Raw genomic sequence first — 144,179 nt, forward strand, 5'->3', positions numbered from 1 at the left:
AAGGTACTGAGGCAAAGTAGAGAAATGTGATTCAGCCAAAGAGCTCAATTAAGAGGTCTCAGCAGAGGTGCCTGGCAAGGGTCTCAACCAAGCTGCCCATTAAAGAGGTCTTGACTGGAGATGCCTGGGCTAGGAATGCAGAAATGCATATGAGCATGGCTAACCAATGGGGGCCTTGACAGCAACTCCCTCAAGAAAACTAGAGTGCACTGGCTGTGTGCCAGCTGCTGTGGGGACACCAATTTCCTCCCTATGTTGGCTGCCAGTCACACGCAACCCTGTAATTGTCTATGGTTGGGCCTAAAAGACCACACATAGGATCTTTTCTCCTGGAGTCTGACCCATCAGAACAGACGAGACAGTCTTTTAGATGTAGGGACAGGCAAAGGTTTCTCAGATGACACCAAGAGCATAATCCACAAAAGGGAAAAAAAATGATAAACTAGGTGTCATCAAAATTAAAATTTTTGTTTTGCAAAAGACTGTAATGAAAATTAAAAATCAAATAATAGATCGGGAGAACATATTTGTGAATCACATACCTGACAAAAAACTTACATCTGGAATATGCAAATAACTCTCAAACTCAACAGTAAGAAAAAAAAATCAATAAAGAATGGGCAAAAGACTTCAATAGACACTGCACAAATGTAGGTATGCAAATGGTAAATAAGCACTTGGAAAGATTTTCAATATCGTTAGCTATGAAGGAAACTCAAATTAAAACCACAGTGTGATATCACTACTCATCTGTCAGAGTGGCTGATAAATAAAGAGTAATGACAGTACCAGATGCAGGCAAGCAGTTGGTGGCTCTTGTATATATTGCTGGTGGGGTGGGAATGTAAAATGGTATTGCTATTCTAGAAAACAGTTTGGCAGTTTCTTATAAAACTAAACATGCAATTACCATTTTTCACAGCAACTTCACTCATGAGTATTTATCTCGGAGAAATGAAAACACTTTCTAATAGAATTATTTAAATGACAAAATTTTTGAAATGGAGAACACGAGTGGTAAAGATAATGATGGTAGGAAGAGATGGGTATGGTTATAAAGAGTCAACATGAAGGTTTCTTGTGACATTGGAACTTAGTACTCTGACTATGGTGGAGAATACCTGAACCGATGCATTTGATAAAACTGTAGAGAACTAAATACACGTTTAAAAATATGAGTACAAGTGAAACTGGAAAATCTTAAATAAATAAGTGGATTGCATTATCTTCAGAATCCTAGCTGTGATAGCATACTATAGTTTTGCAAAATGTTACTCCTAGGGGAAACTGGATGAAGTATACACAGATCTCTTTGTATTATCTCTTATCCTTACATTTGAATCTACAATTATCTCAATACAATTTTTCCCAAAATATTATCCATCTTTGCTGCAAAGCACATATTTGTTCTCAAAGCAAATGTGTGTCATAACCACTCTCAATGCACTTTAGAAACATAGGCTCCTAGGAATTAAAGGACCTTTACAGATTACCTATAGATTACATTCAGTTTTACCAATATCTAATTTCCCTTCCTTGAAGTAAGACTTGGCCTTAAGACCAGTTTTGATCAATACAATATGAAAGAGAGTGAAATGTGTCATTTTGGGGCAAAGCCTTTAAGAGCCGACCCATGCTTCACCATCTTCTCTTTTTCCACTGCCATGGCCACACCAATGTTTCAGGTGGTGGCTGCTCTATCAGCCTGAGAATGACGATAACTTGGAAACAGAGATCCAATTGATTCATGATGCTTATCAATCGTAGAAGCAAGAGATAAATTCTGATTGTTTCAAGCCTTGTGATATGAGTGTTCTTTACTACTATAGCATAACTTAGCCTATCCTGACTATAGGATAGTCCAACACTTCTCATATCACAGGTACAAAAACCAAGACCCAAACTTAGAGCCCAGCCTGCCTAGGAAATCAGTGATAGAGATAATACTATGACCAACATAGCCAGAGTCACTGAATGGTGCCATTTCCAACACATATTTCATCAATGTGCTTCAGGTTATTTGTTCATAAGAATAAAATTAAAACACAAATAAAAGTTCTGTAACAAACTGAATATTCAAAGTAGTTTGCAATGATGCCAAAAAATGAAAGAACAGCTTTTTAAAAAGTAGACAATAAAATATTGGCAATTCTAATTTTATCATATAGTTCTGAATCAGCAGCTCATCATTCAGAGAGGAAAGAAAACAATTGATTCAAATGAGTCACACTGGAGAAATCCTTGATACTTTGAAATTTCAAATGTCAACAAGCCACATAATACAAGAAACAGGAGGCACTGCCTCCATCCACCCTTTAGAATATTTCTACAAAATAAATCAAAATCAAATATCAACCCTAGAGTTTTATTAACCTACAAAATGATGGTTGGGAACTCTGTAAAGAGATGCTTCAGTGGTGGTCATGAATATTTGTGGAGTTTAAAAGGGAATCTATATGAGTAGGAATCATGTTTTCTTCTAAGGAAGAGACTGTTTTACTCAGGATGATTTTTTGTGAACATTCTAAGGATCTGAAAGATTTCTCATGGTATATGTGAAAAACTCAAAATTTGATTAAAAAAAAAAATTAAGAGCCAAACCTATTCCAGAATCATTTAAGAAATTAGCCATCCATCTTCATTTGCACATGTCACACTGGAAGAAAGTGCACACTCTCTGACTGCACGACAGAACCTTTTAAAAACTGCCAGTTACCCAGTCAGTCAGGCATTAAGGCTCTACTGCAAATATTCTACTATGAAACACTGCGCAGTTCACAAAGAGAAAAAGATGTAGCTGATATTTACTTCAGGAAAAAAACTTCACCTTGTCCTTGATTAACTATTCTATTATTTTTTACTTCTTAAAACCATGAGTTTCTTCCCTTTTAATTTTAACTCTAATGATAAATAATATGGTCAGTGTAGAAAAATTAGACACTTTAGGCAAGAACATATCAATAAATGCAAAAACTGTTTTCCTACAATCCCACTCCCCAAGCAAATAATAGCATTGTTGTTGTTCAGTCGCTCAGTCATGTCCGACTCTTTCTGACCCCATGGACTGCAGCACGCCAGGTCTCCCTGACCATTGCCAACTCCTGAAGCTTGCTCAAACACATGTCTTTTGAGTCAGTGATGCCATCCAACCATCTCATCCTCTGCCATCCCCTTCTACTCCCGCCTTCAATCTTTCCCAGCATCAGGGTCTTTTCAAATGAGTCAGCTCTTCACATCAGGTAGCCAAAGTATTGGAGCTTCAGCTTCAGTCCTCACAATGAATATTCAGGACTGATTTCCTTTAGGATTGACTGGTTTGATTTCCTTGCAGTCCATGGGACTCTCAAGAGTCTTCTCCAATACCACAGTTCGAAGGCATCAATTCTGTGCTCAGCTTTCTTTTTGGTCCAACTCTCACATCCATACATGACTACTGGAAAAACTATAGCTTTGACTAGATAGACCTTTGTTGGCAAAGTAATGTCTCTGCTTTTTAATACACTGTCTAGATTTGTCATAGTTTTTCTTCCAAGGAGCAAGTATCTTTTAATTTCGTGGCTGTAGTCACCATCTGCAGTGATTTTGGAGCCTAAGAAAATAAAGTCTGTCACCATTTCCGTTGTTTCTCCATCTATTTGCCATGAAGTGGCAAATAATTTTGGCAAATTTTCTTTGTCCTTTGCATGTATCAAATACAGTTGAGTTGATAGTTTATTGATACTTCTGAATCCTTATGTTCCAGTTATCACTATGTCGATAATTTCTTATATTATTAAAAACTCATTATTAAGCTCATTTTAATAGATGCACAAAATCCTATTGTAATGTGTACCATTGCTAATTTAATTAGTCCCCCAAGATAGGATATCCTGGTTATTTCCTCTCTTTCATCATCATAAGGTATCTGAGTTAATTCAACTTTATTCCATAGTCTTTTTTCATTATTATTTTGATCTACCTTGAGCTTTAAAAGATTATTTAAAATGGCCTTTTAATTTCCAGGTTGCCCTGCTTCTCCATTTAGCTGCTTCTTCTCTAGATTGTCCTAAGAACCTTGAACAAGCTTCTCTCCACAGACACACTTCAATTTTGCATTCCAGTAAATGCCTTCTGATTCTCTTACTGATCTCTCTCCCAACAGGTTGGTAGGTAGGTAGGTAGGTAGAGAGATAGACAGACAGATAGATAGAAAGAAACATCCATAGACAGGGAATATCTCACATTCAGAAAATAAATAAATGCATAAATAACTGACTAAATTTTAAAAATCCCTCTTTGTTTTTGAGCATTTTTACAGTGGCACTAGTGGTAAAGAACACATCTGCCAATGCAGGGGACATAAGAGCCTCTGGGGAGCTCCCAACACAAACTTGTTCCGTCTGCTCACAATCAAGAGTTGAGTCTCAAGAGTTCACTCTGAAGCTGTTAAGTATCTTAGGAACCTCACGTAACCTCCCACGGACCAGCTCAGTCCACAGGACTAAAGGACACAAGCTTGCCTGAAAGCAGCTGGGCCCTATATCGGCCTACTTATCTGCCCTCAACTGCCCCTGGAGCTTCTCCTCCTCCACCTCAGACTCGCACTGAACCATGTAGTGAGCTGGACTCTGGGAAATATATTCATGGCTTTGACAGTCTCTCAACTTCATCTTTAAAATATCTCTTAAACATATAGTTTAGTCTCCCTGGTGGCTCAGACGGTAAAGCGTCTGTCTACAATGTGGGAGACCTGGGTTCAATCCCTGGGTTGGGCAGATCTCCTGGAGAAGGAAATGGCAACCCACTCCAGTATTCTTGCCTGGAAAATCCCATGGACGGAGGAATCTGGCAGGCTATAGTTCATGGGATCGCAGAGTCGGACACAACTGAGCAACTTCACTTCACTTCATAGTCATGGTACTAGGCTTGGTACTACGAAAGGTACCAAAAAACATAACAGGAATAACCACTGCCCTCAGAGTGGTTAAAGCCAATTCAGAAGAGAAGATACCTCTAGAAACCATAATTGGATGGATATTGAGCTACACATTCAAGGTGTAGGGGGCCCACATTTCTTTTAGTGCTATACAAAACCCATGCTTTTAAGATACTAAAAGTTACTTACAGAAAAAGGAGTAACAGGAGAATATCAGGATAAACCCCCAGCACTTCCCTGCTGTAGGTCTCCCCTGCACAAAGAAAGCTCAAAGTAAAATAGCATGTGGAATCCCCCCCATAGGGAGCCCATGAGACCTATACAATGGGACTCTTCAAGTTGGGCCTTGGATGCCTGGTGCTTTGGAGACTAGCGCTTCTTTGTAATTCAAGTTTATTGTCCTTGCAACATTCTGAATAATGTAAAGGACATGAGATTTTGTCCCAAATCACCTTTTATGATTCATTTCTCAATAACCTAAAAAACAGTACTTTGGATGCTCAGCAGATGCATAGCAGGGCGCCGTGGACAAGCAGGACACTGTGCATTATGGCTGCCCCATTTTGCATTTCCACAGCAATGCATGAGTGTTATAGTTGCTCCTCATCCTCGCCAATGCTTGTTACTTTAGACATTTTTAATTTTAGTCATTCCTCTAGGTGGGCAGTGGCATCTCACTGTATTCCCCTGATGATTAATGATCTTGAGCCTCTTTTCACATGATTTTTGCCATTTGTACACATTTTTGATGAAACATCTATTAATATCTTATTCCATTTTTTAAAAAAAACCTGAGTTATCTTATTATTGGGTTGTGAAAAGTTTTCTCTTTATTCTGGATACAATTTATCAGCTATCCATTTTAAACGTATTTTCTCTCAGCCTATGGATTTCTTTTTCCTTTACTCGACAGTGTCTTTTCAAAATAAGTTTTGGAGACATCAAGAGAGTGCTATCAATTAATTCTGATTCCTGTTCCTCTCGCAAGAACTAGCAATTATCTGTAGACAAAACACCATTGTGAAACCCCAGAGACCAGAGGTGAGCCTGAAGCACCTGCCTGGACCAGACAAGAAGGACAGCATTACAAGGGTGAGAAGAGAGGCTGCACTCTGACCACATCACCGCTCCCCCAGGCTGACACAGTGCTGATCTGAGAGGGCCCCCGTGGGCTTACTGTTTCTGCAGGGGAAAATGAGAGACCAAGGTGGACCCCCTCAGACCCTGCAGCACTGCAGGGGAGTTCCCAGGAGGGGCACTCAGGTCTCACCTCTCAGGAACTACTGGGGGGATCTGCAGGGCTCAGCTTCGGGGATCTGATAAAGATGGGGGAGAAGGGCGGGACTTACATCCATCAGACCTTGGTGGACCACACTCCTGCTTGAAGTGGCATCAGAGCAGAAATCTTAGCCAGTGGCTCTGCCCATCTGCAAAGTCAAGCTGGTGGCCCCGTCTGGTCAGCAAGCTAATCCGTCATGCAAAGGGACTTCAATCTAAAATGGAACCAGAGATAAGAAAGGGAGAATCTCAAGCATGCATCCACGAGAAAACGAAACTTAACCGAAACAATGCTTTCCCCCAAATATCTGACTTACAGAAACCTGTAACTTATCTCCCAACCAATGAGCATCCACAAGAATCTCACCCTGCACTCAAGCCAATGAATTTGATGCTTGAACCCTAACTATACTCCCCCCCCCCCGACTCTTTGCATGCCTTCCTCATTAACACAGCCCACCCCAAACTTTCAACAGACTCACCTGTAGCTTGCTACAGTTTGTTTCCCAAATTGCAATTCCTCTGCTGTTCTGTGCTAGGTCGTTTCAGTCACGTCCAACACTTTGCAACTCTATGCACTGTAGCCTGCCAGGCTCCTCTGTCCATGGGATTCTCCAGGCAAGAATACTGCAGTGGGTGGCCTTACCCTCCCCCAGGGGATCTTTCCCAACCCAGGGATCGAGGTCTCCTGTAATGGCAGGCAGGTTCTTTACCACTAGTGTCACCTGGAAAGAAGTCCTCTGCTGTTCCCTACAATTTCTGGTCATTTGAGTTTACCTCAGCTTACCTCTCTTTTAGGTTAATGGGCAGTTCTGCCGGATTTGGGTGTCCAGATAGCAGCCCCATTCAAGGAGTACAGACCATTCTACCACCCGGCAAGGGCTGGGAGAAGGCGATGGCACCCCACTCCAGTACTCTTGCCTGGAAAATCCCATGGACAGAGGATCCTGGTGGGCGGCAGTCCATGGGGTCTCGAAGAGTCGGACACGACTGAGCAACTTCACTTTCACTTTTCACTTTCATGCACTGGAGAAGGAAATGGCAACCCACTCCAGTGTTCTTGCCTGGAGAATCCCAGGGACGGCAGAGCCTGATGGACTGAAGTCATGGAGTCGCACAGAGTTGGTCGCACAGAGCTGAAGCGACTTAGCAGCAGCAAGGGCTGGGAAGCACATTTGCACACCCGCCCAGTTGTTGAGCATAACCTCCAGTCCATCTATCCAGAAGGCATGGCCAAGAAACAGAGCCCATCCTATAGCCCTGCTCCAGCAAAGAGCTAAGCCAGCAGCCCTGCCCAACTGTGAAGTAAAGCTTCTGGCCCTGCTTAACAGGGAGACTGAACAGTACCCTGGGCAGCCTTGGAACCCAGCCTACAGCCCTGCCTGATCACACACACTACCCAGCAATATGCTTAAATGCACAGGCTAGTCAGTAGGCCCAACTGACTATACAACCCTGAGTACTTGCATCTGAGCTCTCAACTGTACAATTTAAGCAGCAGCAGCAAATGAAAGTATTGAAAAAATAAAAATGACCCCTGCTTCCTTTCCATTCCGCAATAGCAGTTCTGTTTAAAGTAAGAGAGGTCACAGTTTCAAGGATTAATTTGGTAATCAAAAGAAGTATAATTTCCTTTTCTTTTAAGGGCTTTCAAAGACATATGCATAGTTACCAATCAGGCTCTCTTGACTTACTCTTTTTAAGGTTTCTTACTTGTCTGACATAGCAGCAGGAGAAAGACACTAATTTTGGAATTTGGCAGACTGAAGTCAAATTCTGAGTTTCTCCCTACCTGATAACCTTTAAAAGTCAGGTAAATCTCTTCCTTGCCAATTTCATCTGTCAACTAGGGTTGAAAAACAAATATTTACTGGTTGCCACCATATGTCAAGAAATCATCTAAGTAAAGAAAACAAATTCCCAGTCTGCGTGCGTTTACATTGCTGCTGTTGCTTAGTTGCTAAATCGTGTACGACTCTGCAACACCATGGACCACAGCTGGCCAGGCTCCTTCGTCCTTGAGATTTCCCGGGCGAGAATATTGGAATGGGTTGCCATTTTCTCCTCCAGGGGATCTTCCCAACCCAAGGATTGAACCCGTGTCTCCTGTGTCTCTTGCATTGGTAGGCAGGATCCTTACCACTGAGCCACCTGGGAGACCTAGCAGTTTACATAGTAGTAGCTAAATAATTTACCTAGTCATATACTTACTAGTTGACTTAACCACAATTCAAAGACGGTAGTCTCTGAAAAGTATAAACTCCAAACCACTAAGTTATATCACCATTTTATTGTGAGATTAAATGACATAGCTTGTAACTAGACGAAAACTCAATCATAGCAACTGAAATTACTCATTTTGTTTTTTTTAATCACTTTTACTGAGATATAATTTACATACAATAAAATGCATTCACTTACTAATTTTTATGGCCTCAGAGTTGTCCATAATATTACCTAATTATTCCTTAAATATTTAGAGTATCTGGTAATTGGCAATTTGTGTCCTCAATTTCCTGATCAGTCTAGGTAGATATCTATCACTTTTGCTATTTTTTTAAACTAGCTTTTGATTTTTTTCTATTGTTTTCCCATCTAATATTTTATTGTTTTCTATATTTTATTGTTTCCATACCTCTACTTACTGGATTTAACTTTTTTTTTCTAACTTCTCAAATTGAAAGCCTAGATCATTGATTAAACCTTGTTTCTTTTCAAATAAACACATGTAAAGCTAAAAATTTCCCTCTAAACACTACTGTAGCTCCATTTCACAAATTTCAATGTTATGTTCTCATTTTCATTCCATTTATGTTATTTTCTCATTTTCCTTGTAATTTATTTTCTGAGGGTTTTTCTCTTTATCTTTTCCATCATTCTTCTAGATTTACTGAGTATATTTTAGTTTACCATTTAATTTCCACGATTGGATTGTTTGCTATACATTTTTTTTGATGAATAGTTTGTTTGGGTATAGTACTTAAGTTGGAGTTTTTCTTTCAGTACTTTAGAGAAATCATTCCACATCCATTACATTGCATGTGTGTGTGTGTCTGTGTAAAAAATCTCAATTTTTCTTAATTTTGTTCCCCTGTACAGAACATATCTCCTTATACACACCCCAACTGCTCCTAAGAAATTTTTTTTAATCATTTAATTTTAGCTATTTGATTATGATGGGCTTCCCAGGTGGCTCACTGGGAGAGATTCTGCCTGCCAATGCAGGAGACACAGGAGGCATGAGTTCAATCCCTGGGTTCGGTAGATCCCCTGGAGAAGGAAATGGCAACCCACTCCAGTATTCTTGCCTGGAGAATTCCACGAACAGAGGAGCCTGGCGGGCTACAGTGCACGGGGTCGCAGAGAGTCAGACACCACTGAGCACAAACGCAACAGAGACAAAATGCCTGTGTGCTTTTCCTTGTGTCTAACTTTCCTGGGGTTCTTGACCTCCTTGGGACTGTTCAAACATGAACATTTTTCAGCCACTATTTCTTCAAGTATTTTCTTGCCCTCTGTTCCCTTTTCTAGGGCTCCAAATGAATGAATATTTTCCACAGGTTACTGGGGCTCTGTGGATTTTTTTTTTCAGACTTTTTTCTCTCAGAGTTTCACTTTGTACAGACTTATTCATATATCTTAAAGTTCACTATTTTTTTTTATTTTGCAGTATCAAATGTGCTATTAATCTCATCCAAAAAACATACTAAATATCGTATTATTCTTCTCCAAGAGCTACATTTGGTTCTTTTTCATAGTTGAATCATTATTGTCATGGTTTCCATTACATCTTTAAGCAAATTCATAATAGCTGTTTTAAGGTTCTTTACTGATTTAGTATCTTTTATTGGACACTGGCCATTGTTAGTTTTACATTCTTGAATGCTAGATTTTGTTTCAGCTTTTAAATTGTGTTGGACATTTTTCTGCCAGATAATAAATCTGCTTGCCTATAAGGTTGATCTTTTCAAAACTTCTTTTTCAAAAAAAAAAAAAACTTTTCAGCTTTGTTATGAAAAATCTAGAGCAGCCTTTACATTATGGCTAGTTTTGTAATACTTCTAAAGTATGACCTTTCTGGAATCACAACAGAAATGTCATAGGTGCTAAATGAGCACTCTGCATTCTAGTAGTTAGAATATTAACATCTCCCAGCCCTGACTGAGCTATGGGAGTTTTCAGCTAATAACTTTCCAATTATCTTTCCCCAGACTTATTGGTTTCTACCTTATAAATCTCTGGATTTGTATCCAGCATCACACCCAAGGGACTCATAAGCAGACTTCTGGAGCTTTTTTTCTGCACAGCTCTCTCCTCTCCTGTACTCTGTCCTGCAAACTCCAGCTACCTCATCTCCACACCATGATCTCTGTCTCCTGAAATCAGCAGAATCATTTTGTTCATCCTGGGATCTCCATTTCTGTTTATCTGGCAGAAAATCAAAATGATTTTAGGATTCACCATATTTGTTTCCCTTCTCAGGGATGAGAGTTTGGGAATGCCTATTATCCACTGTTTAAAAAATAAATGTTGCTCCATAAATTTTGTCCAGTTTTCTAGATGCTTAAAGTTGGAGAGCTAGGCTAGTTCTAATTACTCCATCAAATCTAGAAGTCAGAATTCATCTTATTTTCTTTTTACAAATATTACAAATATTTCTTTTTACAAATACTACAAAACACATCATTTCCAGCCATCAACAACCTCAAAAAAATCTTCTAAGTACAGGTACATAAGAAATGTATCTCTGGGGACTTCCCTGGTGGCCCAGTAGTTGAGACTCCACACTTCTACTGCAGGGCACGTGGATTTGATCCCTGACCAGGGAAAGAAGTCAAAAAAAAAAAATTGTATCTCTGGCACATGAATTTCAGGAACTAATCCTACAGAATCATGAGGCAATCTTTTAGAGAAAGTTCAGAAGAAGAACAGCTATTTTGGAGTTCTTTGCTACTACCAGGGATTCATAAACAATTGCTTTTTGGTTTGGGGTTTTGTTTGTTTTTTTTTTTTTTAGCCTGTAACTATTTTTGGCTTAGATCACTGAATCCAGGCCTTTTTTTGTCAGTATTTTTTCTTCAGTTAGTAGAGCAAGTATATTCCACAGTTTGGCAGTTGGGATAAGCTTCTGACAAGCACTGTCATTTGGTTTGCAACTTTGGTGATGGCACAGGGAAAAATCCTTCATCTAGGGTAAGCAGATGGGATACTCAGAGACAGAGAAACAGAGAAGACATAATGAACTGAAGATGAATTTATTCCCTCATTGTTTTGGTCTTATTGAAGAAATGCCATGGGAGGTGTTGGCAGAAGTCTGACAAGGAAGAGCTGAGGATAATCATTTCCCTTCTCTTGGCATAGGGTAAAGAATTTGGCTGCTCTTGGAAAAGGGAGTAAAGTTTCAGGGAAAAGCAACAAAAATAATTAGGCAATGGGGGAAAAAAAAAAAGATCTGTAGGGAAAAGGGCTTAAAACTGACATTGTGTATACTGTGAAGAACACTAAGTTGTCTTCACATATAGATGCATTTCCATTTATGAAGCACATTAAAACTCTTTCATAAAACTCTGCCAGATTATCTGATTTCATCTTCATAATAACCTGTGAGCATAAGGTATTATTTATATTTTATAAGACATAGACTAAGAAGCAGAGTTTAAGGGATGACTTAAATCACAAAGCCAGTTGATGACAGAGATCAAACCAAAAAAAACAAAATTGTTCCAATACAATCAACAAGGGTATTTTGGCGTAATATTTGCTCTCCATAATAGATGCCACCAAGGAAACTGCTTTAATAAGTAAAATCAAAAGCATAGCAACATCACAGAAGTCTCCAGAAAGCATTTCCTGGCATTTTCTGGACTTCTGGATAAAGACAGAAAACTGAATACACATATTTACTTTCAGATCAGATCAGATCAGTCGCTCAGTCATGTCTGACTCTTTGCGACCCCATGAATCGCAGCACGCCAGGCCTCCCTGTCCATCACCAACTCCCGGAGTTCACTCAGACTCACATCCATCGAGTCAGTGATGCCAACCAGCCATCTCATCCTCTGTTGTCCTCTTCTCCTCCTGCCCCCAATCCCTCCCAGCATCAGAGTCTTTTCCAATGAGTCAACTCTTTGCATGAGGTGGCCAAAGTACTGGAGTTTCAGCTTTAGCATCATCACTTCCAAAGAAATCCCAGGGCTGATTTCCTTCAGAATGGACTGGTTGGATCTCCTTGCAGTCCAAGGGACTCTCAAGAGTCTTCTCCAACACCACAGTTCAAAAGCATCAATTCTTCGGGACTCAGCTTTCTTCACAGCCCAACTCTCACATCCATACATGACTACTGGAAAAACCATAGCCTTGACCAGATGGACCTTTGTTGGCAAAGTAATGTCTGCTTTTCGATATGCTATCTAGGTTGGTCATACCTTTCCTTCCAAGGAGTAAGCGTCTTTTAATTTCATGGCTGCAGTCACCATCTGCAGTGATTTTGGAGCCCAGAAAAATAAAGTCTGACACTGTTTCCATTGTTTCCCCATCTATTTCCCATGAAGTGGTGGGACTGGATGCCATGATCTTCATTTTCTGAATGTTGAGCTTTAAGCCAACTTTTTCACTCTCCACTTTCACTTTCATCAAGAGGCTTTTGAGTTCCTCTTCACTTTTTGCCATAAGGGTGGTGTCATCTGCATATCTGAGGTTACTGATATTTCTCCCGGCAATCTTGATTCCAGCTTGTGTTTCTTCCAGTCCAGCGTTTCTCATGATGTACTCTGCATAGAAGTTAAACAAACAGGCTGACAATATACAGCCTTGACGCACTCCTTTTCCTATTTGGAACCAGTCTGTTGTTCCATGTCCAGTTCTAACTGTTGCTTCCTGACCTGCATACAGATTTCCCAAGAGGCAGGTCAGGTGGTCTGGTATTCCCATCTCTTTCAGAATTTTCCACAGTTTATTGTGATCCACACAGTCAAAGGCTTTGGCATAGTCAATAAAGTAGAAATAGATGTTTTTCTGGAACTCTCTTGCTTTCTCTATGCTCCAGCGGATGTTGGCAATTTGATCTCTGGTTCCTCTGCCTTTTCTAAAACCAGCTTGAACATCTGGAAGTTCACGGTTCACATATTGCTGAAGCCTTGCTTGGAGAATTTTGAGCACTACTTTACTAGCATGTGAGATGAGTGCAATTGTGCGGTAGTTTGAGCATTCTTTGGCATTGCCTTTCTTTGGGATTGGAATGAAAATTGACCTTTTCCAGTCCTGTGGCCACTGCTGAGTTTTCCAAATTTGCTGGCATATTGAGTGCAGCACTTTCACAGCATCATCTTTCAGGATTTGGAATAGCTCAACTGGAATTCCATCACCTCCACTAGCTTTGTTCGTAGTGATGCTTTCTAAGGCCCACTTGACTTCACATTCCAGGATGTCTGGCTCTAGGTCAGTGATCACACCATTATGATTATCTGGGTCGTGAAGATCTTTTTTGTACAGTCCTCTGTGTATTCTTGCCATCTCTTCTTAATATCTTCTGCTTCCGTTAGGTCCATACCATTTCTGTCCTTTATTGAGTTCATCTTTGCATGAAATGTTCCTTTGGTATCTCTGATTTTCTTGAAGAGATCCCTAGTCTTTCCCATTCTGTTGTTTTCCTCTATTTCTTTGCACTGATTGCTGAAGAAGGCTTTCTTATCTCTCCTTGCTATTCTTTGGAACTCTGCATTCAGATGTTTATATCTTTCCTTTTCTCCTTTGCTTTTCACTTCTCTTCTTTTCATAGCTATTTGTAAGGCCTCCCCAGACAGCCATTTTGCTTTTTGCATTTCTTTTCTATGGGAATGGTCTTGATCCCTGTCTCCTGTACAATGTCACAGACTTCATTCCATAGTTCATCAGGCACTCTATCTATCAGATCTAGGCCCTTAAATCTATTTCTCACTTCCACTGTATAATCATAAGGGATTTGATTTAGGTCATACCTGAATGGTCTGGTGGTTTTCCCTACTTTCTTCAATTTCAGTCTGAATTTGGCAATAAGGAGTTCATGGTCTGAGCCACAGTCAGCTCCTGGTCTTGTTTTTGCTGACTGTATAGAGCTTCTCCATCTTTGGCTGCAAAGAATATAATCAATTTACTTTAGCACCTATCAAAAATCCATTAAAATAGTAAAGGATTTTTTTTAAAGGCACAAACCCACAAAAACATGGAGAACAGGAAATGAAACAAAAACAAATTCTAAGAGAATATAAAACTGAAGGAAAAGAAATTATGACTTAGCAGAGATAAGAAAACTGAATCTTAGCTGGCAGCAATAAACCCTGGAAATTTTGGGCAGGAGGAGAAAGGGGAGACAGAAGATGAGATGGTTGGACAGCATTACCACCTCAGTGTACATGAGTTTGAGCAAACTCCAGGAGACAGTGAAGGACAGGGAAGCCTGACATGCTGCAGTCCATGGGGTCACAAAGAGTCTGACACAACTGAGCAACTAAACAACAACAGGTATCTTTGGGAATGTGGGTAAAGAGAGGACTTTTAAAAAGAAAATTATTTGAAAGTCTAATTGGGCATCTGAAAGTCTCAGAATGCAGTAGCAAAAGATTGGAGGTCTTTTCCTTAAGAAATGTAACATAGAGGTACCTCTCTTCTGGACTGATATCACTGAAAATAGCTCAAGGGTCAGCTACTAAAAATAGCTTACTAAAAATAGAGGAAATTGCTATCCCACTGGGCTTACAGAATGCTGTCAGCCAGCCATCACCCTCCAGGAAGGAGACTGAAGATTCTCCTCTGCAGAATCTCATCAGCCCCGGAGGACACAAACATCAGAGTTCCCGCACTCCAAATGTCTAGTTGGAGCAACCTGCAAGGGAGTTGACAGTCTGCACTTGTATTTTCACATTTTCAATTGGCTTTTTAATTCCCTTTGAAAACTGAGAAGAAAGCTACCTATCAGCACACATTTAAGGAAAACTTCTCCTATAATGTGTTTTTTCCAGCACCACAGAGCAATTGTCCAACTCTCAGTGGACCCTGACGGGGTGTCCTACAATTTATTCTAGCCCCGCCTACCTGAAAAGCATGGGATCCTCCACCTTAAGGACTCAACCCCTTCCTTTCAGATTCCAGTCATCCTGGTTGTCACCTGTGCTTCTGACCAAATGACTACAGATCAGAGGTTCCCACAACCCACTCCTTGGTTTCATTTAGATTGCTAAAGGCATCCACAGAACTCAGAGGAACATTTGCTTAATTTACCTGCTTATTATAAAGGGCACTGAGAGTGAGGAGGCTCAGCCACTGGACCACCAGGGAAGTTCCAGAAATATGATTTTAAGAATAATGAATATATTAAACCAAAATTAGATCATCACTGTATTGGAAGTATACGAGATAAAGTTGCATGTGTATGGTGAGGCAGAGAGAGAAAAGAATTATATCCTTAACTTTCATAGACAGATATCAATAGCTTGGATAAATGAGAATATATCAATGAAATCATATGAGTTAGAGACACTCACAGATACTGAAGTAAATGTGAAACCAAGTAAGTTGTGTATCTCCAGCTTTGCTGGAAAATATGGAGCCTACCCACTCCATACGATGTCAAAAAGGCAACACAGCACAGTTGTTGAAAGCATTTGAGAGGTGAATAAGCCTGGATTCTAGTCTTGGCTCCACCATCTATACAGTTCAGTTCAGTCGCTCAGTCGTGTCTGACTCTTTGCGACCCCACGGACTGCAGCACGCCAGGCCTCCCTGTCCATCACCAACTCCTGGAGTTCACTCAGACTCTGTGATACAATGGGCAAGTTCCTTAACCACCTAAAAGTGCAGTTCACTCATTTACAGCATGGACATAATGATAATGATAATATTTAATACATTATTAGATACACAGTTGGTACTATGTATTTGTAGAATGAATATTAATAAAGAGACAGCATGTGTAATATTTTAGCCTGATATATAATAAATGCTCAATAAAAATTAGTTTTGTGTTTAGAGCTAGTCTGAGTATAAGCATTTTATAAATCTAAGCCCTCTCCCTTCTCATCAAGTTAATGGGAAAGAACTGGTTATTACACTGACTTTATTCTTAGAAACTCTGGAGGCATGTTTAACTCCTCTCTTTCTCAGCCAGTCTCTCAGAACAATCACTATATTCTATTAATTCTACTTTTATACCATCCCCCACAAGATCTCCTTCCTCTTCTGACTCCCCTTATTTACTCTTGCTTATCTTCAGCAAGTTTCCTAAATGGTTCCACTGCCTCAAATCTCCTACTCTTCAACTATATCTTCTACCTTGCTGCTAGAGTTACCTTTCTAAAAACACAAATCCAATCATATCACTTCCACGCTCAGACTTCCTAGAGCTCCTCATCACTTGGAGCAGATAGCCAAGCTCCTCAGAGCACCCCTACTAAGCCACTAAACTGTTAAGTCACTTCAGTCGTGTCCGACTCTGTGTGACGCCATAGACGGCAGCCCACCAGGCTCCCCCATCCCTGGGATTCTCCAGGCAAGAACACAGGAGTGGGTTGCCATTTCCTTCTCCAATGCATGAAAGTGAAAAGTGAAAGTGAAGTCGCTCAGTCGTGTCCAACTCTTAGTGACCCCATGGACTGCTGCCTACCAGGCTCCTCCGCCCATGGGATTTTCCAGGCAAGAGTACTGGAGTGGGGTGCCATTGCCTTCTCCCAAGCCACTAAACAATCTTATCCAAACGCACCTTAGTCTTATCTCCTGATAGAATCTAACCCTCCTCTGCCCAGCCATCTTTCCTCCCCTGTATAGCCCAGGCACATGCTGTTCCACAGTCCCTACATATGCTACGCTCTTTCTCCAATCTGAGGCTTTGCACACACTCTTCTACCTGGAAATCTTTCCCTCCTTCCCCTTTTCACTTGGCAAACAAGCTGTAAATTAATAGCTTGTTCGTCACCCCAACTACAGTTCAGTTCATTTCAGTCACTCAGTCGTGTCTGACCTTATGGACTGCAGCACGCCAGGCTTCCCTGTCCATCACCAACTCCCAGAGCTTGCTCAAACTCATGCCCATCGAGTTGGTGATGCCATCCAACCATCCCTTCCTCTGTCGTCCCCTTCTCCTCCTGCCTTCAATCTTTCCCAGCACTGGGGTCTTTTCCAATGAGTCAGTTCTTTGCATCAGGTGGCCAAAGCACTGGAACTTCAGCTTCAGCATCAGTCCTTCCAATGAATATTCAGGACTGATTTCCTTTAGAATTGACTGATTTGATCTCCTTGCTGTCCAAGGGATGCTCAAGAGTCTTCTCCAACACCACAGTTCAAAAGCATCAATTCTCCAGCGCTCAGCTTTCTTTATAGTCCAACTCTCACATCCATATGTGACTACTGGAAAAACCATAGATCTGACTATATGGACCTTTCTCAGCAAAGTGATGTCTCTGCCTTTTAATATGCTGTCTAGGTTGGTCATAGGTTTTCTTCCAAGGAGCAAGTATCTTCTAATTTCATGGCTGCAGTCACCATCTGCAGTGATTCTGGAGCCCAAGAAAATTATTTTGGAGCCCCAACTATAGTATAGGTTCATTAAAGTTTGCAGTCTGTAAACTTGTAGCCTGCCCAACACCTCCCATAGAGCCTGGCCCATGAAAGTGAAGTTGCTCAGTCATGTCCGACTCTTTGCAACCCCATACACTACCAGGTTCCACCATCCATGGGATTTTCCAGGCAAGAATACTGGAGTGGGTTGCCATTTCCTTCTCCAGGAGATCTTCCCTACCCAGGGATTGAACCCGGGTCTCCTGCATTGTAGGCAGATGCTTTACCATCTGAGCCACCAGGGAAGTCCATGGTAGGTGCTAAATAATTCTTATTGACTAAAGGAAAGAGACAGCCCTATATGAATAGTCACTCTCATTTTGGGGTTTTGGCTTACCAATAATTAATAGGAGTTGATTATTTCATGTTATTAAAATCATACTCCTTTTCCAAACAAAAGAATCAGATTTCCAGTTTCCCTTATTTACTGTCCAATACTAAAGGTATTAAGTATGGAGAAATCTAATTTACTCACCATTCAATAAATGAAGAAGACCTTCCACTGTACCTGAATTCTGTCTCCTCTAAAGACAGTCAATTGGTACAAACATGCCCATTTTAATAAGCAAAGAATTTGCATTTTAGGGGAGTATTTACTATCTTTTAATTTGTTTATTGATTCTATTCCCACCCAATCTCACTGCCAGGGAAACCTAGATTTAACAACTAGTGTGTTTGCACCTTTACATATTTCTACATGTCAAAATGGGCTTCCCTGGTGGCTCAGATGGTAAAGAATTTGCCCGCAATTCAGGAGACCTGGGTTCTATCCCTGGCTTGAGAAGATCCCCTGGAGGAGGACATGGCAACCCACTCCAGTATTCTTGCCTGGAGAACCCCCATGTACAGAGGAGCCTGGAATGCTACAGTCCATGGAGTTGCAAAGAGTCGGACATGACTGAACGACTAAGCACAGCACAGCACATGTCAAAATATTTAGACATGTAGGTATATACACATATGACACACCTGTATGCACATGCAATAACCCTCTTTACATGCTTTTCCACATATTACTTTTCTCACTCAGTGGAATCTATGAAGGGTCCTCTAAGTATTATATTAATTCATGTTGTATTTATTGGCTACATTATTATCCATTGTCAACTCAGACTTTTATGAAAGTTTTACCACCCTCTCATTTAAGTTATCTTCTTGGCCTGGTCAGTCCAGGCTATAATAACAGAACACCATAGACTGGGTGGCCTATAAACAACAGGAATTTATTTCTTAGGTTCTAGAGGCTAACAAGTCTAAGATCAAGGTGCCAGAAGATTTGGAGTCTAGAGAGCCTGCTTCCTATTTCACAGACAACAGTCTTTTGGTTGTGTCCTCACATGCTAAAGGGGCGTCCCTGGTGCCTCAGATGGTAAAGAATCTGCCTGCAATGCAGGAAACCATGGCTCAATCCTTGGGTCGAGAAGATCCCTTGGAGAAGGAAAAGACAACCCTCTCCAGTACTGCCTGGAAAATTCCATGGACAGACGAGTCTGGTAGACTACAGTCCATGGGGTGGCAAAGAGTCAGATACAATTGGGCATGCTTGCCTGCATCACATGGTGGAAGGAGGTGGAGGAAGGAGCTCTCTGGGGTCTCTTTTAATATAAGGGTACTAATCCATTCATGAGGGCTTTGCTCTCTTGACCTAATCACCCCCAAATGTCTCATTTCCAAACACCATCACATTGGGGATTAGGTTTCAACTTGTGAATTGGGGAGGGCATAGGGGTGGCACATTCAGTCTATAGCATGGCCAGTGAGAAGGGAGCATGAAGAAACTTCCTCACCAACCAAATGAAAGGAAATCTGTAATTCAAAATGATTGGCAATTTCAAATTTCTGCCAGGATTGAGCAGATGTAAACAAAAAAAAACCTAAGCTGAATGTAATCAACAATGAAATTGAGGTCAATGATTTAAATACATATGTTGCTAGACAAACTGTCTTAGGAATTTGTATTTGATTCATTTATATTCAGTACAACAAAAACACTACTGCAATTTATAAGGTACCTCCGGGCATTTCATTTGTTAGACTAGTTTACAGTAAATTGGATTATTCCAACATAATAAAGAATAGTCTTTGCTACATGCCACTAAAATAAATTAATCAAGCAATGTAAAATTGAGTTTTCACACCACAATCCTGTTTTGTTTTCCCTCATACCTAAAGTAATAGCATCTATCATCATTTAAAACCAATAATATGATTTGTGCTATGCAGAAACTAACAAATTAAAAACCAAACCTTTGCATTAGGAGCAACAGAAACTGCCAACAGTGTTTGAGAAATGAGTATGATTTTTCCTTCACTATTACTATAGCACATGAAATCTGGGAGCAAATGGGGCTTCATACTATCTTGTGATTCATTTAAAGGCTGTAACACTTCAGGACAATGCAAATGGCTTCTTACATTAAAAAGACATTAAATAGCTCAACAATTTAGCAGAAAAGGCACACAACTGCTCTCGAATGTTAAAATACATTTCTGTGAAAAATGATCCTGGGGTGGCAGGAGACCCTGAGGCTACTGTAATGTATCTCTTCATGTGTGCTGTAAGTGATGAGAGTGTTCCCCAAGCTCTCCAGGGTTGAGAAAGGCAGAAGTCTTATTGTTCAAAGTATTTAAAATGAGTGATGAATCACAAGCTGTGTCATAGGCATAGGAAGCAATGAAGATGGAAAACCTGAAAAAAACAAATGGCTTTGTGGAGGAGGTGTAACCATCCCTAGATTAATTCTGCTAATGGAAAAGAGTGTTGTGGATAACACAAACATAATTAAATGCCAAAGGAAAACCAGCCTGACTTTGTCCCAAAAATATAAACTGAAATTTCAAGATATGAAACACATTTTCCTCCCATGCAACTGTTATCCATGGGGATGGGTCGATAATTTAACCAAATACTATCTTTAAAATAATAAAGCTTTACAGTGTTATAGAAGTTAGAGTAATAACATTTGACAAAGGGAAATACAGTCTAGATACATTCTTTCTAGAATAAGCACAGCTTTCTCTGTATTGCCCTCGAACCCCTACACCTATCCCCTAGCCTTTAACATAAAGAGGTGAAAATTTAATTATTGGAAATTTTAAAAAATCTACTAAGGTTTCCCATAGTCACTGAGACACTCTGATAAAACAGAATATAATAATCCAGGTTTACCGAAGCTTTTATAGGGATACAAACTGGTCTGTTCCATAAACACACTCACCAAGACAGGGACAATATGAATGTTCATTCAAGCTTTCTACCAAATAATATTCAGTGGGGATTATGGCCCAAGCAGCACACTAGATACTGAGGATGAACTGGTGAATAGAACCAACATGGTCACTGCCCTCATGGAATAAAGCACCCCCAACTCTTAACACACAGTAAGTGTGCAATAAATATAATTTATATTTTTCCTCTCTCTCAGCTTTTTTTAGCTTGTTTACACTTCTGTTAAATGAGAATACTAATATATACCAGAACATTACTAAGATTAAGAGTTTTAATAAGAATTCCAAAATATACTCATTGATTTTGAAATCTCTCCAGCTGCTCAGCCCAGCTGATAAAATATCAACTTACATTAAAAGGTGGGGGTGGGTGGGGGTGGGGTTGCGTAGACCATAAGTATTTAGGGAAACACGCTAGCTGTTACTTCCTCTATAATGGGAAGTGCAAATAAAAGAAATCAAATCTAGTGGAAAATCCATGGGGGAAGAGATTTTTAGGAGTTTAACTGATGGTTGTCAATATTTAAGAACTTTTAAAGAGTGAATGGAAAGGGCATCAGATTCCCAAAGAGATTTGTTCTAAGTTTAGTGCCAACACAGTAGAAGATTTTAAAAAAAGGTTGAGAAAATGTCAAATAAAAAACATACAAAATTAAAAATGATACTTGCTTATACCAAGTATACTTTGGGAGTTGGGGAAGAAGGCAGGAAAATATCTAGTCAATAAATTAGAATTATTCTTAAATATTTTTACTGGATCCCTTATTTTTCCCACTTAGTGGTTGACTTTGTCACTGTAAAAACAAGAATCACATGATTTTGACGACTTACACAGGAGCATCCATGCCTCTAGAATTCCATCTAAAGAATTTTGCTTTCCCTGTTTAGGGCTACAAGTATTAGAATCAATTTTCCCCAACTTCTACCATCTATCATTCTGAGCATTGCAGAGATTTCTTTAGACTCCTCTCTATACAGATTAAAGCTTTACAAAGACTGAGTTTTAAAGTTCAACTGTAGAAAAAGAACATATACCAAAAGCCAGGAATATTCTGAAAAAGAAAATGAGAAGGACAAGCTCACCCTGATAATTAAACATGGTGAGAAGTTACAGTTTGTGACTGAAGAAGCAGCATATGGGTCAATGGAATAAAGAGAGAATTCAAAAATTGACGTAAACTCCATTTGCTAAGTGAGTATTTCAAATAAATGGTCAAAAAGAATAGATTATTCAATAAATGATTTGAGACAACTAGATGATCCATTTAAAAAAAATTAAGTCAGATCTCTATTTGATATGCAGCAATTAAATAATTTCCAGAAATATCTAAGATTTAAACACTTTAAAAATGAAACCATGAGTGTTCTAAAAGAATCAATGAATGCATTCAAAATCTCAGAATGGCAAAGGCCTTTCTAAGCAAGATACAATTCAGAAATCATGTGACTGCTGCTAAATCGCTTTAGTCATGTCCAACTCTGTGCGACCCCATATGACTACATTTTAAAAAATTAGTCATTAAAAATTATATTCAAGACTGGGGAGGATATTTGTAATACATACATGAAAGGAATAATTTCTTTAACATATAGGAAAGTTTTATGAATCAAGATTAAGACAATCTAATAAAATTAAGCAAAATATGTGAAAAAATAGTTTAAAGAAAAACAAATGACCAGTATGCATGGAAAAATTCATAATTCATAATTAAAGAAATGCAAACCAAAACAAGACATTCAGTTCAGTTCAATTGCTCAGTCATGTCGGACTCTTTGCAACCCCATGAATCGCAGCACGCCAGGCCTCCCTGTCTATCACCAACTCCCGGAGTTCACTCAGACTCATATCCAACAAGTCAGTGATGCCATCCAGCCATGTCATCCTCTGTCGTCCCCTTCTCCTCCTGCCCCCAATCCCTCCCAACATCAGAGTCTTTTCCAGTGAGTCAACTCTTCGCATCAGGTGGTCAAAGTACTGGAGTTTCAGCTTTAGCATCATTCCCTCCAAAGAAATCCCAGGGCTGATCTCCTTCAGAATGGACTGGTTGGATCTCCTTGCAGTCCAAGGGACTCTCAAGAGTCTTCTCCAACACCACGGTTCAAAAGCATCAATTCTTCGACGCTCAGCCTTCTTCACAGTCCAACTCTCACATCCATACATGACCACAGGAAAAATCATAGCCTTGACTAGACGGACCCTTGTTGGCAAAGTAATGTATCTGTTTTTCAATATGCTATCTAGGTTGGTCATAGCTCAAAAAATTGGTCATAATTTTTAAAATGTAACAATTGGACCAAGACTGACACTGTTGGTAGCAGTGTAGATTTATACAACATTTTGAAGACAATTAACCACTATCTTCCAAAATCTGAGGAATTTGATTCATTTGATCCAGCAATTCATTGCAAGGAATTTATCTACAGCCACACTTGCAAGATACGATATAGGGTGCTTACTGTAGCCAAAAATGGAAGCAACAAATCCTTTTAATATTACAGTTCTTATTAAACAAAATATGACATCTATACTATGGAATATCATACAGCCCATGATATAAGAGGGGCAACTTACATTAGCTGATAATGGAAAGATGGCCAAGCCATATTACTGAGTTACAAAAGCAAGTGTAGAATAAAGTGTAAAGTATGATCCTTTTCTGTGAATAAAAACCAGAAATATTTCTAGATGCTAGTGTAGGCATAATTTCTTTTCTGGAAAGAAGCACAAAAAACTATTTATAGTTAGTACTTTTGGATGAGAGACTGGGAATCATTTAGAAGCCTTCTGTACTGTTTGAACTAGGTTTACTATGAGTAGATCTTTATTTTTTTATGTCATAGACATTATGGGCGATTTCCTAAAATACATTTCACCTATCTTTAAAAATAAATAATATTATTTAACATTTAAAAAATTTTAAGTCAGTTATTTGGAACTCAGGATAGATCATCCACTTAGCAAGATGAGGCTAAGAAACTTCCATCTGGTCACACATGATCACATGTTCTAGTTCCTATTTTCAGCTGACCATTGAAGGAAAAAGGGACATAGATAGGATTTCTGTTAATAAGGAAAATAGTTCTCTCTTTGTGTTAATTAAGATATCTAAAAACACAAGCATACACCTATGAGTTTACCCGTAGAATTTCCTAAATTAAGAAATCCTTGGAGAACTAAGCGAGGCCCAACTCTAGCATGCAAAAAGGCCTCTGCACAAAGCAAGTGAGTGAGCTGTGATCAGGTTAAAAGACTGCCCCAGGCAACAGCAAGAGTCAACAACATATATCTGACGTTTAAGTGAGGAAAGTGCAGTTATTTATATTCCAGGCATTTGTTCAACAACAAACATTGACTGAGAATCTACCACATACAGACAGGTCAAAAGCATTTAGTAAAACAAAGTATAACATGGATCTTATATTCTAACCAGAAGAGACAGATAAAGACTGAATAAAGACAAAGACTAAATAAATGTGTAACTAATAAAATGTCAAGCAAGAGCCCAAGAAAAAAACAAAGTAGGATAAAGAGATTGAGAGTAAAAGAGTGGTTATTAGGGAAAGACTTCCTGATAATTAATGTTTGGGTAGATTCTTAAACTCATTAGGAATAAGCCAAGATAAACTGAAGAAGAGAATTCTAGGCTGAGGGAATGGCATGTTTTAAAACGCTGACATGGACGTTAGGTTTGTGTGTTCAAGAGACAGCAAGGAAGACAGCCTGACACGGGGACACCACAGAGAGCAGTCAGTGAGACACAAGGTGGCGTAAGGAACAAGGCAGGCCAGCTCATACAGGGCCTTAAGGAAGCACCTTAGAAGTTTACTCCAAGCATGAGGGGAAACCGCTGGAGTATTTTGAGCAGGAAAGTGATGTGATCACATTTATTTTCTTAAAGGATTCCTCTGGCTGCTTTGAGAGGATAGACTTATGGAATGTACCAGTCAGGGTTCTCTAGAGAAACAGAACCAATAAAACATTAGATAGACAGATAGATAGGAGAGAGATTAATTTATTATAAGGAATTTACAAGATTACAGAGGCTGAGAAGTCTCAAGATGTGCAGTCAGCAGGCGGAATGGAGACCCAGCAGAGCAGGTAGTATAGTTCCAGTTTAAGTCTGAAGGCTAGGAAAACCAGAAGAGCTGATGGTGTAAAATCTAGTCTAAAAGCTGGCAGGCTCAAGACTCAAGAAGAGATGATTTGTCAGTTCAAACCTGAAAGCAGGAAAAAAGCAGATGTCCCAGCTCAAGACATTCAGCGGGATTTCCCAGTTACTCACAGGAGGGTCTACTTTTTATTCTAATCAGGCCTGTAACTAACTGGATAAGGATCACCAACATTATGCAGAGCAATCTGCTGTACTCAATCTACCAATTCAAATGTTAGTCTCATCCAAAACACCCTCACAGATACACCCATAATAATGTTTGACTAAATATCTGGGCACTCATGGCCCAATTACGGTAACACATAAAGTTAATCAACACACAGATAAGAAGAGAGGAGGCAGAAGGACCATGAGAAGGTTCTTGTCATTTACCAGACAAGAGATGAGGATGTCTTGGACTTGGGTTGCAGCCGCTGAAGTGATGGAAAGAGGCGGGATTTGGGTACTTTACTTGAAAGTAAAGCCAAAGGAAATTGCTGCTCAATTTCATACAGGATATGAGAAGGAATAACCAAGGATGACTCCAAAGTATTTGGCCTGAGCAACCAGCTAAACTCATAACCCTACTGCACTAATCGCAGCTTTTCTTATTTACTTTCCTTTTTGGTGGGAGGAGGTGAGAATAAAGTAGAAATCAAGAATTTGGTTTAAGACATCTTAAGAGTTAAGAAGTTTATTAGATACCAAGTGGCGATGTCATCAGTTTTCATATAAAAGCCTAGAGTTCAGAAAAGAGATCAGAATTGGAAATGTGAATTTGAAATTTATATAGGTGGTATTTAAAGTTAAGGGACTGAATTAAGTCACTAAGGGAATGAGTACAGAAAGAATAGAAGAGGTATGAGAACTGAACGTGAGGAACCCCAACATTTAGAGGTCAGGAATGATGGATGAGCCCATAAAACCAAATGAAAGCCAAAAGTATTCCAAGTAGAGGAAACATCTTGAGAACAAAGTACCCTGGAAGCCACATAAAGTCTTTCAAGAAAGAGATCACATTTGTGGGAAGACACTTAAGAGGTAGGAGGACTGACCACTGTATCTTGCAACCATGAGTTCTTGGCTGATCTTCCAAAGAAAGTTTCACTAAATTTTATTACAATTTGTATTTCTTGTTTATACACATCCTGTAAGCAGGAAGATATATACATTTTTGTTTGTTTCATTTTTATTTTTAGATATCAAGGAGAGGAACTGGCTAGCCACTGATGAAGTTCACATTATTATATGTTGGTGAATGGAATAAGGTCTTCAGTTTTGATGGCCTCTATTTTATCAGTTCACACAGAAATGTTTAAGTTCCAGAGAACCAACTCACCCTAAAAGTTACAAATTTACTGATAAAATCTGATTTGTTAATCAAAAGCCAGTTTACCCATTTTTATTAGGAAATATACTATTCTAACACCAATGGAAAAGAGTTAATAGTAAAATGAGCCTTCTCAGGGTGGTATTACTTTGAAGAAGTTACCATAGTCCAGAATCTAGTCCTTATTCTGCCTGGTATTAAACTCTGTGAGCAGATTTGACTTGAGAAATTTGGCTTTTCACTAATCACATTCAAAAAGACTCCTGAATGAACTCCAATGAAGTTTGTTTGAGCTTGAAGATCTATTATTCTTTGACTTGCTTCACTATCAAAGACTGAACACTTACTGGCCATATTTCAAACTTCTCAGGACACCTTGCTGTAGCTCTTTATGTCCTATATTCATGTAAATAGATATCTGAATAAGCTTAATAAGTTATATTTTATAGATAAATGCAAACCTAAACATGGAACTGCACATTCTGTCTATAATGTATCAGGAATGTGACTAGTACCTCCCACTTTAACTGCTACTGCATGAGCTCACAGTACTGTCCACATTGACTCACTGCATCGGCCTCCTCCCAAGTCATTGTGCTCCCACACTTGCTCACAGTGTATTCCCAAGAACTGACTAATCCAACAGCCAGAATGATTCTCATAAATGCAAGACAACTTTCAAAACTCTCTAATATCTCTCTATTTAACTCAGAGAAATACCCAGAGTCCTGACAGTGTCCTAGGGCATACCACCTGAGCTATATCCCCATCACTTACCTTTGACTTGTTCCTACTACTCTTGGACTAACTCACCCTATTCCAGGTGTACTGACATCCCTGATGTTCCTCACTCATCCCGGACATGCCTCCACCTCAGGTATTTGTACTGATTGTTCCCTCTGCCTGGAGAGCTTTTCACCAGATAGTCACACTGCTGACTCCCTCACCTCCTTCAAGTCTTTGTTCAAGTCATATCTTCTCAATGAAAATTCCTCTAGATAAATGGTTAACAACACCCTTTCTACAAAATTGCCCTTGGGTTAACATTTTAGCACTGTTTCCCTGAAAAGTTAATAAAGGTAAAAGAGCAGTTGTGCCATTAAGCAACAGCACTTATGGTAAAAACAACTCTGGATTCATAAGTAGCATCTGGATCAAAAGTTATGTATGTGAACCATAGATTCTTGGTTGGAATCTATAGCTTTGGAAGTGATAATTCTCGTAACTAAACATGCCCCTTGCAGGAACATGTTCCCATGCCTGAGATCGTAATGTGAGACACTAGGTTATACTTAAGGAACAGGGTTTCTAAGCCAGGGTGCATGTTGTACTTCCCCAAATGGACCATCTACTTTCACACTAAAACTCTGGTGGGGCTGCAAAAAAGTCTGGCTCCTGGATGGCTGTAGGGATTGCTGCAAAGACTGCTCACACTAAAGAGAAACACATCCCTGAGCTACTGGCATGCTGCTTTTCCTGACCTATATCCTTTTTTTTTTTGGTAATCAATGTTTATTGGAGTATAGCTGATTTACTGTGTTAGTTTCTGCTGTACAACAAAGTGTATCAGTTACATATATACATATACCCACCATTTTAGATTCTATTCCGATATATATATATTATATAAATAATATATGTATATATATATATTTTTAAATAATATACATTATATAAATAATATATATGCGTGTGTATGTATATTTATTTACTTATTTATTTATATCCTGGAGAAGGAAATGGCAACCCACTCCAGTATTCTTGCCTGGAGAATCCCATGAACGGAGAAGCCTGGTGGGGTCCATGGGGTCACAGAGAGTCCAATACAACTGAAGAGACATAGTTCACACACTATGTAAGTCATTACCAAGTATTGAGCAGGGTTCCCTGTGCTAGGTCCTTATTAGTTATCTATTTTACTGACCTATATCCTTCTAAGTAAAGCTTAGTGCAAGTATGGCCTATGGTAATTTAACTGAACCAGAGAATACTTCCCAGGTGGTGATCACACAAGGAGTTCAAGAGAAAATGAGCTGGAAATCAGCCATGAAGCAGACCAGCAGGAGTGTGGAAGAACTAGGAAAGCTCTGAATGAGGAATCTGGGCATGTGGACAGTGCAAGAATGCAAGACTAGAGGTCAGAGCTGAAGTCTGCAGGCACTAAAAGAGGCATCTGTAGGTTCATCAGCACAACTACTCTCCCATTAACTACCCACATCTAGGATGCCTGCACCTGGCTTCCTAGCCTTTGGATGGATCCTGGGGAGCAAACTCAAACACCCCACCACTGCTTCTGCACCTGTCGACGGAACTGACAACTATCTGCACCTGACTGGAGTGGGCGCCACAGTCAACTGGCAGCAATTCCTGGGAAGCCCACAAAGCACAGTGGGTGAGTCAAAGCCTTAAAGCAGCCAAAGCACTGCTGTGCCAAGGCAACTCTGGCAGCTTAGTGGGAGCATGTGAGAAACTGTGTCTCTAGGCCCAGGATGTTGGGTCCAGGGACTCAAGGAATGTTTTGGAGGAACTGATTTCCTATGTACCATGTCAACAGAGGAACATCCCACTTCCATGGGCCCTTCATGGAACAGCTCCCATTGGTCTCTAGCTCCATCAAGTCCATATCCTTCCTTCCCTGCCTGCCCTCAACATGCTGTGCTTCTCACCACTGCTTCAACACAGAGGACTTTTCACACCCCTGTATCTTGCCAAATATTATTCCCTCTGCCTGGCATGGACTTTTCCAACTCACTTTCTCTATCTGATCCAGAAAAGGTTGCTTCAGGCTAACTGAATCCCTTGACCTAAAGTCACCTTTCTTTAGGTGTCCTTTTCTCCAGATACTGCTTCTTCCTCCTTTCTGTGCCATATCTCCATTAAGTTCTCCTCACATTATTCAATTTTTGTGTGTTCCAGCTCTTTCCAACTGAGACTCTGACTGGCAACATTTATAGAAATGTACTGAATATTTTTACTTATCAGTTTCTTCACTAAGAGTATACCTTCCTCAAAAGTGCAAACAATTATTTTATCTATTTGTTCAGTAGTTTAACAAGTATTTGCAAGTTTTTCCACTGTCAGGGATCCAGAGAAAAAATGGCAAGCAAGAAAGACCATCCCTCATGGAAGGACTATTAAAATGCTTTCCTAGGATTTCTTGATTTTAGAGACCACACATCATTTCAAGCATTTTTACATATTTTTTTTTAAATATGTTTGTTTATTTATCTGGCTGCATTGGGTCTTGGATCCTCGATCTTTATTGCATCATGCAGGATCTTTTAGTTGCAGCATACAAACACTTAGTTGTGGCATGTGGGATCTAGTCCCTGGACTAGGGATCAAACCCAGGCCCCCTGCACGGGGAGTGCAGAGCCTTAGCCACTGTACTACCAGGGAAGTTCCTCAAGCATTTTTAAATGTACCAGTAAAAGTCATGAAAGAGTCTTACAATTTATTGTGTGACTCATTAGATACAAATAGCACATATAATTCATGAATTATGATTTTGTATGCAAGGAGATCCAACCAGTGCATTATGAAGGAGATCAGCCCTGGGATTTCTTTGGAAGGAATGATACTAAAGCTGAAACTCCAGTACTTTGGCCACCTCATGCAAAGAGTTGATTCATTGGAAAAGACCCTGATGCTGGGAGGGATTGGGGGCAGGAGGAGAAGGGGACGACAGAGGATGAGATAGCTGGATGGCATCACTGACTCGATGGACGTGAGTCTGAGTAAACTCCGGGAGTTGGTGACGGACAGGGAGGCCTGGCGTGCTGCGATTCATGGGGTCGCAAAGAGTCGGACATGACTGAGTGACTGATCTGATCTGATTTGATCTGATCAGATCTGATCAGTTGTATCTATTGAGGACTTTGAAATTAAGAAATAAACTTTTCAAAATCACTGAAGTATTTATGAATACTCAACAATGAAGTCAACATTTAATTTATTAATGTGGATTTTCTTCATTTTTAAACTTTGGATTTTTTTATTAATTTAAATTTATGAATTCAGATTTTCAGTTTTATTTTCACATTTTGGAACTTTTAGAGACATGATCTAATACCAATATCTAGCCTTCCTTGCCTCCAGGCAAATAGAAAGCTGTATTTCTTAATGGCTATAATTGTGCAAAGCCATGTGATTAGACCTGCCCAATGAAAGGAGAACGATGGACAAAGAAGAGCCTCAGTTCTTTAGACTCACCTTTTCTCTACCTTGGCAATCCGGAAGCCTGGGTTTTCTAGGTAGTGCAACTAAGGGACTGTGGAGGTTGTATCAGTATGGGTTCTTGAGTGACTTTGTAGAGCCCAGCATGCCCGTTCCCTTACCATTAACCTGTAATGAACATGTAACATAAGCTAGAAATAAAGCTTTTGTATTAAGCTGCTAAAGACCTGGGAAATATCAGTTGTTGCAGTATAGCCTAACCAATGCTGACTAATACAAAGCCCCATTTTTATTTTTTTGGTATTTTTTTTCCAGGTCTCTTACATTTTCAGAGACCCTGCCTAGAGGCCTAAGACACCATGCAAGCTGCTGCTGCTGCTGCTGCTGCTGCTGCTGCTGCTAAGTCGCTTCAGTCATGTCCGACTCTGTGCGACCCCAGAGACGGCAGCCCACCAGGCTCCCCAGTCCCTGGGATTCTCCAGGCAAGAACAATGGAGTGGGTTGCCATTTCCTTCTCCAATGCATGAAAGTGAAAAGTGAAAGTGAAGTCGCTCAGTCGTGTCCGACTCTAGCAACCCCATGGACTGCAGCCCACCAGGCTCCTCCGTCCACGGGATTTTCCAGGCAAAAGTACTGGAGTGGGGTGCCATCGCCTTCTCCGACCATGCCAACACTACCTAGTAAATAACACAGTCTTAAGTCTACTAGGGGAAACAGATGATCAAATGAGAAGTTAAAGTTTAATCAATGCAATTCACTCAACAGAGATTTACTGAGCTCATGCTACATGGAAAGAGGATAAGATCAACTTCCCCTGAGTCACATGGCTGCAGGAAGAGTGTGGTGGATACTGGAACAGATTCAGAGTTCTAAGCAGGAGAAAGAGAGATGAATGCTCTGTAGACAACTATTAGTATCTGCCACTGGGCAACAATTCCAAAATTATAATGGCTTCTCTCACCAATGGCCCCAAATGAAATAACAATAAGATACTCTGGTACTAAAGAAAAGATGATTTCTATGAGAGATAAACAGAGACACTGTTCTGTGTTGTTTTAGTCTACAGGCTATTAAGGGAGGCTAAGGAGGATGGACTCTTATAAGGAAAAAGAGGCCATTCCATTAAACAGAGTGAAAAGCACTTTCTCTTCAAGTGGGGTATGATAGAGAAAGAACCTGGATACCTGAGAAATGGCAGTGGCCAGGAAAATATAAGGGAAAGAACACAAGAAAAAAAATCTGTCAAGAATTCTGACCTAAGAAGATTCTCTATTTTTGGCTGTCAGTAATACTATAGTTAAAATATTATCTTGTACAATGCTCCCCGTAAGGTTGAGAGACTGGGGTTCAGACTTCTTTTTCTGTTGATATTGTACTTTTTAAAATATAGCTTTCTGTATATCACAACAAAATCAACCAATAATCATTCTTAAATTGATTTTATAGAGGCTAATTTAACTACAGTAAAATTCACTAATTTTAGGTTTACAGTTTGATGAGTTTTAAGCTATGTAATAAGCATTACTACCAAAATATAAAACATTTAATTTGTCCAAAAAAGTTCTCTCTTATTCCTTTGATATATATCCTCATTTTGAAATGCGTCCTTAAGAAAGTTTGCCAACCTCACTTCCATGAATGGACTCTCATTCAGTTCAGTCACTCAGTCGTGTCTGACTCTTTGTGACCCCATGGACTGCAGCACACCAGGCTTCCCTGTCCCTCACAACTCCTGAAGCTTGCTCAAACACATGTCTTTTGAGTCAGTGATGCCATCCAACCATCTCATCCTCTGCCATCCCCTTCTACTCCTGCCTTCAATCTTTCCCTGCATCAGGGTCTTTTCCAATGAGTCAGTTCTTCATATCAGGTGGCCAAAGTACTGGAACTTCAGTTTCAGCATCAGTCCTTCCAATGAATATTCAGGACTGATTTCCTCTACGATGGACTGGTTTGAACTCCTTGCAGTCCAAGGGACTCCCAAGAGTCTTCTCCAACACCACAGTTCAAAAGCATCGATTCTTCAGTGTTCAGCTTTCTTTATGGTCCAGTTGTCACATCCATACAAGACCACTGGAAAAACCATAGCTTTGACCCTACAGACCTTTGTTGGCAAAGTAATATCTCTGCTTTTTAATATGCTGTCTAGGTTTGTCATAGTTTTTCTTCAAAGGAGCAAGCATCTTTCAGTAGATTCTCAATAGATTGCATCAAAGATGATAATCATAGAACTTCTCTGGTGGCCCAGTGGTTAAGAAATCTACCTGCCCATGCAGGGTATACGAGTTTGATCCCTGGTCCAGGAAGATACCACACGGCCATGGAGCAACTAATCCTGTGTGCCACAACCACTAAGCCTGAGCTTGAGAGCCTGCACTCCACAACAAGAGAAGCCACTTCAATGAGAAGCCCATGCACTGTAACTAGAGAGTAGCCCCTGCTCAGTGTGACTCGAGAAAGCCCACACACTACAGGGAAGACCCAGCACAGCCAAAAATAAAAATAAACAATAAAATTGGTTTTAAAAAGATGATAACCACAAACCCTTGGCTAGTAATTGTTTCAGGAATGAATGCATGCATGCTAAGTTGCTTCAGTGGTGTCCGACTCTTCGCGACCCCACGGACTACAGCCCACCAGGCACCTCTGTCCATGGGATCCTCCAGGCAAGAATACTGGAGCCATTTCCTCCTCCAGGGGATCTTCCCATCCCAGGGATTGAACCTGAGTATGAAAATCTAATCCTGGGCTAGGACTGGATTGCTATAAACTTCCGGGAAAGCATGGTTATCTTCTGCTAACTGATGCTAGACATTTTCGCCATAAACAGAAAACTGGACCAACTTTGTGAAAGAACTGTGTTCAGACGTTATACAACAGGTAGTGAAGGATTCTGACCCCCTTATGCTTACTCCCAATTTCTGCCCAAAAGAAGTGTCCAGCCTGCAAAGAAGGAAGGTATAAGTAGGGCAGAAAAAGGCTCATTTACAAAGCCAGGGAGACAGAGATCAGAATTTAGGAGGCTGAGCAGCAGAAATTTCTATAGCAGAACACCAGAGAGAAGGGAACTAAGCAGAGAAAGAATGCCAGAAAGCTGCATCAGGGTCACAAGTACTCACTAAATTCTAAGATGCCACGCAGTTGGTCAAAGAGCAAATATAATGAAAAAGAATAGCAAGTGGTAAAAGCTGAGTATCTTAGAACTTCTCTCATTAGTCATGCCATCCTACTCCCTTTATTCATAATCCCGCAGCACAGGGTCCTCTGTCTCCTCTATGTCATCACTGTCTACTCTCATCTCTGATGCACAGAGGACCTATTCCATAAAAATGCAGTTATGTAAGTGCTCTAAGATTGACTTGTGATTCTAAAGAAGAACTTGCTTGCCTTATGGGTGATCCTTTTAGGAAAATAAGGGTCCACCACTTCCATCCAGAGATAGAGCCTAAGGTTTTCCGGAGCAGCAAAATTTATCAGAACCCAGCAGGGAGTTGGGGAAAGGGAGGAAACCAAGGCAGTACAAGGACAGAGGGCAACAGACTGAAAAACAGGGTACTTATCGGTACCCATTGGATGATTACTCTGTTTGTTCAGCCATAGCACGTGGTTTGTGGGATCTTAGTTTCCTAACTAGGGGTTGAACTTGAACCCTTGGCAGTAGGGTAAACTGGAAACAGTGACAGACTTTATTTTCTTGGGCTCCAAAATCCCTGCAGATAGTGACTGCAATCATGAAATTAAAAGACACTTGCTCCTTGGAAGAAAAGCTATGACAAACCTAGACAGCATATTAAAAAGCAGAGACATCCCATTGCTGACAAAGATCTGGACTGTCAAAGCTATGGTTTTTCCAGTAGCGATGTATGGATGTGAGAATTGTACCATAAAGAAGGCTGAGCACTGAAGAACTGATGCTTTTAAACTGTGATGCTGGAGAAGACTCTTGTGAGTACCTTGGAGCAAGGAGATCCAACCAGTCCATCCTAAAGGAAATCAGTCCTGAATATTCATTGAAAGGACTGATGCTGAAACTGAAGCTCCAATACTTTGGCCATCTGATGTGAAGAACCAATTCATTGGCAAAGACCCTGATGCTAGGAAAGATTGAGGGCAGGAGGAAAAGAGATGACAGAGGATAAGATGGTTGGATGGCATCATTGACTCAAAGGAGATGAGTTAGAGCAAATTCCTGGAGATAGTGAGGGACAGGGAAGCCTGGCATCCTGCAGTCCATGGAGTCACAGACAGGACTTAGCAATCAAACAACAACAACAACCTTGGTAGTAAAAACACAGAGCCCGAACCACTGGGCTGCTAGGGAATTCCCTGATTACTCTGTTTGGCCCAAAAGGTAATTCAACAGCAATAGGAAAACATGTTAGGTCATTCTCTAAACTATGAACGTGTTTGAAATAAGCCATTCATAAGGTCAGTTTCTTTCTTGTAATACCTGGACTCGCCCGTTTCCAAATGTTTTTAGACAGAGTCTCTCAGTCGTGTCAGATTCTTTGTGACCCCGTAGACTGTAGCCCACCAGGCTTCTCCATCCATGGGATTCTCCAGGCAAGAATACTGGAGTGGGTTGCCATTTCCTTCTCCAGAGGATCTTCCCAACCCAGGGATCAAACCCAGGTCTCCTGCATTGCAGGAAGACGCTTTAACCTCTGAGCCACCAGGGAAGCCCACATAGACTAAAACAAACACTCTGGTTCTCAATGACAAAGAATGGCCTCTCAACTATCATTTTGGTAACATGGGAAACTTAGAAGCTACAGAGTATCCACAACCAGGATTTAATTTCCAACATTTTATTTCAGATTAAACATCACAAAGAACGGGATTACCTTGCAGAACACTGAAGAAGTAGGCTGGGAAGTAAGAATCAAACAATGGGAAATTTGAATCTGCTGATAAGCAAGGAAGTGGGAAGAAAAGTTTTCAGGTCACATCTGCTTCTCAAGGGTTGGGGTCATGGAAATTTCTTCCAAGTCAGTAGGTAAAACAAAAGTATTAAGTAACACTAAAAAGAACAAGGATTAAAAAAAAAAAAAATCTCTATTTGAAAGCACTAAGAGCTGCTGAGGCAACCAGGACTGAAAGGGCCAAGATCCTAAAGAAAAGTGAAGACAGAAAGGTAAGCCAGTAAATTTCCCCTTGGGGAATTACTTTCCTAATTCTTGAAAGTGAAAGTCACTCAGTCATGTCAGACTCTGTGACCCCATGGAGTGTGGTATTCTCCAGGTCAGAATACTGGAGTGGGTAGCCTTTCCCTTCTCCAGGGGATCCTCCCAACCCAGGGATTGAACCCAGGTCTCCCACATTGCAGGTGGATTCTTTACCAGCTGAGCCACCAGGGAAGCCCAAGAATGCTGGAGTAGGTAGCCTGTCCCCTCTCCAGTGGATCTTCCCAACCCAGGAATCAAACAGGGGTCTCCTGCATTGCAGGTGGGTTCTTTATCAACTACACTGCTAGGGAAGCCTTAATAAAAGGCTAAAAGGCTAATTTGTGTTAGTCACTCAGTCGAGTCGGACTCTGCGACCCCATGGACTGTAGCCCACCAGGCTCCTCTGTCCATGGGATTCTCCAGGCAAGAATACTGAAGTGGGTTGCCATTTCCTTCTCCAAAAGCCTAATTTAGCCGGCTAAAAGGCTAATTTGGGTGAAGTGTAGTTCCTAACGGGCTTCCCAGGTAGCGCTAGTGGTAAAGAACTCACCAGCCAATGCAGGAGACCCAAGAGAAAGAGACGTGGGTTCCACCCGGGTGGGGAAGATCTCCTGAAGGAGGGCATGGCAACCCAGTCCAGTATTCATGCCTGGAGAATCCCATGGACATAGGAACCTGGCTAGCTACAGTTCAGAGGGTCTCAGAGAGTCAGACACACCTGAAGTGACTTAGCATGCATGCAGGCAGGTAGTTCCTAATAGGCAAAGCAGCAGGAGTTTCTGGTAATCATACAGGACTGTGCTGTCTCTAAGTTGTGTCCAATTCTTTTGCAACCCTATGGACTGTAGCCCGCCAGGCTCCTCTGTCCAGGGGATTCTTCAGGCAAGAATACTGGAGTGGGTTGCCATTTCCTTCTCCAGGGGATCTTCCTGACCCAGGGATCAAACCCACATATCTTAAGTCTCCTGCATTGGCAGGTGGGTTCTTTACCACTAGCGCCAGGACAGAAAAGACCAAAGTGGATTCCAGAATCACAAAGACAGAAAGGATGGGAAGAGACAAGCCTGACACACAGTTGACTTTTTAAGGTATACAAAGCAAGAGGGTAAGAATCTAAGGAAAATGCCAATGAAAGCACCAGAGTTTACAATGGTCTGACAGTGCCAAGGAAATAACAATATATGACCCAGCAAAAAGAAGAGGCCCTTATAAACACCCACAGCCTCTCAGTTAAGACCTCTGGATGGATATGTCCACAAGATGGGGCAAAGAGTTGTATATTTGTCTTAGTAAAAATTGAAACACAGATGATTCACAACTCAGTTGTTGATCAAAGTAAAATGATCTGACTCCCACCCTAGCATTGTGACAGAGAACAAGGTGTATCCTTTCTGAGGGAAGATAAAAGCATGTGGAACCAAGGCAGTTTTTCCATATACAATATCCATTGTTTAATGAAAGGTGACAAGGTCTACCAAGAAATAAGAAAAAGAGAAAATTTAGATGATATACACAGACCTTCAGATTGTCTGGATCACCACTGTCCAAGAGAAGTTTCTGCAATGATGGAAATGCTTCGTGTGTGCCATCCAATGCAGTAGTGACTGCACACACGTGGCTACTGAGTACTGATGGGAAGAACTGAATTTATTTTATTTTAAATAATTTACATTCCTGTTTGAATTTAAAGAGCCACATGGACCTGACAACACTTGCATAATTTTCATGCTGATAAAGGGAAATATAATTTAAAAAATTTTTGATTAATCGAACAAAGAAGGGAAGAAGGAACATGAAACAAATGAGACAAAAAGAAAAGAGATAGTATAACGGTCAATATACATCCAATTATGTTAGTAAATGTGTCAAATACAGAAAGGATATATGCTGCAGTAGAAAGACAAAGACTGTCAGGTTACAAAAAGACACGCTGCTTACAACTGTCACACACTCAATTATGGAAATTTCTTTATATACTGCCTCTCCTTTCCTCTCTTCTCCTCTAGAACTCTCATCATATTAGACATACGGTCACCAGATGGTCCTCTATGTCTTGCCCTTTTTTCCTATTTTTCATTTCTTTACTTATCTTTGTAGCATTTTGGTTAATTTTCTCAACTCTTCTTTCCACTTCAGGAATTCTCATTTTCCCTGTGACCTCTCCTCCCTTCTATTGAGTTCTTTTATTTCAATGATTTTATTTTTGATAGTTCTTTTCAACTATTTTTTGAATTAATGTATCCTATTCTAATATTATAATATCTTACTCTTTCCTTTTGGGTTTTACTCCTTTTATCACTTTAATAATATTAAGCACAGTTACTCTATCATATCTATCAGATTGTTGTACTTTTCCAAGTTCTTAAAGTTCTAATATTCCTCTTCATCATGTCTAATTATTCTCTCTCCTGAATTATTTTCTTCTATGATTCATACATTTTAATCACTAACTCTTCATGGATACTTTTTATTGCCCTGGACTCCTAGAAGTGCTGCTACAAAGAGTTCTGCTTTGGCTAGACACCCAGAGATCCCACTGGTGTGAGATTAATGTTCATATTAAAATCCTAGGAAGATTGTCAAATGAGACTTTACATTTGCATATGGCAAAAACTTAGAGTGTTTATTTCTCAGAAGAATTTTATTTAATTTTTGGTTTTAACATTTAGCTTTTCTAATTACCCTTTTATTGAAAGGCAGCAATCTGAAGGTCCTACTTTTATTCAGGGACCTGAGTTAAAACTTTCTGCCTGCCTCACACAAGTCAAAGCCAGTCTTTTGTACCCAGGAGAGCTTTGAAACTACAGCTGCCAGCTTCTAGGGGCTATAAGCAGTCAACAGAGCATCTCTGATTCATTTGTACAACTATCCTTCATGTACATCTGATCCAGTGAAAACCAACCTTTGGATTAATGTGATGGTTTTGAGTTCACTGCTCAGTCAACTAGAAAGCTGAAAACTAAGAAGAACATCTCAAAATCATACTAATTGTTAACCTTATCAAATTTAATGTCTCACCTTGGCTGTACCCTCATTCAGAGTTTCAAGGTGATCTTTGATCAGTTTGCTCTCCCAAACCACATGATGACAATCTTATAGTAGGGCCTCCGTATCTGAGGGTTCCATATCCTCACTTGGCTGAATCTGAGGATGTGAAACCCGCAGTAGGAAGGGCTGACTGAACTACACCATTTTATAGAAGGGACTTGTGCATCTGCAGATTTTAGTATCTGTGAAGGTCTTGGGACCAATCTCCCAGATACTGAGGAAGTACTGGTGTCCTGTTACTTCGAGTCAGACCCATCACCAGGATGTCTCTCAGCATTCTGCTTCCATGCAGACATTCACATATGGCTCCACCTACTTTCCTTTAGCTCAGAAGTTTGGTGTCCCAACTGCAAATCAAGGTGCAGTCCTCCACTCCAAGCTTCATCTCATATCCTCTCTCCTCTGTGAGGCCTTCTCTCCAATATCTTTTCTCAACCAGCTTCTTTCTCACACCTGATAAACATACTCAATTGCCTCTCCCTTTCTAAAAGGCTAAAATTAAAATATATAAAAATAGTGTCTTTTCTCCCAGACTCCTTATTTAACTAATGTTTTGCCTCTTTCTTCTTCTCATTGAAAACACTTGAAAGATTATTTATTCTTCTTGGCTCTACTTTCCAATCATTTTTCTACCACGAGTAGTCTGGCTTCCGTCCAACTACTTTATTGATATTGTCCTTACTTAGGTTGTCAATAAACTTCTGGTTGACAAACCTAATGAACAGTTTTCAATATATGTCCACTGATAAGTCCTCTCCACTGCATATAGCACCATGGATCATTCCCTCCTCCCTATTTCTTCCTTCCCAAATTCTCTATTTCCTTTGCTCCCATGGCACTGTATTCTCTGTCAATTACTTCTGTAATACATAATATTTCCTGAGGCGTTCTCTTTACACAACATACTTTCCTCACGTAATATCTTAATTTTATTGACAACTTAATAGTGGTGACTCAGACAGTAAAGTATCTGCAATGCAGGAGACCTGGGTTCGATCCCTGGGTTGGAAAGATCCCCTGAAGGAGGGCATGGCAACCCATTCCAGTATTCTTGCCTGGAGAATCCCCATGGACAGAGGAGCCTGGTGGGCTACAGTCCATGTGGTCACAAAGAGTGTGACACGACAGAGTGACTAAGCACAACAACCAATGAATCCAATTCTCTAGCAAAGGTGTTTTCAAGCCCATAAATATTAACTTGTATACATTGTCTTATGGTCATCCCACAGGCCTTATCCTCTATATTTGCAGTCCTGAACCTTTTTGGAACCAGAAACTGGTTTCATAGAAGACAATTTTTCCACAAACTGGGGTGGGGGAGATGGTTTCAGCATGATTCAAGTGCCTTACACTTATTGTGCACTTTATTTATATTATTCTCATATCAGCTGTACCTCAGATCATCAGGTATTAGATCCCAGAGGTTGGGGACCCTGCTGTACATGTCCCAAATCGAATTCATCATCTCCATTGGTGGAACATCTCCTGTGTTCTCTTCTTTGGTTGGAGACACCATCATTTACCTATGATAGAAAGCTGAGAGTCATTCTTGACTTCCCCTTTTCCTTACTCTTCACATCTCTTTGCAGTAGTATAGTATGGTGACCCAGAGATTAGCACTGGACAGGCCCCTGCTCCAGATTTATTAACTATAGTTGGATGTTATTAGATGGAATTTCATAAATTCAACCTAGTACTCAGTCTCTTTCAGCTTATTCTTCTCCCACTTGAAAAGCTGGAAAAGGTATGCTACACATCATACAGAAGATTGTTGGGAAGATAAAAGGAGTTAATGTGTACAAAATACTCAGTCTCCTGCTTCATACATAACAAATCCTCGTCAAACTCATCAAGCCTTGACTGCCAACTTCCAAAATATATCTTGGTGTTATCTCCTCTACCTCATCAGTATTTATTTACCCACTCACTAGCAAATTTTTATTGAATAGTCACATGTTCCAGATACTAAGCTGGGCCTTGGGAATTCATAATAAACAAAGTAAACATTGCCCCTGCTCTAGTGGTACTTTCAGAATGGATGGAAGAACAAACTGTTAAATAACTATTACATGAAGTCATAAAAAGTCATGACCCTAGGGTTTGCTCTGGTTAGTGAGAGTATATTTGCTGGGTCTCATCCCCACCCACTAGGGTCCTGGGTGAGGAAACAGGCAACAGGAGAGAACTGTTGAAGAAACTCCTGCCAGAGTGACCTGTTGTTTAGTCCCTAAGTCATGTCCAACTCTTTGTGATCCTATGGTCTGTAGCCCTCCAGGTTCCTCTGTCCATGGGATTTCCCAAGCAAAGAATGTGGTGGGGGCGGGGTGCCATTTCTTTCTCGAAAGGGTCTTCCTGACCCAGGGATTGAACCCATGTTTCCTGCATTGGCAGGTGGATTCTTTACTGCTGAGCCACTAGAGAAGCTGAAGTGATCTGCCTAGACCACAAATCTGACTACGTCACCCATTGTGTAAATCATGCTATGGTTTTTTACTGCCTTCAGAGTAAAATTAGACCCCATAAAATGACAGATAACCCACTTTATCTCTTAAAATGAGAGACAAAGTGCCAAGCTATGTTTCACTAATACTGAACTATTTCTATTTCTGTATACATGCCATTCTTTTTTATGTTTTTATACCTTTATTCCCAAAGCCCCTGAACCATCCTTCACCATCTCTCTGCACTGGTAACTCTTTATACAAGCTGGGATTCTTATGGCTGCAAAGGAAAGTAAACCAACTCAAACTAGCTTGAGAAAAAAGAGAACTGTATCATAAGGAGACTGGGATGTCTCATGAAACAGAAGGACAGGGAAGTGACGACATAGCTACTGTAAGTAACAACAGAACCAGAGGATGAATGCTGAGAACATGCATTCTCTTCACAGCTTCTTCTGCGTCTCCCTGTGCATTGTCAGCATTTTAACTCAGATTGTCATTGTTTTTCCTCCACCAAAAGGCAGAAAACAGAGCAGCTGACAGTTCTCAAGCTTCACTCAGACCTATGTTGAAAACTCCTAGGGAGGGACACTGATTAGCCCAGCACATTTCAACTGTGGCCTCATGGACAAAAACTTGTGGCCTTGGGACACAGCGTAACAGTGAGTTGAGAGGCTGTTCTTGCCATAAGCACGTGGATGTGGGAGGAAAGCACCTAGAAAAACAGGAAAAAGAACAGGGCAGACTAAGGAATACATTGAATAAAGTACATTCCTACTCATCCATTTTGACAGCTTAGGTGGTCCTCCTCCAGGAAGCACTCCAGATCCCCCTTATCGGGTTGAATGTCTGTATTCTATGCACCCTTACTGCCCTACATATACATTAGACATATGTCTAATTGTCTAATATTGCCATTTCAATGATCTATTTCTGTGTCAGTCTCTCATGAACTCCTTAAAGACAAGTGTGTTTCATATTCAGTTTGATTCCTCAAACTCTGAGGATACCAAAAAAAAGCAATAATGAATGTGTAAATTTATGAAATGTTTCTGGAAAAATGAGTAGTTGATTACTTGAACTGACATATGAATTCTATTTCTAAAACTCTAGCAACAAAAAGTCATAATTTCAAACTTTCTTTGAAATCAGTACACATGTATCCTCTGTATAGCAAACTCCAGTGACATAATTCCAAACCTTATTAATTGTTATTTTTCTGAAGTAATTATTAGAAGTCAGAGAATCTATATAATTCATTTGGTTATATACATTTAAAGTCACTTAATTAACCCACTATTCTGAAGGAAAGCCGACACATACACCAAAAAAATATCCTCTCGATATGCTTAAGAACTTTCCAAACCCAGCTCACATGATAGCCAATAAATTAAATAAAAACTCCAGTTTGCTAACAAAGGCATTCTCTGCTCTTCCTAAAAGTACAGGGAAGAGTAGTATTTTGCTCACCACTGTGAAGGAATTTATCAAATATGTGCAAAAAAGAACAAAAGGTAAAACAGTGAGAAGAAACTTGATGAAAATGTCAAAACAATGTTCTGCTCTCCCTCTGCTGGCTCCCAGGTAGTACTGCCCTTCAAAGATCTGCCCAAAAGCCCGAAGGAGGGCTCTCTCATGGAATCCACAAAACATTCAGAATTGTTCCTATTGTTCATCTAAATAAGCCCCTCTCAAGCCAAAGCATCCCCCCCATGCCATCAGTATCTTCTCTCCCTATCATTAATAATGGCTAATTATCTGAAAAAGAATAGATATGTATCTGTATATAACTGAATTACTTTGCTGTACACCTGAAACTAACATTGTAAATCAACTGCACTTCAATGAAAAATTAAATTTAAAACAAAAATAATGCTAATATAGAAGAGAGATGCTAATGGCTTGACTCCTAATTTTTCAAGAGAGTACTTCAAAAGAAGAGAGGTATATGTAATATTTTATTTTCTGGTTTTCTTAGAATATGATCCTCACTAATAGATCAAGACGCAACCTGACAGAATGGGGAGAACACTGCATTTGGAGTTATAAGACCTAAGTATGCTTCTTGGCTTTCCCTATTTCTGCTGGCTGTGTAACCTTAACTAATTGTCACTTTTACATTGGTTTTTTAACATCACCATTTCTGGAACTCAGTTTCATCAACTTCTAAATGAAGAAGCTGTGCTACAGAACGGTTGGATCTTTGTTTGTTCTGAGTTCTGTTGGATTTTTCTTGTTCTAATATCTTATGATTTTAAGTGCTGTTGAATTACAAAATTTTAATGATTTCTGCTTTTTCTTTACACCATTTGAGTCATTCTCAGACATAAGCAAAATGGTTGAAACCTTTCCTGTCACCATCAGCTTCTTTTCTTGATGTAGTGCCAAACACACTGTGGATATCCAAATGAATCTAAATTGATATATTAATGATTATGATGGCAATGAAAAGCCCTAGGGTTTTAATTTGAGGCAAATTCTCTCCTGGTTATATGGCTAGAATTTTGAGTAGCAGCTGTGAACAGATCTGTATTTCCTTCCCCACGCCACCCCCACAACAGTCTGAAATCTTTGCTTGAAATGAGAAAAATCAGAAGCAGCTAAAAATGCACTTTCAATCTGTTCTACTGTCCAGTCATTAGTTGAATTCCCTAAGTCACATTTCTTTATATCAGTTAACTCAAATATTGTTTCAAGGAAGAAGAGTACAAAGTGGTGAGAGGGAAGTCCGGAGACATAATATCAAATAACACCTCTATTTCTCAGTTTAACATTCCATCTTTTAAGACTAAAACATAGCATGTCATGAATGAGAGACATGTGTGGACTGATCACTCCAGTGCTTCCATATACAGCATAATTGGCAGTTCAGAAATAGTAGCAAACATAATTATCCAGTTCAGTTGCTCAGTTGTGTCCAACTCTTCGCAATCCCATGGACTGCAGCATGCCAGGTCTCCCTGTCCATCACTAACTCCCGGAGTTTACTCAAACTCATGTCCATTGAGTCAGTGATGCCATCCAACCAACTCATCCTCTGTTGTCCCCTTCTCCTTCTGCCTTCATCTTTCCCTGCATAAGGATCTTTTCAAATGAGTCAGCTCTTTGCATCAGGTAGTCAAAGTATTGGAGTTTTCAGCTTCAGCATTGGTCCTTTCAATGAATATTCAAGACTGATTTCCTTTAGGATGGACTGGTTGGATCTCCCTGCAGTCCAAGGGACTCTCAAGAGTCTTCCCCAACACCACAGTTCAAAAGCAACAATTCTTCGGTGCTCAGCTTCCTTTATGGTCAAACTCTTATATCCATATGTGACTATTGCAAAACCATAGCTTGACAGACATTTGTCAGCAAAGTAATGTCTCTGCTTTTTAATATGCTCTCTAGGTTGGTCATAGCTTTTCTTCCAAGTAGCAAGCATCTTTTAATTTCATGGCTGCAGTTACCATCTGCAGTGATTTTGGAGCCCCCAAAAAATAAAGTTTCTCACTGTTTCCATTGTTTTCCCATTTACTTGCCATGAAGTAATGGGACTGAATGCCATGATCTTTGTTTTTTGAATGTTGTGTTAAGCCATCTTTTTCACTCTCTTCTTCACTTTCATCAAGAGGCTCTTCAGTTCCTCTTCACTTTCTGCCATAAGGGTGGTGTCATCTGCATATCTGAACTTATTGATATTTCTCCCGGGAATCTTGATTCTGGCTTGTGCTTCATCCAGCCCAGCTTTCGCATGATGAACAAGCAAACACTCATGGAAACAATGGAATAGTATTTATTAAATAGAAATTAAGTACAAAGCTCTCAAAGGACACAAGTTTGGGTGAACTCAGGGAGTTGGTGATGGACAGGGAGGCCTGGTGTGCTGCGATTCATAGGGTCGCAAAGAGTAGGACACGACTGAGCGACAGAACTGAACTGAACAAAGCTCTCAGCACAGACACTGAGAGGGGGTAAAGAGTCCTCAAAAAGGCAGGGATTGCAGCAGTTCTATATCTTTACCAGTATTCATCTGTACGTTTTTGGTTGGCTCCTGTCCTTAAAAAAAGAGTCACTTTTAATCAATCAGTTTAAAGGTCAAGATGCTTAACCGTATCTTTATGGTTAAGCCATATCTTTATGGCTTCAGTTCAGTCGCTAAGTCATGTCCAACTCTTTGCGACCCCATGAATTGCAGCACACCAGGCCTCCCTGTTCATCAACAACTCCTGGAGTTCACTCAAACTCACGTCCATCGAGTCAGTGATGCCATCCAGCCATCTCATCCTCTGTCATCCCCTTCTACTCCTGCACCCAATCCCTCCCAGCATCAGAGTCTTTTCCAATGAGTCAACTCTTCGCATGAGGTGGCCAAAGTACTGGAGTTTCAGCTTCAGCATCATTCTTTCCAAAGAACACCCAGGACTGATCTCCTTCAGAATGGACGGGTTGGATCTCCTTGCAGTCCAAGGGACTCTCAAGAGTCTTCTCCAACACCACAGTTCAAAAGCATCAATTCTTCGGCACTCAGCTTTCTTCACAGTCCAACTCTCACATCCATACATGACTATTGGAAAAACCATAGCCTTGACTAGACAGACCTTTGTTGGCAAAGTAATATCTCTGCTTTTCAATATGCTATGTACGTTGGTCATAACTTTCCTTCCAAGGAGTAAGAGTCTTTAAGTTTCCTGGCTGCAATCACAATCTGCAGTGATTTTGGAGCCCAAAAAAATAAAGTCTGACACTGTTTCCACTGTTTCCTCATCGATTTGCATTGAAGTGATGGGACCGAATGCCATAATCTTAGTTTTCTGAATCTTGAGCTTTAAGCCAGCATTAATCGCTGAGGAAGGCTTTCTTATCTCTCCTTGCTATTCTTTGGAACTCTGCATTCAGATGCTTATATCTTTCCTTTTCTCCTTTGCTTTTCGTTTCTCTTCTTTTCACAGCTATTTGAAGCCCTCCTCAGACAGTCATTTTGCTTTTTTGCATTTCTTTTCCATGGGGATGGTCTTGGTCCCTGTCTCCTGTACAGTGTCATGAACCTCCGCCCATAGTTCATCAGGCACTCTATCTATCAGATCTAGTCCCTTAAATCTATTTCTCACTTCCACTGTATAATCATAAGGAATTTGATTTAGGTCATACCTGAATGGTCTAGTGGTTTTCCCCATTTTCTTCAATTTAAGTATGAATTTGGCAATAAGGAGTTCATGATCTGAGCCACAGTCAGCTCCTGGTCTTGTTTCTGCTGACTGTATAGAGCTTCTCCACCTTTGGCTGCAAAGAATATAATCAATCTGATTTCGGTGTTGACGTCCGGTGGTGATGTCCATGTGCAGAGTCTTCTCTTGTGTTGTTGGAAGAGGGTGTTTGCTATGACCAGTGCGTTCTCTTGGCAAAAGTCTATTAGCCTTTGCCCTGCTTTATTCCATACTCCAAGGCCAAATTTGCCTGTTACTCCAGGTGTTTCTTGACTTCCTACTTTTGCATTCCAGTCCCCTATAATGAAAAGGACATCTTTTTTGGGTGTTAGTTCTAAAAGGTCTTGTAGGTCTTCACAGAACTGTTCAACTTCAGCTTCTTCAGCATTACAGGTTGGGGCATAGGCTTGGATTACCATGATATTGAATGGTTTGCCTTGGAAACGAACAGAGATCATTGAGTCATTTTTGAGATTGCATTCAAGTACTGCATTTTGGACTCTTTTGTTGACCATGACGGCTACTCCATTTCTTCTAAGGGATTCCTGCCCACAGTAGTAGATATAATGGTCATCTGAGTTAAATTCACCCATTCCAGTCCATTTTAGTTCCCTGATTCCTAGAATGTTGACGTTCACTCTTGCCATCTTGTTTGACCACTTCCAATTTGCCTTGATTCATGGATCTGACATTCCAGGTTCCTATGCAATATTGCTCTTTATAGCATTGGACCTTGCTTCTATCACCAGTCACATCCACAACTGGGTATTGTTTTTACTTTGGCTCCATCCCTTCATTCTTTATGGAGTTATTTCTCCACTGATCTCCAGTAGCATATTGGGCACCTACTGACCCAGGGAGTTCCCCTTTCAGTATCCTATCATTTTGCCTTTTCATACTGTTCATGGGGTTCTCAAGGCAAGAATACTGAAGTGGTTTGCCATTCCTTTCTCCAGTGGACCACATTCTGTCAAACTTCTCCACCATGACCTGCCCGTCTTGGGTGGCCCCACACGGCATGGCTTAGTTTCAATGAGTTAGACAAGGCTGTGGCCCATGTGATTAGATTGACTAGTTTTCTGTGATTATGGTTTCAGTGTGTCTGCCCTCTGATGCTCTCTCGCAACACCTACCGTCTTACTTGGGTTTCTCTTACCTTGGACGTGGGGTATCTCTTCATGGCTGCTCCAGCAAAGAGCAGCCGCTGCTCCTTATCTTGGACGAGGGGTATCTCCTCATGGCCGCCCCTCCTGACCAACAAGAATACTGGATTGGGTTGCCATTCCCTTCTCCAGGAGATCTTCCCCACCCAGGGATTGAACCCAGGTGTCCCACATTGTAGGCAGACACTTTACTGTCTGAGCCATGAGGGAAGTTATATATATATATTTATTTATTTATTTCCCACAACCATATAAGGCAGATAATATTATCCCTATTTTACAGATGAGAAGTTGAAGCTTAAGTTACTATAGTGACTTCCATAGGTTATCCCACTAATAAGTGGCTGATCTAGGATTTAAACCAGGCATCTAATTCTAGGGTCCATCGAGAGTTGTCTTGACGTACCCAACTAGTACACTGAAACAACTTAGTGTCCCACACCCCAACACCAGTGCTTGTGCTCAGTCGTGTCTGACTCTTTTCGACCCCATGGACTATAGCCTGCCATGTTCTTCTGTCCATGGGATTTTCCAGGCAAGAATACTGGAATGGATTGCCATTTCCTCCTTCAGGGGATCTCCTGATCCAGGGATTGAACCCACATCCTCTGCATTTCAGGTGGATTCTTTACCCACTGAGCCATCAGGGAAGCCCCAACTTAGTATTAAAAAAAAAGTACTTATGCAGCTTCCAGAATAACTAAAATGAAAAACCACAATAACAACTGATAATCCCAAGTGATAGGAACATGTTTATGAGTGTAATATGGAGCTGGAAGGGGTATAAATTGATGCAACCACTTTGGAAACTGAGAGAGTCATTTCCTAGGCAGGTTGATAAGAAATCTAGGGGTCCCCAAGGCGAGAGGGGTCTGGAATTCTCAAGGAGGAAGAAAGGACAAACTTTTTTCCCTCTACATTCCTTAGGATCATTTAACAATAGTGTATCCTGCCTGAGAACAGCCTCTGGATTAAACCTTCTGGCTAATCCTGTTATCTTAAAATGTAAACTATGGGAGTAGGTCTGGCCTTTACATGGATTGTATAACAAGAATGTATCTTGCCTGAGGACAGTCTCTGGATTAAATTTTCTGGCTAATCCTGTTATCTTAAAATGTAAATTATGGGAGAAGGTCTGGTGAGGTCTTTACAACCTCCAGACATTCTTTGGATTCATTGGAGAGTATATAACTCCATTGCTAACACTAGCAAGGGGGTACTCTTTCTGCCCCCTTCTGATGCCTATATCAGAAGCTTTCTCTATCTCCTTTATACTTTAATAAAACTTTATTACACAAAAGCTCTGAGTTATCAAGCCTCGTCTCTGGCCCCAGATTGAATTCTTCTCCTCTGGAGGCCAAGAATCCCAGAGTCTTTGTGTGGTTCAGCAACAACCTTTTAAAACTCTTGGGCAGTATCCACTCAGACTGAACATACACACTGCCTATGATCCAACAATTCCACTTTTCACTATATGTCCACTACACATGTTCATGCAAAGTGCAGAATATATGCATACCAAAAGACAGAAAGTGCACGGCAGCATCATTTGTAAAAGCCACAGATAAGATCAATCCAATGCACATCCACCATGAAATGGATAAAATAAAAGTTTCTCACCTTCATGTAACAGAAATATGATTCAACAATGACAAACAACTACTGCTACAACAATAGAGATGGATATAATGTTGTATCATGGAAGACAGACACAAAAGCATACATTCAGTACAATTCCAAAAACAGGTAAAACTAGTCTGTGGTAAAAGTTTTGGAATGCTCATTTCCTTTGGCAACATATGACGACAACTAGGGGTGGGGGCATAAAAAAATCTTCTGAGATAGTGGAATTTCTTGACCTGGGTAGTGGTTATTCAGATATAAAAATTCATCAAGCTATGACTTGTGTATTCCTGTCTGACATGTCAAAATTCAATATGAAAGCTTACAAAAGGAAAAGAGGAGGAGGAGGAAAATAATGACTAAGAATCCATCCTTGTTCATATTCCATAATCTCTTTTGGGGTGCTAGGTCATCTCACCCCAAATTTGGGACTCATTTCATATTAATGCTTCATGTTTTCCCTAATGTGCGGTTCTTTTTGCATACTACCTTCCTCCTCACATATACATACATATCTGTTACAAAACCCAACCAAATCTGCTTGCTTAACTTCTATCCTTTCTACACTTTTTTAATTCCCTTAGTTCAAGGTTTCTCAATCTTGGCAACACTGCAATTTTGAGCCAGGTTCTTTGCTGTGATGGGTTTTCTTGTGCACTGTAGGGTGTTTATCAGTTTCCATGTCCTCATCCCACTAGATTATCAATAGCACCCTCTAGTTGGAATAACCAAAAATGTCTCCAGACATTACTAAATGTCTTGAAGGCAAAGGAATCACCTCTCACTCCACAGAGCCATTGCCTTAGTTAAACGATGTCCTTACTATTAATCACCTGTATTAGGGCAAGAGATCCCACCTGAACCTCCCACCCAGGATGGTGAAGTGAAGAAGTGAACGTATTAGTTATTCAGTTGTGCCTGATTCTTTGTGACCCCATGGACTGTAGCCCTCCTCTGTCCATGGAATTCTTTAGGCAAGAAAACTGGAGTGGATAGCAATTTCCTTCTATAGGGAATCTTCCCAACCCAGGGACTGAACCCAGGTCTCCACTGGAGGCAGATTCCTTACTGTCTGAGTCACCAAGGAAGCCCCACCCAGGACAATACCTCTTCCCTATTCTTCACAGTCCTTACAGTTTTAGTTTTCTCCAGTATAAAATCTAGTTATCTCTGCTGCTGCTGCTGCTGCTAAGTCCCTCCAGTCGTGTCCGATTCTGTGTGACCCCAGAGACAGCAGCCCACCAGGCTCCCCTGTCCCTGGGATTCTCCAGGCAAGAACACTGGAGTGGGTTGCCATTTCCTTCTCCAATGCATGAAAGTAAAGAGTGAAAGTGAAGTCGCTCAGTCGTGTCTGACTCTTAGTGACCCCATGGACTGCAGCCACCAGGCTCCTCTGTCCATGGGATTTTCCAGGCAGAAGTACTGGAGTGGGGTGCCACTAGTTATCTCTAATGTAGCTTTAAAATGGTATTATCTTTCCTCTACTTACCTCGCCAGCTTCCTACCCCCAGCTATACTGAATTCCTTGCAGTTGTCTGAAAGATGGATGAAAGTTAGAAAAAGTGTTAGTCAGAAGTGTTAAGTACACTAGCATTTTAAAAGATAAAAGCAAAACTCCTAGAATGTTTTATATATAGAATATGAGTAAGCATGTACTTTGTGAAACATAGACAGAATTGTGTTAAATATACATAGGAAGTTAGTAAACTATAAGGCATACCAAAGTTAAAATAAATAAAAAATATGGAACAGAGCATCATTTACAGTCAAATAGGAATGGAAAAACAAAGATATGAATAATTATGCCATCTCTAGGATGACAGCTATGTCACCCCTAAATCAGTCATCCACAGGCAATACTTAGTATGGTCTCATACATGTGCTATCCAAGAAATGCAAATAAAACACATGTCTGCTCCTCAGGCTAATTAGTAAGCTCTGGTTGTGACCAAGCATGTTTCCCTTTATCTATCCAACAGAGCACACATGGTGGAAGTGGGTTAACCCCAGAGTTACCTGGATGTGATCCACTATGAACCTGAAGCCTAGAGAATGCAAAGCACATGGCAAACCATATGCACAGATAATCTAGCAGCTTAGTTTCTTCCCGCTAGTTCTTTTCAGAATTGATAGTAATTAGCAAAATGAACCAACTTAGGTTCTATTTCCATTAATGAAAGTGTCATTAGAGTGGCAGTTTTTTACCATGGTGCACACTGCTATGAATTTTACCTTCATGATCTTATGTCATGTTTAGTCACAGTATCCACTGCTACTGGGCTTCCCTGGTCGCTCAGTAGTAAAGATCTGCCTGCCAATGTAGCAGACGCGGGTTTGATCCCTGGGTCAAGAAGCCCCCTGCAGAAAGAAATAACAACCCACAGCAGTATTTTTGCCTGGGAAATCCCATGGACAGAGAGAGGAACCTGGCATGCTACAGTCCATAGGGTTGCAAAGAGTCAGACATGATAAGCAACTAAACAACAAACAGAGCAGGTGTGTGCCATTACCCCAAAGGACTTTACACCTGTGGGCCTCCCTGCTGTGACCTTAACCCCAGCCCTCATAATCATATCATCAGTGGCAAAGGCTGATGTGGCAAACACATGAACACTGTATAACTCATAACTCAGCTGACGCCGCCCTTCCACTTGCCTGCACCATAGTCTAAGCATGTCAATTTATCCCAAATCTTTCCCCTTGCTTTTTGCTGGATATTTAATTCAGGCTTTAATCTCCTTCCAGAATACTCTTGCTTTAGAACCTCTCATTTTATCCTCTTGATATCCTTTTGTTTCTACAGTTGTGGTTTTAGCTATTTATCCTTCTGTCTCATTAGTGTATGAGCTCTTTGAGAACAGGAATAAAATTTCATCCTTTTTTTCTCATTATAACTTAGCAAAGTGCTAAGTTACTTAGCAAAGTAACTACTAAAAGAACTACTGACCTACAGACACAGTTGAGGAGGTTACCCATTGTTCTTGCCTTTCTCCCATTCTTAGTTTCCAAGATTGGTGTAAATCAGGGAGTGGCAAAATCCTGCTTAGCTTCAAAGCAGTAAGGAGGTGTTCAGTTCAGTTCAGTTCAGTTGCTCAGTCATGTCCAACTCTTTGCAGCCCCATGAATTGTAGCACGCTAGGCCTCCCTGTCCATCACCAACTCCCGGAGCTTACTCAAACTCATGTCCACTGAGTCGGTGATGCCATCTAGCCATCTCATCCTCTGTCGTCCCCTTCTCCTCCTGCCCCCAATCCCTCCCAGCATCAGGGTCTTTTCAAATGAGTCAACTCTTCACATGAGGTGGCCAAAGTATTGGAGTTTCAGATTCAGCATCAGTGCCTCCAATGAACACCCAGGCTTCATCAATACATGAACTATGAACTTCCAGATGTTCAAGCTGGTTTTAGAAAAGGCAGAGGAACCAGAGATCAAATTGCCAGCATCCGCTGGATCATCGAAAAAGCAAGACAGTTCCAGAAAAACATCGACTTCTGCTTTATTGACTATGCCAAAGCCTTTGACTGTGTGGATCACAATAAACTGTGGAAAAGTCTGAAAGAGATGGGAATACCAGACCACCTGACCTGCCTCTTGAGAAATCTGTATGCAGGTCAGGAAGCAACAGTTAGAACTGGACATGGAACAACAGACTGGTTCCAAATAGGAAAAGGAGTACGTCAAGGCTGTGTATTGTCACCTGCTTATTTAACTTATATGCAGAGTACATCATGAGAAACGCTGGGCTGGAAGAAGCACAAGCTGGAATCAAGATTGCCAGGAGAAATATCAATAACCTCAGATATGTAGATGACACCACCCTTATGGCAGAAAGTGAAGAGGAACTAAAAAGCCTCTTGATGAAAATGAAAGAGGAGAGTGAAAAAGTTGGCTTGAAGCTCAAATTCAGAAAACTAAGGAGGTGTTAGGAAGAACAATAGATTCACTGCAGAAAACAACCGACAGTAGGTGTTCCTTGGTGGCTGAGTAGTAAAAAAAAAAAAAAAAAAAAAATCTGCCTGTAATACAGGACATGTGGCAGGAGCTAAGGGTTTCATCCCTGGATCCAGAAAATCTCCTGGAGAAGGAAATGGCAACCCACTCCAGTATTCTTGCTGGGATAATCCCATGGACAGAGGAGCCTGGTGGGCTAGAGTCCATGGGGTCACCAAAGAGTGGGACAAGACTTAGCAACTAGAACAACAATCAAGAACATTTTGGCTTTGGTGGCTCTTATTTCCCTGACCCAGTTTTTCACTCAGCTGTGTTAGGGTTCACAAGGGGCTCATAGCGAATAGTTAAAATATGGCCCATTGTGGTGACCTGACAAACAAGGAATAAAGTCATAGTGGCCACATTGCCCTGGTGGGCATTCTGTTTCTCCCGTATGGCAATATCCTGTTTTTCCCTGCTGGTACCAGTTTCTCAAGACTACCTGACGACCCCAACAGTGAGACTCCTTCAACTACATGACCACAAGACCCCAGCTGCTGGCTAAAGATAAACTGAGGCCCCCTCCCTCTGGGGCACAATTTCCCATCAATAGGGTATAAGAAGCATTGGCTTTAAAAAGAGGGCACTGGTTTTTCTCTAAGGCCAGTCTCTTTCTTCTTTCTTCCTATAATAAATCTTTCTCTGCCTGACTGCCTTGCTTTCTCTCTTTTTCTCCACGTTTGCCTTATAGGCTGGTTAGTGGGGCAGGGCAGGGTGGGACAGGGGTCCTCCTACCCCTACCTGAAAATATTTGAAGGCTTAGCCCCTTAGCTAAGAGATGGAGGGCCCTCAAAAATTCCAGGTGAATAAATCTGCTTTAAAAATTCACTTCAGTTCAGTAGCTCAACTCTCTGAAACCACATGGGCTGCAGCACGCCAGGCTTCCCTGTCCATCACCAACACTCAGAGCTTACTCAAACTCATGTCCATCGAGTTGGTGATGCCATCCAACCATCTCATTCTCTGTCGTCTCCTTCTCCTCCCGCCTTCAATCTTTTCCAGCATCATTGTCTCTTCCAGTGAGTCAGTTCTTCCCATCAGGTGGCCAAAGTATTGGAGTTTCAGTTTCAGCATCAGTCTTCAGTGATCAATGCCAAGAAATAGAGGAAAACAATAGAATGGGAAAGACTAGAGATCTCTTCAAGAAAATTAGAAATACCAAGGGAACATTTCATGCAAAGATGGGCTCAATAAAGAACAGAAATGGTATGGACCTAACAGAAGCAGAAGATATGAAGAAGAGATGGCAAGAATACACAGAAGAACTTTACAAAAAAGATCATCATGACCCAGATAACCACAATGCTGTGATCACTCACCTAGAGCCAGACATCCTGGAATGTGAAGTCAAGTGAGCCTTAGAAAGCATCACTACGAACAAAGCTAGTGGAGGTGATGGAATTTCAGTTGAGCTATTTCAAATCCTGAAAGATGATGCTGTGAAAGTGCTGCACTCAATATGCCAGCAAATTTGGAAAACTCAGCAGTGGCCACAGGACTGGAAAAGGTCAGTTTTTATTCCAATCCCAAAGGAAGGCAATGCCAAAGAAATGTTCAAACTACCTCATAATTGCACTCATCTCACACGCTAGCAAAGTAATGCTCAAAATTCTCCAAGCCAGGCTTTAAAAATTAATGAGCTCCTAATTGGTACAGACAATAAGGATACAAGAAAGACAACACTTTTTGTTCTCCTCAGAAAATTTGCAAGTGTCTTCCTGGTTCCTACACGAAGCGTGCATGCTTCGTCCCTTCAGTCCTGTCCAACCCTTTCCGACCCAACGGACCGTACCCCACCAGACTCCTCTGTCCATGGGATTCTCCAGGCAAGAACACTCGAGCGGGTTGCCATGCCTTTTCCAGGCGATCTTCCTAACTCAGGGATCGAACCCACGTCTTTTATGTCTCCTGCATTAGTAGGCGGGTTCTTTACCATTAGCGCCGCCTGGGAGGCCTCCTATTTCACTCGAAGTAATAAACAGCTATTCTCATAGTTTATAATGGGATTCCCAGGTGGCGCTAGTGGTAAAGAGACAGAAGGAATAAGGGTTCGATCCTTCGTTCAGGAAAAGCCCCTGGAGGAGAAATGGGAACCCACTCCAGTATCCTCGCCTGAAGAATCCCATGGACAGAGCGGCCAGCAGGTTACAGTTCACCGAGTCACAAAGAGTCGGACACGACTGAGCCAGTGAGCATACACATTCTTATAGTTTATAACAAAGGGGATGCATTTTGGAATATATTTCGCTTGAATTAAGTAAATCATAAAATGGGAGACCTCATACAGAGGGCCTTCTTAAGGTGTTTTGAATTCATTCACTTCTTCAGGGATTAGGAGGCTTGAGGTGCAAAGATTCTGCGTCACGCACAGACGTAGAAACTCGCGAACACAACTCAAGTTAGCGGAACTTGCATCTTGGTAAAGTTGACCCTAGGCACAATTCCCTAATGTCAAAGGAAAAAAAAAAAAAAATTCCGTCAGCATCTGAAGCAACTATTGCCTCACCTTGAATCATTCGCCAATTCATGCCGCCCCGCCCTTTCCGCCCCGGAGGCCGCCAAGCTCTGTTCCCCTCTAGACTTCTTTAGGGCCTCTCTTTATGGTAGCGCTGAGCCTCTCTAGCCTCCCTCGCCGTTCTCTCGGTGGTAAACTCCAGGAAGTGTTGAAAAGCGCGTACCCAGGCCACTCAGAGGCGGCGGTTATGGTGCGCACTGGGTCGGTGGAGAGCTCGAGCTAAAGGTAAACAGGGGATAGAGGGGAGGGTCTGGGGCGTGGAGACGCGTTCCTGGGTGGGAGCGGGGCTCGGGCCAGCTGAGGGAGGGTCCCAAAGCAGAGGAGGGGGAGCACGTTGGACACGTGAGGGGAATTTTCAGCTGCGTTCTTGGGGCCTTCCGCGGCCTGCGGCCCTGCAGCGACCCCCTCTCCCTCCGGTCGATCTGCGGCCCCTTGTGTCGAAGTCAAGCACGGTTCCTGTCGACTCCGCGGGTTGTCGCCTCTCTTGGGGAGACCTGGAGCCGTCCTAATTTTGACTTAAGGTTTGTCTTATTTAGAGGAGACCTTTTGTGGCTTAGAACCCCATCCACTGCTCTTTGGGTTTTATTTTTTAAATCAGAACCTTCCTAGTCCTAGCTGTTTGGTTGAGGCTGGAGGTCGAATAGTATTCTTTTCTCCATCCGGTAGCATGAACATAATAGGGGCTCATACGCTGGATCTGGTGGCTTACAACATTCTCAAACAGCTGGTGAAAAGTAGGGTAGTTATGCATGCAATGCAGGAGACCCCGGTTCGATTCCTGGGTCGGGAAGATCCCCTGGAGAAGGGATAGGCTACCCTCTCCAGTATTCTTCGGCTTCCCTTGTGGCTCAGCTGGTAAAGAATCCTCCAGCAGTGCGGGAAACCCCGGTTGGATCCCTGGTTGGGAAGATCCTCTGGAAAAGGGAAGGGCTACCCACTCCAATATTCTGGCTTGGAGAATTCTATGGGCTGTATACTCAATGGGGTCGCAGAGAGTCTGACACGACTAAGCGACTTTCACTTTTTAAAACAATACTTTTACCTTTACAATCTTGTTCTTAGCAAGACTTCCCATACTTTGTCATTCCTAAAATGTTTTAGTTTCCCAGAGGGGAATCATTTATTGAAAAATATAAAAGATGAAACTTTTAAGTTGCGTGATAGTGGAGTAGGTATTCCCAGGCTCAGTTTTTGGAAGAAAGGAGGTTGGGATTCTAATCAGGCTAAAGAAACTGTTGCTTGGCAGATGGCTCAGTGGTAGAAACCGCCCGCCAATGCAGGAGATGCAGGTTGGTCTCTGGGTTGGAAGGATCCCTTGGAGAAGAAAATGGCAACCCACTCCAGTAGTCTTGCCTGGAAAATCCCAGACAGAGGAGTCTGTTGAGCTACAGTCCACAGGGTCACAAAAGAGTCTGGATGTGACTAACTCAACAAAGAAAGTGTTAAGGACTTTAAACTACTGCTCCAAAGAGAAGAAGCCCCTAGGGAAGGGTGTGTGGGAGGAATGCCATCACTGTGCTTGTGACCACAGGATTGAAATTGGGATAGTTGCAGGATCCTGAGCATCTGGTTATACTGATTTGGGGGCGATTCAGCCTTCTCTGTGTGAGATTCTGGCAGTTTGAGGAACATGGATTCATTCGAAAGAAGCTACAGCTGTAACAGGACCCAGATGATTCCTGGCCCTCATGGAGCTTAGTATGTAATGGAAAAAACTAACAGGAAAGAAGAAAGCCAGTGATGAGTGCTATAAAAAGGGAAGTCCCTGAACTTCCTTCTTCTTTTTACTTAAGTGATATAGGAAATAACACCATATAGCTCCTGTCTTCCAACAGCTTTGAAGTAATAGAGGCAAAGTTTCAAACAGAGGAAAAAGAATCTGTAACAATAGAATTTGGGTAAGGCATGCCAGAAAGATGAATATGGGCACACTGTCTTGAAGGATTAATTAGCATTGCCTGGCTTTCCGAGCATAGAGAACAGTGAAAGTGAGAGTCGTGCAATCATGTCCGCCTTCTTCCGGGGATCTTCCCAACCCAGGGATGGAACCCAGGTCTCCTGCATTGCAGGAGGATTCTTTACCAGCTGAGCCACCAGGGAAGCCCCAATATGAAGACTTAAAATGTAACAGAAATTTTCAGGTAGTGTAGTTTGACCTGCATTGTGTGATGTTTGAACCAATAATGCCATGCTCAGTGTCCAGACGTTTGTTTTCTAGGAAGAGGTGAGTGTTTTCCACACATTAGCTTACAATTCAAGGTCACAATCACTTACCCAACATCTATATTGAGTATTAAGTTAATTGTGGTTGTTGTTCAGTCCCTAAGTCTTGTCTGACTCTTACGCAACCCCATGGACTATAGCCTGCCAGGCTCCTCTGTTCATGGGATTTCCCAGGCAAGAATACTGGAGTAGGTTGCCATTTCCTTCTCCATAGTATTATAAGTAGTATTAAGTACTGTTAATTAATCTGTTTAAAAAAACTGAAGTACTGTTAAAAAATTAAAGTATTGTTCATCTCCAGGAGTAGTTAGTAGTGCTTGACAGTTTTGACCACATCCAGAATTCAGATAAAATAAAGAGAGCTTTACTCATTCGTCTTGGTCTGTAAACCATCCCTCAGCTGTTGAATTCGAAGTATTCTGTTCCTCTTTGACCTTTAAGGACCCTAGGAATAGAGACAAATCACAAATGGAGTTTAGAGACCTGAAAGGTTTGCTGAGTTGTTCCCAATACGAGCACTGTGCAGTGTATCAAAGTCTTAGTCGTTCTTGCAATAAAGTGTTAGTCGTCTCCAACTTTTTGTGACCCCTTGGACTGTAGTCTGCCAGGCTCCTTTGTCCGTGGGATTTCCCAGACAAGAATCCTGGAGTGGGTTGCCATTTCCTTCAGGGGATCTTCCAGACCCATGGGTTGAACCTGGGTCTCTCACATTATAGGCAGAATCTTTACCACCTGAGCCACCAGGGGAACATTATTGTGCAATATATAGATGGGACTTATTGTTTTAATCCAGTCACCCCACCCCTATGTGGTTCATTTCATCTCCTTACATTTAAAGTGATTATTGATAGGTATGTGTGTTCAGTGCAGTTCAGTTCACTCACTCAGTCGAGTCCAACGCTTTGTGACCCCATGAACTGCAGCATAGCAGGCCTCCCTGTCCATCACCAACTCCCAGAGTTTACCATACTCATGTCTGTTGAGTCAGTGATGCCATCCAACCGTCTCATCCTCTGTCGTCCCCTTCTCCTCCCTCCTTCAGTCTTTCCCAGCATCAAGGTCTTTTCACATGAGTCAGTTCTTTGAATTAGGTGGCCAAAGTTTTGGAGTTGCAGCTTCAGCATCAGTTCTTCCAATGAACACTCAGGACTGATCTCCTTTAGGATGGACTGGTTGTATCTCTTTGCAGTCCAAGGGAATCTCAAGAATCTTCTCCAACACCACACTTCAAAAGCATCGATTCTTCGGGGCTCAGCTTTATTTATAGTCCAACTCTCACATCCATACATGACTACTGGAAAAACCATAGCCTTGACTAGACGGACCTTTGTTGACAAAGTAATGTCTCTACTTCTTAATATGCTTTCTAGGTTGGTCATAACTGTCCTTCCAAGGAGGAAGCATCTTTTAATTTCATGGCTGCAGGTTCCATCTGCAGTGATTTTGGAGCCCAAGAAAATAAAGTCTCTCACAGTTTTCCCATCTGTTTGCCATGAAGTGATGGGACCAGATGCCATGATCTTCGTTTTCTGAATGTTGAGCCTTAAGCCAACTTTTTCACTCTTTTCTTTCACTTTCATCAAGAGGCTCTTCAGTTCTTCTTCACTTTCTGCCATAAGGGTGGTGTCATCTGCATATCTGAGGTTATTGCTATTTCTCTCAGCAATCTTGATTCCAGCTTGTGCTTCCTCTAGCCCAGCGTTTCTCATGATGTACTGTGCATATAAGTTAAATAAGCAGTGTGACAATATACAGCCTTGACATACTCCTTTTTCTATTTGGAACCAGTCTGTTATTCCGTGTCCAGTTCTAACTGTTGCTTCCTGACCTGCATACAGATTTCTGAGGAGGCAGGTCATGTGCTCTGGTATTCCCATCTCTTAAAGAATTTTCCACATTTTATTGTGATCCACACAGTCAGAGGCTTTGGCATAGTCAGTAAAGCAGAAGTCGATGTTTTTCGGGAACTCTCTTGCTTTTTCGATGATCCAGCAGATGTTGGCAATTTGATCTCTGGTTCCTCTGCCTTTTCTAAAACCAGCTTGAAATCTGGAAGTTCAGGGTTCATGCATTGTTGAATCCTGGCTTGTAGAATTTTGAGCATTACTTTGCTAGCGTGTGAGATGAGTACAATTGTGCGACAGTTTGAACATTCTTTGGCATTGCCTTTTTTAGGGATTGGAATGAAAACTGACCTTTTCCATGTACCTATTGCCGTTCTGTTGATTGTTTCTGGTTGTTTTTGTAGTTCTTCTCTTGGTCTCTCCTCTAGTGGTTTGATGATTTATTTTTTCAGTGTTACTTTTGGATTTCTTTCTGGTTTTTGTGTATCTGTCGTAGGTTTGTGGTTACCATAGGTTCATATATATTGACATATAATAATAACGTGTATGTGCACATATATATATATATAAATTCCCAAGCATGCGTGCTAAGTCACTTCAGTCGTGTCGGACTCTGTGCAACCCTGTGGACCATAGCCTGCCAGGCTCCTCTGTCCATAGGATACTACACGCAAAAACACTGGAGTGGGTTGCCATGCCCTCTTCCAGGGGATCTTCCTGACCCAGGGATCAAACCCGCATGTCTCCCTGGTACCTTAGACTGCAGCTACAGTTTCAGAAGTTCTCTGATCATTTGGCAGGCTCTTTAGGGTTAGTAAATGGATTCCCTTCATGATAGTGTAGGTGCCCTTGAAACAGCTGCTTTTTTGCTCTGTCCCAGGATGGGCAAGTCTGTGTACAGGCTCCTCAATGATATTCCTCCCTGCTGAAGACCCTTGTGGGGGATGGGTTTCCTGTCGACACCATGTCTCTGTCTCTTTTACCCATCCTGTGTGATCCCTCTATCACTTGCTCTGCAGCCCTCAGTATTTCTTCAGCAGGAATTGATCTGTATGTAGGTACAAATTCAGCATGTTCATGTGAAGAGATAAGTTCAGGGTCTTCTACACTGTCATCTTTGACTGGATACTGTGGACTGTGTTATTGTCTGAAGTTTACTTTATGGTGCCTGGGTCTTGAGATTTAAGACTATTTCACTTAGCCATTTAACCCTTCTCTTGGTACCCATTCACATGTCCTGTAGGTAGTATTTGAGGATAATGGGCACAAAAAGTTGACAGTTGCAAGAGGCATGACGTGTGTGTGCACTCTCCGGTGTGCACGCACCCAGGCCTGAAACTGCTGATTTGCATAGGAGGGGTGAATGGAATTATTATTATTATTTTATTAAATAAAAGATAAATGGGAAAATGCCTTATAAATTGTCCCTATACTGAAAAAAGACATTTTTCATGAAAGGGAAAGATTCTTAAAAGTTGACCTAAAAATACATTTAAGTTTTTTGTTTGGTTAAAGTTCCTCTTAATGTGATTTTTTTCCTACTAACTTCAAGAGTGGTAACAAAGCACAGGCTGTATTAGGGAACTTGGCACATTGGAACGTATTGTCATATCTCCCCTATAGTTCGGGGAAGAAAACAATGAGTTCCCTAATTATTTCCCGTGTCCCTCTGCTGTGTTAGTGGTAGTGATGATTGTGATGGTGCTGCTTTAACCCCCGTAGGAGGCCTGTGATCAGGTCCTAGAGCTCATGGGATTAGGAAAACCTGCTAGCATTGTGGCCTTGTTTGAGGCCACTTCTTCAGTGCACCTACCCTACCTACCTTAGAGTTGGGTAATGGATAGCAAGAGAAAATGCTTAAAACTTACTTCAGGGGATCTAGCAAAGATAATTTAAGTTTAAAAACCAAACTGGTAGATTAAAAGAACAGATTGGAAATGGCCATTGCAAAGAGTCAGGGTGGGCAAAGTGGGTGAAAAGGGGGTCAGAGCGTCCAGACTCCAGCTGTAAATAAGTAGTGGGGTGACGTCCAGCTGGATGACTAACTAGTAATTCTGTACTGCATATTTAAAAGCTGCTGAGGGAGTAGACTTTAAAAGTTCTCATCAAAGAGAGAGAAATTTCTAACTGTGGTGACAGATATTAACTAAACTTACTGTGTGGATCATTTTGCAATATGTACAAATACTGCATTGTTTCATCTGAAACTAATATAATGTGTCAATACCTCAGTTTTTTAAAAAGGCGTATTCCCTGAGCTGTCAGTGTTCACATCATATGAGGAGCAAATATCCAGTACTTGTGTTTACTACCTCAGGTATAGAAGAATGAAGTCTAACAAATCTATATTTACTTCTTTCTCTCTCCACTCTTCTGGGAGTGCTATAAAAATATTGAAAGTTAATCTTAGAATCACAAAACATACTCTGTTTAGTTACTCTGTTTAGAAAGTATTGGCAGTTCTAAAGCAAGAGAAAATTGAGAATGCAGAACTTTTTAAAGAAAGGGTCAAATAATAAAATCCGGAGTTAGTAGGGAGAGACTTTATTGAAAGCATTATTGCCAGAGGGGAAAAGAGATTATTGCAGTGGAAAGAATTCTCTGACCAAAAGATTTACCAGCTTCTCAGGGGAGGAGTAAACAGTGCTTGGAACAGAACTGCTTGGTCTGATTGTAGATCCCAGATTGTTTTAGCCTGAGGCCAGCTTTTTCTCTGGAGGGATTCCTTGCTGGCTCTGGCCGAGGTTATACCAAAGTTCAGGGGCCTAGAGGAAGGAGAGAAACTTAAAATATGGTTAGCTATATTTTTCCAATTTTGTTCCAGTTGATTATTTCAGCAAGCAATTCAGCTAATTACTCACAAATTTATAAATGAGACAATGGGGATTTGGAGGTCCTTTGTTCTGGTCATAGGTAAACAGTGGGATGTTCTTGAGTCTTACAGAAGCCATACAGAGAGTAGGAGGGTTTCTTTAGGCAGGCCTGTTCAAGAACCAGTAGTACAGGTCTCAGGTAAAATTTAACTTGTTAAAAGGCATTTTTCTATTTGAAGTGGAAAATGTACAAATAAAGTTCATTGGAACATTTATATAGGAAGGCCTTAGGATACTCATTGACATTCAGGAATTAATAATCCTACATCACTCAGTGTAGTTTGAAAGTACTTACAGACCGATCTCACTTGTACCATAGTGAAATTTTCCTGAAAGAGGGGTAGGGAGGGGAGGGTGGAAAACCAATCTAAAGTAATCAGGTCTAAATGAACACGTTTAGGGCTTATTTGGTATATGGTTTACATCCAGTCCCATAAGAAGCTGGTTTTTATTTTTTTTTTCCTTCTGTGAGAAATACTAGATATTGTGCTGGTCTAAGTGACTTGGCTGGAGCAAATTAAACTTTTCCTATGTTTAATGTATTTTCCATTAAAAAAAAAGAGGGAGGAAGTAAAATTGTGACTGTGACACTGGTATAAAATCAGTAGTGCCTGGTTTTTATTTTCCTTATTAACAAGGGGATTGGTAAAATGTTATAACCAGTTCAAATGATAGAACAGACACATTTATTGATCAGGAATATTGAAATAAATGAGCAAGTAGAGGCAAAACTGTCTTCTTCCACAGTGGGCCAGGGGAGTCAGTTGTACCTCTAACAGAATTTACCAGAATATGGACAAGAATTGTTCTGCATTGCTGTTAGTTACATTTACATTTACATTTACATTTTTACACCTGAAAATAGCTCAAAGGCAGCGAAAGATGCAGAGCTCTCATGTAATCAGAATGTGACAACCTGAAGGTTGTACTCTCAACAGTGCAGTTTTCCACTGAAGCCAGGTATTTTTCTCCAAATCTAGTTTATGAAATTTACAGCTCCCTCTCCCCCTCTCAAATAATCTTCCCTTAAGTATCAGACTTCCTAGAAGGCAAGTGCATGTCTGTATGTGTTTCTTACTCTTTTTTGGTGTATTCTGTAAATATAGAAGATGCTTGGTGAATGTTCTGTTAATTGAATTATCTATAGTAGTGCATCTCAAACTGTAATGTGCTTATGTATCATCTGGGGATTTATTTTTTGAATGAGATTCTAATTCACTGAGCCCACTGAGATCTCTCTTTTCTCATAAGTTCCCTGCTGATGCTAGTACTAGTTCATGGACAATAAATAGTAATGTATTTAAGGAAGACATTGTGCTGTGTTGTGCTCATTCACTTCAGTCGTGTCTGACTCTTTGCCACCCTATGGGTGCTAGCCCGACGGGCTCCTCTGTCCACGGTATTCTCCAGGCAAGAATACTGGAGTGGGTTGCCATGCACTCTGCCAGGGGATCGTCCCAACCCAGGGATAGAACCCATTTCTCTTATGTCTACTGTATTGGTGGGCAGGTTCTTTACCACTCGTGTCACTTGGGAAGCCTTGGCAAACATAGCACCATGCTGCAAGTGAGGAGAAGGCAGTGGCGCCCCACTCCAGTACTCTTGCCTGGAAAATCCCATGGGCGGAGGAGCCTGGTGGGCTGCAGTCCTTGGGGTTGCAAAGAGTTGGACACGACTGAGTGACTTCACTTTCACTTTTCACTTTCATGCATTGGAGAAGGAAATGGCAGCCCACTCCAGTGTTCTTGCATGGAGAATCCCAGGGACGGGGGAGCCTGGTGGGCTGCCATCTATGGGGTCGCACAGAGTTGGACACGGCTGAAGTGACTTAGCAGTAGCAGCAGCAAGTGAAGAGAACAACATGAGGCTACTAGACTACCACTTGAAGGAAAAAAAAAATACTAATTGTGGGTGACATTGCCAGAGCACAGGCCTAAGTGAGCAGAAGAAACAGTTGCTTGGAAACAAATTCTGAGAACTCATATTAGAATCTTAGCCTAAGGGAGGGGAAGAGAAGGGAGAACATTGGGAGTTACTACAGGGGAGGAGTAACCAGAGCGGGTAGGTGTTAGAAAGCAGGCAGCAGCCACTGAAATCAATGCCTGAAATTTTGTGCTTCTTGAGCTAACCTTTTTCTTTTTCATTTTTTAAAGCAGTGTTTGAATGTAAAACTGCTTTGATTCAGGTGTGTACACTTTTATCATGACAGTTTCACTCAAGTGAATGGTTCCAGTATGCCATTGAGCTTTAAGCAGTGTGAAAAATACTTTTTGTACTGCAACTGGTCTTGTCTTCTTTCAGACGGGGCACTTTAATTTTTACCTGAGGAGGTCCTGTAATTTGTTCATCGGTGGTAGTTCAGCTTTCTTTTAACAGCACAGAAGAGGTGGGAGATAATGTGGAACTGGCACCAAAGAAAGATCTCTACGTACTAGAAGATGGGGAGAGGGAAGGCACGGTAAATGAGGCTGCCAAGTTTAGCAAATAAAACATAGGAGGAAACCCAGTTAAATTTTAACTTCAGAGAAGCAACAAATGACTTTTTAGCAATATTTGTGATATAATTTAAATTGTTTATGCATTATCTAAAATTCAAATTTAACTGAGCATCCTGTATTTTATCTAATAGTAAATAATTCTACCCTAACAGTGATACCTGAGAGATCCCACACATTGTTCTAATGATAATAGCTTTATAGTAAATAAATTTCTTATTTTGATTTCCTTCAAGATTATCTTGGCTTTCTTGAACCTTTACACTTCCATAGACCAGCTTCCTAAATTCTGGGTGGTGGGGGATTTGTGGAATACCTGGTGAAATTTGGTTTAGAATCATACTGAATTTATAGATAAATTCCTGTAGAATTGACATATTTACTATAGTCACACTTGCCATGATTGCTTTCTTATGTTTTTGTAGGCTTTTGGTAAATGTCTTTCTATTCCTTGCTTGCTAAGAGTTTTCTTTTTATTATGCAGACCTTGCATTTTCTCAAATGCTTTTTCAGCTTCTCAGATAAAATTTTTGCAGCACAAATCTGACTGTCTTTAATGTTTTTCTCTAGGGTGATCTGCTAGAGAGTGATCTCTAGGTGGAAATCAGAAAGGAAATTTACTATAATCAAGCATGATGGATCCATGTTCAGTTGGAGTCCAGCTTCGAACCACAAATGAGTGCCATAAAACCTATTATACTCGTCATACAGGTTTCAAGACTTTGCAAGAATTGTCATCAAATGACATGCTTCTACTTCAGTTGAGAACTGGAATGACACTTTCTGGGAACAATACAATCTGCTTCCATCATGCAAAAGTTTACATCGACAGATTTGAGGATTTGCAGAAGTCATGTTGTGACCCATTTAACATACACAAAAAACTAGCCAAAAAAAATTTACATGTAATTGATTTAGATGATGCCACTTTTCTGAGTGCAAAATTTGGAAGACAGCTTGTACCTGGTTGGAAGCTTTGTCCAAAATGTACACAGATAATCAATGGAAGTGTGGATGTTGATTCTGAAGACCGGCAGAAAAGAAAACCTGACTCAGACGTATGTACAGTTGATTTTTTCTCTGCTACTTCTATAATGTAGGGTTTTATTTAATTATAAAGAAATCATTTATATCACTTTATTACAGTTGGCCCTTAAACAACACAGGTTTGAACTGTGCAGGTCCACTTATATGTGGACTTCTTTCAGTCAGTACAGCACTATTACAATCTGTGGTTGGTTGAATCCAAAGACGTGAGGGCCAACTCTGGGACTGGAGCAGCAGCCTAGCATTTTGGTATCCAGAACTGATAGTGGGACCAATTCCACTAGAATATCAAGGGATGGACTTGAATGCAGTGAATGTAAAGTTGGGGAGGTGAAAATAGATGATGTTTTCTAAATATTTGTGGAAACCCAGATTGTATGGTAAAGAGAGTTGGCTTGGGGAAAGAATAATATACTATTCCCTAGACTTTCAAGCGGCAACTCCTAGTGCTCAGACATTCTGGCATTGCCAGAGCTTAACAATCTTAGCTCTTTTTCTGATACAGAAGTAACTCAGTGGGTTATGCCTGCCAGCAAGAGTTTGAAATACAGCAGAATGAATTCCCTTTTTTATGAAAGACTTGAAAACTGCTGCTCTAAAAGGAACTTTGTGACTTGAAATAATTGTTTCTTATTTCAGCCTTTCTTTTGACTTTGGCACTATCCCATTCTTATCTGGGTTTTTAAGATGTTTGTGAATTTCCTTTGCGTCTAGCTCTGAATTCTTGTTATGGTCAAGGCTAATTTTAGGACTCCCTACTGTCAAAAAGCATACATTTTTACATTGCAAGTACTAAATATCTTATAACTCTCTTCCTTATTCACATGCCTACATTTAGATTATTTAACCATTATCAGAACAGTTTAAGATTTCATAAAGCTTTCTGGTGTAGAACAAGGACTGGTATGTCAAAGGAGGACTTGTCAAATTTTCTATTTATAAGCAATTTATAATTCTTGCTGCTGGCATATTTTTCTCAATTTTCTCCTTTCTATTATATTAATAAACCAAATTAAAAGATAATTAAAATTTTAAATTATATGTAGTGCTTTTCCTTTGTTATCCCCTCAAAGGCATAGCTCCAGGACCCAGTATAAATTTTGTTACATTTGGGCACTAAAACTTTTTTCTTTCTTTTTTACAAGTTCCAGACTGTTCCCGACTAAGAAATAATCTGGATTAATGTTAAGTGAAATATCTGTGTATGGTTTGATATTAAGATTTGAGTTAATAATTTGTTAACTTTTATTCAGGGAAGAACTGCTAAAGCTTTGAGGTCATTACAATTTGCAAATCCAGGAAAGCAAACTGAATTTGCTCCAGAAACTGGTAAAAGAGAAAAAAGAAGGCTTACCAAAAATGCAACAGCTGGTTCAGACAGGTACACTATGTGTTGTTTAAGTCATATGTTAGCTTGCCTCACATCTGCATTGTTTTCCTATCTTTCTCTTACAAGTTTTGAGTTTTCTGGTTAGATAGTTTAAATTCGATAATCTGGAATTAGTAAGAACCCCCAAGGGTCTCATAGAAAATTAAGGTGTTCCCTTCCACTCTAAAAATTTTTTTGTTTCTAAGAAAGTCTCAATGAAGTGCATTTATATAATCTTTTTGGCACAGTAATTAAAATAATTTAAGCACACTATACTTCTTGTAACTAAAATAATTATTTGAAAAGCATTAATACATCAGTTGTATGTCTCTGCTCTATAGGTGGCAACTAAAACAAATTTTGTGAGAATGCAAGGTTGTTTTTTATTTTTTAATGTCTAAAATAGAAATGGGCTTCCCCGGTGGTTCAGTGGTAAAGAATCTGCCTGCAGTGCAGGAACCACAGGAGACATGGGTTTGAGTTGGGGAGATCTGGAGGAGGGCATGGCAACCCACTCCAGTATTCTTGTGTGGAGAATCCCGTGGACAGAGCCTGGCAGACTGTAGTCCATGGGGTGAAAAAGAGCGGGACATGACTGAATGACTTAGGACACATTTTCTAAGAGAAAGAGTCCTTGTATATAGAATGTCCTCAAGCAAGGATTACTTATGCTTCCCTAGTGGCTCAGACGATAAAGAATCTGTCTGCAATGCAGGAGTCCTGGGTTCAATCCCTGGGTTGGGAAGATCCCCTGGAGGAGGGCATGGCAACCCACTCCAGTATTCTTGGCTGGAGAATCCCCATTGACCGAGGAGCCTGGCGGGCTGCAGTCCATGGGGTCACAGAGAGACAGACATGACTGAACTTCTAAGCATAGCAAAATAGAAACAATTTTGGTGTAGTTAATAGAACGAACAAGAAAGCTAAATTGTTCAGAATATGATTTTTTAAATCGAGCATTTCTAAAATACAAATTGACAAAGCAATGTTAGTGTAATCATCCAGAATTATTTTTTATACAGGCCATTATTCCATCTGTGAAGGTTTTCCATTGAGTCATTAGGTGCTTTGAGGCCAGATTTGCTAGTCTGTCAAAGAACAAGAAACAGATTAATTGCAGTATAAAAAACAGCTGGATGGTATACTGTGATAAAAATAAAGCTGTGTTCACAAAGCAGTAAAGAGATTGGTTGCTAATAAAATGCACCACTATTACCTAGTCTTTTCTTTTTGGTAAGGGATAAATAGTTTTAGCAGCTATATTATTATTTTTGGACACATTTCGCCTGCATTCCTTTGGATATGTTTCAACCCTTTACAAGAGAGGGCCTTCTTCTCACAAGCAGTTTGTTAACTGTTAATTGTAGAGTAACTTTGAGTCAGGTAACCCAGGTATCAGTTTGGCAAAGTTTCATCTATAATCCGAAACATTTTATCTCCCTTACATTTTTTTTATTACCCTATTGTCAACTAAATATTCAGAAATGAAATATGCATGAAGTGTATAACTTGCCTTGTGTTTTGTATTACAGACAGGTGATCCCGGCAAAGAGTAAGGTCTACGATAGCCAGGGTCTCCTGATTTTCAGTGGAATGGACCTCTGTGACTGCCTCGATGAAGACTGCTTAGGCTGTTTCTATGCTTGTCCTGCCTGCGGTTCTACCAAATGTGGTGCCGAATGCCGCTGTGATCGAAAGTGGCTATATGAGCAAATTGAAATCGAAGGAGGAGAAATAATTCATAACAAACATGCTGGATAATTTGTGGTGTCCGATTGTGACCCTTTCTGTATTTCTAAAGTTCTGTAATTCTAAGATACATGTTAAAGTTGGTTTTGCCAAATCACACATATGTACTCAGTGTGCACTAACACTGCCTTTGGGTACCTTAAGATAAATTATTTGATGTCAGTTTAGATGGACTGTTTCATTACTCAGCAGTCATCTCTTTGAGCCTTTCTGGGTTAATGTAAAAAAGTAATGTATAGGCAGTCCTCTGTTTGTACAACTCCCATGTCCATAAATTTCCATGGCACTGATACAGTTAAATAAACCAGTTCCTTAACAGCAACAGTTCAAATTTCAGTTACTGTGGTATGTTAACTGTGAGTAGTTCCATGAGGTACGAACTTCCTGCTAGCTGTTAAGCTCTCAAATCAGTATGTAACGCGTGTACTTCAAGGTCAGTGACTGAGTAGTCAGATTACTTCTCAAATCCTGCTAGTGATTCATCGCTGCACGTCTATTACTCAGTTTGTTCAGACAGCAGAGCACGTAGTGGTGTTGTCTCCTTGTCACCCACATGACCTTTCATGTCAGGAGCCACGTTAGGCATTACTGGCAAAATGGAGGCACGGCCCCAACCCCCTCCTCATCTCGCAGGCACGGCCCCGGGTTGAAGGAGGTAGGCCTTGTGATTCTGACTTGTTCTTTCCCTTCTTCGGTTGAGTTGGCTGGAAAGAATGTTAAGGTGCTTGAGAGAAGCATGAGAAAGCACAAAGCCTTCTACAGTTGTGCCCAGAATATAAAGTAACCATTGACATTTGTTCAAGGATCTTTACAAAGAATGTCCCAGGATGAGCACATAGGCCGCAGCTTGAGGCCAAGGATTGTTGTTTGAGACTTGTTTGTGAGGGAAATATTTATGGCAAAAGAAGTTTGTTGAGTTTAGGGTTTAGAAATAATTAAGAATAGCTAGAAGCCTTTTTCAGAGAAGGCAATGGCACCCCACTCCAGTACTCTTGCCTGGAAAATCCCATGGACAGAGGAGCCTGGTAGGCCGCAGTACATGGGGTTGCTAAAAGTTGGACACGACTGAGCGACTTCACTTTCACTTTCCACTTTCATGCATTGGAGAAGGCAATGGCAACCCACTCCAGTGTTCTTGCCTGGAGAATCCCAGGGATGGGGGAGCCTGGTGGGCTGCTGTCTATGGGGTCGCACAGAGCTGGACACGACTGAAGCGACTTAGCAGCAGCAGAAGCCTTTTTAAGAGAGAGTGATCTTAAGATACTAGGGGCAAACAGGATTTAGAAAGATAAGAAATAAACAGGAATGTAGCATGAATTACAATGTAATCACAAGTTGAAAGTGAAGTCACTCAGACTCTTTGTGACCCCACGGACTGTAGCCTACCAGGCTTCTCCATCCATGGGATTTTCCAGGCAAGAGTCCTGGAGTGGATGGATTGCCATTTCCTTCTCCAGGGGATCTTCCCTACCCAGGGATTGAACCCGGGTCTACCACATTGTAGGCAGATGCTTTTATCGTCTGAGCCAGGGATGTTAAGTACAGTCAATTTTGGTGGAGGAAGCTAAAAACTTCAAACCTCTGACCTAATGCTTTTGTCAAAGTATAAAAAAGAACCTGAAGCTTGAAATAAACATGTAGGTCCATACTGTGAGTCAGAGACTACATCATCCCCCACTGGCATCGCTCACCCATTCAGGCAGATTCCCTGGCTGCTGAAGCTGGACTCCGGCACTTTTACAAAGCGTGTAATCGGAAATGGCCAACAGAGACAAAATTGCAGTCAAGAAATGAAAATGATAAAGCTAGAGGTGAAACATGAATAGACGGGGTTATAGAAGGAATCACTGATCATGGGAATGTTGCCAGTGTTGCTATGCTAGAGCCTCTAGATGTGCAGCTAGAGGAACTTGGTGCAAGCAGACTCATCATAAATGAGGGTTGTGATGAAAAGGATGAACATGTCCCAGAGGTAACAAACTTCACATTAAAGCAAACTACAGAGATGGTTCCCAACATTGAAAACACAAACAATAACATAGTGGAAGCTAAACTTCCACATAGAAGTATGAAAATTTGCAGTGGTATAGAAAAGATGCTTTCCCAGTGTCATACGTTACTTAACAAAAAGGCAAGTGTGAGTATTCATGATTAGTTTTTTTACAATGAAATAGCACTTTAATTCCCAGTGTTTCTGGTATTTTAAATTACAGTATACTAAGTCACATTTTTTTCATTCTTTTACATTTATAACTGACACCTTGTAATATTTTGACATTTTTTTCAAGGTCACACAATGGTAATTCTCTCCATTAATTATTGAGTATTTTGATTGACACTAGCACCCATGCAAAGCAAAGACTGCCTATAGGTGAGAATAGTACATACTTCAGGAAAAATCTGATATATCTGAGTAGTTGAACTATTTTAGAAATAATCTCCATTCCATAAACTCCATAATTCCGTAAGTGCTAAAATACATCATTTCTTCTCCCCACTTACTCTTTTTTAAAATGTTTTAATACTGTAAACCTTTCATTACTTAGACTGTGTTCTTGGTGAAAATTTGTCCTTGGTGGCAAAAATCTGTTTCTGTATGTAAAGCATGGATATATATGCAACGTTTAAACAGATAGACCTCACATTAGGCTTCCCAGGGGCCACAGTGGTAAAGAATCCGCCTGCCAGTGCAGGAGATGCGAGACTCGAGTTCAATCGCTGGGTTGAAAAGACCTGCTGGAGGAGGAAATGGCAACCCACTCCAGTATTCTTACCTGGAAAATTCCACAGAGGAGCCTGCTGCTGCTGCTAAGTCGCTTCAGTCGTGTCTGACTCTGTGCGATCCCATAGACGGCAGCCCACCAGGCTCCCCCGTCCCTGGGATTCTCCAGGCAAGAACACTGGAGTGGGTTGCCATTGCCTTCTCCAGTGCATGATAGTGAAAAGTGAAAGTGAAGTCGCTCAGTCATGTCTGACCCTCAGCGACCCCATGGACTGCAGCCTACCAGGCTCCTCTGTCCATGGGATTTTCCAGGCAAGAGTACTGGAGTGGGGTGCCATTGCCTTCAGAGGAGCCTAGCAGGCTACATTCCATGGGGTCACAAAGAGGCGGACATGACTGAGCATGCGTGCACATGCACGTACATTTTATGTGTTGTGGTTAATAGGGTGTTGACTAGGATTAAAAGGACTAAAAACAGCTCCATGATGGAGTACTAATGAAGAAAGGTGGAGAAACAGTGGTTGAGATAGAGAATAAATTGTAAGACTAATTTATTAGATAGACTATAAGACCTATCAATGTGTCTAAAACCTTATTGTCTAGACACGTTTTCTGAACTAGGTTTTTATTTTCCCTAAAGATAGTACTTTAGTTTAATCAAATTAGCCTTTTAGCAATTTGAAATACTTTTTAGCTGTTGAAAGATTTATACAGCCAGTTTGATTGAATTGACCAATAGAGGTTTATTTTTACTCCTGTGTACTTTTGGTATCTTTTAAATGACTGATTTTACTTTGATGGAATGCCATTTTCGACCATGGAATTAAATGTCATTTTTAAGTTATAACTGTTCACTGGCCTAGTTATCAGGAATAAACTTTATCAATTCCTTGACCAATATGTTTTTGACAGAGCACTGGCAGAAAGAATATTTTGTCTTCCTAATACTTAAATCCATGGTGGGCTTCCCTGGTGGCTCAGATGGTAAAGATCTGCCTGTAATGCAGGAGGCATGGGTTTGATCCCTGGGATGGGAAGTTCCTCTGGAAAAGGAAATGGCAACCCACTTCAGTATTCTTGCCTGGATAATTTCATGGACAGAGGAGCCTGGCGAGCTTCAGTCTATGGGGTCGCAAAGAGTCTGACATGACTGAGCAACTAACACTTTCACGTACTTAAGTCAGATGCTGGATTCATTTTTTCATTGAAAGATAATTGCTTTACAGAATTTTGTTTTCTGTCAAACCTCAACATGAATCAACCGTAGGTATACATATATCCCCTCCTTTTTGAATCTCCCTCCCCGTCCCACCCCTCTAGGTTGATATAGAGCCCCTGTTTGAGTTTCCTGGGCCGTACAGCAAATTCCTGTTGGCTATTTATTTTACATATGGTAATGTAAGTTTCCATGTTACTCTTTCCATACATCTCACCCTCTCCTCCCCTCTCCCCATGTCCATAGGTCTATTCTCTGTATATTGTTTCTCTGTAAGTAAATTCTTCAGTACCATTTTTCTAGATTCCATATATGTGCATTAGAATACAGTATCTTATCTTTCTCTTTCTGACTCACTTCACTGTATAATAGATTCTAGGTTCATCCACCTCGTTAAAACTGATTCAAATGTGTCCCTTTTTATGGCTGAGTAATACTCCATTGTGTGTATGTACCACAACTTCTTTTTTTTTTTTTTTAAACTTTACAATATTGTATTGGTTTTGCCAAACATCGAAATGAATCCACCACAGGCATACATGTGTTCCCCATCCTGAACCCTCCTCCATCCTCCCTCCCCATACCATCCCTCTGGGTCGTCTCAGTGCACCAGCCATCTGTTAATGGACATCTAGGTTGCTTCCGTGTTCTAGCTATTGTAAATAGTGCTGCAGTGAACAATGGGATACATGTCCAGTTTTGGGGGGTTTTTTTGATAATTTTTCAGTTTTGGTTTCCTTGGGGTATGCCTAGAAGACGGATTTCTGGATCATATGGTGGTTTTATTCCTAGTTTTTTAAGGAATCTCCATACCATCTTCCATAGTGGCTGTTTCAATTTACATTCCCACCAACAGTGCAAGAGCGTTCCCTTTTCTCCACATCCTCTCCAGCATTTATTGTTTGTGGACTTTTTGATGATGGCTGTTCGGATCAGTGTAGGGTGATATCTCATTGTAGTTTTGATTTGCATTTCTCTAGTAATGAGCGATGTTGAGCATCTTTTAATGTGTTCGTTAGCCATCTGCAGGTCTTCTTTGGAGAAATGTCTGTTCAGGTCTTTCCCACTTTTTGATTGGGTTGTTTGTTTTTCTGGCATTGAGTTGTATGAGCTGCTTGTATATTTTGGAAATTAACCCTTTGTCAGTTGTTTCACTTGCTATTATTTCCTCCCATTCTGAGGGTTGTCTTCACCTTGCTTATAGTTTCCTTTGCTATGCAAAAGCTTTTAAGTTTAATCAGGTCCCACTTGTTTACTTTTGTTTTTATTTAAATTACTCTAGGAGGTGGGTCATAGAGGATCTTGCTTTGGTTTATGTCATCCAGTGTTCTGCCTATGTTTTCCTCCAAGAGTTTTTATAGTTTCTGGTCTTACATTTAGGTCTTTAATCCATTTTGAATTTATCTTTGTATATGGTGTTAGGAAGTGTTCTAATTTCATTCTTTTACATGTAGCTGTCCACTTTTCCCAGCACCATTTATTGAAAACGCTGTCTTTGCCGCATTGTATATTCTTGCCTCCTTTGTCAAAAATAAGGTACCCATAGGTGCATGGGTTTATTTCTGGGCTTTCTATCTTGTTCCATTGGTCTATATTTCTGTTTTTGTTCCAGTACCATACTGTCTTGATGACCGTAGATTTGTAGTATAATCTGAAGTCAGGAATGTTGATTCCTCCAAGTCCATTCTTCTTTTCTAGACTGCTTTGGCTATTCGGGGTCTTTTGTGTTTCCCTATGACTTGTGAAATGTTTTATTCTAGTTCTGTGAAAGATGCTGTTGGTAATTTGATAGGGATCACATTAAATCTGTAGATTGCATTTGGTAGTATAGTCATTTTCATAATATTGATTCTTCAAAAAAACAATCTAATATATTGAATATTGAATGCTTCATGTGCACTTGAGAAGAAGGTGTATTCTGCATTTGGATGGAATATCCTAAAGATAGCAATGAGATCCATCTCATCAAATGTATCATTTAAGACTTGTGTTTCTTTATAATTTTCTGTTTTGATGAACTGTCCATTGGTGTGAGTGGGGTGTTAAAGTTTCCTACTATTATTGTGTTACTGTCCATTTCTCCTTTTATGTCTGTTAGTGTTTGTCTTATGTATTGAGGTGCTCCTATGTTGGGTGCCTGCTGCTGCTGCTGCTGCTGCTGCTAAGTCGCTTCAGTTGTGTCCAACTCTGTGCGACCCCAGAGATGGCAGCCCACCAGGCTCCCCCGTCCCTGGGATTCTCCAGGCAAGAATACTGGAGTGGGTTGCCATTTCCTTCTCCAATGCATGAAGGTGAAAAGTGAAAGTGAAGTAACCCAGTCCTGTCCGACTCTGAGCGACCTCATGGACTGCAGCCTACCAGGCTCCTCTGTCCATGGGATTTTCCAGGCAAGAGTACTGGAGTGGGGTGCCATTGCCTTCTCCAATGTTGGGTGCCTAGATATTTACAATTGTTATGTCTTCCTCTTGGATTGATCCCTTGATCATTATGTACTGTCCTTCCTTTTGTAATCTTAACAATTTTAAGGTCTGTTTTGTCTGATACGAGGATTGCTACTCCAGCTTTGTTTTGCTTCCCATTGTCCATTCAGCCAGTCTGTGTCTTTTGGTTGGTGCATTTAACCCATTTACATTTAAAGTAGTTATTGGTATATATGTTCCTATTGCCATTAATTGGGGTTGATTTTGTAGATCTTTTTTTCTTTTGTATTTCTTGACTATTTAAGTCTCTTTAACATCTGTTGTAAAGCTGGTTTGGTGGAACTGAATTCTCTTAACTTTTGCTTATCTGAAAAGCATTTTATTTCTCCATTTTGAATGAAATCCTTGCTGGATGAGGTAATCTTGGTTGTAGATTTTTCCCTTTCAATACTTCAAATATATCCTGCCATTCCCTTCTGGCCTGCAGAGTTTCTGCTGAAAGATAAGCTGTTAAGCATATGGGGTTTCCCTTGTATGTTACTTGTTGCTTCTCCCTTGTTGCTTTTAATATTCTTTCTTTGTGTTTAGTCTTTGTTAGTTTGATTAGTATGTGTCTTGGTGTGTTTCTCCTTGGGTTTATGCTGTATGGAACTGTTTGTGCCTCTTGAACTTGATTGACTATTTCCTTTTCCACGTTGGGGAAATTTTCAACTATAATCTCTTCAAATTTTTTCTCATACCCTTTCTTTTTCTCTTCGTCTTCTGGGACCCCTATAATTCAAATGTTGGTGCATTTTCTCTGAGTCTATCCTCAGTTCTTTTCATTCTTATTCTACTCTTCAGAAATTATTTCTACCACTTTATCTTCCAGCTTACTGATTCGTTCTTCTGCTTCAGATGTTCTGCTATTGATTCCTTCTACAGAATTTTTAATTTCAGTAATTGTGTTGTTTGTCTCTGTATGTTTATTCTTTAATTCTTCTAGGTCTCTTTTAATTGATTCTTGAATTTTCTCCATTTTGCTTTCAAGGTTTTTGATCATCATTACTATCATTATTCTGAATTCTTTTTCAGGTAGTTTGCCTATTTCCTCTTCCTTTATTTGGATTTCTGTGTTTCTAGTTTGTTCCTTCATTTGTGTAGTATTTCTCTGCCTTTTCATTATTATTATTTTTTTAACTTATTATGTTTGAGGTCTCCTTTTCCCAGGCTTCAAGGAAAGTTGAATTCTTCCCTTGAAGAAGGTTGAATTCTTTCTTCCTTTTGGTTTCTGCCCTAAGGTTGGTCCAGTGGTTTGTGTAAGCTTCCTATAGGGTGAGATTTGTTACGAGTTTTTGTTTATTTGTTTGTTTTTCCTCTGAAGGAAAGACTGAGGTGGTAATCCTATCTGCTGATGATTGGGTTTGTATTTTTGTTTTGTTTGTTGTTTAGATGAAGCATCTGCACAGCAGGCGACTGGTGGTCGGGTGATGCCTGGTCTTGTATTCAAATGGTTTCCTTTGTGTGAGTTCTCACTATTTGATACTCCCTAGGGTTAGTTCTTGGAGAAGGAAATGGCAACCCACTCCAGTGTTCTTGCCTGGAGAACCCCAGGGACAGGGGAGCCTGGTGGGCTGCCGTTTCTGGGGTCGCACAGAGTTGGACACGACTGAATCGACTTAGCAGCAGCAGCAGCAGCAGGGTTAGTTCTCTGGTAGTCTAGGGTCTTGGAGTCAGTGCTCCCACTCCAAAGGCTCAGGGCTCGATCTCTGGTCAGGAACAAAGATTCCACAAGTTGTTTGTTATGACATTAAGTGAGATTAAAACAAATATCCAAAAACTAGAAACCAAAGCTGAACCCCAGACAAATGGCAGTTATGAGATCAGGCAAATAATAATTAAAATAATGGAATATACACATATATACCCATGAGCAAAGTTAAAACAGTGCAACAAAAATAAAGTACAGTAGATTGACCTGGCGAACAAAGGAAATCAAAAATTATATTTACCAGTTAAGAACAAAACTAACTAAAGCACAAAGTGGAAAACAAAACTAAGGCAAGGTACCAAGTGGGGAATAAAGCAATGAAAACAAAACTAACAAATATGTTGAGAGGAAAGTAAAGAAGGAAAACAAAGAATAGATATGCAAAGTTAAATAGAGGTAGATGAAGAAGATTTATATACATTAAAGATTAACTGCAAGGAGAAAAGAACAGTAGGAAAGGCAAACAAAGGAATAAATGTAGAAAAAATATAATAGGTTTAAAAAAATGAAATTACAAAAAAAAAAGAGAAAAAAACAGAAGAAGAAAGAAAAAAGGAAAACTCCACAGAACTGCAAAAGGCCAATGTAGAGGCAGAGGTTTATAACAACAATAAAAAGCATTTCTGAATATAAACATATAAATATACACCTAATACGCAAAATCAAAACAGTTCAACAAAAATGAAGTACAATATATTGATCCAGCAAACAAAGGAAACCAAAAGTTATATCTACCAGAACAGAACTAATAAAACACAAACTGGAGAACAAAACTAAAGCAAGGTGCCAATTGGGGAATAAAGCAATGAAAATAAAACTAACAAATAGGTTCAGAGGAAAGGAGAGCAAGAAAAGAAAGAATAGACATGCAAAATTAAATAGAGGTAGATGAAGATTTACATACATTAAAGGTTAACTGCAAGGGGAAAAGAACAGTAGGAAAAGCAAAGGAATAAATGTAGAAAAAAACAATAGCTTAAAAAAATTAAAATTAAGGGGAAAAAAGGGAAAACTACATAACTACACAAGTCCAATGTAGAAGCAGATGTTTAGAACAATAAAAAATGTGACTGAGGAAAAAAAAGCTCAAAAGCTTAATTGGATTTCATAGTGCCAATAAAATCGGCAACTACAACAGAGTCGGGTGTGGGGAGAAAAATCATCCAAAAGATTCTACAGAATGAATCAAAAAATAAATGTTTTTCTTGAGTCACTGCTGTCAAAGTCCTTTCCCTCGCTGGGAGTCACAGTCCACCATACCTCCCTAGGCTGCCCTCCAACCCTGCTGACCTTTGGACCTGCTGTGGGGACAGCTCAGATTCCAATCTGCTCCTACTCCTGTGTGTTCTTGCCTACAATGCCCACAACTAGGGTGTTTTCTTTTGTGGGAACTCCCAATGATCGTTTATATATCCCATAGACACAGAATCTGCCTAGTTGATTGTGTGGATTTAGTCTGCAGCTTGTACAGATGGTGGGAAGGTTTTGGGTCTTCTTCCTTAGCCACACTGGCCCTGTGTTTCAATTGTGGTTTTATGTCCACCTCTGCATGTGGGTCATCCACTGGAGTTTGCTCCTGAGGTTGCCCTGGAGGACTTGGGTTTGCCCCTGTGAGGGCCAGGTGTGGAGGTGGCGCAGCTGCTTGGGTTGGAGGGATTCTGGCAGCACCCGGTACTCAGGGAGGTTGGTAGCTAGGCCAGCAGGAAATACAGTGCTCTAGAAGGGTATGGCAACCAGTATGGGCCAATATGCTCCAGTATTCTTGCCTGAACCCCCCCTCCCTGACAGAGAAGCCTGTTAGGCCACAGTCTACACAGTCACAAAGAGTTGGACACTACCAAAGCAACCCTGTGCACATAGACGCAAGACATTTTTTGTCTATGGCAGCTCTGCCCCAGTGAGAGTTGACTGTGAAGGTGGCACAGCTGCTTGGCTTACCCCTCCACCACTGGAGTTATAGCCCTATCAGTCTTTTTTTGAGCCTCTTAGAGCTGGTGATCAGAAGGCCTCTTTAGCCAGTCTATCTCTATAGCTCCGCCCAATTCAGGCACTTAGAGGGTTCCCTTGCCTGAGGTCCTTCTCTATTGTTCAGCGTGTTAGGCACATAGAGGGGGTCCCCTGGCTGGGGTCCTACTCTGTAGTTCAATGCCTCGGGCATTTGGTGGGTCTACCTCTTTATTGTTCAGCTGCCAATGCTGGGGTATGGGGAGAGAGAGGCTACTATGGTGATGGCTCTAACCCCCTACGCATGACTCAGCAGTATCGCCTTGCTTCCATGGCTGCCCGGCTTTCCTCCACAGGCATTTCCCATCACAATCTCCTCCCTCACATCCTCTCAATCCATCTCTCCACAGTCAACAGCAGCCCTTGCCCTGGGATCACTTCACAGTCCCTAAACTCCAGCTCCCAGCCACTGCCCCTTCCATGGGACCTGCATCCCTGTCCAGGGTATGTATGGATGTGGCAAGGACTGTCTGATTCTCACTCCATTTAGGCTGCCACAGATCAGCTGTTTCACTCTCAGCCTTAAATGTTTCTCCTCTGACTCAGACAATTGCCCCGATGCGGGGATCAGACCCCTGCTTCGGTTCCCCCACCTGCTGAGGGCAGGTCCAGTCCTACTAACACTCCTGTTTTTCCCCCAGTTCCTTCATCCTGTGGAGTTTTGCGTGGTTCTCTATGTTCTTTTCCTCTGGTCAGGTACTCCCGCCTGCTCTCAGCTGGTGTTCTGCTTGCACTTATGTGTCTGAAGTATATTCCTGATGTATCCGTGGATAAAGATGTACTCCACATCCACCTACTCCTCCGCCATCTTGTTCTCCAAAACTCAAATTGTTATATTTCAACATTGTTTAGTAGAACATTTCTGTTATTTTTCAAAGGTAAGTTTTTTAAGGGAAACTTTTTTGAGCAGTTCTATAAATATTTGTTCATTACATGACATCAAAAGTCCACTTATGGTTTTAACATAAAATTACAGAAATACAGAATACAATGAAATCATCATCTAGACCCCTTTTATATTTTGCTTAAGTATGGTGGCTACAGTTCATGGGGTCGCAGAGTCTACACGACTGAGCACACACACACACACACGGTTCAACGTGGTTGTTATTTTAAAGTCTTAAAAACAAAAGTTGCATAAACAGTCATGTGCATAAACACATAACTTTGGCTAAATATGGGTCCTGGTTGAAAAGTTAATGAAAGACTACAAACATTGGTCTTAACACAGTATTGGTCACAAACAGAGTTTTAAAAATGCATGTACATATTTGAATAAAATGATTGACATTCCAGTGATCTTTTTCCCATTTGTCTTTTACAAGTATAAGAAAATAGCTTATCTTTGGAATATTATACATGAGATTCTTCTATTTTTTAAAATATTACATCTATTTCTATATAACCGTCTGTTCTACAACCTGACAGTCTATTCTAAAACTGCTTTCCTGGCATGGGTTCAGCTAAGTAATTTTTAACAGATGTATTTTGAAATACATATATATATATATATATATATATATATATATATATACACACACACATATGGAGAATGATGTATTAATGCAGAGAATATAACTTATAGTAAGTTCTAGCATGGTTCTTAACTTTATGGAGGTCATGGACCCCTGTGAAAAGCTGATGAAAAGTATGAACTCCTCGGAAAAATACATTTGAGTACTCATAAATATTCCACATTCTGAATCCCTGAACATTTATTGAAGTACCTGCGTAATAGGTGTTTTCTGTAAACTACTTGATTTTTTCTTTTGAGAATGTCTGTCTAAAGTGTAATTTGCTTTGTTATGTAGTGTTGTGGATGAGTTTTAGTAAACAAAATCAGAGCAGTTCAGTTCCTTAAAAGAGCTCTTGCTACCTCGAAAAAAGCTGGATACCACTGTGGCCCACCTTCCCCTCCTCCAAAAAGGTTATTTACAAGTCAAAATAGCAACATAAAAATCCAAGGTGTCTTACATGAATTGAGCTTTCGTAATTAGAGATTTTCTTATGATTATGCTGTTAGAAATCACTTAGCATCTTTGCATAGATTCATGTGACACTGCCTTAGTTTTTGCTGACATCTGCTGGTATTTTCACGAAAATAAACTCTCTGCTACTATATGCTTAATCTCTTTGTGTATAAATTAAAATGTGAACACTGGTCATTACACTGATGTGAGATATTTTTGAAAATTGTCAAAGTAGAATGGCTTTTTAGGTCTTGCCCAGCAGTGGTCACCAAATTTTTAAGAATATGAGTGGGGATAGGAAAGTATACATGGACACTTCTGGATTTCTTTTCATTTTATAAAGTTAGAGAAACTTGCGGAGACGGAGACGGCAATGGCACCCCACTCCAGTACTCTTGCCTGGAAAATCCCATGGGCAGAGGAGCCTGGTAGGCTGCCGTCCATGGGGTCACTAAGAGTCGGACATGACCGAGCGACTTCACTTTCACTTTTCATTTTCATGCATTGGAGAAGGAAATGGCAACCCACTCCAGTGTTCTTGCCTGGAGAATCCCAGGGACGGGGGAGCCTGGTAGGCTGCGGTCTATGGGGTCACACAGAGTCCGCCATGACTGAAGCGGCTTAGCAGCAGCAGCAGCAGAAAAACTTGGGGAAATAATGCTTTTATCTGTTCTTTTAAAAAATCATCAAATACTTCATTGAAAACTTAAAGATGTAATAGACTTCTGTAGAGTATATACCCCAATTTGTAGATTATATATAACTGCATGGTTAGGCAGATTGACTAATCTTACCAAGATAATTTAACTTCTAGAAGACAAAGGAGATTTATTAGATAAAACAGATTGTTAACTCAGTTGGGTTGATAATTTTCCACCTTTAAATGCAATTTGAAAGTATTACAGCCCCATTGAAGTGGCACAACTAAAATTTATTAACTTTTTCCCCCTTGAAACCATGAGGGAATAATTTCTTTGTGAAACAAAGATTGAACTTTCAGTTTTCTCATTTCATATCACTACAACCAAACAAAAGCTTGTTCAAAGTTGCTGTAATCTTCCTAGACTATGGTTTTGGAATAAGTGGACTTATTACAAATAAAATGTTTGCAACTATCACTGAAATAGCCAAAACCTTCCAGTACTCCCAGTTGTAACAGCTAATACATGAAAATACAAAAGAAGTTTGGGGTTCATGATTTTTAAACAGGCTGATTTTTTTTAACTCAGTTCTTTGCAGAGGCACATTTTGAGATAAGGGCACATTTTACTTTAATGAAATAAAGTAAAAACCAAACCTCGGCTCAGAGTTGTGGGGTCTTTGTCTTAATGAGAGAACTTATTAATATCTTATTAATATCTAATTATTAGGATTCCCTGGTGGCTCAGACGGTAAAGCATCTGCCTGCAATGCAGGAGACCTGGGTTTGATCCCTGGGTCGGTAAGATCCCCTGGAGAAGGAAATGGCAACCCACTCCAGTACTCTTGCCTAGAAAATTCCATGGATGGAGGAGCCTGGTAGGCTACAGTCCATGGGGTTGCAAAGAGTCGGGCACAACTGAGCAACTTCACTTTCACTTTTTCATTAATATCTAAAACCAAGATTGAAGAATTTGATCTTTTAAAAGGAGACCTAAAACAATTCAAAATGTAAATTTAGCTTTCTAATTATTCCTTTGTTGTCAACATCCAAGCAGTTATATTGAACAATTTGATAAATACAAATTAAATGTTGGTTTTAATTATCCTAAATTCTGGTAGCCCACATTTATGATTTGGGCCTCATGGTAATATCGCAGTTATTTTAAAAATTAAATTTGTGGGCTTCCCTGGTGGTCCAGTAGTTAAGAATCCTTCTTGCAACGCAGGGGACACTGGTTCAATCCCTGGTCCAGGAGGATCCCACGTGCCACTAAGCCTCTGTGCCACAAGTACTGAGCTAGTGCTCTGGAGCCTGTGAGCCACAGCTACGGAGCCCACCCACCAGAACCTGTGCTCCATAACAAGAGAAGTGAAGTGTGAAGTGTTGGTCATCCAATCATGTCCATCTCAGCAACATCATGGACTGTAGCCCACCAGGCTCCTCTGTCCATTGGATTCTCCAAGCAAGAATACTGGAGTGGGTTGCCATTTCCTTCTCTAGGGGATCTTCCCGACCCAGGGATTGAACCCAAGTCTCCTGCATTTCAGGCAGATTCTTTACCATCTGAGCCACCAGGGAAAACCACAAGAGAAGCCACTGCAATGAGAAGCCCACGTACTGCAACTAGACCGTAGCCCCCACTCTCCAAAACTAGAGGAAGCCCACATGCAGCAAAGAAGATCCAGCATAGCCAAAAATAATATTTTCTTGAAAAAAATTTGGTATTTGGTGGCATAAGATAAAGTTACCAATAGTGGTAATACTGGTACCATGTAAGTGGTTTCTACGAGGTTCTGTGTAAAGTACAAATTTAATTTTGGCATTAAGAGAGGTAAAATGATTCAGGGATGTTCAGTGAATTGTGGTATCCTTAAGGTTTTTAAGTAACAATCTCATACCTTTCTCAAAGTTTATTTAGCTTTTTGATTTGGATTGGACTTATTTTCCCAGCTCAGCTAGTGTTGTGAAATTACATCAGTTTATTAAGAGTGTCTACAAACAGAAAACAAATTTACTGTTACCAAAGATGGGGAGGGGGACAAATTAGGATAAATTAGGAGTGTGGGATTAACAGATACACAACACTATATAAAAAATAGGCAAATTAATAACACAGGGAACAGTATTCAATATCTTGTAACAGCCTATGATGGAAAAGAATCTGAAAGAATATACATGAATACCTGAAATGAATACAGTATTGTAAGTCAACCATAGGTTAATTAAAAATTCACCCCCTTAAGAAAAAAAAGTCACCCCAAGGACTTCCCTGGCAGTCCAGTGGTTAGGGCTCCACACTTCCAGGCCAGGGAGCATGGAATTGATCCCTGGTTGAAGAATTAAGATCTCATGCCATGCAGTGCAGCCAAAATAAAAAGTCACCCCAAACCATGCAAGGGAAATTTAAATTGGTATAATTCATAGTAATTCAATCACAAATTATCTGTTGCTATAATATCTTTTCCCTATTGCCCACAATTCAAAATTGTACTAAAAAGAAAAAGATTGGCCTAGAGAGCCAATCTGAAATGATCTGGAGAAAACTATCACATGAGCTTTCGTTTCATTACATGAGGTTTTTTAAAAATACCAGCAAGCTTCTAATCATTTCTGGCTTAAGGAATGAGACTATGCAAAGAGAATTTCTACATAAGATACAGGCCCCACAATCTGGTGCATGCAAATAAGATTCATTTTTTTTCCAAATATTATGGCTCATGGCGTTCCTAAATTAGGCCACAAGAAGACTCCTATAGGAAATATTGAAAGGGAAACATTTCCAAAGGTTTTTAGTTAACGTTTCCAATTCATTCTCAAAATGTATAGTTGAACAAATATTTAATTTCTCTTTGATGTCTTTTTGTGTCAAAGAACTACGCATAGATTTAGCAGTCAGAGACAACCACACATCCTTAACAGACCAAGCCTTCCACTGTGAAGTACCCACAACGCCTGTTAGTGGCTCAGGCCTTTTAAGGGAAGTGGCCTTAGGAGACGCCATTTAACATCCTGCATCTTGTTTCACCCGGTCCTGACCCAAGGAAAGCCAGTCTTCATACCAGACAGCAGAGCTTGTAAGTTGGGCAAATGTTAAGGAGACACTGCCCAAACAGTGAAAATTATTAACTCAGCCAATCAGTTTCTCTCAGGAGTTTAAACAGAAAATAAAGGAGAAAAATTCAGTTTGTATAAGGAGAGATGCAGTGACAGAAAAGCTGAGGCACTATAATAGAAGAGGAGGGTTCTACATGTACACACGACACTTTCAACAACTGCTTAAGCCTCATTCAGTCACCAGAGCTGCTGTCAGATGAGTCCATCTATTGTAACTTGAAAATACCCCATCTCAGTGCAGCTTGGCCACATACAGTCAAGACCCTCTTATTCTCATATGTATCCTTCCAACAAACATCATTATTAAGATCCTTAATGAGGAGCTACCTCTTGGCCTGTATTGCTGGAGAACTCCAGACCAGTGGTGCTCAAATGTGAGCATGCATCACGATCACTTGGAGGGTTTGTTAAAACCATGGACTGCAGGGCCAGGGATAAATCCATCGTGTGATTGACTCGGTCTGGAGTAGAGAGTTTGCAGGTGAGGTTGAAGTCACTGGTCCGGAAACCATGCTCAAAGAACAACTGCTGTATCAAAAAATACTTTTACCTAAGCCTCATTTACCGGTAGTACTTGATTTAACTAGTCTGAGGTTTGGCCTGAGCACTGGGGTCCAAGCCTTCTTGCTCAGTGTGAGAATCACTCAGAATTCAAGTGGGCTGATATTATGTATCAACTTGGCTAGGTGATCGCATCCAGTTTTTGGTCAAAGATTATACTCTAGATGCTGCTGTGAAAGTATTTTTTAGATGGGTTAAACTTTATCTAGAAAAATGATACAGATGAATCTATTTGCAGGGCAGGAATAGAGACACAAACATATAGAACAGACAGGTAGACACAGAGGGGCAGGGATAGGATGAATTGGGAGATTGGGATTGACCTACGTGCACTGCCATGGTGGGAAGGAGGTCCAAGTGAGAGGGGATATATGTATCAGTCACTTCAATCACTCAGTGATGTCCGATTCTTTGATTCAACCCATGAACCGCAGCACGCCAGGCTTCCCGGTCCATCACCAACTCCCGGAGTCCACCCAAACCCATGTCCATTGAGTCAGTGATGCCATTCAACCATCTCATCCTCTGTCATCCCCTTCTCCTCCTGCCTTCAATCTTTCCCAGCATCAGGGTCTTTTCAAATGAGTCAGCTCTTCATATCAGGCGGCCAAAGTATTGGAGTTTCAGCTTCAGCATCAGTCCTTCCAGTGAATATTCAGGATTGATCTCCTTTAGGATGGACTGGTTGGATGTCCTTGCAGTCCAAGGGACTCTCAAGAGACTTCTCCAACACCACAGTTCAAAAGCATCAATTCTTCTGTGCTCAGCCTTCTTTATAGTCCAACTCTTACATCCATACATGACCACTGGAAAAACCATAGCCTTGACTAGATGTACTTTTGTTGACAAAGTAGTCTCTGCTTTTCAATATGCTGTCTAGGTTGGTCAAAACTATACAGCTGATTCACTTCATTGTACAGCAGAAACTAACACAACATTGTAAACCAACAACACACCAATTAAATATATATATATATATATATATATATATATATATATCAATAGACTTTGAACTGAGGCTTCCCAGGTGGTACTACTGGTAAAGAACCCACCTGCCAATGACATAAAAGATGCGGGTTCGATCCCTGGGTTGGGAAGATCTCCTGGAGAAGCGCATGGCAACCCACTCCAGTATTCTTGCCTGGAAAATTCCATGGACAGAAGAGCCTGGCAGGGTTCATGGGGTTGCAAAGAGTGGGACATGACTGAAGCAACTTGGCTCACACCTCCTATAATGTGAATGGGCTTCATGTAATCAGTTGAAGGCCTTAAAAAAGATCAGTGTACCTCAAGGGAGAAGGAATTCTGCCTCTACTGCCTTCAGACCTGAATTGCAACATCAGATCTCCCCTGGATCCCCAGACTGCCTGCAGATTTTGGACTTGTCAGCCCCCATAATCATGTGAGCCAGTTCCTTAAAATATGTCTCTTTTCCCTGGTGGCTCAGTCGATAAAGAAACTGCCTGCAATGCAAGAGACCTGGGTTTGATCCCTGGGTTGGGAAGATCCCCTGGAGAAGGAAATGGCAACTCACTCCAGTATTCTTGCTGGGAAAATCCCATGGACAGAGGAGCTTGGTGGGCTATAGTCCATAGGATCACAAAAGTTGGAGATGACTTAGTGACTAACCCCCCACCATATGTTTATACACATTCTCTTGTTTCCACATCTCTGGAGAACCCTGGTTAATACAACAGCCTAATTTGTCCCCATTCCAAATTGGCTCCCAGAAAGATACTAGCTCTAAATTAAAGCACATAAAACTTTCACTAATCTTTTTTTTTTTCCTCTCTCTCTCTCTATATATCTGACCTTAGAAGATTCAGTGACTATAAAGCTAAGTCAGTTTTTACTCCATTCTCCTGTTCATATTATTAAATCCATTTGGTTCCTCCTTGGAATATTCTTCAATCTGCTTTGGCTTTTTTCTTCATTTTTATTTTGTTTCTACTGCTCCAGTTAAAGTTCACATGCTTTGAATCCCAGTATCAGTTCTCCCTTTCAGTGTTTCGCTGAAATTTGCCTTTGAGCCATTACCCTTATATTCTCAGCCCATGGAATTCAGGTGGAATAGACCTTGCTCTTTGATTCCAGGAGTGGGTGCATCACCACCTCCGGCCTTTGAGAGAGCTGTGTCTCTGTAGCCTTTGTTGTCCAGTCGCTAAGTCATGTCTGACTCTTTGCAACCCCATGGAATGCAGCGCAACAGGCTTCCCTGTTTTTCACTATCTCTGGAGTTTGCTCAAACTCATGTCCATTGAGTCAGTGGTATCATCCAACCGTCTCACCCTCGGTCACCCCCTTCTCCTCCTGCCCTCTGTAGCCTTAATGAATGTTTTAAGTGTGGATCCATGATTAGCAAGGGCTTCCCAGGTGGTGCAGTTGGTAAAGAATACACTTGCCAATGCAGGAGAAGCAAGAGACTCGGGTTCTATCTCTGGGTCAGGAAGATCTCCTGGAGTAGGAAATGGCAACCTACTCCAGTATTCTTGCCTGAAAAATTTCATGGACAGAGGAGCCTGGTGCGCTACAGTCTATGGGGTCACAAAAGAGTCAGACACAACTGAGCGTGCACACGTACGTGATTACCAAGGCCAGTCAAAGCCAATAAACATCAACTTTGCTAGAATTAAAGAAAAAGAGGGTTTTTTGATGAGGGTTGCTCAGCTCGTGGATTTACGACTGGACGTATTGGTAGTTAATCTGGACACTGCCTAACTAGAATCTGCCTTAGAACGCAAACAACAAGGGCAAAAGCAGAAGCCAAAGACCAAGACACACAGAATTGGAGCCTTTGGATCCAGCTATGTCTGAAGTCAACCCAGGACTTTTCAGTTTCACGAGGCAACCATTTTGTCTTTTTGCCCGTGATTGGACTTTATTTTTCTGGGCTCCAAAACCACTACAGATGGTGACTGCAGCCATGAAATTAAAAGACGCTTACTCCTTGGAAGGAAAGTTATGACCAACCTAGATAGCATATTCAAAAGCAGAGACATTACTTTGCCAACAAAGTTTCGTCTAGTCAAGGCTATGGTTTTTCATGTAGTCATGTATGGATGTGAGAGTTGGACTGTGAAGAAGGCTGAGGGCCGAAGAATTGATGCTTTTGAACTGTGGTGTTGGAGAAGACTCTTGAGAGTCCCTTGGACTGCAAGGAGATCCAACCAGTCCATTCTGAAGGAGATCAGCCCTGGGATTTCTTTGGAGGGAATGAGGCTAAAGCTGAAACTCCAGTACTCTGGCCACCTCATGCGAAGAGTTGACTCATTGGAAAAGACTCTGATGCTGGGAGGGATTGGGGGCAGGAGGAGTAGGGGACGACAGAGGATGAGATGGCTGGATGGCATCACTAACTCAATGGACATGAGTCTGAGTGAACTCCGGGAGTTGGTGATGGACAGGGAGGCCTGGCGTGCTGCAATTCATGGGGTCGCAAAGAGTCGGACACGACTGAGTGACTGATCTGATCTGATCTGGACATTAAATGAATACAAGGTGGTGACCAGATGGAGAGTTAGCTCTTTTCATCTGAGGATAAAGACCATCAGAGCTCAAGGGTAAAACAGCCTATTTAAAACTCAGGCCCTTGGAACATATATATAATATATATTTAAAAAGGAGAGCAAGCAGCTGTGACCTACGGCCACATCTCTATTTCTCTTCCAAATCCTTGCAGACTCTTCTCACTCTATAGTTCTCATGGACTCAGCCACCTTTAAAAGACAAATGTAGCATCAACTATGGTAATTTGCCAGTAGGGTCTGAAATTCTATAGTAAAAATAAGAGACATAGTTAAGATAACTGGTATTTTCGTTGGTATTACTTGCTTTTAAGGCTCTTAAGTGTTTGAAAATTACATGGAAACATTCTCTCCGGAATACCATGCTTCATGGTTGGAATTCGATTCTAAGTTAAATGATAGAAAATTTTAATAGCTGGGTCTGAATTAATTAACTTGCCATGCAATTAAAGGTATATCATTGCCTCAAATTTGTGGTTTATAATACACTGCTAGCAAAGGTAGATCTAAGTGTTAACAGCTCCAGTTCTTCCTCCCTTGTACCCTTATACGCCATTTAATTCTCTGTGGTTGAAGGAAGACAGAATGTGAGGCAGAGGTTCCACCAGACAAAAGGGAACTTGGTATAGTTTAGCGTCATCTATATGTCACTTCCAATGATAATAGTGCCAAATAATTAAATGTATAGTGACTGTCTTATATTTGATAGTATTTTAGATAATTGGGTATTCTTAATCACTTATGATAGCAATATTTAGATGCCTTCCTCTTTCATATTCTACTGTATTGATGTATTTTTTAACATATTTTTTGGTTTTGAAATTAGGTAAAAACAAAGTATAGATTGTCTTTGCAATGAATTTCAGAGGTTCACATATTTCTGAGGCTTCTGTTCCAAAACATCTTTGTCTGAATATCCTTGAAAAAGTACACAGCTCTAAAATTTGGATAATTGAGAGAAATACCTGGTGTATTAATTCTTTGCTATTAGCCAAAGCTTCGGTATTTAAAAATAAAAATACTTAAAAAAAAAAAACTGGTTTTATTCTTTTACATTGCTGGCTTTTTCTCCTTCAAAACTTAAAACAGCTGATTCTATACAATTAATAACTGGGGCAGTAATCATAAAATATCAGTTCATATGTAAGAGTCTGATTCTTAGCAGTAAGCTACCTCTGTTAGGTATTATTTCATCTTTTCACCTGGCCTACTTAGCTGCTGTGTTTTTTTTTTTCAACTATACAATATAGTGTTATTAACAATGGTCACCATTTACGTTAGATCCTCAGAACTTATTCATCTTATAGCTGAAAGTTGGTACCTTTTCACCCACCTCTCCTTATGTCCCCCCGTCGTCCTCTACCCTGGCCCCTGACAACCACTTTTCCACATCTGTTTGACTTTTTTTAATTCCACATATAAGTGATACTGTGCAGTATTTATTTTTCTCTGTCTGATTTATTTCACTTAAGTTGCTTCTCTTATAACTATGATTTTAACAGATGAAGAAACTGAGGCTTAAAAAATTTAATAAGTTGTCTAAAGTCACATAGTTTATAAATGGAAGAGAGGGAATCTAATGCAGTCTGCTGCTGCTGCTGCTGCTAAGTCACTTTAGTCGTGTCTGACTCTGTGCGACCCCATGGACGGCAGCCCACCAGGCTCCCCTGTCCCTGGGATTCTCCAGGCAAGAACACTGGAGCGAGTTGCCATTTCCTTCTCCACTAATGCAGTCTATTTGACACCAAAGTGCAAATGCCAACCTGTATTCACTGTATTCTTTTTCCACACATTTTATGCTTGTGAAGTTCTGACTATTCAGGATGTATTGGAACTTTTGCTTTGACAGTGTAAGTATTATCATGATTATTATTATAGTTAGATGTTTTTATAGGGTATTTAAGATGTGTCCTGAAATTAAAGATTTTACCTATTTCTTTGCCGAGCAGTCGGAGAAGGCAATGGCACCCCACTCCAGTACTCTTGCCTGGAAAATCCCATGGACAGAGGAGCCTGGTAGGCTGCAGTCCATGGGGTCGCTGAGAGTCGGACACGACGGAGCGACTTCACTTTCACTTTTCACTTTCATGCATTGGAGAAGGAAATGGCAACCCACTCCGGTGTTCTTGCCTGGAGAATCCCAGGGACGGAGGAGCCTCGTGGGCTGCGGTCGGTCGGACGGAGTCGGACTCGACTGAAGTGACTTAGAAGCAGCATGCCGAGCACTCAGCCACCTTCATAAAAATGGGTAGAAAACTATTACCTGGCCAGTTCCAAAATGTCTTTCTGCTTCAGTTCTGAGGAGTCTTTTTGAAGAGTAAGATATACACCTGATAAGTGATAACAACAGCTTTTCATTGTGTAGTTGGACACATAATTGAACCATCTGTTTCAACTTTTAAAAATCCTTTCTATCAGTCTCTGTTGCATGGTGTCTGAATGTCCAGAAGAGGGCGATGTTTTACTACAAACTTACAGTGACGAGTTCACTTGCTTTGGATAAGGTCTACATTTAAAAACAATTTAAGGTAGCCTTGAGGTACCATTTGCTTAAGTGGTTTAGGGCAAAAATGTTTCTTCTGGTTTAGGGCAAAAATGTTTCTTCATATATAAAATATTATGTGGAGAAGAGAAAATTTTCCACCTCATTTTTATATAAATTGTTCTTTCAACTGGAAATTGAACATTCTTTTGAAATACAGATTGTAATGGAACATTCCAGGCCCAGTCCATATTTAAATTATAGATAATCCAGAGAAAGAAATCCAAAAGGAAAAGGGGGCGGCAGAGGATGAGATGGTTAAATAGCTTCACGGACTCACTGGACATGAAGTTGAGCAAACTCCAGGAGATGATAGAGGACAGGGAAGCCTGGCATGCTGCAGTCCCTGAGGTTGCAGAGTCTGACACGGCTTTGAGACTGAACAACAGCAATCCAGAGAAAAGAACATGAGCTGTGGTGTCAGACAAGCCTGTCTGAATGCTGACTTTACTATTAGCACTTTCTGGTGTTGTAACTTCAGACAAGTTACTTGTTCCTAGAGGCCTCAATTTCCTTGCTTGTGAAATGTGAACAGTGGTAAGCACATGACAGAGATGTCGTGAGAATGAACTGTGCCAAGTTAATACAAATACACAAAAAATGGCAATTTCTTATTCAATAGAAATAGAGGTGCCTGATAGAATACAGGAAGCCCCAGTAATTTGAATTTTAAATAAGCAACAAATCACTTCTTAGTATAAGTATGCTTCATGCAATATTTGGGAGATACCTAGAGCTACTGCATAAAATGTGCTAAAAGATATTGGTTATCTGAAATTCAAATTTAATGGGGTGTTCTGTGTTTTTATTTGTTAAATTTGGCAATCAGAAACAGAAAACTCGGGCACAAAGGGGAAAAAAATAAAATAAAAATGGCTAGAGACTTTTTCTAAGACTTTTAGAACTCTATTAGTAAGTGACTTGACATTTCTAGTATCTAGGAAAATTAATACAGGCAATAATCTAAATTTTTGAATAAGTAGCCAATCTGAGCAAAGTTTTATGACTTTTTTTTTTAAGATGAGACTTGGTCATTTCCATTCTCTATTGCATTAAGTACAGTGCTTGGCACATCCTACACAATCCATAAATCTTTTCAAGTAAAATATTTTAAAATATAAAAAAAGTTAGACTAAAAAAAGCATGAAGCCAGAGATAAAGCTAGTAACGTGGTCTAATAGCTGTGTTTCTACCTTCTCCCCTTTCTTTTCTTCTTCCTGCTTTCAGTGAAAGAAGTCAGCCCCCTCCTTTCTTCTCTGAGTGAGGAAAGGGAGTTTGACCATGTAAGGATCGGTTTGGGGAATGAAGGAAGGGGAAAAGAAATAAAAAGAAGTCTATTGCTCACTGTCCTCTGTTTTCTCTTTGGTGGGTAAGAAGTCTGCTGCAGAAGAAGGAAGGCAAAGGCCTGGGGGCTGCAGGAAGTGCATGTCCAGAACCAGGACCCCCCCAGGGGGAGTGGGATAGCCGTGGGTTCCAAGGTGAGCTGACTCCGTGGGGGCAGCAGTGAGCTCTCAGAGGGGCGGGAAGCACCCACAGTCTCCCTGCTCTGTCCACTCTGCTTCTCCCGGCTTCCCCTAGAAATCTGCACCAGGCTGAGCCCAGAGCAGCACCAAGCAGGCAGTGGTGGCAGGTCCAGCCACTTCGCCTGCTGTTGGCCTCTGCTGTAGGCCCTCACACCCCAAGGGGCTTTCCAGGAGTCACTAGTGGTAAAGAATCCGCCTGCAAGAGACGAAAGAGACAGCAGTTTCGAGCCCTGGGTAGGGAAGATCTCCTAGAGAAGGGCTTGGCCACCCCCTTCAGTATTCTTGCCTGAAGAATCCCCATGGACGGAGGAGCCTGGCCAGCTATGGTCCGTAGGGCACGACTGAAGCGCAATCACACCCCAGGCAGAGCCATGTCAGCTCCCAGCAGGTACCATTTATCTGTTACATCAACCTATGGAGGGCATCATGACTAAACAACCAGAAAATGTAAATGATGACACTTGTCAAAGGGAAATCACCTCTAAATGACAGACATGGCTGCTACCGGGGCCTAAAAATAGAAATGTTGTACAAAGATCTTTGTCACACGACAACAAAATCTGTGAACTGATTTTCTAATAAGGAGAAAACAGTTGAACAACTAGTGATGTAATATTTATGTCAATATAATGCAACCAAGTAAGTTTTTTTGGAGAATTTTTAATGATTTGGGGCAATACTCATGACACTGTGTTAATTACCTTTTAGGCAGGGTACAAAACAAGATAAGAAGGACAACTCCAAATTTGTTAAAAAGCAGAATAGAGCGGAAAAACAGGATTAAAGAGACTCCAAAATTTTTTTTTTTTTATCATATGTTGTACAATTCTCAGATTTCCTGTATTGGATATTATTACTCTTACAATGATGACAAAAAGATGGTCAAAGTCATTGAGGCTAATGATTTTTAACCCACCCGTGTCACATAAAAGATAAAATATCTAGTTCATGGCTTTTGTGATCGGAGGAGAAGGACTTTGGGCAAGTCTCTTGAGAATTCTGACCCTCGGTTTTTGCATACTTAGAATGGAAATAATTGAATGGGGTGGGAGTTGGGTGAGACTTTTTGCAGTTATTATGATGACTGAATGAGATAATGTATGTAAAACTTTGCTTAGCCTAGTGCTTGGTGAAGAGGAAGCAGTCCATCAACTATAAAAATTATTATTAGGTGGCAGAATAGATGAGTAGTTACCTAATTCTAGCCCTGACTTTTTTAAGCTTTCTTTCTCCTTCTTTCTTTCCTTCTTTCCTTCCTTCCCTCTCTCCTTCCTTCCTTCCTTTAGGTCAAATAATAGTTGATATTGACAATCTCATAAGATTTGATTTTGCTTCGTGTTTCACCCCATGTCAAAATTTGGGGCAAGAAAATGGACCCCAGACCATACTGAGAAATGGGTTCCCACTGATAAAAAGACAAAGGAAGAAAATGTGATTCTTTGTGAGTGGGAGAAATAGACAGCCCATTTGGCTGTCAGGGACACAGTGATTCTGAGCCTGTGTCTATCACTAGGGAGGGATGGGCCAGCACATGGTCTTTGGGTTCTGGTACATCACAGAGAGGCCCAAAGAAGAGCACAGGTACCAGACGCAGGCAGGAGTGAGGATCTCTTGGTTGGGCCATCCGACTCAAGCCTTGCCAGAGGAAAGGAAATGAATGTGAGCCACAACATCAGGGATTTAGGTAAATGCTTCATTTGACACTTTTAAACTATGCTTGAGGCAGACAGAAACTCCAGACATAAAAATAGCATCTGCAGAAACACTTCCGAATGAAACTGGAAATGAAGAGCCCCTAAGAATATCTATATCAAAGACCATGCATAGACTTTCCTGGTAGCTCAGACGGTAAAGAATCCACCTGCAATGTGGGATCAACCTGGGTTCAATCCCCAGGTTGGGAAGATACCCTGGAGGAGGGCATGGCAACCCACTCAAGTATTCTTGCCTGGAGAATCCCCATGGACAGAGGAGCCTGACAGGCTACAGACCATGAGGTTCCAAAGAGTCAGACACAACTGAATGACTAAGCACAGCACAAGAATATCTATGCAAAGGCCACTGAGCAAGTTCTGACCACGGCTGGGTTTACCAAGTGTGCTTAACCCTCCTGTTGCCTCATAGTTCCGACCCATATGGCCCAAAGCTCTTCTTTTTGGCCACACTCCATGACTTGTGGGATCTTAGTTCCCTGTGTGTGTGTGTTAATTGCTCAGTCCTGTCCCACTCTGTGCGACCCCATGGACTGTAGCCCACCAGGCTCCTCTGTCCATTGGATTCTCCAGGCAAGAATACTTGGAGTGGATTGCCATTCCCTTCTCCAGGGGATCTTCCCAACCCAGGGATTGAACCCAGGTCTCCCTCATTGCAGGCAGATTCCTCACTGTCTGAGCCACCAGGGAAGCTGCAAAGGCATATTAGAATACACCAAATACATCTCCTGAATCATCTGACTCATTGCCAAAAATACTTAGTTAACAGTGATTCAAGTCCAATCCTAACTCAGGGAGAAAGGAAAAAGAAGCAAGACATGATTAAAAATCTTGGGATAAATAATGTATGAATATTTGCCTTGTATAGACGGAGATTTAATTGACTATTTTCTTCACCAATATTAGTTCCCTGACCAGGATCAAACTCAGATCCTAGGCAGTGAAAGTTATAACCACTGGACCATCAGGGAATTCCTGTCTCAAGGCTCTAGAAACTCTTTCTCCTACATTCCCCATTAAGGGAAATCCCTTGAAAATTTTCTGAAAAAGCAGGGTTTGGAGTGGCTCAAAATATAAACAAACAATCCTGAATGTTTTAAAAGTCTAGAATCAAGGTTAAAGACTGTTTTATAGTTTTTTAAATAGAGTAAGTCTGAGCCGGCCCCAGGCTGACTTATCATCCCTAACCAGCCTTGTGAGCTAGGTGCTTCAGTTATTTCTATTTTGCAAATGGAAACTCCAGCTCCCTGAGATAGTTTCGTTCATTCCATTGTCTCAGTACGTATAGCACTCACTGTCATTTAGTAAGTGCTCAGCAAGTAGTTGTTGAATCAATGAACGAAATAAAGCAGTGTGCATAGGCTACCCAGCTGGTAAGAGGTGGAGCTGGGGGAGAGCGGTCACACCCAGGTGGGCCTAACTCCAGAGACTGAGTTCTCTGCTTCTGCCTGTGTTTATCTCTTTTCCACTGACTGCTTAAGTCTGGAGAAGAAGACATGGGCCTGCAGGTGAAGACACTTCCCTGTATGATAGAGCTTCCCAGGTGGCGCTAGCAGTAAAGAACCCTCCTGCCAATACAGGAGACACAAGAGACATGGGTTCAGTCCCTGGGTGAGGAAGATCCCCTGGAGGAGGGCATGGCAGCCTACTCCAGTACTCTTGCCTGAAGAATCCCCATGGACAGAGGAATGTGGCGGGCTATATAGTCTACGGGGTCACAAAGAGTCAGACGCAACTGAAGCGACTTAGCATGCAAGCATGTGTGATATTTAGAGCCGCCACGTCCTTGGGAACAACTGAACATACAGTGATGATATCTCTAGGGTCAGTGTTTAGCCATTACAAATGATCCAGGGCACCTCTAGTTTGGGAATATGTTTACATATCAGCTGTGAAAGCTGAAGGCTTCAGCATAATATAGAAGGCTTTCTCCAGGCTCTCTGTAATACAGTGATAAATTATAGGCTACTTATCAAAAATCTCTAGCTACAGGCAAATGTATTTCTAGGATCACTTAGCAATTGCTTGAGAGCTTTAAAAGTCTCTTGAAGACAGGCAGTTGAAGAAGTTTCCCTAAAGAAATTATCAAGATTAGGGCTTGGAAGGTAAATGCAATTTCTGTACCTTTTAGGCTCTATCTATTTGAAGGTGTATGGATCAAGTTTGCATTTCTCTGTGTGATTAACATCAAGCACCCTATTGGTTGAAAAGGTTCATTATCTGGAGAAGAATTTAAAAGGCAGGATGGACAACTTCAATTTAGATAATTGTTGGATGTGATGGAGTGCTCTTCAAATGGGTATGTGTGGGGCGGGGGGCGGGAGGACCACCATCCGCTAAGTGATTGAAAGGCTCTCAGAACCCACAGGCAGCAAAGACCTAAATGAAGGAATCTTGACAGATGGGATCAGAAGCCTTGAGCTTCAGCTCTGGCTCCATCATTTATAGCTGGGTGGCTTTAGACAAAATTACTTAGTGTCTCTGAGGTCAGTTTTGTCATCTGTTTACCAAGTTTCAATGGCCGCACCTAATTTTTAGGTTTTTGTAAGGATCCAGTGAGATGGCTGAAAATGCCTTGTAAATGCTCCGCGTAAGGCTTGGAACCATCATCACTATGATGATGTGACAATCACCATTACTAAACAAGATTTAAGAGAATTTCAAATGAACAAGGCATTGTATTTGCATCCAGTTTTATAGAACTTGAAGTTAATACAATCTTGAGGGTCTCTTTAAGGAAAAAAATCACAAAATGATAAATTGAGTACATTCCCTTGGAAAGGAATTTGTTGGCTTCAGAGTAAATGTGTCTCTGCCTCCACAAGCAGCGGTGGCATAGTCATCAGGAGCGTGTGCTCAGGCAGGCACACTACGTGGGTTTGAATCCCGGTTTGGCTGTGGGACCTTGGGCAAGTTAAAAGAGTTGTTTTAAGGATTAAATAACATTAAATACAGAGCAGTACCTGCACATAGTAAGAAATTTATGTATTTATCTTTTTTTTTTTCACCTCCTTTCAAGGATCTTTTCACCTGAAAAGATACAACATAACAAGTGCAAATATTACTTGAGATGGAGTGTGGTGAGTGCTGTAAGGGAATACAAACCATGAGTTCATATCTACTTGGGGTTGTGGAGAAAGGCTTCATAAAGGACAAATCTGGAAGGTTTGAAAAGGCAGCGGAAATAGCCCATGTGCAGGCTTGGAGGTGAGACTTGGTTGGACATATCTGGGAGCAACAAAGGCCTGTGTTTCTAGTCTAGAGGGGAAATAGGCGGTGAACCTGGAAAGGGGCTGGGGCCACAGGCTGGGAGGTCTTGGGTGCCCAGATGAGGAGTGGCAGGCAGTGGAGAGGAGTCTAGAGCATGTGGGTTTGAGAAAGGTTAACCCAGCAGCGTTCAGCAGGAGGGATGGAGTGGATTCAGTGCCAGCTAAACATCTGGGCAATAGGTCATGACAGCGACTGGAGTCCTTCTACATTCACAGTCCAGTTTGAAATATGCCCCTGACAACATTGGGAAGGACAATTAATTCTTCATAGTCTAAAGAGAGAACTCCTAGTCTGTGGCTTTTGCATTTTTCCTGTTCATATGAGTTGAGTTTCCCATTCCATCCCATCAACACTAAAGGAGGAGAGGTTTCTGCCTGCAAGAGGATGGAATGGTCACCCTTCCCAGGGCAGGGCCGTGCCCTCAGAGGCTCTGACTGGAAGGCTTCTCTGGTATGGACAGAGCCTTTCTCCCAGTGGAAACCTCTCCCACTCCCTCTCATTAGGACGGCGTTTCCTTTAGAACGGAAGTACTCCATGCAGTTGCCTGGCATTTAGTTTTCTCCCCAGGCACTGGGGCTACTGTCCACAGCACACTGCACTCCCTAAACAAGTGTGCGCGGCAGCCCAGCCACTCGGTCAGGGCCTAATCACAGAGAGCATTTGGAGGGCCACTTCCAGGTGTTTCCACACCTCTGGGCAAGGTCGTTGGGATGTGTCCCCTGGGGATTCTGCCTCCCTGGCCTCAGTTGGTACAGGGGTGGGCCTCTGACATCAGCCAAGACAATCAGCAACCTTCCCTGGAATGTGTAGAAACCAAAACTAAGGAGTGGATCAGCCTCTTCTGGTGGGAGCAACGGGATTTGAATCCTGGGAGCATCGGTCAGCCAGGATCCCAGGATATGGAGGAGACACTCACAGTCTACAGGGGAGAGAAGGATGCTCCCTGGGAGAAGATGAGGTCCTGGTTGAATTTGAATCCCTTTTCCAACTTTCCCAGAGTATCAACTCCACCCTTATTCTACTCTAGGTTGAGTGTTATGCCCTTTCAGAAAGTTCCTTTGTCTTTTTCCTAAACTATTTTGAGTTAGATTTCTTTCACTTTTGATCAAAGAGTCCTGATACATAAACCCATGCTCTCACACTGGTGCTCATCAATGTGAGCTTACTCTGTTTCCCTTCTTCTCAATGGCCTAAGGGTTGAACAGATAACATCATTACTGCTGAAGAGAGAACTGTGTATTAACCCTTAATAACCAGTCAGCCTCTGCCTCTTGAGAAATTTGTATGCAGGTCAGGAAGCAACAGTTAGAACTGGACATGGAACAACAGACTGGTTCCAAATAGGAAAAGGAGTACGTCAAGGCTATATATTGTCACCCTGCTTATTTAACTTATATGCAGAGTACATCATGAGAAATGCTGGACTGGAAGAAACACAAGCTGGAATCAAGATTGCTGGGAGAAATATCAATAACCTCAGATATGCAGATGACACCACCCTTATGGCACAAAGTGAAGAGGAACTCAAAAGCCTCTTGATGAAAGTGAAAGTGGAGAGTGAAAAAGTTGGCTTAAAGCTCAACATTCAGAAAACGAAGATCATGGCATCTGGTCCCATCACTTCATGGCAAATAGATGGGGAAACAGTGGAAACAATATCAGACTTTATTTTTCTGAGCTCCAAAATTACTACAGATGGTGATTGCAGCCATGAAATTAAAAGACGCTTACTCCTTGGAAGGAAAGTTATGACCTAGATAGTACATTCAAAAGCAGAGACATTACTTTACCAACAAAGGTCCATCTAGTCAAGGCTATGGTTTTTCCAGTGGTCATGTATGGATGTGAGAGTTGGACTGTGAAGAAGGCTGAGTGCCAAAGAATTGATGCTTTTGAACTGTGGTGTTGGAGAAGACTCTTGAGAGTCCCTTGGACTGCAAGGAGATCCAACCAGTCCATTCTGAAGGAGATCAGCCCTGGGATTTCTTTGGAAGGAATGATGCTAAAGCTGAAACTCCAGTACTTTGGCCACCTCATGCGAAGAGTTGACTCATTGGAAAAGACTCTGATGCTGGGAGGGATTGGGGGCAAGAGGAGAAGGGGATGACAGAGGATGAGATGGCTGGATGGCATCACTGACTCAATGGACGTGAGTCTGAGTGAACTCCGGGAGTTGGTGATGGACAGGGAGGCCTGGCGTGCTGCGATTCATGGGGTCGCAAAGAGTCAGACACGACTGAGCAACTGATCTGAACCAGTCAGCACTAACATACTGCTTTTCAGATTTCAAAACAATTTTTCCATCAGTATTTTACTTGACCCACAAACATATGCAGAAAGACAGGGCACACTTGTCTTCCTCATTTGTGAGGAAGACAGTGTAGTCCAAGGGAAATTCATAGGATTCTTATAATTCTCAGGTGATGCAGCTCTCTGTTCTGCCTGCAAGGAAGACTGTGGTGCTATTGATTCAGTTGATGGGACCAAAGGAAAAGACACAGGGCCACTACGAGGGTGAGGCAAGTCAGGTGCCAAAAGAAACAATTTAAGGAGATGACTACTCAGAGTCATGCAAAGCCTTGATCTCCTGTAACATCATTAAGGTCATAGCTGCAAAATTCAGACTACAGAGATATGTGAGACACCACCTGAAATTTTAAAAATAACAAAAACAAAAACAAAAAAAACTCCTCTAGACACTTAGAACAGAAGATGAAGACTTGCAATCTGTTAAGCAGGACTCAGAGGAGTCAGCTGATTTTTTTTTTCCCACTTACCCTGATACACAAATGCCCTTAAAAGTAGACTCTTTGGTGAAGCAAAATTATAATCACATTCTGTTGGAAACCTAGTAAAAGCCAAACCAAACTAAAGATCAATCTTGTAAGCCTAAATTTGATCCTCAGTTCAGTTCAATTCGGTCACTCAGTTGTGTCTGACTCTTAGCCACTCCATGGACTGCAGCACACCAGGCTTCCCTGTCCATCACCAACTCCTGGAGCTTACTCAAACATGTCCATCGAGTCAGTGATGCCATCCAACCATCTCATCCTCTGTCATCCTGTTCTCCTCCTGCCTTCAATCTTTCCCAGCATCAGGGTCTTTTCAAATGAATCAGTTCTTCACATCAGGTGGCCAAAGTGTTGGAGTTTCAGCTTTAGCATCAGTCCTTCCAATGAATATTGAGGACTGATTTCCTTTAGGATGGACTGGTTGGATCTCCTTGCAGTCCAAGGGACTCTCAAGAGTCTTCTCCAACACCACAGTTCAAAAGCATCAATTCTTTGGTGCTTAGCCTTCTTCACAGTCCAACTCTCACATCTATACATGACCACTGGAAAAACCATAGCTTTGACTAGATGGACCTTTGTTGGCAAAGTAATGTCTGTACTTTTTACTATGTTGTCTAGGTTGGTCATAGCTTTTCTTCCAAGGAGCAAGCGTCTTTTAATTTCATGGCTGCAATCACCATCTGTGGTGATTCTGGAGCCCAAGAAAATAAAGTCAGCCACTGTTTCCACTGTTTCCCCATCTATTTGCCATGAAGTGATGGGACCAGATGCCATCACCTTAGTTTTCTGAATGTTGAGCTTTAAGCCAACTTTTTCACTCTCCTCTTTCACTTTCATCAAGAGGTTCTTTAGTTCTTCTTCACTTTCTGCCATAATGGTGGTGTCATCTGCATATCTGAGGTTATTGATACTTCTCCCAGCAATCTTGATTCCAGCTTGTGCTTCATCCAGCCCGGCATTTTGCATGATGTACCCTGCATATAAGTTAAATAAGCAGGGTGAAAATATACAGCCTGGACATACTCCTTTCCTGATTTGGAACCAGTCTGTTGTTCCATGCCCAGTTCTAACTGTTGCTTCTTGACCTACATACAGATTTCTCAGGAGGCGGGTCAAGTTGTCTGGTATTCCCATCTCTTTCAGAATTTTCCACAGTTTATTGTGATTCACACAGTCAAAGGCTTTGGCATAGTCAATACAGCAGAAGTCGATGTTTTTCTGGAACTCTCTTGCTTTTTTGATGATCCAACAGATGCTGGAAATTTGATCTCTGGTTCCTCTGCTTTGTCTAAATCCAGCTTGAACCATTCACAGTTCACGTACTGTTGAACCCTGACTTGGAGAATTTTTGTATTACTTTGGTAGTGGGTGAGATGAGTGCAAGTGTGTGGTAGTTTGAGCATTCTTAGGCATTGCCTTTCTTTGTGATTGGAATGAAAACTGACCTTTTCTAGTCCTGCAGCCACTGCTGAGTTTTCCAAGTTTGCTGGCATATTGAGTGCAGCACTTTCACAGCATCATCTTTCAGGATTTGAAATAGCTCAACTGGAATTCCATCACCTCCACTAGCTTTGTTTGAAGTGATGTATCCCAAGGCCTACTTGTCTTCGCATTCCTGGATGTCTGACTCTAGATGAATGATCACACCATCGTGGTTATCTGGGTCATGAAGATCTTTCTTGTACAGTTCTTCTATGTATTCTTGCCACCTCTTCTTAATATCTTCAGCTTCTTGTCCATGAGTGTCCAGGAGTCCCCGGTGGAGGTGTGGGTCGACAGTGGCCTGCTGCAGGGTTGGGGGTCCTGAGTGCAGCAGTGTCTGCATGGGACCTTTTGAAGGATGTGGCCATTACCTTCATTACCTCCACCATAGTTGGCCTCAGGTCAAACAAGAGGGAAGGAACACAGCCCCATCCATCAACAAAAAACTGGATTAAAGATTTACTGAGCACTGCCCTGCCCATCAGAACAAGGCCCAGTTTCCCCCTCAGTCAGTCTCTCCCATCAGGAAGCTTCCGTATGCCTCTTGTCCTTATCCATCAGTAGGCAAACAGGATGAAAATAACAATCACAGAAAACTAACCAAACTGATCACATGGACCACCTCCTTGTCTAACTCAATGAAACTATGAGCCATGCCATGTAGGGCCACTCAAGATGCAAGAGTCATGGTGGAGAGTTCTGACAAAACGTGGTCCACTAGAGAAGGGAATGGCAAACCACTTCAGTATTCTTGCTTTGAGAACCCCATGAATAGCATGAAAAGGCAAAAAGATAGGACACTGAAAGATGAATTCTCCAGGTCAGTAGGTGCCCAATATGTTACTGGAGATCAGTAGAGAAATAACCCCAGAAAGAATGAAGAGGTGGAGCCAAAGCAAAAACAACACCCCGTTGTGGATGTGACTGGTGATGGAAGTAAAGACTGATGCTGTAAACTGCACTATTATATAGGAACTCAAAATGTTAGGTCCATGAATCAATGCAAGTTGGAAGTGGTCAAACAGGAGCTTGTAAGGGTGAATATTGACATTTTAGGATTCAGTGCACTAAAATGGACTGGAATGGGTGAATTTGACTCAGATGACCATTACATCTACTACTGTGGGCAAGAATCCCTTAGAAGAAATGGAGCAGCCATCATAGTCAACAAAAGAGCCCAAATGCAGTACTTGGATGAAATCTCCAAAACAACAGAATGATCTCTGTTCATTTCCAAGGCAAACCATTCAGTATCACAGTAATCCAAGTCTATGCCCCAACCAGTAATGCTGAAGAAGCTGAAGTTGAACAGTTCTGTGAAGACCTACAAGACCTTTTAGAACTAACACCCAAAAAAGATGTCCTTTTCATTATAGGGGACTGGAATGCAAAAGTAGGAAGTCAAGAAACACCTGGAGTAACAGGCAAATTTGGCCTTGGAGTACAAAATGAAGCAGGTCAAAGGTTAACAGAGTTTTGCCAAAAGAACGCACTGGTCATAGCAAACACCCCTCTTCCAACAACACAAGAGAAGACTCTACACATGGACATCACCAGATGGTCAATACTGAAATCAGATTGATTATATTCTTTGCAGCAAACAAGGAGAAGCTCTATACAGTCAGCGAAAACAAGACTGGGAGCTGACTGTGGCTCCGATCCTGAACTCCTTATTGCCAAAATCTATTTCAAGTTGGATTTCTGTCACTTTTGACCAAAAAGTCCCAATACTATATCCACAATCTTAGGCCACTCTCATTGATCACTTATTGTCCTATTTCCCTTCCTCTCAGTCCTATGGATTTATCAAAAGCTGATGGAGCTTAAGTGGTTTTCTCAAAGTCTATAGCCAGTGAGTGAGAAACTCTGGATTGGAATCCAGGTCTACTGACCTGTCAATCCAGTACACCATGAATTCTTCACTGAGATACCGGACTGAGAGTTTTTGTCCAAGCTACAAGAAGCTTTTAATACTAATCATTTCACATATGTACAGTACTTAAAACTTTTCTAACTATTCCTGTATCCATTATTTTATTTCCAGCTAACAGATATTTCGTGAGTAAATGATACCCATGATAAAGATTAAAAAAAAATCAAGTGTGCCAAACATATCCATAATTATTTGCTTAACAACCATTCTCTCCTGTCCTGCATTGGTTATCTATAGCTACATAACAAAGTATCCTAAAACTTAGCAGCTTAAAAAAACAAACATTTATTACCTCACAGCTTCTGCGGGAATCCAATTGCCACCTAGCTGGCTTAAGATGTCTCCTCCACAGGCTCATCTGAAAGTTCAGCTGAGGGATGATTCAATTCCAAACCTTTGACAGGATTTGATTCTTCATGGGCTGTTGGGTGAGGACCTCAGTTCCTAGCTGGCTGTTGGTCAGAGACCCTCTTGAGTCACCACGTGACCTCTCCAGAGGGCAGGTTGCAACATGGCAGCTGGCTTCCCTCACAGTGAGCCCAGGAGACGGCAAGACAGAGAAGCCCAAGGCAGAAGCCACAGCACATTGTAAAACCTAACCTTGGCATTGGCATCCCGTGGCTTTTGCCGTATTCTACTCATTAGAAATAAATCAAGAGATCCGGCCCACACTTAAAGGGGAGAGATTACGAAAGGGTGTGATCATCAGAAAACTAAAATTATTGGAGCTATTTTTTAGAAGCTGCCCAACAGATATTACATACACCAAATTAAAATTACACCTCCCAGATGCCCAAGATAAAATAACCCTAAAGTTAAGTTTATTATCTTTCCATTTTTAAGAAAATAAATTTTTTCATTATAAAGCAAAAAAAAAAAAAACTATTTATCCCAAAATTATAGCTTGTAGTTTGTTGGGTATTATGAAGCCTTTGTGCAAAGTGGACATGAATCCCAGAGGGATGGTGTTGCTGCCATCCATCTCTCCCTCTCCTCAGAGCTTGCTAATTTTTTTTTTTTTTTTTTGCATCTGAACCAAAAGTCTTGCCTTCCAGACAAGCGCCAGTAAATGACACTGCCTGCATGTCAGAAATTGCTACTGACATTTCAATTTTGCTTAATTTTTTTTCTTTCTTTGATAGTATTATGGAGAAAATTTACATTTGAATAAAAAGCAAATAGTGCATGTCAGAGTAAGCATCAGGGAATGTCAAATTGTTTTTTTCCAATTACAACTCTATTTCAAATAGGGTAATGCAATTAAAGGATAATTACTAGAAGCACAAAGCCAAGGTTACGATCAGAAATGGTTACCCTTTCACTTTAAGTCCTGTCTTGCTAAATAAAATATTCCTGAGGGGCAAGTTACTGTTTGAAAATAGAATACACGCATCCAGGAACAACCAAATACTTGGCAGTGTTGACCAAAACATGTATTTGTGCATAAATACAAGTGTTTAAAAGAGATGAAAAGACACTAAAGGTGAACCACATTTTCCTTGGCTTTATCACTCTGATTAATAATGTGATAAATTAGCTGTAGGATGCAATATTAATTAACAGTATATTAGTTTCATTTTATTGCCAATAACATAACAAGCTCTGAAATAGTAGTAGACTAAACTGCTGACGTGGGCTTTTCTGCAAACTGAGCTGTAGTTTGATTTCTCATTTGTCCAAGTGAAGCATCAGCAACTGAGTAAAACCAATTACCTCAAAACCCACCAAGCCCTCAGCAGCAACTTAGTGCATCTGAGCTTTGCCCAAACGTTATTACTTTCAAATTAAAGCCTGGCCTGAGATGGGACACTGAAGAATTTCTACTGCTGAAAATAATTCAATATGGCAGTCTAGTTGTGTAACACTTCAGAGAGCCAAATAGAAAGCAAAGTCTCCCTTCAGCTTCTAGACATCTTGAATACGTAGCTATCCTCTTCCGTAAGGCAAGCTGGAGGTACAGAAGTCAGAGATGAAAAGAGAGGCATTTTCCTGACTCCCTCACGTGAAAATGTTGTAGGAAGATTTTCAAATCATACTGTTCATTTTTGAGGTGAAGTCCTGGTTTGGCGTGTGGAGTACTTGAGGAAAAAGGATGCTAGGCATATGGAGGGCAGGGAGTTATTATTTATTATTTAGTTTACTTAGGTATTAGGAGTTACCTCACTATACAGTAAGAAACTCTAGCACAAAAATTTAGACTTCTCAAGAAAGGAGTTACTGAGCTAACACATGGTCAGAGGGGTTAAAACAAGCTGAGCAAGGTGCATTAGAAGAAACCTGAAGAAATCTCTGTCCATTTATTTAGTCACTTGTCTCCCCAACATCACTTCACTGCTCTGTCAGTCTCTCTCTCTCTTTTACACACACTCTTATTCCCATATACAAAGTCATTTTCTATTCCCTTATCTTTTTCTTTTTTTTAAGATATTTTTAACGGGGACCATTTTCAAGTCTTACTGAATTTGTTACAATATTGCTTCTGCTTTACATTTTGTGTGTGTGTGTGTGTCCATGGCATGCGGGATCTCAGCTCCCGATAAGGGATTGAAAAACTGCACTCCTGGCATTGGAAGGCGAAGCCTTAGCCACCGGACCACCAGAGAAGTCCTTATTCCCTTATCTTGCTTAATTGCTTTCATGCATGCATGCTAAGTTGCTTCAGTCATGTCTTACTCTTGGCAACCCCATGGACTTCAGCCCTCCAGTCTCTTCTGTTCATGGGATTCTCCAGGCAAGAATACTGGAGTGGGTTGCCATGCCCTCCTCCAGCGGATCTTCCCAACCCAGGAATCGAACCTGCATTTCTTATGTCTCCTGCATTGACAGTTAGGTTCTTTACCACTAGCGCCACCTGGCAGTATCTGAAATTAATTTCAGGTAATTTAGTCATTCACTCACGTACTTATTTATTGCCTCTGTCGCTAGCAAATGGTAAACTCCATAAAGTCACAGGATGTGCCTGTCTGTCACTGCAGAACAATACTTGGCTCGTAGGAGACACAGAAATAGTTGAATCAGAGAATGAACCCATTCACTGAACTTAACATTTACCAAATACCCAGCGTCTAAGTGCAAAAGATTCAAAGATGATTATAATTAGAACTACCATTCATTGACAGTTACCCTGTGCCCTCAATGAGCTAAAGATTTTACACATGATATCTCCTTTAATCTCGCAACAACTCTGCAAAGGATTTTTTCTAGTATTCTTTCCCACCCCACCCCACCCCGCCTCCCCACCCAGACAGGACATAGATCAAAGAGCTTGGTCCACTTAATGCCACACAGTTAGAAAGAGGTAAGTCATGAATTAAATGGAGTTTGCCACTCGGGACACCAGGCATAGTCAGATTCAGGGATGAATAAGATATCTAACAATCTCGTGTCTGTGTTTGAAGCATCTTTGCCTTCGACAGTCACCACTGCCTCCCATGGCCAGAGGAAGAATCTAGTAATGAATCCTAGAGAATTGGAGATGGGACATTTGCCATCCTGGGAACTTCAGGAATGCCCTCCCTCCTGGCAGGATCCGGTATTCCATGCTGCTTCGCCTTTGGGTGAGGTCAGATTCTATGAGATGTTTATGAGAGCAGCATGTATTCTCAAGGCCCTAGTTCCAGGTTATGTGAGCCCAGCAGCTGTCAGGGATCCTATTTACTTTTAATAAATCTAACAAATGAATGATAAATAAGTGATGAGTCTTCTGCCTCAGAGAATCCAGTGAGGGCAGGACCCAGCCAGGTGCATGGAAAGCCAAATTCTTTCCCAGCGTTCATAACTGAATTCTAAACAGCCAGCACCAAATTCTGCAGTCAGTTCAGACCACAGAGTTACCGTGTATTTTACAGGTCACAAAATTATTCCTCTCTCTGGTCCACTGGAATCAAAGAAAACTCTTCAGCCTGTTCATTCCATGAATTTAAAAAAAAAAAAAAGGAAAGATTAAAAAGGGTCTCCCTCAGTTACAATGCTGTTCATGTCCTTTGACCAGAAAGAGTTAGAGAAAAACTTCGGGATTGATCTGAGGGACGCAGAGCCCAGGTTCCATTAAAGTGTATTAATGCCAAGGTCTGTGCAATTAGTGAAAAGTCAATTCCCATTACTAGTTAACACTATTGAATATCTGCTTTCTTTAATAAAAAGCCATGTCCAGTACAAAGAGAATAAATCAATAGGTTGGCTGCATTTAGATCTATGCTGCCGTCTTCTAAAATGCACAGAGAAACTCCCCGTCAGAGCTCCTCTGTCTGTCTGCCAAGCTCAGTCTGTGAGCTGGCAGCTGGCCCTGACACCTCTGCCTGGAATCTTTCATTAGCACTCTCGCCTTAGCTCTCATTTCTCTAATCAGAAAATTTGAATTTTACCCCGTGCCTCAAAATCCTCTATTTGAGCTTGATCTTCCTCTGTCTCTAAATTGGACCTGTTCAGAAAACAAGCTGTGAAGCAGCCACGGACATACCTCTGAATCGCAGCACTGGCTATAATACCAGTCTTCCCTCAGGCTGGGAGAGTGTGGCGTGGAGGCAACCTCTTACAAGGGGCCAAAGAATCTGTAGGGCACGAAAGCGTTTGCCTCTTTAGATCCCCCCTTTCCGTTAGTTTACAGCTGGTGAACCTTTCTGCTGCCAATTTTGGAGGCAGCTGGGATGTTTCAGATTCTCAACTGTGAAGAGCAAAAAAGGATACATCTGTCTCAAAGTTTACAAGGTCCCTAGCACCTTCCCAGAGGAAGGACACTTTCACCTCCCTGCTTTGGAGTCTACCTCCCTGTAGCTAAGCTGAGCTATTCATCTCTTATGTGGACCACAAGAAGGAGAAGACTGTTTGTTTATTTTTTTGTAACTTTTTCGATCAGAGTATAGCCAATTAACAAGGTGGTAGTTTCAGGTGAACAGCAAAGGGACTCAGCCAAATGCATATGCATCCATTCTCCCCCAAACGCCCCTCCCATCCAGGCTGCCACATGACACTGAGCAGAGTTCCCTGTGCTATACAGTAGGGCCTTGTTGGTTATCCATTTTAAATATAGAAAGTGTATACTCAAACATCCCAAACTCCATAACTATTCCTTCCCTGTATCCTTCTCCCACCGGCAACCGGAGGTTTGTTCTCTTAAGTCTGTGAGTCTGTTTCTGTTGTGTAAATATGTTCATTTATATCATTTCTTTTTGGATACTGCATGTAAAGGATGTTATAAGCTGTTTAGGAGAAAGCTGTTTGGACTGTGCTCTCAATATAATGCTTGGCTTACTACAGATTAAAAGTGCTTTGAAGACCTCTGTCTCTCAGGTACTTGCCTATTTTATATAAGTTACTGCAAAGTTGGAATACTGTACTTCTAGTAGAGTGAATTATATTTCCCCAAAGCATTTCATTTTATTCACCAGAATGCTCAGTCTTTGAAAAATGAGGATTGATATCATTTTGCTTTAGTTCGGTTCACTGTGCAAAATAATTTTATATTCTTTTTTCTTTACCCCCTGGACACTATTTTTATCAGTTGATCCTTATTCACGGGTTCAGCATTTCTGTACCGTCTCTCCCTTCCCAAGAGTGTGTGTTTGGTCAATGGGTAGACTTGGTGGTGATGTTGGTTTGGGTCATGGTTTCAGTGGAAGAAGATATTTGAATTCCATTCCTTTCCAGATGCAACAAATTAGTATAGATTGTTCTGGGTTTTCAGTTGGTTCAAGTCTAAATATTTCTTCTCTCAAGAAGGTAGATATAACTAATGAGGCGAGACCTGGCCGAACACATGTCTGCTTATGCTTGTTGCAGGGGTGGTTTTATGTCACTTTCCATGACCCCATTTCCAGAGCTAAGGTCTGGGCTGTCATTGCAGAGGATCACAAGCCAGGCCCTGCCCAGTGAGAGCCAAGAATGATACCACTACTGTTGTGAATGCTTCCTAAAGCCACTGAAATCCTCCACGGTGGTCGAGAACTCAGCAGGTAGACATGCTGTGTCACTTCACAGAGCCACTTGTGAAGTGATAACAAGCGAAGTGAGCGGTAGAGAGTTATACCATCCTACCACAAGGGTGGCAAGTGTTCAAAGGTGAAGAGGCATTTATGGCTACCCTAACAGCCAGTTTTTCTCCAGATTCAAGGTTATAGACTTTTTAAAAAGTAGGTTCATTAGGTGACAAGGCAAGACTTAAAAGTCATCGGACAGGCTGGCCAAGTGTTCCAAATAGCTCGGTTGCCTTGTTTGTTCAGTCACTAAGCCATGTCTCTTTGCAACCCCATGGGCTGTAGCACACCAGGTTCCATGGAGTTCTCCAGGCAAGAATACTGGAGTGAGTTGCCAGGAGATATTTTTCTACCTAAGGATATCTAATATTTTTCTCCAGGGAATATTCCCTGACCAGGGATTGAACCCACGTCCCTTGCATTGGCAGGTGGATTCTTTAACACTGGGCCACCTGGGAACACTAAGGAATAAGAGACTTAATCAAGGAACCACACATCTTCATCACCCCAACTAGACGAAAGCTACCCACTCAGCCAGAGGCATTTGACTGAGTTTCCATTTCTGGATGGCACTCACAAAGTGATGAGCTGGTCTTGTCAAGAAATCAATCCAAAATGAAGTATGATAATGCATATTGGGAAATGAATAAATGCAGTCCCAAGCAATCTGCTTGTGTGACATTTATACAGGAAAACTACCTTTTATGGGATTGGCAGTTGTCTTCATTCCCTTAGCAAATCCTGTTGTGATAACTCTGAAATGAATAGCAGGATGCAAAACTAGATTAAACAATTTCCTTTTTACAAAATACAGAGATGTTTTAAAAGTTGGAAACCCACAGCATTGCCTCAAATGCTTCAAACTCTATGAAACACTAAGCAATGAACCCTCTTGCCTTCAAGAGAGGATGTGGTCAGAGAAACTCCCCACTCTGTAGAACCAGCTTTTGCAGGAGAGTCGAATTGCCAAACTAGAGCTGGCAGGAGAGTTGCTCCATGAAATGAGAACAGAATGGAATGCACTCTCACCTTCGAGTTCAAGTGCATGTTGAGATTTTTATCTGAAATGAATTCTGATTAACATCAACTTGGACTAAGGAAGAAAAAAACATTCAAGCATGTGTTTATACTTGTTGACATACGTAGAAGAAACACCTTAAATCTGAGTCATAATATTGGAAGAGGAGACTATTGAAAAATGCATGCCACTGATATAGTCTTACCAAGAATCCAAGAGTCAAGAAATCTAAATCCCCCAAGAGACAGGGAGATTTGTTTCAATAATCTGTCCTGTCACTCTGCAGCCATAAGAACATTCTACGGTTGAGTGCCTTCAACACTCCTCACACCGTTTTGTTCTTTTAGCTATTGTCTCATTTTCTCACTTAAATATCTCATTTTCCAATTGTTTTAAGAAGAAAGAGGAACAGACATACCTTCCATGAATGTTCTAAAAGCCCTGTTGCTGATACAGAGAGAGAGGGAGAGTTGAGTTCATATTCCAACAAGAGTTTTACATCCATGACAGTTGATGTCACAAGCAAGAAGATCAAATGAGCCCATCTCTTTAGAGGAAAAAAAGTAGAAGTGTTAGCCATGTCTGACTCTTTGCAACCCCGTGGACTGTAGCTCACCAGGCTCCTCTGTCCATGGAATTCTCCAGACAAGAATATTAGTGTGGGTAGCCAGGCCCTTCTCCAGGAGATCTTCCCAACCCAGGGATCGGAACCTGGGTCTCTTGCATTGCAGGCAGATTCTTTACCATCATCCTTACAGGATGATGCCCCAATTCCTTAATCAACTCTCTTGATTAAACCTGAACTTTTGCCTTCAGCCAAGTTATGTCTTTCAGTGGAAATATGATCGAATTCCCAAATTAGCAAGATTTGGAGCTTGGCTGGATAAGCCCTGTCAGCAAGAAGAAGCCACATTTTCCCTTGTCCATCTTAGCTTATAGTCTCCATCCCCTGGATACAGATGCTTACATTACCTATTCCTCCTTCCATGGTTTCTTTTTGTTTCTTCCATGGTTTCTTATCAGAAATTATTTTAAAGAGTACAAAACAACTATATTTAATGACTTCCCATTTCACTGAGAGTAAAGGCCCAGTCTCTACAAGGCTTTCATCAGGCCACCAGCCAATCGCTCACCCACCATCATCATTCCTTCCCAACCTCCTCCAGGCACACTAGCCTACATGTTCATCCCTGAACACTCCGGCATGTTGCTGCTTCAGTGCCTTTACACTTGCTATTCACTCTGGATTGCTGTAACTGCTGTAATGTGCACGCATGCATGTGAAGTCGCTTCAGTCATGTCAGATTCTTTGTGACCCTATGGGCTGTAGCCCACCAGGCTCCTCTGTCCACTGGATTCTGTAGGCAAGAATACTAGAGTGGGTTGCCATGCCCTCCTCCAGAGGATCTTCCTGACCCAGGGATAGAACCTGCATCTCTTATGTCTCCTGCATTGACAGGCAGGTTCTTTTCTTTACCATTAGTGCCACCTGGGAAGCTCTAACTGCAGGGTACATATGGTGAAATTGGGTCTTAAGTCAAATGTTGCTTTCTCGATAAAAACTTCCTGAGAAATCTTACCTAAAATTTTATCTTCTCCCACCTCCCAAATAATTTCTATTCCCCTGGTGGCTCAGAGGTTAAAGCGCCTGCCTGGAATTCAGGAGACCCGGGTTCGATTCCTGGGTTGGGACGATCCCCTGGAGGAGGAAATGGCAACCCACTCCAGTACTCTTGCCTGGAGAATCCCCATGGAGGGAGGAGCCTGGTAGGCCACAGTCCATGGGGTCGCAAAGAGTCGGACATGCCTGAACGAGTTCACTTTCACTTTCTTTCACTTTCCTAACATATCATATAAATCTCTTTTTCATTCTTATTTAATCTGTCTCCTCACATGACTGTAAGCTCCACGAGCAAGGTTTTCTATTCACTGCTATGTCCTTAGTGCCTAGAACAGAATGTCTGGTATGTAGTAAGGCTTGAGTAAATACCCATTGAATGAATAAATGATGATGAATTTATGAAAGAATATCAACCATTTACCAAGAGAGAGAGCCACCTTTATTCACATAAAGGCAGGTCCTTCCGGTGGGCACTAGAAGGCTTAACACCATGATCTTCATTGTAAATGACTACTAAGCTTTTACCATGTACCAAACATTATGTGAAATGCCATACGTGCATTATCTTATTTAATCTCTACCACCAACCCCTGTGTTGAGCGTGATGCTCTCAGGTTTACAATAAATAGAAGAGGAGCCAAGGAGATCAAGTAAGTTGCTCACGTTAGCATTTAAGTAGGAGGTGGAGCTCAAATACAAACTGAAGTTTGTCTAACACAGTAGGTCTCAGCCGGAAGGTGATTTTGCCCTTCTGTCCCAGGGGATGTTTTACAATGTCTGCAAACACTTTTCACTGTCACAGCTGGGGGTTGCTACTGGCATCTAGTGGGTAGATATCAGAGAGGCTACCAAACATCCCATAATGCACAGTACAGCACCCTCCCCACCAATAAAGAATTATCCAGCCCAGACGGGCATCACCGACTCGATGGACGTGAGTTTGAGTAAGCTCCGGGAGTTGGTGATGGACAGGGAAGCCTGACGTGCTGCAGTCCATGGGGTTGCAGAGAGTCCGACACGACCTAGCAACTGAACTGAACTGCACTGAAGGGCAATTGTGCCGAGGTTGAGAAACTCTGATCTAACTCCATAAACAGGTTTTAGTCACTTTGCAGTTTTGCTCAATGAGTTGCTAGCGGCAGTAAAAACCAGCATCAACCCTTTTATAAAGCACTATGACAGTATTTCTCAAGAGTGCCAACTGTTTTCATACCTTTTGACCCTGAAATCCTATTTCTGTAAATCTGGCCTCAGGAAATAATCTGAAATGTGGAAAATATCCTCAAATATTTATAATGACACTATTTGTAATAGCAAAAAATTGGAAACCACCTAATGTCTGGCAATAAAGGAGTCATTAAGTAAACTCTGGAATATCTACTTGTTGGGACATTAGACGGCCATTAAAATTATATTTATTAAACATTTATAAAGGGCTGGGAAAATGCCTACATAGAAATGATAAATTTTAAAAATTAGGTTTCAAAATTATATGTGCAGTATGACTCTTTAAAAACTGACCAAAATTATATGTACAAAAGAGGTGAAGCAGAAATACATTAAAATATTAATAGTGTTGTTGGACTACGACTGGTTAATTTGATATTTCAGGACTTCCAGAATGTTCTGTAATAACAATGTGCTCATTTTACAATCAGGAAAAATATCTTTTAAAAAATAAGAAGATTAAGAACTAAAAATTAGAAATAAGAACTGTGAAAAAACAAAGGGTAAGTAAAGTATCTGTCCCTAAAGTGAACTCTGGGGCTTCCCAGGTGATGCTAGAGGTAAAGAACCTGCCTGCCAATGCATGAGGCATAAGAAATGCAGGCTCAATCCCCAGATCGGAAAGATCCCCTGGAGGAGAGCATGGGAACCCACTCCAGTATTCTTGCCTGAAGAGTCCCATGGACAGAGGAGCCATGGGGTCACAAAGAGTCGGACACGACTAAAGCGACTTAGCATGCAAAGTGAACTTCAGGCCTATTGTGGTGATTTTATCTCTTACGTGGATTTATTGAGTTTAATTAGTGTTTATAATTATCCCTTTTAGGGAACTGTCTTTGGTATATGAAAAAAGGCTTGGTTAGTTTTGTTGTGGTAGCTAGAACTAGCTCCATCTTTGCCAGTTTATGTCTATCAAACACATTTTACTCGATCATCTTACATTTGTTTTCTGATGTTTTAAAAACATTTAGTTCCATTAGATTAAAGGATTCTTACCCTCAGGCACAAAACTGCTGTCAGGTCAGTTGCTGTTTGGGGACACATGGCGGGGACGTGCATGGTTAACCTCCTTCATAAGGACTTTCCAAACTGGGAGCCAGCAACTAAGAGGACAGGCCATGAACTTCAACAGGCCTTGGTTCAGATCCCAGCTCCACACTCACCAGTGTGCTTCATTTTGTTTAAATATTTATTTATTTGACTGCACTGGGTCTTAGTTATGGCATGTGAGATCTAGTTCCTGGGATCAAACCCAGATACCGCCTGCATTGGGAGGACAGAGTCTTAGCCACAGGACCACCAAGAAAGTCCCACCAGTGTGTTCTTGAGTGAGCTCTTAACCTCTCTGTGCCCTCTCTGTATCCCATGCCTGTGTTTAAAACCACTACAAAATTCTGTTAATGCCTGACAGACTTCACGCTCTTTGAATGCTATGACGTGGGACCATTTACTTGAGAAAATTTGTCCTACAACCAGCCTAATTCCTCATCTTCATCCTTCACCCCACTTTCCAGATGTTTTTCATCTCAAGAAAACTTAGGCTTAGCCTGTAAAAGTTATGACACTACCTCTGAGAGCCTCATCCAAGATGTGGTATCTTTGAACTTTATCTTAAATTAAACCTGCCTTCATTCTGTAAACTGATGGGGGTAAGATTTGGCTTTCTGGTCAACCTTGGGCTGCAGCCTGGAGTGAGTGAGGAGTGCAGGTAAAGCAGCTGCAGAGACAGCTTCCAAAGAAAGAACAGAGAACTCAGTTATTTAATGAACCCTTAGAGTTTATGAAATGTAAACATTTTCTTTGTGAAGCCCTGAGACCGCTCTTGTTTCCAACAAGCCCGCCTGTATGTCTACCTCTCTGTTCTCGACCCTCCTGTAACACATTGTTAGATGACTTGTTTGCACAGAGGGACAGAATTTTTTTTTTTTTCCAGTTTCTTGAAGCCTTAGAAATTTTCTCCCTTATCAATTTTCCATGACTGGCCCTCTATTACCTAATGGCACTGGATTGGTACACATTGCAAACACTGGCTCAGAAACAAAAGGCAAAGTGAGAAGATAGAGATACACACAGACAGCTTCCCTGGCTATTCCCCTTGTGTCCCACTGACAATGCTGTGTGGAAGGGAAATTGTTCTATCAGCGACTGTGTTAGATTCATGACCCCACCACAACCTTGAATTGGCCTTTAGTTGTCGCTGATGGGAACTGAAGAACAGCGCCTGTCGACATGATTGCTACTCTCCAATGAATCAGAACATACAGGGCGAGGAGCAGCACATTAAACCAGCAACAGAAATATATCACTGTACTTTTATATAGATGTATTGCTTTTGCCCAGGCATATAAATGATTGGGCCAGCCACTTATTTTTTTTTCAAGGACTATAAATTAAAAATAAGCTAAAGGTTTTTAAATTATGTTCTTTTAAAAAAAATCAGGGTAGCTATTTTAAGGCAACAGTCAAATATTTAAAGATCATTGTATATGGATATTTCAGCCAATGTCACCGGGAGGAAAATCCGCCTTGTTAAGTAACTCAGGTTACTTAACACATGGACAATAATTTATCATGTGTGGTCATTTGCTAATTGACCTTTTTAAAAAGTAAATGTTTCCCATATTTACTTCCCTACTTGCCTATTGAAGAACATATATTTTATAAATTTAAGTTGCGATTTAGACAACAAGCATATTCACCAACTTAGAATATGGTTCTGTAAGAGTCAAGGTGTTCAGAGAAAACTAAGAGTGGGGATCAACAATTCTTAAATTTGGGGTTATAAAGATCTCCCATTGAGAATATGCTGAAGCCAAAGGACCTTTTGCCCAGAAGCTCATATGCCTGTTTGCACCTACAAGCAAGAATTTTCATTTCAGTTCAAGGACTCACAAACCCTCTGAAGCCCCTCCCTGGTGTCCAGGTTGAGGGCCACTGCCTCTGAGATTATCTTATAAAGCTACAAAGTTGTAACTTATTGGGATGCGGTATCCATTGTGCTGCTGCTGCTGCTAAGTTGCTTCAGTCGTGTCTGACTCTGTGTGACCCCATAGATGGCAGCCACCAGGCTCCCCTGTCCCTGGGATTCTCCAGGAAAGAACACTGGAGTGGGTTGCCATTTCCTTCTCCAATGCATGGAAGTGAAAAGTGAAAGTGAAGTCGCTCAGTCGTGTCCGACTCTTAGCGACCCCATGGACTGCAGCCCACCAGGCTCCTCCATCCATGGGATTCTCCAGGCAAGAGTACCAGAGTGGGTTGCCATTGCCTTCTCTGGATCCATTGTGAAGTGTGTCTTAGGTCAATAGTTACTAACAACAGATAAAGTGTAGATGTTTGTGAATGATTTACTTTTCAGAAGCATAAATAGTTAAGAAGATTCCTAAGGTTTTCCTATAAAGAGCTTTGCTGTCATTCATTACCATCACTAATAAGACTTATGAGATCTAGCTCTCCCTACTTCCCTGGCATCAACTCTCACCACTTTTCTCCTCACCCCAAAAGCTCCAATCACATGGCCTCCTTTCAACTTTCCAACCTTGGGTCATTTCCATGGTCTAGGTACAGTTTGGTAGCTGAGTTGTGTCCAACTCTTTTGTGACTCTATGGACCTTAGTCCACCAGTCTCCTCTAATCATGGGATTTTCCAGGCAAGAATTCTGGAGCAGTTTGCCATTTCCTTCTCTTGGGGATCTTCCTGACCCAGGGATCAAACCCACATCTCCTACTTCGTGGGCAGATGCTATGCTCTCTAGGTATAGTTTGAATGAGGCCATTACATCTGTCTTTTGTGGATTTTATATTGTGTAGATGCTTTCTAAGGCCCACTTGACTTAACATTCCAGGATGTCTGGCTCTGGGTCAGTGATAACACCATCGTGATTATCTGGGTCGTGAAGATCTTTTTGTACAGTTCTTCTGTGTATTCTTGCCATCTCTTCTTAATATCTTCTGCTTCTGTTAGGTCCATACCATTTCTGTCCTTTATCGAGCCCATCTTTGCATGAAATGTACCTTTGGTATCTCTGATTTTCTTGAAGAGATCCCTAGTCTTTCCCATTCCAAATCCTGAAAGATGATACTGTGAAAGTTCTGTACTCAATATGCCAGCAAATTTGGAAAACTCAGCAGTGGCCACAGGACTGGAAAATGTCAGTTTTCATTCCAATCCCAAAGAAAGGCAATGCCAAAGAATGCTCAAACTACCGCACAATTGCACTCATCTCACATGCTAGGAAAGTAATGCTCAAAATTCTCCAAGCCAGGCTTCAGCAATATGTGAACTGTGAACTTCCTGATGTTCAAGCTGGTTTTAGAAAAGGCAGAGGAATGAGAGATCAAATTGCCAACATTCTCTGGATCATGGAAAAAGCAAGAGAGTTCCAGAAAAGCATCTATTTCTGCTTTATTGACTATGCCAAAGCCTTTGACTGTGTGGATCACAATAAACTGTGGGAAATTCTGAAAGAGATGGAAATACCAGACCACCTAATCTGCCTCTTGAGAAATTTGTATGCAGGTCAGGAAGCAACAGTTAGAACTGGACATGGAACAACACACTGGTTCCAAATAAGAAAAGGAGTTCATCAAGGCTGTATATTGTCACCCTGTTTATTTAACTTCTATGCAGAGTACATCATGAGAAACGCTGGACTGGAAGAAACACAAGCTGGAATCAAGATTGCTGGGAGAAATATCAATCACCTCAGATATGCAGATGACACCACCCTTATGGCAGAAAGTGAAGAGAAACTCAAAAGCCTCTTGATGAAAGTGAAAGTGGAGAGTGAAAAAGTTGGCTCAAAGCTGAACATTCAGAAAATGAAGATCATGGCATCTGGTCCCATTACTTCATGGGAAATAGATGGGGAAACAGTGTCAGACTTTATTTTTCTGAGCTCCAAAATCACTGCAGATGGTGACTGCAGCCATGAAATTAAAAGACGCTTACTCCTTGGAAGGAAAGTATACAACCTAGATAGTATATTCAAAAGCAGAGACATTACTTTACCAACAAAGGTTCGTCTAGTCAAGGCTATGGTTTTTCCTGTGGTCATGTATGGATGTGAGAATTGGACTGTGAAGAAGGCTGAGTGCCGAAGAATTGATGCTTTTGAACTGTGGTGTTGGAGAAGACTCTTGAGAGTCCCTTGGACTGCAAGGAGATCCAACCAGTCCATTCTGAAGGAGATCAGCCCTGGGATTTCTTTGGAAGGAATGATGCTAAAGCTGAAACTCCAGTACTTTGGCCACCTCATGCGAAGAGTTGACTCATTGGAAAAGACTCTGATGCTGGGAGGGATTGGGGGCAGGAGGAGAAGGGGAGGACAGAGGATGAGATGGCTGGATGGCATCACTGACCTGATGGGCGTGAGTCTGAGTGAACTCCGGGAGTTGGTGATGGACAGGGAAGCCTGGTGTGCTGCGATTCATGGGGTCGAAAAGAGTTGGACATGACTGAGCAACTGATCTGATCTGATATTGTGTAGAGGGAAAAAGACAATAAGCACTTAAATATATTTATAAGTTTGATCATTTCAAATGTTAGGAAGCAATTAAAATAGTATGATGATGAAATAGGGACTGATTGATGGGTGGCCAGGAAAGGCCACTTTGGGGAGGTTTTATCTGAGACAGGAGAAATGAGGAACAGCTGTGCATCAGAGGAAACACTTAATAGTAATAAGTGCAAAGGCCCTGAGACTGAAAAGAACTTGCTGGTTGGAAAGGTCAGAAAGGAGGCCATGATGAATCTGATATGTTCTCTCCAGGAGAAATGTAGATACTCTATGCTGCTTCCCAGCTTGTTGATAGACCATGAGCAGTAATTAAAAATCAAGTATTTCATTTCCCTGCAATCATTTTGAGTTTTTGTAAAAATCTAAGTATGCAGGTTGAGTTAATTCAAGATCTAATATAAGACGGAGTAACATGAGGCTCAGAGAGGTTAAGTAATTCACTTTAAGTCACTCTGCTGGTTAATAAGTTAACTTAGTGGAAGAACCCAAAAGAAAGCCCTGGCTTCTGCATTTGTGGGTTTGTGCTCCTTCTCCATGCCATTCTGCCTCCCGCTGGTCTTCATAGAACTCACCAAAGTTTGCTTTTTCTTGAAAAATAGTCTGGTGTCTCATTCTATATGCAATTACAGCCCAAAGACATGCCATCATTTATATAATAGCCCTTTTGTAATTTTATTAAAAATCTAGCTCAGATTTTTAATAATAATAATAATAAAAATAAAATCTGCCTGATATCTTGGGCTCACCAGTAACCAAAAGCGAGTTAAAATTTTCTGACTCCTAAAGGGAACTAGACACCACTATCCCCTCTGGGCCAGACACTAAGATCATCAGGATTATTATAAGTTCTGGTTTCTCACCTATCTCTGGTTGGGACAGGATGGGCTTCCTCCCAGGATTGGATATTCTTGTCAAAGAGGATAACCATGCCCCCCATGCCCTACTCTGTCCCTTTGGATCCTCAACAGCAAATGAGTTGGCAGTAGTCTTTTTATTTTGGGGTCACATGATGTGGCATGCAAGAACTTAGTTTCTCAACCAAGGATCAAACTTCGCAGTGAAACCACACCATCTTAACTACGGGACCATTGGAAGGCCCCGATACCAATCTTGACCCTAAGCAAAGAAAAGAAATGTTCCTAATGGGGGGGGGGGGAACCTTTCAGACCGGAAAATTATTATCAATATTTGGAATAGGAGTGTAACTTTCTTCCTACTGAAAAATCATGATACTGTTATGACACAATTTTGTAATAAACTTAAATACAATAAGCTTAAATACAAAAGTTAAAAATAAACTTGACACAATACAATTTTGTAATAAACTTAAAAACAAATAAATAAATGTGAGAATTCTCTGATATAATATTAATAGAATCAAATGATTTTAAAACATTAGAGGGTGGGATGGGACAGGGAGGCTCAAGAAGGAGGGAGTGTATATATATAATTATGGCTGATGCCTGTTGTTGTACTGCAGAAACCAGCACAACACTGTAAAACAATTATCCTCCAATTAAAAACAAATTTAAAAAATTAGAAAAAAATGGAAATATGCGAGTGACATATTTTTGGCGATTATAAATGGGCAAAGACTAAGCTAATTCCAGTCACTGCTACACAACTAATCATTCCTGTACTAATAATGAACAGTCTCAAGGAAAAATTGGAAGAGTCTAGCCCAGTTCAATATTGAAATCCCCTTTCAGGAAGAAAGTTGAAAAAAATGAACCCAGCCCATTCTCCAGTACCTCTGGTGAAATTCAAGATCATAATACTCTTCTTCAGCATCTGAAATCTGTCTTCTCTCCAGGAAGTTTCTCTCTCCTTTCTTATACTGCTGGTGGGAATGTAAACACATCATTCTTTCATGAGCGTAATTTGGCTATCGGGTATCAAGAAACTCTAAAAACCATGTAGACTTTAACCTGACAATTGTGCTTCTAAGATTTGATGACAGGGGAATCAGAAATACCTGCAAGATTATATGACTAGATTTATATCACAAGATAGTCACAACAATGTTATTTATGGTAGTGAAATATTGAAAACAATATAAAGGAGATTGGAATCTCTCAAAATGTTTTTTTGTACAAACTGGTCTCATAATAATCCCCAAACATATGTATACACACACACAGGATTGTGTGATTAAAAAATTTTGAGATACACACATTATATCCCTCTTTTGAGCAGTCACAAAGCATATGAGCAAGAATCTTCTCTGAAAAAATTCCTGCAATAAAGAAATCTATTTAACAATGTTTAACTCAATGTTTCTCAAAATCTTTTGGCCATGGAACCCCTTTATTGCATAATCTTAATATACTCCAGAATTAGGGCTCTGAAAACTATTTCAGGAAATACTAGGTAAATAAATTTATATAACTGCATTATGGAATGCTAGAAGAGAAGTGAAAGGCAAAGGAGAAAAGGAAAGTTATACTCATTTGAATGCAGAGTTTCAAAGAATAGCAAGTAGAGATAAGAAAGGCTTCCTCAGTGATCGATGCAAAGAAATAGAAGAAAACAGTAGGATGGTAAAGACTAGAGATCTCTTCAAGAAAATTAGAGATGCCAAGAAAACATTTCATGCAAAGATGGGCACAATAAAGGGCCAAAATGGTAAGGACCTAACAGAAGCAAAAGATATTAAGAAGAGGTGGCAAGAATATACAGAAGAACTATACAAAAAAGATCTTCATGACCCCGATAACCACCATGGTGTGGTCACTCACCTAGAGCCAGATATCCTGGAATGTGAAGTCAAGTGGGCCTTAGGAAGCATCACTACCAACAAAGCAAGTGGAAGTGATGGAATTCCAGTTAAGCTATTTCAAATCCTAAAAGATGATGCTGTGAAAGTGCTGCACTCAATATGCCAGCAACTTTGGAAAACTCATCAGTGGCCACAGGACTGGAAAAGCTCAGTTTTCATTCCAATCCTAAAGAAAGGCAATGCCAAAGAATCTTCAAACTGCTGCACAATTGCACTCATCTCACACTCTAGCAAAGTAATGCTCAAAATTCTCCAAGTCAGGCTTCAGCAATATGTGAACCGTGAACTTCCAGATGTTCAAGCTGGATTTAGAAAAGGCAGAGGAGCCAGAGATCATTTGCCAACATCCACTGGATCATCGAAAAAGTAAGAGAGTTCCAGAAAAACATCTACTTCTTTTTTTTTTTTTCTCTCTCTTTTTTTTTTTTCTCTCTACTTCTGCTTTATTGACTATGTCAAAGTCTTTGATTGTGTGGATCACAATAAACCGTGGGAAATTCTTAAAGAGATGGGAATTCCAGACCACCTGACCTGCCTCCTGAGAAATCTGTATGCAGTTCAGGAAGCAACAGTTAGAACTGGACATGGAACAACAGACTGGTTCCAAATCAGGAAAGGAGTACATCAAGGCTTTATATTGTCATGCTGTTCATTTAACTTATATGCAGAGTACACCATGAGAAATGCTCGGTTGGTTGAAGCACAAGCTGGAATCAGGACTGTGGGGAGAAATATCAATAACCTCAGATATGCAGATGACAGCACCCTTATGGCAGAAAGTGAATAAGAACTAAAGAGCCTCTTGATGAAAGTGAAAGAAGAGAGTGAAAAAGTTGGCTTAAAATTCAACATTCAGAAAACTAAGATCAGGGCATCTGGTCCCATCACTTCATGGCAAATAGATGAGGAAATAATGGAAACAGTGAGAGAATTTATTTTGGGGGTCTCCAAAATCACTGCAGATGGTGACTGCAGCCATGAAATTAAAAGGTGCTTGCTCCTTGGAAGAAAAGCTATGACCAACCTAGACAGCATATTAAAAAGCAGAGACATTACTTTGCCAACAAATGTCCATCTAGTCAAAGCTATGGTTTTTCCAGTAGTCATGTATGGATGTGAGAGTCGGACTATAAAGAAAGCTGAGTGCCGAAAAATTGATGCCTTTGAACTGTGATGTTGGAGAAGACTCTTGAGAGTCCCTTGGACTGCAAGGAGATCCAACCAGTCCATCCTAAAGGAAACCGGTCCTGAATATTCACTGAAAGGACTGACACTGAAACTCCAATACTTTGGCCACCTGATGTGAAGAGCTGACTCATTTGAAAAGACCCCAGTTCTGGGAAAGATTGAAGGCAGGAGGAGAAGGAGATGACAGAGGATGAGATGGTTGGATGGCATCACCAACTCAATGGACATGAGTTTGAGTAAGCTCCAGGAGTTGGTGATGGACAGGGAAGCCTGGTGTGCTGCAGTCTATGGGTTCTCAAAGAGTTGGACAGAACTGAGTGATTGAACTGACTGAGAATGATTTTATTATGAGGAAAACATTTTTAAAATTTTTATTTTAAAATAATTGTAAAGTTACTGCTATTGACTGATTTGTACCTTCCCAATATGCATTTGTGGAAATCTAATCCTCATGGTGAAAGCATTAGGAGGCAGGACCTTTGGGAGATGATTGGATCATGAGAGTGGAAGCCTCATGAATGGGGTTAGTTCCCTCATAAAAAAAACCCCACGGAGCTCTCTTGTCCTTTTAGCCAGGTGAAGACACTGCAAAAACACTGTGTTAGCACAGCCATTTCTCTGAAACAGGAATCAGGCCCTCACCAGACAATGAATTTGCTGGTGCCTTGATCTGGGACTTCCCAGCCTGCAGAACTGTGAGAAATGAATTTCTGTTGCTTATAAGCCATCCAGTTTATGACGTTTTGCTATAGCAGCCAGAACAAACCAAGACAGAGAAAAGTTGCAAAAAATAGTACAGAAAGTTGTCATACATCCTTTACCCAGCTTCCCCTTGTATTGACATCTTATAAAATCACAGTGCAGTGATTAAAGCACTGATGGAATATTCGTTTGAATTTGACCAGTTTTTTCTGTTTCAGGATCCATCCCAGAATCCCTCACTGAACTTATTCATCTACAACCTTGGATTCTGAACCGCAGATTCAACCAACTACGGACAGTCAAGTTAGTACATGATCTAAAGTTGATTATATCCATGGATGCAGAACTCTTGGATCTGGAGGGCTGACTGTATATTTATTATTAATCTGTCATACAGTTAGGTTCATTTTTATCATTTGTACTCCATTGGGAAATCTCCCGACATACAGGTTGATCTACTTTTTAAAACTTATTTTAATGATTCACTAAATATACCTGACTCAGAGCTACATACTTAAAAATATACTCAGGGAAGTGTCACTCTCCCTCATCTTTGCTGCTGCTGCTAAGTCACTTCAGTTGTGTCTGACTCTGTGCGACCCCATAGATGGCAGCCCACAAGGCTCCCCCGTCCCTGGGATTCTCCAGGCAAGAACACTGGAGTGGGTTGCCATTTCCTTCTCCAATGCATGAAAGTGAAAAGTGAAAGTGAAGTCACTCAGTCATATCTGACTTTTAGCGACCCCATGGACTGCAGCCTACCAGGCTCCTCCATCCATGGGATTTTCCAGGCAAGAGTACTGGAGTGGGGTGCCATTGCCTTCTCCCACCCATTCCTATCTGTCCATCCTACTCCCAACCTCCACCTCTCAGTAATAAATTCTATTAGTTTCTAGTTTATCTTTTCTGTATTTCTTTTGCACAAATGGGAAGATACCTGTATATTTTCCTCTATATCCTTTCTTACCTGAAGAGTAACGTGCTATAAATACACCTTATACGTTGCTTGTTTATGTTTAACAGCGTATCTTGGAAATCACTCCAGCTTTTAAAAAAATAGTTACATAGTAACTGTTGAGTACTGTGTGGTACAGACTACAGTGTATTCTGTCATTGTTTATTCAACCACTCCCCTATGTATGAGCATCTAAGTTCTCTCTACTATTTTGCAGTTATAATCAATACTGAAATTAATAACCTCTCACATGTGTATTGACATATTATTGGACATATATCTTCAGAATAGTTTCCAAGTAAAATTGCTGTGTCAAAACAAAGTACATATGTACTTGTTTTGTTGTTGTTTAGTCACTAAGACGTGTCCAGCTCTTTAGCGACTCCATGAACTGTAGCCCACCAAGCTCTTCTGTCCATGGGCTTTCCCAGGCAAGAATACTGGAGTCGGTTGCCATTTCCTTCTACAGGGAGTCTTCCCAACCCAGGGATCGTACCCATGTCTCCTGTATTGGCAGGAAGATTCTTTACCACTGAGCCACCTGGGGAGCCCACGTGTTTGTTAGGAATTGCAAACTTATCCTCAAGGATTGTTGTACCAGCTTGCATTCCCATCAGTAAGTGCATGAGAATGCTTGCTACTCCATATACTTGCCAACAGAATGTGTTGTCTGATGACTAATTTCCCTCAATCTGATAGATGAGAAAAAGTAAGTAAGTTGAGTGTTAGTTTAATTTCCACTTATCTAATAATGGTTAGTGGATTTGAACATATTTTTAAGAGCCATTTATACTTTTATTGTGAATTGTCTTTTTTACATTTTTCTATAATGTTTTTGATTCTTTATCACTTAATTATTAAGAATTCTTTATGTAGTAGGTTGATTTGCCCTTTGTGGTATATGTTACAAATATTTTTTCCCAGCTGGTTTGTCCTTTTTTTTTTTTTTTTAGCTTTTAAAATATGTGTTTCTTACCCTGCAAAATTTTGATTTAATTTTATCACACTTATCAAACCTTTTTTTAACTTCTATATTTTATTAGATATTTTAAAATGTGCTGAAAGACTCAGATACTACTGGAGTGCAAAGAAAAGTAAGAACTTACTCTAGAATATTTTAAACCTGAGAGTAAGAAAGTGGAAAACTCAAGGACCCTATAGTCAGGTGGATTCTATTCTCAGCTAGTTCACTTTTATCTTTTTAGCTGTGAGATTTTAGGCAAAGTATCAAGCTTCTCAAAGTCTAGCTTTCTTCATATGTAAAACAGGATGGTAAAACTTACTATGTATCATTATGAGGATTTGAAATGCTTGTTTCAATGCTTGGAGATATTTTTTATTATTACACATATAATACATCTAATTCTAACTGACAATTTAATATCATTTCAAGACATGTATCTGGCATTTTATTCTCAAGGTTATCTATTTGAAACTCCACCACTTCTATAAGAGTGAAGAACCTGAAAAATTTTAACCAATTCACCTGTACATTCATCAAAATTTTTCTCTTCTTGGCTTTCTGAAATACTTTATCTTCTGAAATACTATCATGTCTCTGTTCAAAATGAATTCAGAGAAACGTTATGAGAATGAAGGAGTTAACACCCTTAAGGCACACTGAGCTGGCAGATAAGAACATCAAAATAAATTCCAGAAAGAATTCTAATGAACCCAATTTATTATCACCTTATCTCTCCAAAGCCCTTTCCTGCCCCCAGCCCCCAGTTCAAAGTTTTGCGGTCATTCCCGAAGGACACATATACTGTAGAACCAGGAATCTTCAGCTGACACTGGTTATCGTCAGTACCACGAAGGTACTCACTGGAATTCCTCTTGCCAAATGTGCTTTCCCTCCACAAGTAATTTGTTTTCAGTGTCCCTGTGAAGTGAAACAGATGCCCATAAGGAAGTCTGATATCACCTTTGTTTTCAATATCGTTCAGAGCAAACATAGCCAAGAAGGGTCCCCTAATCCTTTGGCAACTGCCCCAAAATTATTTGAACATGATGAAGTTCACATCTACCAATAAGTTAATTAGGCGGATGTGTGTCTTTATAGAGTACAGATGTCTAGCCGGACCAAAAAGAAGTCAAAGGGCTCCATAGAAGGGAATGGATTTTTTTTCTAGTTAACTGATATTTGTTTGGCTCATGGCCTTATTCCCAAAGGGGGTGATTTGGATATAGTTGTTCTACCCTTTTGCAATTCCTCAGTGCCTCAGGGTACATGGATCTGGTGGAAGGAAAAAAAAAAAAAAAAAAGAGTGGAAGTGACAAATGAAAAGCAAATAACTTTGATTGTACCTGCACTATAATCCAGGCCAGTGGTCATGTATGGATGTGAGAGCTGGACTGTGAAGAAAGCTGAGCGCCGAAGAATTGATGCTTTTGAACTGTGGTGTTGGAGAAGACTCTTGAGAGTCCCTTGAACTGCAAGGAGATCCAACCAGTCCATCCTAAAGGAGATCAGTCCTGGGTGTTCATTGGAAGGACTTGATGCTGAAGCTGAAACTCCAATACTTTGGCCACCTCATGCAAAGAGTTGACTCATTGGAAAAGACCCTGATGCTGGGAGGGATTGGGGGCAGGAAGAGAAGGGGACGACAGAAGATGAGATGGCTGGATGGCATCACCGACTCAATGGACATGGGTTTGGGTGGACTCTGGGAGTTGGTGATGGACAGGAAGGCCTGGCGTGCTGCGATTCATGGGGTCGCAAAGAGTCGGATACGACTGAGTGATTGAACTGAACTGAACTGAGCCGAGCTACTTGCAGGTATAGTATATTTCATTGGTTCTTAGTCTTAGTCAAGAGGATGGAGAAGGAAATGGCAACCCACTCCAGTATTCTTGCCTGGAGAATCCCAGGGACAGAGGAGCCTGGTGGGCTGCCATCTATGGGGTCACACAGTCAGACATGAGTGAAGTGACTTAGCAGCAGCAGCAGCAGCAGTCAAGAGGATACCACCCCAGTGGCATTTGGAAAATTTCTGGAGCTACTTGTTATCATCATGATAGTTGAAGAGTACTACTGACATTTATGGGGTGGGGTGGTATAATAAAAAAATAAACATTTGTTCTTTGTTCAGATTTCCTGGCACAGGGTCCCTAAAGCCTTTGGGATCTCCTTAGTGATGAGTGTCCTTTGTAGTCTAGTGAGATGATTCTTAGGGAGTTTGGGGAAAGATATGGAGTCCTGGAAAGGATACAGGGTGGTTGGATGGCATCACTGACTCAATGGACATGAGTTTGAGCAAACTCTGGGAGATAGTGAAGGACAGGGAAGCCTGGCATGCTGCAGTTCATGGGGCTGCAAAGAGTCGGACATGACTTAGCAACTAAGCAACAAAGGGGTGGTTGCTAGAAAGGCCAGCCACCATTAGAGGGTTGGATCTTTCAGCCCTATTGAAAGTTTAGAAGTGGAACTTTCGTCCCATCTCTGTGGAAGGAAGAGGGCTGGAGGTTGAGGTCAGTCACCAATGGCCAATGATTAAATTAATGGTATCTATGTAATAAAAACACCCTAAACAATGAGATTTGGAAAGCTTTTGAGTTAGTGAATACATTAATGAATTCATTTTATTAATAAAAGAGGGGTATGCCCAGGAAGGGCATGGAATCTCAGCACCTTCCACAGTTCCATGCCTTGCCATATGCATCTCTTCCATTTGGCTGTTTCTAAGTTGCATCCTCTATAATAAATCAGTAATAGTATGTATAGCATTATCCTGAATTCTGTGAGTCATTCACTTATCAAACCTGGAGCAGGGAGATGGTGGTGACTTCCGAGTCTGTAGTAGCATCTGAAGTGGGGACAGTCTGAGCCCTTAACCCGTGGAATCTGCATTAACTCTGGATAGTCAGTGCCAGAATTGAACTGATTTGATGGACACTGGATATTGGAGAAGTGGTTGTTCGGGAAGGAAAAAACAGCTCAGGTGGGGCCCAAAGATGCATCATGCTAGACATGCCTGGCACAGTTCTGAGGAGGAGGAATTGTCCTGCCTCCCACATGACTTTCAAAGGACTCACTGGTGAAAATCTGTTTATAATGATCTGCACCTAGAACCTGACTTCATCTTATTTACAAACTATGTTTTTTTTATAAACATAAAAAATATAACTTTCCAGAAATGCAACTAAGTAAACTGCAGTCCATGGGGTCGCGGAGAGTCGGACTCGACTGAGCGACTTCACTTTCACTTTTCACTTTCACGCACTGGAGAAGGAAATGGCAACCCACTCCAGTACTGTTGCCTGGAGAATCCCAGGGATGGGAGCCTGGTGGGCTGCTGTCTATGGGGTTGCACAGAGTCGGACACGACTGACGTGACTCAGCAGCAGCACACTGAGGGAAGGCCGCACTTGATTTTGTTCTCTGTGGTACCTGAGTTGCTAGCACAACTTAACTGTGTCGGTCTGCATTTGCACTTGTCACGTATGTGGTGAAAAATATAGGTGCAACTGTTGGGCCATTTTGTTGTATTGTCTAATATAGCTGTACCTCAGCATTTACAAATTATTTTATTATAAATAACTTTCCTTTGATATATTCTTTATATTATACATGACCATTTATTGATTTTTATGTATATAGGTTATCCTATTTATGAATTTTATTTCAAGATATTAAAGGAAGCATTGTAAAATATTTGCAATAGAACTACAGCATCTGTTCTAAGAGGGCTGAGACTCACTGTGTGACTTCATCAGTTCCTCACAATGATGTTGAGAGGATCTCTTATTAGCCCCATTTTATAGATGCAAAGTTAGAGGTCAGAGCAGCTAAGTCTTTTCCCCAAAGTCACACAGCCAGTAAGTGGCAAAAACCAGGATTCAAATGGTTTCTGTCTGATCCTGAAGCTAAAATGTAATGAAAATAAAAGGATAAAGGACATAAGGATGGATTAAAGAAAAAGGAAAGAGAAAGGAAAAAAGAGAGAGGGGAAAGTATAGAGGAGAAAAAAGGTGCAAATTAATTTTCATTTCAATTGTTAAACTCTGTTGAGCAATCTAAATATATGTAAAAGGGTCTCAATGAGAAGTATTGTTTGATGTCTGCTATGTATAACGTATGTTATAAAATGCCAAGGATACAAAAGTAGTTTTTTTTAAGTGTATGACACAACCCTATCCTTGAGAGACTCATAGATGGGAAGATAGAATACTTTTATTTAAAACAAATGAGCAAACAAACAGCATGGTCCCCTAAGTACATCAGGTACAAAAGCAGAAGGACAGTGTCATCTCTTCGTTGAAACGCACGGCCAAGTTTCTAGACAGTCTTTCCCTTCTCTCGCCACAGTCAAGAAATGGGAAGCTCATCAGTTATATGCTCGATGAAAACTTCATGCCACCGGCACACAAACGTTCCCTCCAAGTCAAGCTGATCTTGACACTGAACCTGGTTTTATGAGACACAAATGCCAGTTTTCTCTTTCCAGAGCTGATGCCCTGAGGGTACCCGGATTTTTACTGGAAGAAAGTACCATAGCCCAAAAAAGCAAGGAGCCGTCAAGTTGCCAGTAAATGCATGGCAGTTGGTGCCAGGTCCAAAGCCGCAGCCGCCACAGGGTGGATGAGTGGCTGCTTTCCTGTTCCTGTCTGATGGCACTGAATTTCTGCCATTCTCACTGCTCACTGACCCTCTCTCTTTAACTCAGGGGAGTTATTTCCTTTTCAGACTCGGGCTGAGGCAGGTTCTTCTTTATTTCACTATGCCAGATCTTAGTTGAGGCACACAGAATCTTTAGTTGCAGCATACGGGCTCTTAGTTGAGACATGCAGGATCTTAGTTCCCTGACTAGGGATCAAACCTGGGCCCTCTGCGTTGGGAGCATGGAATCTTAGCTACTGGGCCACCAGAGAAGTCCCAGAGGCAGGTTTCTGTTAAAGAAGATGCTGAAGAAGTTTAAGATTCAGGGCCTCTCATTTGCACAGGAGCCTCCTAAAATCCAGGGAGGAGGTGATCATATGTTCCCAAGATCACAAGTTTTTATAACACCTGCAAAAGTAAGATATTGTAACTATAATTGGTTAAGGCCACTGTCTGCATGTAGGCTTCCCCTCCCCTCCCATGCCCCTTTGTTAGGAGGGCATTAGAGTAGCAATGCGTAGCTTTAGCTCCAACTCAGGAGAACTTGAGATGAGAATACCTTTAGTTTGGGTGTAATGGGATATATTTTTGTAGTTCATACTTCTTTCTTTTTTGTGTGTTACTTTTCATTTATTTATTTATTAAAAAATTTGAATTGGGATATAATAGATACATGACATTACATTCAGTTCAGTTCAGTTCAGTCGCTCAGTCGTGTCTATCTCTTTGTGACCCCATGAATCACAGCATGCCAGGCCTCCCTGTCCATCACCAACTCCCAGAGTTTACCCAAACTCATGTCCATCGAGTTGCTGATGCCATCCAGCCATCTCATCCTTTGTCGTCACCTTCTCTTCCTGCCCCCAATCCCTCCCAGCATCAGGGTCTTTTCCAAAGAGTCAACACTTCGGATGAGGTGGCCAAAGTACTGGAGTTTAAGCTTCAGCATCATTACTTCCAAAGAACACCCAGGACTGATCTCCTTTAGAATAGACTGGTTGGATCTTCTTGCAGTCCAAGGGACTCTCAAGAGTCTTCTCCAACACCACAGTTCAAAAGCATCGATTCTTCGGTGCTCAGCTTTCTTCACAGTCCAACTCTCACATCCATACACGACCACAGGAAAAACCATAGCCTTGACTAGATAGACCTTTGTTGGCATAGTAATGTCTCTGCTTTTCAATATGCTATCTAGGTTGGTCGTAACTTTCCTTCCAAGGAGTAAGCGTCTTTTAATTTCATGGCTGCAGTCACCATCTGCAGTGATTTTGGAGCCCCCAAAAATAAAGTCTGACACTGTTTCCACTGTTTCCCCATCAATTTCCCATGAAGTGATGGGACCAGATGCCATGATCTTCGTTTTCTGAATGTTGAGCTTTAAGCCAAACTTTTTCATTCTCCTCTTTCACTTTCATCAAGAGGCTTTTTAGTTCCTCTTCACTTTCTGCCATAAGGGTGGTGTCATCTAATTTCAGGTATATAATACAATGATTTGACTTCCCTGGTGGCTCAGACGGTAAAGCATCTGTCTACAATGCGGGAGACCCAGGTTCGATCCCTGAGTTGGGAAGATCGCCTGGAGAAGGAAATGGCAACCCACTCCAGTATTCTGGCCTGGAGAATCCCATGGACAGAGGAGCCTGGTAGACTACAGTCCATGGGGTCACAAAGAGTTGGACACAGCTGAGCGACTTCACTATATCCCTGTCCTCACTATATGCAGTAAAATGATCTCTCACTTCTATATACAGTACAGTTGAGTATGACTAGCTATACTGGGATAACAATGGCTTCTTAGAATCTCCCTTTCACTAATTTATGCTGGCTCAGCCATCAAGTGTGTCCTGAAGATGCAAGGCCGGGGGCCGAATGGCACTCTCATACATACAGTAATTGGTGTGTCCTATTCTTTGTGACCTATGGGCTGTAACCCACTAGGCTCCTTTCTCCATGGGATTTTACAGGCAAGAATACTGGAGTGGGTAGCCATTCCCTTCTCCAGGGGATCTTCCTGACCCAGCAATTGAATCCAGGGTCTCCTGCATTGCTGGCAGATTCTTTACTATCTGAGCTGCCAAGGAAGCCCGATACCACATGTTTATAGGTAAGGTAGAGAAGCAAGGTGTGAAAGAGCCAAGAATTGGTCCATGAAAAATTATTCCAAATTTTAGAGCTCATATACAAAAGGAACTTATGCAGGCTTTTCCAGACTTGACAACAATCCTAAAACATCACTGATGTTACCCATGTCAAGTGATATAGCTAAAAAAAACCTTTCCTAGGACTTCTCTGGTGGTCCAGTGGTAAAGAATCTGTCTGCCAATGCAGGGGACAGGGGTTCAATCCCTGGCCCAGGAAGATCCCACATGCCAGAAGCAGTTAAGCCTGTGTACCACAACTACTGAGTCTGTGCTCTGGAGCCTGAGAGCTGCAATTACAGAAGCTCTCTCACCTAAAGGCCATGCTCCACAGGAGAAGTGATGGCAATGAGAAGTCCACGTGCTACTAGAGAGTAGCCCCCATTCACCACAACCAGAGCAACAGAGACCCAGCCCAGCACCCCACATAAAAAACCTTTCCTAGTCTACCGAAATGAAAGACAAATTTTGATGCGAGGAAAGATTGAATTATTTTCTCCTCTTTATTACCTTTATCCTTAGAAAGTGATATTAGAAAATTGTTGTCAAATAGTTATTCAGAATATTGATCCCCCAAAATGCAAGGAGCAAAACAAGTATTAGAGAGGTAAAGGTCCTAAGCACCCCGATTTCAGTGTGTGACAGGGTTTTTCCGAGTAATTCTCAACCACCACCTGGGTATCCTACAATTAAACTCAATTCTGACACTATCTACCTGGAGATAGCATCAGATCCCACAGGTTAAGGGCTCAGTCCCACAAGATTGTCCCCGGCAAGATTCCACTTCAGATATCAGTCCCATGTCCAATCAGTCACTCGGGCTTCAGATCCACTGGCTGTAGACTAGAGATTCCCGAAACCTCATCCTTGGGTTTGATTAATTTGCAGCTCATGGAACTCAAAGAAAGATTTTACTTTCTAGATTGCTGACTATTATGGAAGGATGGAACTCCGAAACAGCCAGAGGGGAGAGATGCACAGGGCAAGGCCCAGAGAAGAGCCCAGAGCTTCCATCCCTCTCAGAGTGCACGTTCTCCCTGCATCTCCACTTGTTCACAAACCTGGAAGCTCTTAGAACACTGTCTTTTTGGGGTTTTGTGGAGGCTTTATTACACAGGCATTATTTGTTTTAATTGGAAGATAATTGCTTTGCAATGTTGGTTGGTTTCTGCCATTATCGACCTCGTTGGGTCCGCAAGTCTGTTCTCTGTGTCACACTGGAATTATAGATTGAATCACTGGTGACTGGCAACTGATTCAACTTCCAACTCCTCTCCCGACCAAGAGGCAGGAAGATGAGACTGAAAGTTCTTACCCTCTAATCACGTGGTTGGTTTTTTTGGCTGCCGGTCCTCATCATTAGGTGCGCTCCGAAAATCATCTCATAATATAATAAAAGACACCTTTATGGTTCTCTTCACTTAGGCAATTCTGAGGTGTTTAGAGCTCTGTGCCAGGAATGGGGATGTAGACCAAATATATATTTCATATTATAAATTGCAAAGTCACAGCAGTGGTTGGACAATTAATTAATAAGATTATCATGTTGTTTTTGTGGCTTTGTGATGGTTGGATTATTATCAGCTTTTTCAATGTGTAATTTTTGAGATTTATGTTCTTATTCAAAATATTTAGTTTTGTACCTAACTTTAAGTTAATAATTTTCTATCATTTTTTAATAAAGAGGGCCTCTGAAATTGTATAAGCTTGAGGTTTTACAAGACTTGGACTCATCCTGGCTGGCTTATTTATTTTCAATGTGTTATAATACAGAGATGGTTTATTTCATGGGTACCAAATATCCAGAACTTTAATTGATGGTGGGAGGAGCAGGAGGTCAGATGTCAGGTCATTTAAGAAAAATATTTAGAGCCTTCCAATGTGAAGAGGGAAGTTACAAGGAATAGTGAGTTCCATGACAGTGGAGATATTTAAGTAAAAGTTTCACAATCACTTGGCATGGCCATTGTAGTGTAGGCCTGAACTTGCAAGGACATTTAGGTGTAATGAATCTTCAGGTATACTCTGATGCCTGGACTCTCTGCTTCTTCCTGTCCGTAGTACCTATGGCCTCCTTCTGATGCCCCAACACGGCTTTCACAGTAGAATCTTAGAGAGGGGTGAGACAGGCCAGAGTAATGAGAACAGAAAACAAGGAACACAGCAACCTTTTTATGAAGAGGAACTGAGGGCTCAGAAGTGAGATTAATGGCCTGGCATGTTCAGTCACCAAGAGGGAATCCACAGCAGACAGTTTCTAGAAACACCTTCTACAAGCTTCCCAAAGACCTAATCACGTCCTAAGGGAAAGGCCCGGCTTCTCACTAACGGTGGAGGCATTTGCTTTGCCATTAACCTTTTCAAGGGGTCACTTCCACACCATGCGCCCAACATGCCACCCAGAAAATGTAGCTGAACATCAGTTTTGCTTTTCCTCTTGCTTAACTGTTTTAAATGTCCTTGAGCTGCATTTCTCCACCAGGCTTAATTTTATGGATTGTGGATTACATTTACTGCTCAGCACTTCTTGCTCAACCCTAGACAATTGCAGACCTACTGAGTTGTTAACTCACATGGTCAGCATTAATGTCTGAGAGCAGTTATACCAAACGACTGTAGCAGAGTGCGATTAACACCTGGCCTTAGCGAGGCCCAGTGAAATCAGCACTTTGGTTCTTCTTTTCCACCCAGCAAAAACCCGGGAGGGATGAATGGGTAATGGCTTGGGTTAACTTTGCTTATCTTCCAAAGAGTTCAAATTTCTATCCCAGTCTTTCGAGCTGCCTTATCTTGGAGAATTGTATTTGAAAGCGGTAGAATGGCCACTTTTCCCATCTTACAGGCAGGTTATAGAACTCCAGAGAAAGGTGCGACTTCTTCTGTGAGAATGTGTGTTAATCACTCAGTCGTGTTCAACTCTTTTCAACCCCATGGGCTGTAGCCTGCCAGGCCCTCTGTCTATGGAATTCTCCAGGCAAGAATATTAGAATGGGTTGTCATTCCCTTCTCCAGAAGATTTTCCTAACCCAGGGATCAAACCCCAGTCTCCTGCATTGCAGACAGACTCTCTACCATCTGAGCCATTGAAAATCAGAAGGTTATCTTGCTCTGTTTTGCTTTGTTTTTTTTTCCCTGCAGTAACCCAAGTCACTTGGTTAGGAGAATTCCAAGAAGTTGTGGAAGTTACAAAAAGCTTTGGAATCCTAGACTCTTTTTAAAAGTTTATTTCTTTATTTGGCTTCAGGGTCTTAGCTGTGGTATGTGGACCTTAGCTGTCACATGCCACAACACACAGGACCTTTCGGTTGTGTCACGTAGGATCTAGTTCCCAGACCAGGGATCGAACCCAGGCCCCCTGTACTGGGAGCGTGAAGTCTTAGCCATAGGACCACCAGGGAAGTCCCTGAATCATAGACTTTTAAAGTTGAAAGGGACCTTAAAAGTTATTTTGTATTTGCATCTCTGTGCTTTGAACATCTTCTCAAATAAAGGTGATTAGAACCTGCCACATGTCTGACCTCCCACATGTATGACCGCCCACTGAAGCTACCTTATCTCCTGATCAGGAGGAGAACTCCACTCATGTCAGATAGATAAGCCCAGGAAAGTGGAGCACAGTGAGTATAAATGGCTTCTGAAATTGCTAAAGGGTTCCCGGTTCAGTGTTAACTTGGTCAACTTTTCTGGGTTTTTTTCTCATTTTGCCAGCCCTATTTAGTGTAGACTGTGCCATGCAAGTCTGACATGTGTTGGGGTGTTCGGGTTCAGAATGTCAGCAGCTCTATTTAGGAGGACGACAGTCTGCAGCTGCTGGGAGTGGGGAGAAAATTCTGAAACGTCCTCTCCTGGTTCACTCAACCGTCCTCCCACTGCTCCCACGAAGGGGAGGTTGACAAATTCCCAATATCAAAACCAGCTGTCAGAACAACATAGGGTAATAGCTGTCCTTGTCAAAGGCACCAATTAATTCACTGGCTGCCAATGTTAGGATAATTGATAGACTCCACAATCTGGCTGAGTAATGAAAGTCGAAGGCATTACTAAGTCCATTCCACCTCCTAACAGGTCTGGTAGTGGAACTAGGGTTGTCAGAGCTGGACAATATCAATAAGCCTCTGCAAAAATTAAAGTTTGATTTTTAAAAGTCTGTGTGTGGGCAGACGGAGGGAGGTTCCCTAATCAACTCGATCTATTACTATGGGACCAGAAGTGCCCAAGAATATTACCAGAAGAGGCTCAGAGGAAAACGTGGCAGATGGGTAAACGTTATACTGGTTTGTTCGGAGGCTGGTTTGCATGTAGACAGCTCGCTGCTTGTGGATGTTGTTTCAGACTGCAGCAGCCTGGATCTTTCTGCATTACTTACTCACTTTGTTAAAAGTAGAAACTAGAAGTCTGGATCAACAGAAGCCTAGCTAGGAGATTTTATAGGAAATATTCTTTATTCTTATGATGGAATAATCTAATGACTATCAGGCAATGTGAACATTCTCAAGACTAGAGAGTTTTCTTGGACCTCCGATGATATAATATAGAACATTGTTAGATTCCAGGGTGACAGTCACAATCAGATAGTTGTGGTGGCGGGCAGGTAGGCAGGGGAAACCAGGGAAGTTCAGGTCTGCTAGACTCCCAAGGAAAGCAGAAGGTCATTTCCAAGGAGGTCAACTAAGAAAGGGCTGCTGCTGCTGCTGCTAAGTCTCTTCAGTCGTGTCCGACTCTGTGCGACCCCATAGACGGCAGCCCACTAGGCTCCCCCGTCCCTGGGATTCTCCAGGCAAGAACACTGGAGTGGGTTGCCATTTCCTTCTCCAATGCATGAAAGTGAAAAGTGAAAGGGAAGTCGCTCAGCCGTGTCTGACTCTTAGCGACCCTATGGACTACAGCCCTTCAGGCTCCTCTGTCCATGGGATTTTCCAGGCAAGAGTACTGGAGTGGGGTGCCATTGCCTTCTCCGAAGCAAGGGCAAGTCAGTACAATAGGTCTAAATGGGTAAGATGTCAAGTATAAGTGTCATAAGGTCTATACTTGTGAACAAGATTTAACTCTGATCTGTGCATTCTAATTTTGCTGCATGTTTCTTATGCGAATTATATTCTTTGCTGAACATGGACTACCCTCAGCCCCAAGATAGTAGTAATAAGAATAGTACAATTTATTTTGTACACTTATTATATTCAAGCATTTTTCCTTTTATTTTAAATAAATTATCATTAAACTCTCACAACCTTTTGAAACAGATTAAACAAAAAAAACATTTTTAGTGTGCACAAACTTTTAGGCTAACGGAAGGACACCTGTGATCTTCATCTCAACTTTCGCCTTATTGCTCCCTCTCAAAGAGGAAGGAGTCTTTCTTGCTGCTAGAGGGGCTAAACACTGATCTAATTAATAAGATGTTGATAGAAAGGGGAGGGTGAATGGTGGGAAAATGCCTATTGATGGTGTGGGGTGAGACAGGGTATAGTTTTTCAGGAGTGTTTGAGGAGAGAGGCTTAGAGCAGCTGCAGAGAGTAAATTAAGTGGATGGGAGAGCATAAAGATTAAGTAAACATTGTTGTGAACCAAGTATTTAAATCCTCTGTCACATCCTTTGAAGAAGCCTGGCCAAACCGAGAATATCTTTTCAACTACTTTCGGACTGTTGAAATCAGTGATTATTACATGTGACATTACTTTGAGGTAGAATGACAAGATATCTCAATTCATTAAAATTAGGGTATGAATATTACTCATGGAAAAAGACAAAGCTATTGGACCTTAAAGAAATTACATAATTGACCCAAAGCTTTCAGAACATTTGTGGAACTGTGATTTAGCAGCCCAGATGAAAGTACCCATTTTTGCATTCCTACGCATGCCATTCTGGTACAGTTCCATATTCAAGGATTTTCCTTGGCCAGTTACACCAATTTCCTTCAAAGCCTCAAATCAGAACTTAACTGCTTTTCTCTGGGTAATACCACTACTTTCGAACATTAGGTACTTCCTGTGTGACAGGCTACGTGCCATATACTTGACTTGCATGCTCTCAGTTCATCCCCTGATATGGAGGTATCATTATCTCCAAGATATAGGAGAGAAAACTGAGGCTTCAGGAGTTTGTCACTTGCCCAAGGTTGCAAAGCTAGTGTACATTTGAGTCTGAAGTTGAATCCAGTTCTGCCGAACAGCAAGCCTCCGCCTCCCTCCTTTTCTTTAAGGTCGTTTTTGAAGCCCCAGGTAAATGCAAAGTGTTGTTCTGGGGAGCAGGAGAATCTTAAATCTTGCTCAGAAACACTCCAGGCGTCTTTTGCACCTTGGCCTGTTTGCTTTCCAATTGTTTGGGCAACCACACCGTTTGAATAATCTGTGCAGTCAGAGGGGAGAATATCAAGCAAAAAAGTGAGCAATGCATCCCCGGCAGGCAGCGGGGCTAGGGATTCGTTTCCTTGAGACAGCCTGATTGATAAGCTGGGATTTGTCTAGGCAGGCAGTCTTCAATTTGGATTTGTCAGGATCAGGAAGATTTGTTTTCTTCTGTAGTAATGTGAGGCTCGGGTGAGTTCAGTGTAATGTTTGTTCACCTTGACTCTGATCTTTAAAATCATGACCCTGTTTCTCCAGCCACCCACCTAAGAAAACACAGAGATAGATTTGCATAGTGTCTTCCAATGGAAATTGTTTCTCTTGAAAAGTAAAACATTTTTCTTCCTTTCTACACTTCATCTTGAGAAGTTATTTAATGAAAAATAAGATACGAAGCAAGAAAGGAAGAGGAAAGAAGGAAAGAAAGAAAGGAAAAGGAAAGAAAGGAAGAAAGGAAAAGGAAAGAAAAGAATGGTCCTACCCCTGAGGATCAGGACTAAGATCTCCTAATTGGACCGAGGTCCTTGTATCAATGAAAAATAGATATTTGGTGCGTGGCAAAATCATTTCTCCTCTTCTCCTCCATCACGCCAATTCAAAAGGCTTTCATTTCACTTTATTTTTACATTGGCCAACTGAAGCTGTCATGTTCGGGAGCTAAAAGTGTTATCCTGCGTGGGCATCACATCCATCAATTAACGTTTCTGCCTTCTGTGCTAAAGGAATTATCTCCAAGTTCATCTTGATGAATTTTTCTCTCTACCTCATTACCCAAGCTAGATACAGCAGAGACTTTTCATGTTTAATGGCAACCATCTTACACACATTCTGATTCTTTTGAATGCACACATGCCTATTTATAGAGGCCCAAGAACATTCCATTGACTGTTTCTGCATTAAAAACACTTAAATTACAACAGCCATACAAGTCCCTTATAAAATAAAATCAAACATTATAGAAATGTTTTTAAAAATGAAAGCCCTCAAAGAGAATTTTTTTCCAATGCACAATTATGAGTCAAATCACACACTATATATAGTCTACTGTGATTTGTTTTACTTCCTTTTTTATCTGAGTGCATAGAAGTAAGATGGTCATTAATAACTGACACTTTTCTTTATACCCTTTATTACTAATAAAACTCACATTTTGAGAGTGCATTTAACTTTTACAGCACATTCACATTTAATTTCTTAATTGCTCCTTATTAGATGGACTTATGAGATTAGAGGAGATCCTGGTCACTAAGATTCCTAACGTAAATTTCTTATGTATTTCTCTGTGTTTACTTGCTGATATTCTGGTTCTGTCATTTGAATGCAAACTTCTTGAGGGCAAGAGAACCTGCCTGTCTATGTCATGGCTGATTCTCTCTGGTATATTGTAAGTTGTCAATAAATGTATGTGTAAACATAAATAACAAATAATTTATTCTAAATGTTTCTATCTTCTGGATAATCCTCTCTCCATGGGATTCTCCAGGCAAGAATACTGGAGTGTTCCTTCTCTAGGGAATCTTTCCCACTTAGGGATCGAACTGGAGTCTCTTAAGTCTCCTGCATTGGCAGGCGGGTTCTTTACCACTAGCACTAGCTGGGAAGCCCGGATAATCGACGGTTTGCATTTTTTAAAAATCTGAATGAATTTATCTCTGAAATGTATAAAAGGGTTTCTTGCCTTTGTAAAGAGAGTGTATTGTCCACAATCTAGATATTAATATTTCCTGGGAGTACAAGATCATCATTGTATCATCGACAATTATTTTGCTGTGTATTTTACCACTGTGATTTTCAAGCTCAAGATATATCTGGTTCTTTGCCTCTACCTTAACTCACCTAGACATTTATTTAATTGTTTAACTTCTTGAGTCTTCTGACTTAAAAAAATAGCAACAATTGATACCAACATTTTATTTCCACAAACATCTATATTGAGTGCCTGTTTCATGCCAGACATAATGATTACAAGAAAAAAAAAAATGACACAGTCTCAATGCACAGGGATCATAGGATTGTATGTCTTTGATGACAGTACACAGGAATCCTTCTCATTTTGAATGTATTGCTGCTCTGTAATGCTATGTAGTGAGTTTAGGAATCAATAATGAAATGTACTAGCAACGTGTGTATAACATGAGAAAGCAGGTATAGAAAGGAGTCTCCCATTTGTACTCGTATTTGCATGTAGGTTAAGTGATATCTGGTCCCAGGTTTATGGAGGATTTTTAAAAATATATAATGTATATATATTTACTTAGTTGTGGCAATAAGGATCTTTGTTCCAGAGCACAGGCTCCAGGGCATGTGGGCTTAGTTGCCTGGTGCCAAGTGGGATCTTAGTTCCCTGACTAAGGACTGAACCCATGTCCCTTGCATTGGAAGACAGATTCTTAACTACTGGACCACCAGGGTAGCCCCTATGGAGGATTTTTTAAATTGCATCTGATTCTCAATTATGTTTAGGGAAACCTAAGTTTTGTTTGTTCTTTATAGAGGAGGTATTATCCATATGATAGAAATGAAATGGAGGCCGAAAGAACAAATTTCTTGTCTAAGCTTGCTTGAAGCAGAGCCAAGAAAATTCCCCTTTCTTGATTGCTGACTAGATGTATTTCTCACCAGACCACAGACTCACAAGAACTTGTTACAGAATGATAAAGCATACAGGTGAGCCTTTTATGCATCTCTGTGTAATATTTCCAGAGCTTTCCAAAATAAGGGATGAGAGCACTTGCCTTCTTCTGTATTAGGCAGCTATCCTATGTGAATCTGCTCACATCAAATCATAGAAGAGCAAAAAGTTGAGACAAAGTCTATTAATTTGTGTGTAAGGGATGGGAACTTAGGAAAAACAGCAACAGACATGATAGGCAATTCAAGAGACAATCAGGTGTTATCGCTTATCTCAAAATCTTAAGCTTTTACATTTGCCCTGGGTATTAATTCAAATGGAGCAAAAGTCTTGAAACCTGTAGGAAATGCAATGTTGATACACTTTAACTTCATATGAACTTGTCCTCAGTACAGGCTTTTCTTGGGCTTCTAGTTGATATGAGTTTTTCGATCTGAGCCTCTTGCTGTTCAGGCCTTCTCTTGTCCCGGCTTTTTGAATTTTTGTGATAGGCTGTGCTGTTTGTGTTGACTGGCTATTCATGCAAGTGCACTGACGCCGAACCCAGTAGCCAGAGGGACCTCCCCAATGTATAAACCAAATCATGTCATTCGACTACTGAAAACCTTCCACTACCTTCCACTGTCTTCCTATGGCAATTAAAATAAAACCTTATGTTGAAATTTGTTAAGAGAGTAGAACTTAAATGTTCTCATCTATATCTATATTTATATCTGGATGTGTTAATTAACTTGTTGGGAGGAATCCTTTCATAGTGTAAATGTGTATCAAATTGTCACAATATAGACACTTTAAATGTCTTACAATTTTATCCATTATACTTCAATAAAGCTGGGAAAAAAAAAAAAAAGAATGAAATCCTAACTCTTGCCAGGGCCTGCAAATACTTCCATGATTTTGCACTCCCCACCCACGTGCTCTGGCCACACTGGCCTTTTTTCCTGCCTCTCTGTTACTAGAAGCTCTGTATTCACTGTTCCCTCTTCCTGAGCACTTTCCTCCCAGATCTTCATATGACTGCCTCATTCTCATCACTTAGGTCTTCACTAGTGTCTTCTCATCAGAGACTTGCCCATGGCTTCCCTCCTTAATGTCACTTACCCTGCTCACCACACCCTGCCAAATGACTTCTAGTCCATCACTTGGTTATTTTCTTCATAGGGCCTATCACAATTTGACATTCTTCTTACATGTACATTTTATTTTCTTTCTTTCCCAAAGGAATATGCACGCCATAGGGGCAAAGACTTAAAAATTCTCATTTACTGCTGTTTTCCCCAAGCCTAAAACAGTATCTAACACACAGAAGGGGCTTAGAATTTGGTTGTTGAATGAATGAATGAACAGAACACAGATTAGTTGAACTTCAGGAACTCTCATCACTGCTTAAGTACTTACTCCTGCACTCAAGCTCATTCACAACACTCAAGCCCTCTGGATTAAGTGTGCTAGATTCATATCAATAATTCTTACCCACAAGAATTATTATGAATGCCCCCATTCATACCAGTAGGATCATTATAGAAGGCATGCTAATAAACATGTTTACAGGTCATACATAATGACAGCAAAAACAATGATAAAACCACATCATCAGCATCATCACAACCACACTTGCTGAGCACGTGCCAAATGTTGGATGCTACACTTGTCTCACGTTTGTTTTTAACCCTCACCACAGTCCTACAAAGTAAGCGATAGAATCTGTTTTGCAGAATAGGAAAACAAGGGCACATATTCATTATGCCTCAAACATGTTTGCAGATCCCCTCGTTCCTCTCAGCATGCTTACCAGTGCTTATTAATATCCTCCTCCTCTGAGCAGATATTCTGCCAGGGACTCAGGACAAAAGAGGGTATCAGGGAAGGACGTGTGTTAGTCACTCAGTTACGCCTGACTCTTTGCAATTCCAT

General features: G+C 41.0%; 1 protein-coding gene, 1 long non-coding RNA gene and 1 other non-coding gene across 7 annotated transcripts; 1 reads left to right on the plus strand and 2 right to left on the minus strand.

The window, feature by feature from the left end:
• Window positions 1–5,722: 5,722 nt before the first annotated feature.
• LOC147358358 (uncharacterized) lies at window positions 5,723–55,898 on the minus strand. The gene is made up of 2 exons (XR_015141619.1): window positions 55,784–55,898; window positions 5,723–6,408 (listed from the first exon to the last, which is right to left on the minus strand). It is a non-coding gene; the product is annotated as an uncharacterized LOC147358358 (long non-coding RNA).
• TRNAC-ACA (transfer RNA cysteine (anticodon ACA)) lies at window positions 17,953–18,024 on the minus strand. Its single transcript has one exon. It is a non-coding gene; the product is annotated as a tRNA-Cys (tRNA).
• Window positions 55,899–55,962: 64 nt separating the features above from the next.
• ARL14EP (ARF like GTPase 14 effector protein) lies at window positions 55,963–69,714 on the plus strand. 5 transcript variants are annotated; one of them, XM_086338606.1, is made up of 5 exons: window positions 55,963–56,017; window positions 65,034–65,190; window positions 65,798–66,285; window positions 67,528–67,655; window positions 69,176–69,714. In XM_086338606.1, the coding sequence occupies exons 3-5, from the start codon at window positions 65,860–65,862 to the stop codon at window positions 69,402–69,404; spliced, it is 783 nt and encodes a 260-aa protein (XP_086194732.1). In that variant the 5' UTR covers window positions 55,963–56,017; window positions 65,034–65,190; window positions 65,798–65,859; the 3' UTR covers window positions 69,405–69,714. The 5 variants fall into 5 exon arrangements, with proteins under 5 accessions (XP_086194732.1, XP_086194733.1, XP_086194731.1 ...); XM_086338607.1 differs by having other exon boundaries at window positions 65,109–65,190; XM_086338608.1 differs by lacking the exon at window positions 55,963–56,017 and adding an exon at window positions 64,752–64,917.
• Window positions 69,715–144,179: the final 74,465 nt, after the last annotated feature.

Source organism: Bos grunniens, chromosome 15 (genome assembly GCF_055505025.1).
Source record: "Bos grunniens cultivar Pamir isolate PY7600 chromosome 15, Bosgru_T2T1.0, whole genome shotgun sequence".
Classification (NCBI taxonomy): Eukaryota; Metazoa; Chordata; class Mammalia; order Artiodactyla; family Bovidae; genus Bos; species Bos grunniens.

Bases quoted from the DNA above. Each gene is read 5' to 3' on its own strand.
- ARL14EP (XM_086338605.1), top strand. From the start codon at position 65,860: ATGATGGATCCATGTTCAGTTGGAGTCCAGCTTCGAACCACAAATGAG. The intron at 66,286-67,527 runs GTATGTACAGTT...ACTTTTATTCAG, and splicing joins AAAGAAAACCTGACTCAGAC to GGAAGAACTGCTAAAGCTTT. The intron at 67,656-69,175 runs GTACACTATGTG...TTTGTATTACAG, and splicing joins GCAACAGCTGGTTCAGACAG to ACAGGTGATCCCGGCAAAGA.